The sequence below is a fragment of the Brassica rapa genome, chromosome A03 (assembly GCF_000309985.2).
Source record: "Brassica rapa cultivar Chiifu-401-42 chromosome A03, CAAS_Brap_v3.01, whole genome shotgun sequence".
Taxonomy (NCBI): Eukaryota; Viridiplantae; Streptophyta; class Magnoliopsida; order Brassicales; family Brassicaceae; genus Brassica; species Brassica rapa.
In genome coordinates, this window is record NC_024797.2 from 8,944,700 (window position 1) to 9,064,095 (window position 119,396).

The following is a 119,396-nucleotide window of genomic DNA, read 5'->3' on the forward strand; positions in this document are numbered from 1 at the left end:
TTTTTGTACTTATGAAAATAAAATTTATAAATTTAATACAGTTTTATTATACTTAGCTCAATATAATAATTTTCTTTTAATATGATTGATTATTGTTATATAATATATAAAATATTACAGAATTTTTTATTTTTTATTTTATAAACGATTACTGAATTTATTAATGTATAATAATATTTCAAACTAATTTCGAAATTAGTGAAAAATATTTAAATATAATTTCGAAAATGAAGATCATGTAAAGATCTTTTAAAACAGATTTGTTAGATTTTTAAAATAAATATATTTATATTTAAAATAAAAAGGATATCAAAAGATATTATGATAAAAGTATTTTAAAAATTCTATGTATTATTAGTCTTAATAAAATACATTTAATAAAATTTCTAAGTGATGGTCCAAATTAAAAAAAAAACCACACATGAAAAAAGTCATGAATTCTCTTTTAATATATAAGATTAAACTACATGTATGCTTTAAAAAGTACATATGATTGGTTGGACATGGTTGTCACATGGCAGTTAGGTCATTTTCTTGGCTTTGCTTTGGTATAATGCGTATAATTATCTCGATAAGATTATATAAATATTCTTATTTCATGCGTTGGCACACATTTCTGATTTTTGCTTTACAGGCAGCCCCCTCTTTTTCCGAAAGAATGTTAATTCTATTATAGTATAATACAAGTCCAGTCCATATTGAGATAAAAAATAAATATTAATAATTTTAAAACAATAATCGCTTCATTAAAAAAACGGTCGTACAAATACAGAAAGACAACTAATCTGATTAAGTAGAAGATTAGGTTTAATGATGTTAATTAAAACCAAACCACCTTTACTAAAGTAAAAGACAACCGAAACCCACTAACAATCCAGCAAACCAAAACAGATACGCCCTCCGCCATTAAAACACCCTCTCCAAGAAAAGCTTCTTCTCAAAACCCTCCCAGATCAGCAAACATAGGGCTACTCGAAGAACCCCACCGTAACTCCACCGAGGACTCGAGTTCTTGCTTTGGTTTGAGGAAGAAGAGCAGCAAAAACCACAAGGAGAAACCGAAGATGACTCAGACCAACGCCGGAGCTGGAACCGGAGCCGCCGCCACGACGGAGCCTCCTCAGAGCAACGAGATGGTTCTGCATACTGGAAGCTTGAGCTTCAGCAGCCATATGTCTAAAGAAGACGAGGAGATGACTCGTTCTGCGCTCTCTGCGTTTAAAGCTAAAGAGGATGAGATTGACAAGAGGAGGATGGAAGTTCGTGAACGGATCCAGGCTCAGTTGGGTCGGGTCGAGGAAGAAACCCGACGACTCTCCACCATTCGCGAGGTTAGATTCTACTCTCTCTCTCTCTCTCTCTCCCTCTCTCTCTCTCTCTCTCTCTTCTTTCAAGATCTTGAATTGGTCAAAATGAGGATAAAAGTCTTTGACTTTTTTTTTTTGTCTCTTCGGACATTAAACAGTTTGGTTTTGTTTTATTTGATGTGGGTTATATTCAAGATCTAGAATTGGTCAAAGTGCTTTGACTTTTTTGTCTCTTCGGACATGATACAGTTTGGTTTGATGTGGCTGTGTTCTGTTTTTCAAGGCAAAGATGGTTACTTTTTTTTCTTTTTTTTTACAGGAGCTTGAGTCTATGGCAGATCCTATGAGGAAGGAAGTGTCTATGGTTCGTAAGAAGATTGATAGTGTTAACAAAGAACTCAAACCTCTAGGTTCCACTGTTCAAAAGAAGGTATACAAACACACACACACACACACACACTCTTTGAATTGATATAAAGTATAAACACATCCAAAGGATTGATCTTTAGGCAATCTCTAAAGCCAGAAACTTCTTACAATTGATACAGGAAAGGGAATACAAAGAAGCACTTGATACATTCAACGAGAAGAACAGGGAGAAAGTTCAGCTGATCACCAAACTTATGGAGGTTTGTTCCTGAGCTCTCTCATCTTTAGATTCCTAATTTGCAGAGGTTAGTTTTTATTGCTTGTTATACATAAATGGTGTTTGGTTTTCTTCCTTGGGGAGATGGAACAGTTGGTAGGAGAAAGCGAGAAGTTGAGGATGAAGAAGCTGGAGGAGCTGAGCAAGAGCATTGAGACCGTGTGAATGTGGTTCAAGAACTAACTGGCTTTAGGATCGTCGGTTCGTTGTGTGAATGTACCTAGTTTACATTTTGTGAGAAGTGTGTATTTTTTAAGATTGTGGGTGTTTTTGTTAGTTTTGAAATATCTTGGGGTTGGTTTGTAAAATTAACGAAATTAGGGAGGAATGGGAGATTATTAGGATACTGAAACTCTTCACATTGATTATTTTTTTTCCTGTTCTTGGCTTCTTGCTTCTCTGTAATGTTTTTGTACGTCTTTTTTCAAGAATTTAATTTATTTTATTTCAAATTGTTTTACCACTTTTCGCTTTTAGAAAAAAATCTCTCTTTCGCAAAAGAAAAAAGAAAAGTGTATCTCGCGTGCGCTTTTGAGTCTAAAAGTTGTCGGAACGGCTGAATCATCGCAGTTGTTTAAGTGAGAACTCATTGATCATTATCGTCACTCATTTAAAACTGTATTACTCGCAACAAATAACAAAGTCCGTTTAAAATTTAGTGATCCGTGGAACATTAACATATTCACCAAGAGTCTATAGAATATTAACATATGCAACATTGCTGAAAGAAATGAACCCTTTGAGCTAATTGTGAAGATGTAAGATGGCGTGGAGAGAGACAGAGCCGGTCTTGGCTACAAACAAGTGAAGCATTAGCTCATAGCCCATTTAATGTTTATTAATCTTAGGAGTCAAAAATAACAGATAACGATCACCGAGAGAGTTGTGAGAACTGGTATTGGAGATTTCAAGTTTGTGGGTTCTCGAATCATGAAGCTGGGATATCAGGGCCAGCTCTGTGAACAGAATATGAGTTTCTTGAGTCAAGTCTGCTATTATAAAAGTTCATCAATGCCTTCTAAAAGATAGCCCAACTTTTCACCTAATTATTGTATAATAAGTACCTCTGAGTTTGATGAAAGGTTTCTATATGCATTCCCAAGGTTGGTTCGTATTTGTTGCTTATTAGTTTTTATAGTTTCAATTTTACTTATTAGTTTTTATAATTTCATTTTGTCTTGTTGTATGGTACGTCATATATGCAAACAAGACAACAAAAATCAAAACAGGATCGGCATGCAATGCTGTTTGTGTTTTTATTCATCATTCATTTAGGTTTTCAGGACATCGAAGTGAACGCGACATAATATAAACTTTGATATTTTGTGATCACAAATCCCATTCTTGTTTTTTTCTTAACAGTTAATGCAAATCATAACCAAAGCTTTTTGTATAAAGCTGAAAGGTTAGTTCATAAACGAAAAATAATAGAACTGCATTATTTGCTATATTACATTAGAATTTTGCATAGAAGGGAACTATTTATTATTCTAGGCCTTTAATCTTTCTTTTTTTAATACTCTTTCATTTCATAATACCCTTTAATAGGAGAGATCTACATGAGAAAGTATTTCAAAATGAAAAACGATACAAAACATATGAATATAAGTGAAACCAAAGTGAGGCAAAAAGGTAGGTGAAGTTGGTCTCGGCTCACCGCTGGGTCGATGTATTCCATCTCGGCATTTGATGTGGATTGATGTGCGCAAAACTACAGGCTTACCGACTCTTCCTTACTGATCCGGTTCAATGATTCAAACTCCTTAGATGAGTTAACCGAGCTGGTATCTCCATTGCCTGAAGAAGGCTTCCGGTTCCGAAACCAAACCGAGCTGCTTGGTTTAGCTAACACGAACACTCGGCAACCAGGTAAAAAAGCTTTATTGATATAGGCTTTGAAGTTTATAGATAAATATCAGTATATACATATTTCTATCACTACGCCATCTATTGGGTAATTGATCAAATTTCTCTCCTAAGTTCTTCAATTTGATTTGATATATTTATGTAGGAACACATCTTGCGTCTCAGTACCGTATTTAAACCTGCTAGGCATTCAAGGAACGATCATGGAGTTGCCCTAGATGAATTCAGGAAGAGTAACTACGATAGTGGCGTTGAACGTGGCGTTGAAAAAATCTTATATTATTCTCTCTTAGGTCTATCCTGTATGAAACAAAGACTCTTTATAGATAAAAGACTCAATTGCAGTGTTTAAGTGTTTATAGATTACTGATCGTGACTGTTTTTGTTTGCGCAGATGGATTCATCTTCTTCTTATGACCAGAACGATAAAATGTGTGACGATGAGATTCAAGGAGAAGAGACTTCAGAACCTTGCCTTGCTCGAAAGAGAAGAAAAGAAACTGAAAGATCAAGCTATGCTCTTTCACCAAAACCAAGGAAATTAGTTGCTCATAGAGTAAATGTATGGGAATTCTTTATCCAAAAAGAAGATGATCCTACACAAAACAATTGTTGTTTATGTGAATTTTTAGAAGCTGATGAAAGTAGCACTTAAAACATGTACTGTATGTATTCTCCACGTGAAAGAACTTAGTGTACTTTGGTTCCTTTTTGTATTTGATTCAGCTTAAGTTACAATATTGTGTTTGTTCAGGACTTTTAGATGCAAGTTTTTTTTCTTTTCTTTGATCACTAAGTTTAAGTACAACGTAAATTTGAAATTGAATGATAATACAATGATTTCTATTTTTTTTTACAAAGGATTTTAAAGAATATATTAAATAGTGTTTACAAAGGAAGCTGTTGAGAGAACCACTAACCCGGGGGAAAAAGAAACACCAACTACAATGCAAAAGCTAGGAATAGATTCATCCACCAGACATGGTGTTTAATTAGGCAATAAAACCATTAGTTGAGACTTGAGAGTAGTAGAGGTAATGGTCTAGAAACCATGACGATGGACTGGAAGTAGAAGCTACACCAGCTGTATCGATTTATAATACTCCCTCCGTTTTAGAATGATTTATGTTTTAGAAGAAAAAAATATTTTCTAAAATATTTATATTTTATATTTTAATGTATGTAATAATGGCAATTTGTAAATTTCAAAGATATTAATTGTATTTACTAAGTTTTAATTGGTTAAAATCATAAGAAATAGTTAAACACATAAATTAATACATTTATTGTCAAACTTTCACTACAAGAAAACTCAAGCTTAACGAGGAATATTAACGAGGAAAAAAAAACCTCGTAAGTTTACGTCAACTTTACGAGGATTTTACGTGAATAACGGTATCATCGTTATTTCCTCGTAAACTAACGACAAAAACCGTTCGTCGTAAAGTCGATGTAATGTGACGTGTCATTTACGAGGAAATAACGATGATATCATGTTTCACGTACGTTCCTCGTAAAGTGGACGTAAACTTCGCGTCTTATTTACGAGGAAACTATTTACTTGGATTTAGCGAGGAAATTTTGAATCCACCAACTTTGTAAGTGACACACGTTTTTTTTTGCACCTAATTAATTTTGAATCCACCAACTTTGTAAGTGACACACGGAGATTATTTACGAGGAAACTATTTACTTGGATTTAGCGAGGAAATTTTGAATCCACCAACTTTGTAAGTGACACACGTTTTTTTTTTGCACCTAATTAATTTTGAATCCACCAACTTTGTAAGTGACACACGGAGATTATTGAAGTCGAATTTCCAGGGATACTGAAGCTGAAATGCGTCCTCTTCAAATGTGAATGGTTCGACCCCCGTCGTCAACAGAGGTGTTCGGTCTAACAAATTCGGTGTAGTTGATGTCAACGGTGGACGACGGTACAACAAATTCGAGCCTTTCATCTTAGCTTCACAAGCAGACCAAGTTAGCTTCCTTCCATACCCTCGGATGAGAGATTCGGGTATAAATAGGTTAGCAGTGATCAAAGTAACACCTCGAGGACGAATCATCAGTGGAGAAGAACCACCATTGCAAGAAGAACAGATAAATGGAGTCGAGGAACCTGAACAAGAAATTGATGACATCCTTCTCATTGATCCGCATAATCACGAGTACGAAGATCTTACCGATGATGCCACAGACGAAGCTGTTGAAGACGAGTTTAATGAAAATGAAGACATTTCTAGTGATGATGAGAATGTCGATGAATCCGATTGATGTATTTTCGATTTTGTGTAGTTTGTTTTATGAATAAGGTAATGTGAGAGTTTGTTTTATGAATAAGGTAATGTGGGAGTTTGTTTTGTGAATAAAAAAATGTGGGAGTTTGTTTTATGAATAAGTAAAAGTGGGAATTGTGGTTTGGAATATATGAATTAGAAGATAAGGAATTGTGGTTTGGAATGAAAATAAATATAGGGTTTGGAATATATGAAGTAGAAGATAAGGAATATGGGGTTTGGGGTTTCGGATTTTAGGGATTTAAACGGAATACTCGTTAATTCCTCGTATGTTGACGTCAAACTTACGACGAATTTCTCGTTTATTCCACGTAGGAGAGATTCGTCGTAAATACCACGTAGGACAAATTCGTCGTAAATACCACGTAGGAGAGATTCGTCGTAAATACCACGTAAAATAAATGATGAACGCGGTCCACTTTAATTCCACGTAGGACGGAATCGTCGTAAAAACCACGTAACCAAAATCGTCGTAAACACCTCGTACTGTAAAAACTAGAAAAAAAAAAGAAAAAGAAGAAATATACTCGATTTTGTGTAGTTTGTTTTATGAATAAGGTAATGTGAGAGTTTGTTTTATAAATAAGGTAATGTGGGAGTTTGTTTTGTGAATAAGAAAATGTGGGAGTTTGTTTTATGAATAAGTAAAAGTGAGAATTGTGGTTTGGAATATATGAATTAGAAGATAGGGAATTGTGGTTTGGAATGAAAATAAAGATAGGGTTTGGAATATATGAAGTAGAAGATAAGGAATATGGGGTTTGGGGTTTGGGGTTTCGGATTTTAGGGATTTAAACGGAATACTCGTTAATTCCTCGTATGTTGACGTCGAACTTACGACGAATTCCTCGTTTATTCCACGTAGGAGAGATTCGTCGTAAATACCACGTAAGACAAATTCGTCGTAAATACCACGTAGGACAAATTCCTCGTTTATTCCACGTAGGAGAGATTCGTCGTAAATACCACGTAGGACAAATTCGTCGTAAATACCACGTAGGACAAATTCGTCGTAATTACCACGTAACCAAAATCGTCGTAAACACCTCGTACTGTAAAAACTAGAAAAAAAAAAAGAAAAAGAAGAAATATACTGGATTTACATGTGGCAAGACTTCCAGCAATTATATTACTTAAGTCTCACCAACATAAATTCCAATATCATCTTCTCTTCCTTTTTTCTCAAATTTTTATAATTTGAATAGGATTGGATTTGAGAGTATGATGTGAGATAGGGTGTGATTTGGGAGTTTGGGTGTGGGTTGAGAAGGAGAGTTACGGGTATATTTATAGGGAAGCTTTCCTCGGTAATTCCACGTAAACAAAATCGTCGTAACGTCCTCGTACCTAAAAAACACGGGCCTTTGTAATTCCTCGTATAATAAAACGCGGGCCTTTGTAATCTCTCGCTGTTTCGTCGTAAAAAAAAACACGGGCCTCTGTAATTCGTCGTAAAATTACGAGGAATTTGCGACGGAATGTAATCTTATATATACACCCCGAGCGCTCACTCTTTCTTTCCTCTCTACTTCCTCTCCACTTCCTCCCTGTTTCGTTGCAATGGTAAGCCTCTCTAATTCCTCTCTAATTTGGTTAGTTTAGGTAGATTAGGTGGTTAGTATAGGGAATTTAGATAAGTTTACGGATCTTATGTTATTTAGTGTTGATTAGGTGGATAATGTTGGAAAATATACTGTTGACGAAAATTTAAAAAATTAAATTTTTTTCTCAGGTTCGAAAAGGTAGACTTACTGCCCATTACAGAGAGATGTTCGGTGAGCCGGATAATCGTTTAGACCCGTCGTCTTCATCAGCTCCCGGTTCTTCGGGACAAGAGACTGTCCCCGAGACTCAGTACACTCAGAGAGTCTTTGGATCTCCTTCTTCTAGAGGACCATCGGTTCCTCCTCCCCCGATGACCATGCGACAACGAAATCCTATTCCAGGCGAGTCAACATCCGACACACATGCCGAGGCGGATGTAACGGCGAGGAGTGATGAATTTTATCGGGCGATTCACGACCCTTAGTTCTTTTTAATTTCGGTTCTTGTATTATGAATTCAAAACTTATTTATATATAAAATATTTTGGTTTTGATTTTTTTAGAATTTTAATTTTATTAATAATTTAAATAATTTAAATTATTTTTTTAATTATAATTTTTTATATTTCTGTAAAATAACGAAACGAAGTAAATTCGTAGCTAATTTTGCGACTTCTTTACTTGGAAGCTTAACGAGGTTTTTACGAGGAATTGTTTACAAGGAAATCACGTGGAAAGTTCACGTGGTCTTTACGAGAAAAGCTATCAAGGTATTTACGTTTACTTTACGAGTATTTACTTTCGAGTTATTTACGTGGGTTTTACGAGGAACGTCTTTCGTGGTATTTACGAGGAAATTTAGCGACGTCCTTACGTGGAAGCGTTACGTGGTCTTTACGACGAAATATTCCTCTTCGCTTTTACGACGAAATTATTTTCTCGCTATGTTACGACGAATTAGCGAGGATATATGCGTTACGACAAACGTATAACGACGAAACAGGTTTCTTCGCTAATTCCTCGTATCACTGCTTTTACGACGAAGTCACGAGGAAAACTGCCCTCGTAAAACTTGTGTTTTCTTGTAGTGTTTTACGTATTTTCTTAATAAGTGTAAAAATTATAGATATACATGAAACAAAGGAAGTATGTTTTAACCAGTATGTTGGACCATTGGTTACGGAAGATCGAAAAGTGTATCAACTAATGGACCCTAAACATGTTAGCACAAATCAAACATCATAGTAAAAATCTATATGTTGTCCATATCAAGTATTGTGAATTAAAAAACAAAACTACTATGGTCTGAACACATAAACACAATATAAAGAAAAAGGAGAAAAATGAAAATTTTAAATACTACGATGACTTAAACCAATATTAGTTTGTAAACAACAATAGAGGCAAAATGTTTTATTAAATATAACTTCAAGACCAATAATAAGATATTGGAGAATTTTACAAATATACGTATGAATTAGAAAACTAAGAAACATTTTTTGAACAAAACAAAATTAAAAAAGTTATTATGTATTATATTGGTAGAGAAATAATGTGATAATTTGTCACTTACTTGGACAATATTGTATTTCTTACAATAAAATATAGATAGAGACAAAGAGAAAGAGAGAGATTGTATAATTACAAATGCTATTTTATGTTTCGTAAATATAATAGAACACAACACTATATTATTGTAATATTACATGTCAGAGATAGAGAGAGAAAGAAATTATATAATTACAATTTTATTATATATTCTAAATAGAATATAATACGATAATATTTTATTGTAACATTACATACTAAATTTTATAAATATATGTTTTGTTTTTGAAAATTCAAAATTTGTACTATAAAAAGAAATCTATATTTCTTATAGGTAAATAAAATATTTGAATGCGTAATTTTTAAACTGAAAAAATAATTAAAATGAAAGGTGAAAATGATGAATAACGAAATGACAATTATATAAAAAAAAACAAAAAAACAATCCAAACCAACACTATAATATATACATAACCATTACGAGCAAGCAAAATAAATCATACTACATATAATCTCTTTTCCAACCAAACCACATATCATTATCATACACATATCAATTCCATTCGTAATCTTAGCACAAAAATAATAAAATATAACAATACTTATAAAAAAAATAGAATAACAAGAAAATTATATCCCGCGGATAGAACCGGCCGATCCTAGTATATATATATTTAGATCATTCATACATAATGAACTATTAAATCAGTGCCTCTTAATTTAATTAGATTACACAAACTACCAAAACAAGTTATTTAAGAGAATAATAAAATGATAAAGGTGTAATAAACAAACAGTTTATCAAATTTTGACATAACTGGAAAAATAAACTCTCTCTGGTCTAATTTTATGATTTTTTAACCTTGTTTATCACGTCATTAGGTTTTGTAAGATATCATTTTACTAGTCAGTATGACTCCTCCGACCGTAGTGTTATTCCAAATATCAATTTATCACATGTGGAAAGAATCAAATAGTCGCCACCATAATTAAGAGTGCCGCCTGTGTGAGTATGACCACTTGGTTCAAGCCATCGACAAGGTGGTCCACAATTGCATCCCTTTTCTTCATCTACCGGTAGCAAGCAAACTTCGTGGTCTTCAACAACGTTGGATGATCACAATTAAGAGTCACAAACTACCTTCATTTTCCTAATTCTTCAGCTATATTTCTCTGGTTTGATTTGGTTTCTTTAATACTTTGTACATAACTCCATTTAATTTATAAATTTCACATTTAAACAAAAACAAATCAAGGCTCGTGCACAAAAAAAAATCAAGGACCCTAAAAATCAAATCGTGCTTGTTTTGAAGTATTTTAATATAGTTGTTAGTTGTTATAATTCTGGTACCCTGCAGTTTAGTATTTGCTTATTTAGTAGTTTCTTAAATTTTAAACTCTTTGGTATTTGTCAAATTTTTTTTTTTTCGAAACACTGTATTTGTCAGACTACCTCTTAGATTTATAAGTCTGAACTATTTATGTAACATAGTTTTGTTATAAATCGCATATACACACCGCATGATCAATTTAAATTTTTTTTGTCAATTAGGTAAAGTCTAAAATCTTATTTGTTTTTTCTATCACAAAAATTAGGTATTTATTTCCATATTCAGGCGATCTTTGGTATAATTCAAAATATGAAACGGCTTAATTTTAAAAAAAAAAATCATTTTGTGTTGACACGTTATTGAACAAATTGAAGTATGGTTTTGCTTTTGTTTCGATAGGCCACGTACGTGTTGAAAGGCGCCTTTTATCCCTTAGGATTCTAAACGATTCTCATGAGTCATGGCCTTATGCTTTGGCTGCCTCTAATTTATTGACAATTTGGCTGCTACGTTGATGGCAAGTCTATCTTTCGATACAAAAGAAAAGTTATCGATTTTTTTTCTGGCACTTCGACCATATTTCAACTATTATTTTAAGAACAAAATATAAAGTTATCATGAGATGGTAGAACCGTAGAAGGTTGAAAAAAACTCAATGTCATTTTTGTATATACTTATGTGCATGAAGCTTTAGAGATGTCATGATTTGAATATATTTTTTTCATGATTTGAAATTTTCAGTCAACTGTCATCAGATGGAGTCATTGGTCTGTCTATAGATATAGGTTGGGCATTATTTGTAACCACTGGGCATGTATTTGTAACCACTGTGCATGTGTTTGTAACCAATAAACAAGCAGTGTTTGATTCCATACGTCAAACGTAGACGTTTTAAAACACTTAGTTACACAACGACTCTAATTAAACTTTTGTGTGTGTGTGTTCAAAAAAAAAGATAGGAATAACGAAAGGGAAATTGGGTTGTATAACCATCAAACAAATTATAATTTAATGGCTAACTAAAAAACCTTGATCACCTATACACTTTCCTTCTTATACATAATATTGCCATATTACCCTCAGATACAACCGGTTGAAACCTGCAAGAAAAAATAAAGAAAAGTTAATAATAATAATAATACTCAAAAGTAACGTGTGGCCCTTGAAAATCACACATTCTCTCTCACATGTGCTTTGTTTTGGTAACTTTAGAGTAGATAAAATTCTTCTTCCCAGATTTTTTCTTGAATTGATTTTTTCTCAAGAGAAGATCAATCAACTGTGGTAAAAAAGAGGCAACGATGAAGGCGTAGACGGTGAGAACACACACCAACTCTTTAATTTTTTCCTCCATCTCTTAACTCACTGATTCTTAGAATCATGCTTTTGTTTTCATATTGTTTTTGTTTTTAAATCTTGCAAATGAGATGGGATTATCGCATCAAAGTTAGATCCATGATAGATATCCACTGATAAAGAGTAACGACAGCGGATCTGTAAAGTGTTGCTGTGTCAGAAAAAGGAGTAGATGAAGACGATCTCTATATGGTTGTAAAGAATAATGAGAGTGAGCCAAATGAATGCGTATCAGCATGTCTAAGAATGAAGAATTGAAGAAGATGAACTTTTCGTCTATACTATATTCTGTGAAATGAATAGTATAGTATATATTCTTTAGGTAGATATTTGTGCAAAGATACCATACTATTTGAGACGAAATGCTATACTATTCCTAAAAATGTAATAATATGCCATGTTTTCAAATTCGATAGTTATTTTCATTGTCATTTTCTGTGATTGATTGTAATATAAAATTCATTTTTTAAATGTTGCACAAATTTGATTATTTGGAATCTTCATTATTACCAATTCTAGTTTAGAAATCTAAATTCTATTATTTAGAGGAATGGTGGTGAAGTTGAGGTTTGCATTAGATTTTGAGATTTGGGTTTACAGTTTAGGGTTTTGGGTTTATATTTGGGTTTAGAATTAGTAATTAGTGTTTAGGGTTTAGTAATTTCGTTCTTAAACTTGGTCATTTGGAAAATGTAAATGGAGTGGACCAGTACATCTATACTATTTATACCGGTTCCATACTATGTCGTCTACATTGAGAAAATTGACAACATATTATATAGATTGTTTGGATTTATACTTTAGTTATTTGGGTTTAGATTTAGTAACTAGGGGTTTGTCTAGGGTTTTAGAATTTAAGTGGGTGAGCAGAGTTTAATTTTTAGGGTTTATATTTGGGTTTAGAGTTTAGTGGTTATGGTTTAGGGTTTATATTTGGGTTTAGGGTTTATATTTGGGTTTAAGGTTTAGTGATTTGGGTTTAGGGTTTATATTTGGGTTTAGGGTTTAGTGATTAGGGTTTAGGGTTTATATTTGGGTTTAGGGTTTAGCGATTAGGGTTTAGGATTTATATTTGGGTTTAGGGTTTAGTGATTAGGATTTAGGGTTTAGTGATTAGTGTTTAGGGTCTATATCTGGGTTAAGGGTTTAGTGATTAGGGTTTAGGGTTTATATTTGTGTTTATGGTTTAGTGATTAGGGTTTAGGGTTTAGTAATTTTATTTTCAAACTAGAGTTTAGGGTTTAGGGTTTATATGTCATGTCTTCAAATTTGATATTTCTCTTCCATGCCATTTTGTATGATTGCTCGTAATATAAAATTAGTTTCATTCAAAAGTTTGACAATATTAGGGTCATGTCTAGTTTAAGAACGTCTTTTTCATCAACAAGTACTTTTATTTCTTCTTCTACTATTTTACATATGATTCCCAACTAACATAAATAGAACAAACATTTGCATACTATTTTATATAATGTTCTATACTATGTATGTATAGTACTTGAAAATATTATAAAATATTATATATTTCAGATTTTGATTTTCTTTTAAATATATATTATAGCTTAGACTTTGGTTTAGAATTTAGTGGCCATGATTTAGAGTTTAGTAATTAGGGGTTGGGTTTAGAGTTTAGTATGATATTTTCCATCTTTATATACTATAGTTTAGTATCACAAAAGATTATATATATATATTTTCAGATTTTAATTTTATTTAAAATTATAAATATATAATATAGTTTACATTTGAGTTTGGGTTTAGTGGTCCATTTAGGCTTTAGTATTTAAAAGTTGGAGTTAATGAAATGTTTGTGGTGATATGAAGTAAAATTAATGAAATGTTTGTGGTTATGTGTATGTGATGTGGCTGTGTTATTTTCCTTTTGTTGGTGACAGTTTGCATTAATTATTGGCCACACTTAAATTTTGTCAACGTCATCTCCACATCTTGAAGTCACCGGCAACTTGTATGAATCAAGGGTAAAACCGGTAGAAATAAAGCACAATTGATAGATACTACATTATGTCAAAATCAGTGTTCTGCACTTAATTTCTTTTCCAAACTTGGTCATCTCACAAATTGACCCATAACCAAAACTATTTATTGATAAAACGTTAGAAAGTTTTTCAAAATCGATGTTTCATTTTTAGACTTATTAACACCGGATCTTGCCTCTCTCAAAAGTCTCCACTACCTCCACTTACCTTGCCCGCCAGTTTAATTTCCAAATGAAACCTTTCTGAGTCGCCAACCCAGTTAATAGAACCGTTGAACATATCGAAGAGATCTAAACCTTATGTAAAGGTGATATATGTTCCCATCGCGGGATATGATTTGGATGCTAAATCAAACTTAAAACACGAAGTTGGTAATTAAGAAAGAAGAAAAGCACATACAGTAAAACTTTTTTATTACTGGCCCTAATCGTCAGACCTATGTGCATTCCAGAAACGCAGATTTTACTAAAATAAATGAAATATTATAGTTCTTAGAAAAAGTCTCTCTCGCTCTTTTTTTGGTGCAGTCTCTCTCGTTTTTCTTTCAACTACAGAACAATGAGACGGAGACAATTATTTAAAATGAGGAACACCGACACACCTACGACAAATCAGCATTCTTTCCCCAACGTCGGGTCACACATGGGATCTAATAAATTAGCTAGGCACCATAATAAAACGTAAAACAAATAAATAGATTATGTTTTGAATCTCCCAAAACACAGTGATGACTCTAATTAACTATCGTGTGGTTCAAACCTAATCTATGTTAATTAATTTTCTGTGAAAATTTCTCAAACTAGGTACCATTCAAAAAGTGATTAATCGTGACCCCGGTTTCATAAATGATATGTCGAAGATGCGAAAAATAATTTGTTTCGTATCCAAAGACATTAACATATATTGGGTCCCGTAATCTTATAGGGTCCCTGTAACCTTTTCATGCGGTTCCATTCTAAAATCTATTTACAACGTTATAATAGAATGAATATTATTTAATATTCCATTCGTTCATGATATATGATGTTTTGGTTTAGTGCATAAAAGTTAAAAAACTTACTTTCTTAAAAAAAAAAATAAAGATATAATTTTAAAATCATTCAACTAATTATAAAAAAAGACAAAAAATTTAATTACAGTAAAATTTAATTGGTTAAACAGTTTTCAATAAAATTAAAATTAACTTTAAAACCTCAAAATATCTTATATTTTGAAACAACATAAACCTTCTACATCATCGTATAATTTGAAGAGGGGAGTAATAACAAAGATAATTAGCAAAGTATTTGTACTTTCTACACACAACTTCCCCCCTATTTGCAATCTATACCCTATTTCTCTTCAAATTTTTTTCCCCCATCACTATCATTTTCTCCCAATTCAATGGTATCTCACTCTTTTGAGTATATTGAGCTAATTTGCTTAAAGAATTTTCTAGGAAGTTATCTGTCACGGGTACATAAGATTCTAAACATAAAACAAGAAAAAAAATGTAAAATAATATAAAAGTTTAGAACCCATCTTTAGCTTAGAAACTTTCGGACATCTAATAGATACTCAAGTGTCAAGTGGATTATTTGAATGGTTTATTTTCAGTTTAAAATAAAATAACTAAATTATATTAAAAATAATAATATTAGATGTTAAGATACTCTCTTTTTCTTACAGGAAATGTTGAGATACATTAGGTTTTGTTTGCAAATTCTGCTTTATAAGTATGTATAAAATATTGTACTGTTAGTGTATACGTAGCCTTGCAGCCAACTGTGTATATACGTTTTCAAATTTCATTATAATATACATTTCTCTTGCAATATTTAAATAAGTACGTACATAAATCAATTCCGTCGATATATTCATAATTCATAATAGACATGTCATGGTACGACTCGGGAAATTTATTAGTTTATTGGTCGATACACAATTTTGTCACAACAGTAAAATTAGTTAAAAGACAAAACCTTACGTCCCACGCGTTCAGCAAAATCTTTTGTCTGCTGCATGCTCAGATGATAAAAGGACCGTAGATTTTCGTTTATTAACAAATAATTAACCAAAATAATATACAGTACTATAACTGATACAACTTTATTTCATGTTCATTTTCATATACTAAGTGAAAATCTACACTTTACCGAAATATATATCTAACAAATTTAATTTTAATGTTAGTTTTTGTATGTAACTTTAATTTATTAAATTAGATAAAAATATTAAATTAATCATCTTACTCGCTATACAGTACTATAACTGACTGGTGCAGCTCTATTTCATGTTCATTTTCATATATTAGGTGAGAATCTACACTTTATCTGGATTAATATATATCTAACAAATTTAATTTTAATGTTAATTTTTTTATTAAATTAGATACAAATATTAAGTTAATCATCTTACTCGCTGAATGTTTTATTTGTTTTTTGTTAACTAAATTTCAATTGTTTGTTATGTATTTTTTTGTACAATGTAAAAAATTTCCTTTTAAAGATAATTTTTGTTTGAATAAGTTTATGTTGACTTCATCGAAGCTTCTTTCAAGACTAAAGAGTGATGATGATTTTCTATTTTTGATTGTTTTACTCCATTTCAATAGTTTTTGGGGTTTTTTTCACGACCAATAATTTTAGAATTATTAATATTTTAAAATAATATAAAACATAACTTTACAATAACAAAAATCAATTATTATTATCAGTAAGGTCTATCAGAGTAGACACCCTATGCCAAGTAATATATTTAATTAAACATTTTTATTTTTAGTGAATTTGTAACAAAACAAAAACCAAATAATCTATATCTTGAGGTTTCTTCAAATTATTTGAATTTATAGATCAATTACAATTAAAATCCTAATTTAGTTTTATTGATTAATTTTTTGGATTATAAAAGTAAATAAACCTATCATTATTTGAATTTTTTTACAAAATCTACAATGTTTCAGAATATTTATCTTTTTTTATTTGCAAGTTTATTTTTCGTATGTGTTTTTATACGACATGTAATCAAGTATTGTTTCGGTATCGGTAAAACAAAAACATGAGCCTTTGTAGTGACACATATTAGCAAAGTATACAAGTGTTAGAAAACTTAATATTTTTGACTAAACACTAATAAATTTAAAATAATAAACTATATATGCCATCGATGAACTAATATTAACAAAGCCCAAAAAATATATAACCTTTTATATTTGATATATATATATATAAGCCTTTCATACCTACAAGAGAAGACATTTTGTTTTTGTATAAGAACAAATAAGACAGTATCAAATATTTTTGTAGATGACAATCATCATATTTTTCTTAAACTGTTTATCATGAAACATAAATATATTATTTAAATTATTTATTTAAATCATTAACTCATCTTAAGATCTTGGAAAACTTCTATTATATAATAATAAATAAAGCTATATCAAATATTTGTGGAGATGATATATTGTAGTTATCAAAATATATAAATATTATTAAAATTATTAATGAAAACCATTTACTAAACTTCAAATTATAGAAAACATATGGAAAACATGACAAATTAATAAAATTATTTCTCAAATAATAATATAGATTTCTAGTTGGACAAGGTTAGTACTAAATTGCTCTCTACAAAATGCCCTCCATATCTTTTATATATTGGAAATTGCCAAATTGCAAATAGCTGTTTTTCTATTTAAGTATTGATAATTAGTGGACTTCGCTTTAGTTCATAGGGGGACAATAATAATAACAAAAAAAACTATCATATGTATCATTAAATACACAAAAATTTCAATTGGTGAACAGTAATATCACTTACTATTTTTTTTCTAAATTAGAGTAACTTTATAATAGAGTGGATTATTGTTCTAATAATACTCTATTTTATAGTAAAAAATAGAGTGATGACAAAAAAAACAAGTTACTTTATATATTAGTAAATCTATTTTTTATTTTATTATAGAATGAAAAATAAAATACTATTAGATCATTTTATCTAAACTTTATTTTAGAGTGAGAAATATATTATGATTAAAAATATTTTTATATTTGCATATATGATTCAACAATTTGCTGTCCACATGGACGTATGATCAGATGGTACGACGGATTTGGAAAATTGCTAAACACACGAAACTCAAAATCTATCACTTAATAAGGTCTAATACATGTGAGAATATGAAGATTTTATATGATTCGTTTTCTGGTCTCTGGGATTAGTCGGGTCTTTGGGTTCGGACGAATAACAAAAAAAAAATCAAAAAGTTCTCTTTAAATCAATTTTCAAAATGCATCCCAAAAATGAACAATAAATAATTGGTCCCAACAAAATTGAACAATAAATAAACTGTAGTGCCACATGAATTTCAGGTCGGACCATAGTTAAAAAAATATATATAAACCTAAAGTCCACAGATGCTGATAATTTAATTAAAGGGAGTACCCAGCTGTAAAGCCTACAACTTTTCTATCTCATTTATGGTGCGGACCTTTATTTGTCATGCCCAATGCAGTTGTTATAGGAGTATTCGTATAATTTCAATTTTCAAGGAGAAGATAATTTGGTTAGTTACAAAATAAGAAGATAATTTGGTGTATACTCCTATTACATTTATTTTATTCTAACGGTTGATCCTGTTAATTCGTAAAAATATATCTACTGTTACAAAAAAAAATTAAACACTACTAAACTGTATAATTCGAGTTTAAAATGCTTTTCAATTGATGTCATTGAATAACTAGATCACCTAGGACTAGCATATAAATTACATAAATTTTTAAAACTAGACTTCTCACGTGTCTGTAATTTTATTTGAATGGAAGTTCGAATCTCCGAAAAAGTGTTTTAACATTTTCTCCCATATCCACTATCACTTGACCTCAACCAAAAGGATCATATTACATCGTGTATTCGTGTGTATATAATTAATGAGTAAATTATTCAGAGGATTATGTAAACGTGTGTACGTAGGACAAATAAATCGTTGGATTGGTACTTTGCGAACAGCTGCCTTAATTAATAAATTAACAAATTCGAAAATTATGTGAGGACGATAGAATCTTCTTTGTCTATCAATATCCGAACTATTTATAATTTATAGTCGTGATAGAACTGATTTGTCGATTTGTCTCGACTTATAACTGATTTGTCTTGACTTATACTATAGGTTATAGGTATGATCTTTTTCTTGATTTCAACATCGTTAGCATAAGTTTTTAAAAAGCTAAATAAGAAAGATGTTCAGACTAAAACCCGACTAGTCTTGCTCTTGCGGGTCGGCCCACCGACGATAAACAAGATTTATATAGAAACTAGAGATCTACAGCGTCTAACCACACGTGAAATTAATAATTTTGCATTTGAAGAAAATTGATTTCTGGCCTAAACTAACAAAGTGGCTTCTTATTTAGTAGAAACAAATAGACCACTAACGAGTGGTTCATAAGTTCACATTCCTACCACTGTTGTTTGATATTTCTAGAAATAATTAATCAACGATCGATTTCGTTCCATGCTCGGTAACGTTAAATGTAGAACATTGGGTGCTTTTGTTTATAGTTACCTATCATTAATATTCAGATTATGAATTCCGTTAAGTGCCAATCAGATTGTTATCACTAAAACCATATCTTACTGCTTTCAAATGTAGTTAACGTCATTATATATTACTTTTTCTTATCGACATGTAAAATCTCAGGATGTTACTATACAATTTTAAGTGGTGTTACGCAATATTTTGATTTTCTTCCAATCCTAACCTTCTTTTTAAAAATCTTTGAATCTATGACTCGCATACCATACCGATACTACAACTTACACATGTCAAAAATAAGAGCAAACCCAGCATCCCAGTTTTCCTCTTCCCACAACAGGTGGACCGAACCTACATGAATCATGACCCCAGTTTGATTCCTTCATGATGAAAAATTGATTTGTTCTTGCATTAAAAGAGTGCATGAGCACAATACAGTCCAGGTTGTTTATGTAATTAGTCCACAACTATACTCTTTAAAACTTACACGTAAACTCTAATTTTCAGGAGTCTTTTTAAGGCCCACTCTGAAATAATATGCCAACTACACTTTCTTTACAACACAACTTCCGTTACACAAAGACATGTCAATTATAACTCAATATGAAGAGAAACCAAAACCGTTTTGTTTTGGTCTAGGATTTCTCCAAAAACCGGTTTAAATCGAGTTTTTTTTTAACACTGGTCAAATCTCAAATACATCATCATATAATCTCTGATCATTTAGATATGATTATCAACTATGTATAACACATGTGATATTGATGAATAATATTTCCACTATACACTTTAATTCTCCCTGTAAGATTTGGATCGACGTACGATTATGAATGTACAACATTAGATGTGAATTTTTTAGTCCAGCTTAAATCTAGTTTCCTCTTTCCAGATTATTTTTGTAACCATAAAACCAATGTTTGGTTTGGGATGTTTTGATAAAATATTAAGAAGAAAACTTTATTTTATTTTTCAAGATGCTAGAAAATAACCAAATCCAAGCATTGACTCTTTATCCAATGTCATACCCTTTGTCTATAACTGTTCCTCACCATTCACTGATAGAAAGATAACCTTTTATTACGTGATTCTGAATTCCACATAGGTAGAGATAGAGAGAGAACAAATAAAAGTTTAAATTAAATTTTATCTCCATGGCTGCTGAGAAGAAGAAACACTTACGTGAGCTTCTTGAAGATGACCAAGAACCTTTTCATCTCAACCATTACATAGCCGACCTTCGATCACAGATGGGTTACTCCGATTTGCGTGTCAAGAAACTAAAGCCCCAAAACGCAGCCGTTCTACCTCCTGGTTTCTTCACATGCGGCGAGAGCTCTTGTTTCTTGGCAACTCATCATACTAATAAATCTCCTCTCTTTGAACTCCGGTCGCCGTCGAAGAAGGAATCTAGTGACGGTCAAGTTTTCCTTCGTATTCCTGCGAGAACCGCCGCAATTCTACTAGAAGCGGCGACGAGGATACAGAAGCAGCAGTCAGAGAAGGCTAACAAGACTAACAACAGAGGAAACGCGTTTGGGTTGTTCGGGTCCGTTTTGAAGCGGTTGACAAACCGTAAAGCAAAACCGCGTTCGGATAACGCTGATAAGTGCTTTTGTGAGAGCCCTTTTCATTTCGTTCTCCATGCAACTCCTTCTACTTCCAGTCAACAGACTCCACAGTTCACGTCGACGGCTACTTCTCCGGCACGACGTAGTACAGAGGTTTTCTCTCAATCTATCAACTAATCATCGTTATACAGGAAAAGTTCGAAAATTTTATAGGACTGTTAAACAAATAGTATTAATTTTATATCAGATTGCCAAATAATCCTAATTCTTACGCCATAAAATCCAAATTATACTCTAAAATATTATTAACCCTAAACCATAACATTTCAAATTTATAAGTGTAATAGTAAATTCCAAATAATTACGAAAATAGTCTTAATTATTATCAATTATCAAGATAATCATAAATTTAAACCATAAACTCCAAATTACAATCTAAAATCCAAAATCCAAAATTATAAACCATAACATTTCAAATTTGTAAATGTAGTGGTAAATTCCAAAAAATGCCATATTTTCTTAGTTTGAAATATTTAACAACTTTATATTTGAATTTTCAGGTGTTTCATTTATGTCCTAAATAAATCCACTGGTAGTTAATATACATGAGTCATAAATTACCATTCAGTGATAGAAAAAAAAAAGTTAAAGACATTCTATAGAAAAACTGAAAAAACATCTGACTAGAGCAGAGACACACATGGCTGGCTGAAAATTGCCTGTTTGATATGACTGATTCATGTAAATTCTTCAGGAGTACGGTAAATATGTTAACATATATGAGTCATAAATTACCATTCACTTTATAATGAAAATTGCCTGTTTGATATGCCCATGTCCTTGATTGTTCACCTGTCGCAGAGTCTTGATGTGGTGGGGGTGTTTATGTCATTTTGTATTTCCCCACTATGATGATTGTTGCATCTCACTTAGTTCAACTATAAAGTTTTCTAACCAATTAGTTCTCTGGCAAGTTACCCAAAACACATTTTCTACCATTTAATTCAGTAGGTTTAAGTCTTAAATGTGAACCAAAACTTGTGTTAGCTAGTCTTAGAAAATGTCAGTATCAAGGTTTTGTAAAAAGTTGCAATCCTTTTAGGGAAATATATGTCGCACAAAATTTTAAAAAGTTGCCCTATTTCAATATTTGTGGTTGTAGTAGTATAAAGAAAATGCATGGTAAGAAGTTAAAATAAGTAATTGAGTAGTAATGAATCTAGATAAATACAACCTTTATGGATATAAACTTGAATAGCTAAATTTAGTTGATCCAAATCCAGATATAGTAAGAGACAAAAAATGGTGAAACAGAAAGTGTTTTTAAATGAGTTGTAACAGGATGAAGATAGCGATGAGACAGAGAGCTTAGAGAAAGTGAGAGGACAAGACGAAGAAGATAAAGAAGAGGAAGACAAGGAACAATGTAGCCCTGTTTCTGTACTTGACCCTCTTGAGAAAGAAGAGGACCACCACCAACGAGAGGTGCCTGACCATCTCAATCTCCTCTCGTGCAGCTTTGAAGTTGTACAACGTGAGTAACCAATCTTTCGTCACATCACATGGGCCAAAGGAAATGGAAACATAAATTAAAATTGGTCCCCGAGTCTTTTTAAGGGTTTTGAAATCGTTTTATGTTTTGACTAAATAGGGACGAAAAGGCGGCGGCTACTCAAGAAGCTTTGTAGATTCGAGAAGTTGGCAGGGATGGACCCAGTAGACCTCGAAGGGAAGATGTCAGAAGAACAAGAAGAAGAGAATGAGGAGAGCGTGGAAGACGATAACATGAGGGTTTATGATTTGGCTGAAGAATATGAGGACATGGATGAAGCCATGGCACGAGAGAGCGGATGGGTGGAAGAGGAGAGGACGAAGAAGTGGAGGATGATGAATGCATGGAGGCTAGGAATGGGTGCGGAGGAAGCCGCGGAGGCGGTGGTGCAGAAAGATATAAGAGGGGAGGCCGGAGAATGGACAAGACACGGTGGAGAAGTGGAGGAGGCTGTGTCGGAAATCGAGCTCTCTATCTTCATCTTCTTGATTGATGAATTTTCCCACGAACTTGTCTCCTCCTTCATGAACGAATAATGAATTTTATTAGAGAAAGGAAAGTTACTAGATTTCTAGATATCTTTGACTTGGTTAACCTATATTAACATCCATAACGCTAGTGTCCTAGATTTTCTTCATTTCTTGTTGCTTAGAACGCTTCCAAAAAGTGTCACAATGTTAATATTCTTGGTCAACCATATGTATATTCTCTTGTACAAATCTTTCAATGAATGTTTTCTTGGGAAAACTTAATTTTATTTTTTATTTGGTAGTCAAAACATTTTCTTATTTACAAAGTTCAACGTCTCGAATTAGTATCTATGTTTGATATTTCCTTTGTTTTTTGCTAAGTCTGTGGAAGAAGACTCGGTCGATTTATCCGTATTCTTCCTTATTTAAATCATGCCTTGAGCCTTACAAACGGTATACACATATCAATTCCTGAATAAAACACCGATTAATTTTGACATTTCCCTTCTACTGCTTTCAAAATTGTTATTTGTCACATTTTCTATTTTCACGAGCGTATTAATAAGCAACAAAACACCGTTCTCTAATCCTACAGACCAGACAAGTTGTCGTGAAGAGATTCAAGGGATGATTCAAGATCACGAGCGTTCTAAGGTTGACATGCGCGTTAATAATCACATGACGCGCTCTCGAGAGGGCAGTCTAGTCGAGGAGGCCATCGTAAAGCTTCAGAGGTTCAAAGTACGTACGGTTAACATCTTGGTGGGAGGAGAAGCTAATGAACAGAAGAAGTAAAAGAAGTACCAACCTTTGAATTCATTCATTCATCTCCAACCAACAAGACTTAAATATCCATTGCTCATCATTTTTCTTGTGGGCTACTTGGATTGCTATTAAATTTCAAAAGGCCCATATAGTTGAAATATATTTAGACCTTTCGTACATGTGCATGTGTAATGTGTATGCATCAATTTCTTCCATACATATAAAAGTGTTATAATTTTGTCAAGTGTTAAGTTAAAGAAGTTATTTTTGTTTTAGCAATTTTTTTGTTTTGTGTAGTTGACAAGCTTCTCCAGTGCACGAAAACAAATTCAAAACTTTAGGAATTCGATTCTAGCAGCAGTATGCAAAAAAAAAGAAAAAAAAGTAGTACTTAACTAATAAAATGTTATCAACTCTTTTGGTAGAATAACTAAAGTATTTCCGTTTGCTTTCCGATTTTATTAAATTTACTACTTCGGAGTCTTCCAGATTTATATTAGGTCAAATACCAAAATGTTACGTACGTAAGAGCAGCCACAATGGTTAAAAACTTTAAAAAGTTCTTAAGCAAAAATAAATAAATTAATATTTTAATATAAATTAATTTTTTAACTAAATTTTTAAATATAAATTAATTGTTTAACTAAATTTTAATCTAAAAAATATAATTACTTCAATCACAAAATGACAAGTGTACCCTGAGTTTCCAACGAAGTTCTTCAAAACTGTTAATTTGGAACTTCCTTCTTTTCTTTTTTTCTTTAGGTTTGATTATTTTCAATTTTTTTATTATAAAATACCCATGTTAGATATTTTCATTGAAGGTTTCTAAGTCTTTATTTAATAAAAAAATATAAAAATGTGGAATGGATCATTTTAACTGGTCAATATAAGGTTAGACTTAACACATCTATGTCTCGAAAAGACTTTTAATAAAAGCATTAATTAATGTAGAAAGAAAACTACATATAAAAAATCAGCAAGGTTATGATTCGATTATGACTCCTATCCACAATCAACTTGTGTGCTATCCTCACCAAACCCATTTAGCATCTTTTCATTCTTCTAACTATCTATGTATCGTCGACCTCGAGTTATTTGCAAATATTTTCTTTATCTGTTTGCTAGGGCTATATATATAATATATATATGCAATGCTCAAGTTCATTCTCCAAGTTACTTAGGTAACAAAAATAAATAATAATACGGTTCAAAAAATTATATTTTCATCAAAATTTTCTAGGCCAAAATTCAAACTATATCGAAATTTGAATTACCATGAAGAGATATGATGTGGTGGTCCATTAATATATGTTGCAACTAGAATCATTCCATAGCATTGGTGACCATTACGTGATTTTTTTTTTTACATTCACTTTCACAAGCACACTCGAAATGGGTTACGGTGCAAATTGTTTTCATACTTCTGTGAAATTAGCTTTGGATTATAGGAAGTATATATTACAAACATCAGTTATATCAACAACTGTTTGATGCCAAGCCTTATGAAAAAATTATCCATCTGTAAACTAAACAAAGTAGTATCGCTCAAGGCATTGACTGCGATAACATTTGGAATTAATTTACATCATGACTAGATTGTAAGACAATAATCTTAAGGCAAAAACTTTAATACAGTACGACCTTATCTGACCGTCTTAACGGGGCCTAACCGTGCATGCAATGCAATGCATCACTAGACACTGTTTCCTTATTTCGTACATACATATAGATAATATATATAAACAGTACACACTCACATACTTATATATATATATATATAATATGGTTGATTAGTTTAGTTATCAAGGAAAACTCCACAAGTAATCGTCTGCCCCTGTGTAACCATAACCGTCGGAAGCAGCATCAAAGGTAGGTTGACGAGGCGGGCTGAGAAGCATTCCTTCAGCCATGTTCATGAGCATATTAGGCATGTCAAATATGAAATCCTCGTCCATGAATCCATATGTATCCTCATAACTACCATTCATCATCATCACGTTACTCCGTTCCACACTGCTTGTTGCGCTGTTGTTATTGGTCATGACAATGGCATCCCTAGCAGCACCAAAAGCAGCGGCGGCTGAAGCGGCTGCGGCTTGGATGTCTCGTGGAGACATGGTGGCTGGGACAGGGAAAGATGAAGCTGAGTTTGGAAAGTTGAGTTCAGTTTGAGTTCCTTTGAGTGCTAGAGCAGCCACATCATAGGCTATTGCCGCCATCTCCGGGGTCGAGAATGTTCCTAACCAGATACGGTTAGGTGTTCTCGGCTCACGTATCTCGGACACCCATTTGTCTGAGTTCTTTCGTTGTCTCACTCCCTTGTACAAAGGGTGGCGGCCACCATTTTCTTTGGAGGTTCCTGGCATATATATTGATAATGAGAATTAGAGGTTTGAGGAGAGATGTGTGTGAGTTTGATGAAGGAGAGGATGAGATCGAAGCCATTTTATGGGGGGAGTTAAGTTAGTTGTAGAGTGAAGTAGTGAAGAGAAGAGAGTGAACCAAGTGCAAACCAGTTATGGATGAAGAGATTAGGGTTTGGAAGGGAGTGATCACAGCTCTTTGATGATGAAGTTAAAGCTGTAAAGACATACTTTTAATTGCTTCTCTGGTTGTAAAATCGCGTTTTTAGGTGGTGGTCAAATAAGTCGCAGTGTATATATGCCCGTTTCTATTGAAAGTGGTAGTTTTCGTTATCTCAGGTTCATGAATTAATACATAATATATATAAATGTCATTCATGATCTTGACATCACTTTATTTTATAAACACTTTAATTAGAAGTTGGACTACTTACTTTTGCTTGAAATAAAACTAGGTAAATGACGCTTCAATGTGGCAGAATTACTCACACACATATATATAATATGTTATTCACCCTATAAATATATAATATATATTGCGTACTTTGGGGGTGAATGGTTATTCCAGAATAGAAATGAATATATAGTTGACTTGGGGAGGAATACTTATATAGTAATCACATCTTAAGAGTGTTTTAGAAATGCTAAGAAACAATTAGTGAGTGCATCGCTTTTTAGGTCAATTTATTTAATTAAGGCTTTATCACTCCGATCCACTAGACATTATTATATTGTAATAGACTTTCTTTATTAATCTCAACAAAGCTTGTCAAATCCATTAGGGTAAGAAATCAATTTCACGTCTCGATATACCGTGGGATATGTCCGCATCAGCTCCACATATATATATATATATATATATATATATATATATATATATATATATATATATTAAAAATTTCACCTATTAAGGCTTCAATGGCATGCAGATAAAAAAATACAGAGAATTTGATGTCAAACATTTTACATGTAAAAACAGTAAATTTTCAGTGGCTCAGATAGTAAAACTAAGCATGGTGCACCCATAATATCACTGGTTCAATTCCTCTTTCATGTATATTTAATTTTTATTACTAGTGATGCACCCAGTTGAAAAGACTTCTAGATTCGCCCCTGCATGTATAGACATCTTCTAAGTGAATTATATGGTGTCTAAATATGTTCTCTAGCTATAATATTTTGTTGAAAACATTGGGAATGATTATACTACTTTGTAAATGGAATGATCGAGGACTAACTTAATGTTTGTTCAACAAAGTCAAATTGTTTTGTAAACCTTTTCTTTTGATCTTAGTCTCATGCTATATATACTCTTAAAGGAAGCGTGTATTCTGGAAGCAGTCGGTAAATCCTTTCGGCATAAAAATAGTGGCAATGTCAAAGGACTCCGACAAGTTTGCAAGTAGCTCAATATAATGATAGTACAACTTCTACTATACAATTTCGGTAGAAGTTCGGATATTTTTTCTTGAATTAGTGTACACATTTTAAATGTATTGGATCTTCTTAACAGATCAATAAAAAGTAGATTACTGAGGAAAATTTTAATTCCAATAGAAAGAGTGAATTTCTTATTGCATTGAAATGTGTAAAGCATGACAGGTAAGCGTGTTGTGTAGCAAGTCTTAACATGTCGGCTACTTGTAGGCCTGTAGCAAACATATTGCAGTTTGGGCTCCAAAGTTGTAAGCCCAACAATTTTCGTCAACCTCTTCTAATCTCTGGAGTTCCATAACAGTCTCTTTAATCACCCTACCTAATAATTGCCGATCAGTATTTACATTTTTTAATCTAGTTTTAGTCAGATGAAAATTTCTAGAAAACAGTGAACATTTGCAAAATTTGACTTTGAGATCTTGGAACAGAAATTAGATCTGATAGTTATGTGAGACTAATGAGTAGTCCATTGAAAGAAAAACTGCGACTCATCACATTATTTTTGAGTGGTACTTTTAAGAATCATCAAATTCTTTTGGACTCTTTCTTCTTTACATTTTTCATATCTGCCTTTTTAGGCTGATAAATAAGGTTACATACATTTATTTGAGGCATAATTCGTCTACCACGTACGGTTTAGAATATAAATTCAGTTTTGATTACGTGATAGTGAAGGCAAACTTCCACGCTATCAAACCCAGCCATAGATTGTGACAATTCTTTAAGTAGATAGTTCCTTTCTCCTTTTTTCTTTCTTTTAATAAAGAAAAGAGAAGAGGATTGTTACATAAATCCCGTGAAAAAAAATGGAAAATTCATGACAGATGAGTCCTCGTGAAACTTCCCCAAATAAACACAGACAACGTAAAAAAAAATGAGGACTTAAATCTAATAGCTGTCTGGAGAGGATTTATCATTTTTGGGGTGGGATCTACATGCTGCATTCAAAGTGAACTTGTGACTTTGTGAGGGAGTTCCTAGCGCTCATAAACTTGTGGGGTTGTCACTTGGTTGATTTTTTGTTCGTCACAGGAGCTAGGAGCTGGCTTTCGACTTGGATCTTAATTGAAAAAGGGTCTTTATGCTTATCTTCGTACCTTTGGACATGCATGCGAGAAAGCAAATGGTCAAAATTAAAAGTGTACACGACGGACGAAAGGTAGGTGAATTATCTGGTGTTTCACGTCAAACAGAAACCACACGACTAGTAAAAAACAGACAAATGATAGTTGGTTTTAAACCGGGTCTAAAGACACGTGATCCATGATTAAATTTACTGTTCAAAATTTTGGAATCATACTCTCATCGAAACTTGAAAATAAATAATACATGGCGTTTGATGATAAGAAAGAGTATCACCATTGGTGAATCTTTCAATAAGTTTTTAACCATTAAAAAGATAATTTTGATCATTATCAATAGCTCAATTTATCAATAGTTCTACACAGGGTTGTTCCAGAGATTTATAGAACTTGAAACAATTATAGATTAAGAGTCGGATGATCTAAACGTGTAAGTTTTTGATAATTTCAGACCATATGATCTTATATTAACAATTGAGAGTCAATGCAGATGTTAAACAAGAACATCTACTTCAAATATCATGAAAACTTTATATATTAAAATCAGACAACGAAGAGTTATGTAAACGTCAAAACCATCCATATAACAAAGGGTTAAAAAATCAATGCATCAGTAATTTTTTTTTTTTACTTTTTAGAAACACAAATGACAAGAGAAAACGAATGTTTGGCTTCTCTTAACCCAATCTTCTTGTTCTCTTCTTCATCTTCCTCTAGCCACAATCTGCTATCCAATCCACTCCTCCTCCTGAACATAAACACAGCACACGGAGGAGAAGACGAGGAGGAAGAAGAGGACGAAGACGACGTCGTTTTAGAACCAGTCGAAGAAGACGACGCCGTTTCTTTGAAGAACCAGTCGTGCAAGTCCCACATCATATCGATAAGCATACCATCGAAGAACATCGTTTGGTTCCCTCTGAAGTTCCACTTGAGCTTCTTCACCTGAAACACTTTCCTCTTATCCACCCAAACCGACATCGTTTCAGGACTTTTTAGTTTCCATAAATACCCTTCCTCTCCACCCCCACCGCCACCACCACCACCTCCTCCTCCGCCGCCGCATTGTATCTGAATCTCGTGTTTACTCCCGGCGTCGGAGAATTTAGCTTTTGTCGAGAGCCAGCAACTCCCGGAGTATCTCTCCGTTCTCGAGACCCGCCACGACGACGTGTCTCGCCGGTCAACGTCGCCGACTCGGAGGACAACCTCGGAATTCACCACGACGGCGACGGAGAACCCTCTCGTCGGTTCAGGACCGCCGTTATCGTACTCAGCCTCCGTTAGATCCCAGAGGATCTCAGCGTTGAGTGAGCCGGAGGAAGAAGTCAGCTTTCTCGACCCTTTTGGTTTCTTTAGCGAAACGGAGTAAGACTTCGCCGGCGTTGTTGAGATAACGACGGTGAGATTATCCGACCAGGTGAGCGAAACAGAGACGGGTTTGTCGGAGGAGGATGTATAAGTGGTGGTTACCGTGTCGGGGATCGAAGGAGGTAATGTCGGAGAGATGTAGGTATGGTTTGAAGGACCTGAACAGTACGTGTCTGATACTTTAATGGCGTGTTCGCTGTAACAAGCCGCGAGACCTCTCATGATGATGAGAAAGAAAATGAAAGCTATTTTTCTGAGAAAGTTGGAAAGATGGAAACTTTAAGGAAAGATTTTGAAAAGGGTTATGGATGCTATACGTGTGATTAAAGAGAGATAAGAAATAGCTTGAGGAGGGAGACAAAGTTTTGAAAAGAAGATAAAGTTTTGGTGGAGTTTACAGATTCTGTCTTTTAGAGATTAGAGACGACGTGGAAGAACATAGACTTGACAGAGTGAATGGAACTTTTAAAAGAGAGGTTATTTTTCCGGGAGAAATGTAAAAATAAATAAAAACTGAGGAAGTTTTAATAAGATTTGGTACGGAAGAGTTGCAGAGAAGATATGGAGGAAGAAAGACAGAGATGAATTATTCTTGTTGTCTTGGATGTGTGTTCATTCGGGCATGTGAAGATGTCCATGTCTCTGCCCTCTGACTTTTTGAGTTTCATCCGGTCTGTAAAATATTAATTTTATTTTAAAACTTTAGTTGATGAAATTTAAAGAAATCGAATCATTAAATGTAAGTTAGATATGGCCATATGGGATTGAAAAAAATAAGCCAACGACAAGAGATCAAGAGGTATAATTATATAGTTTTGAAACCATGTTCCTTGCATTATCAGCATGTAATAATTTAATAAATTTTAGCCATTCCTGAATTTTTTGATCAAAAAAGATATTCCTGATTTTATCAACATGTATAATCCAACAACAGAGATTGATTTGAATGGTATATATTATTGTTAAGATATTTTTTCATCTTTTTGATAAAATAAAAGAAGAAGATTTTTTCATATATTTATATTCCAAGTCCTTGAGTATGCATTTTCTACACACATTTGATTGTTTGAAGTATGAACCTAAAAATTACTAATCACGGCTCCAAGCCTCCAACCATAATGATATACTAAAAACAGCTTTCTCTATTTCAGTTCAGTTTATTTATAAAAATCCATATTGTAAAAGAAAAAAAATTCTCTTGGGTCGTTATATAGACGTCTTTATGAAAACTCAACGAACGGACCATTGATAGCTCTTTTTCAGTCTACATTTATTTAGTTATTAATCCACATAAACAAGTTAATTTATAGTTGCCGCCAAAATGATAAATTAATAAATAGCTTGTTGCAAGAAAAACAAATTGAATAATGGTTTGACCTGGAATTATACAGGTTAGTTGTTGTAATAAGACGTGTGTGTTTGGTCTTTTAAATTCGTAAATCTAAGAAACATATTACCAAGTGACGTCTTCTAAAGTATGACAATTATGCAAATCTTACAAAAACGAACACACACGGGAGGTGAAGACTTGCATCACTGGACCTATCTGATTAAGCAATGACTAGTTAAATTTGCGAATAATCAAAACCCTTAGCTTATCCTCAATGAAATTGAAAAGGAAGCCTATCCGATTCAACATTAAATGTTGACCAGCTCTCATTCACGTGAACATTGGTGTGGGTTTCCCGAAAGGAAGGAAATGAGCTCCGCTCTCTTCTTTTTAGCTCTCACCCCCACCTACATACACAGCCCTATAACAACACTCCACACACTCAATTTAACTCTCACACCTTTTGCATTTCTCTCTTTCTCAAATTAAATGTTTGATTTTAATTTCCTCTTTCCCCATCCACTCTACAAGCAAGCAAATGGTTGTCATGAAGGCAACTTCTAACTACAACTACACTCCAAAATGAAATATGATAATAAAATCATTGCCAAGGTACTACATATTTGGCCTCATGGGTTGCTTCAGATGCCCATGATACGTAACCTGGCAAATCTATGTTCATAAGAAATCCGATTGCCCGCATATTCTTTTGCGACACATGAAAGAAAGGCATATAATGTGGAATGTGCATTACCGGGAAGGCTTCTTTGCTATTTTGTATTTCGTATAGAATGAAAAAAAAAAGAGAGAGACAAAGCATACATGAGAACTTTTTAAAAAAAATACTGCACATCTTTTTTTCTCTAACTCGAAGCTTGACACTTTTCTACAAAACTAGTATAATCATGAGAACTCACAAACCCGTTCCCCTGTGATGCTACCGCTTCCTCCAGGATAGGTTTATTGGCCTTCATATGGAGGTTACTCAAACCATTTCCTAGAAGAATGGAACCAAACGAGTAAGGAAAACGTAAAGGTGGATTTATGCTGAATTATAGAATGGAGTTTGAGATAGAACTAAGTTACCTGTTTGATTGCTCTCCCAATTTCCAGGGTCAGCAAAGAACTATTAGACAAACAATCTGTAAGCAATGGTAAGGTAAGAAGCTCCCTTGAACATCCATTGAGCCACTTCTTGCCTGAAATAGTCCTCAAACATCTCTCCACATAATATACATGCGCACTGGTTCTCATCAGCATCTACGGATGGACCATCTTCAACAACACTCTCGGGTTCACTCAGAACTTCCTCATATTCAGTAAACAGGTTCTAGGTCTCCAGGCTTTGCTGCTATCCAGTCCTCAGCCTTTGGAAACCAATCTTTACATTTACTTTTTGTGCCACTTAACTCAAGCTTCTTATCGTGCATCTCCATGTGTCTATCAAATTCTTCCTTTTGTTTAAGGCGAACAGCACAGGAGGTGCAGAGATGTGGAAGGTCATCAAAGAGACTATTAATCACACGAATGTAAATCGCATCAGATCATATTCATCGCTAAACTAAGATTTGGTTTACACGCTTCCACATATAGATATCTCTAAAACTAGATTTTGACCCGTGCAAAAGAAAAATAAAGATTATATCACGGTTTCCCTTAAATTTATATAGCTTGAAAAGAAAAATAAAATTATAACAAACGAACTGGAACAACTATCAACTATGTTGCATATGAATGTAAATCAAAATAAATGCAGGCTGTGGGGTTCGAACCCACGCGCACTTATGTGCAGAAGAACTTAAGTCTTCCCCCTTAACCACTCGGGCAAACCTGCTTTTGTTGAAACAAAGGAATATGTCATTAATAAAGAAAGTTTAGATTTTATCCCACAGCCAATACTCAAACCATTCCTCAGTTGCTTACTTTTTTATCCAAACAAAACTTTGTTTCAAGTTTTCAACGCTAAAGTGAACGATAAAACAGAGAAGACATACGATTCTGGTTACAATTTAAGATCTTCGATTCAAGTTGCTACCAGTGTCTAGACAGTTTGTAACACACTTGAACTCTAGTTAATAGAAAAGAAAATATCTAACGCAAACATTTTCTTTTCTTGCACTGTGCGTTAGACCTTAGAAATAACAATTATATAAAGTTTATAACTCTAAAGAATCCATTTATACTACAGGTGCTTGAAACAAGCTGAAGCACATGTAACCAGTTAGAAGACAGACCATGTGATTCATAAGAATCACACGAGAAATTGAGTAAAGCCGAAATTATATTATAAAAGAACGCTGCTGTTGTCTATAAAGACAAAGCTATCTCAGGTTTCTCTTACAAAAATAAGGGTTCAAATCATAAACACAGAAAAAACAGAAGCGTAGTGTTTTATTTAAGCAAAATGACCAAAACAACTCTCATCCTCTTCGCGTCACAAAAGACCACTTTGCTTCAAAAAAGCTTGTACTTCTTCTAGTAGGGCTCCACAGGCTTGCGGAAGTTGGCTCCAGCGTAAACTGCCTCTGATCCCAACTCCTCCTCAATACGCAAAAGCTGGTCATGATTACAACAATCAACCAAACAGATTAGTCAATGAAAAGCTACTGTGCTCTTGATTGTTGTTAAAAACACACAGATCATGTCTAACCTGGTTGTACTTGGCAAGACGCTCGGATCTGCAAGGAGCTCCAGTCTTGATTTGTCCCTGTCAAGAGAGAGAGAGAAATCAAAATGAGAATCAGACAACAAGGTAGTGTGTTACTTGGCATTTGAATGGTTTAAAACTTACAGTAGACAAGCCAACGGATAAGTCAGCGATGAAGGTGTCCTCGGTTTCACCACTTCGGTGGCTAGCCATCACTCCCCATCCTGCTCTCTTTGACATCTTCACTGCCTCAATACTCTCTGTTACTGACCCGATTTGATTAACCTTCAAGAGAAGAGCATTGCAAGACTTTTCTGCGATTGCCTTGGCAACTCTCTGCAAGAAGAACGAGTATAAACAAAGATAAGCAATATAGATAGAGATAGAGAAAGTGGTAAGAACATCTGGTTAAGTTACAAACCTTGGGGTTGGTGACCAACAAATCATCACCGACAATCTGAACATTGTCTCCACACTCGGCGGTCATCTTAGCATAGTGCTCCCAGTCATCTTGGTCAAATGGGTCCTCAATGGACACAATTGGGTACTCAGCAACGAAGGACTTGTACAGGTCCTTGAGAGCATCTCCAGAAATCTTCTGAGAACCATTGTTGTTCTGCAGAGAAACAAACATAGCATGAGCATAGTTCTTGAGTTTTTTTAATCAATTTAGCAAAAGGAAATTAAGGGAAGTTCCACCTCTTCTTTGAAGTTCAAGTCGTAAGTCTTGTCAGATGAGTAGAACTCAGAAGCGGCAACATCCATCCCAATGACAACCTTGCCAGTGTATCCAGCCTTCTCGATAGCAGTCTTAAGCAGTTCAAGACCTTCCTTGTTTTCTTGAATGTTTGGTGCAAAGCCCCCTTCATCACCGACGTTGGTGGCATCCTGTCCATACTTCTTCTTAATCACAGACTGAAAAAACATACGAAAACATGTTAGCCCACATAAAATTTGCATCTTTAATGAGGGTACTAGAGGTTACCTTCAAGTTGTGGTAAACTTCAACACCCATTTTCATGGCTTCTTTGAAAGAAGAAGCTCCAACAGGGAGGATCATAAACTCCTGCATGGCGAGCTTGTTTCCGGCATGGGATCCACCATTGATAACGTTGAACGCAGGAACTGGTAGCACAATCTTAGGGTTACCAGCAAGATTGGCAATGTGCTGCATCCAAATACAACAATGGAAAAGCTTAGAACATCTAGTACCAGAAAAAACCAAGTTAGACACACAAGAGTCATCCTACCTTGTAGAGAGGAATGCCACTGACAACAGCCCCAGCTTTGCAGACAGCTAGAGATACAGCAAGAATAGCATTGGCTCCAAGCTGTGCACACACAAAAAAAAGAAGAAACAAGATGGTCAGATTCCTCCTTCAATCTTAAAATGAAACACAAAACATGAGTTTCCCTTTGAATCACCTTTTGCTTGCACCATCCCCATTCGTTCTGGGTTCCATCAAGTTCATGGACCATGAAGTTGTCAATAGCAGTCTGCTGAGTTGGGTCCTACAAGAAACAATTAAAAAAAAAATGAATATCAGAAAATAACACCTTTTAGATACAATCCAAAGCACTAGAAATAAATTAAGGAGAAAAGACTCACTTTTCCAATCAAAGCTGGGCCGATGATGGAGTTCACATTGCCAACAGCCTATAGACATCAACAAAGAAAAAATCAGACAAAAAGAAAACACTTCTTCAACAAAAAAAAAAAGACAACAGTCTCAAAGTCTCACCTTAGAGACACCCTTTCCAAGGTAGTCTGATCCACCATCCCTAAGCTCAAGAGCCTCGTAGATACCGGTGGAAGCTCCACTCGGAACCGCTGCTGTAACCTTAACACCACTTGATGTGTGTACATCGACCTAAACCATTATCAGACCAATACCTGTAACCATCAGCTTCTTCTCTATGTATTAAAATATATCCTAACTTGAATAAGTGTCCATTGTACATTATATAAAACCATATATAACAAACTATACAAAATCAATTGAGTTAAACCAGCAAAATAAAACCGAATTTAATCATAACATAACCGAATTAAACCATAAGACAACCGAATTAACCATAAGATAGCCTCATTTAACCATAAGATAGCCTCATTTAACCATAAGAATCCCGTATAAACCATAAGATAACCGACTTTAACCAAACGATAACCGAATTCAACCATATGATAACCGAATTTAACCAAATGAACACAGATCCGTCTCAAGAATCATATAAACATGATGGATGACTAATCATCGTCTCCAAAATCACAATCTCATTCCCCCTAAGCTCAAAATAAGCATCGCGAGTGAGAGAAGAAACGAACCTCGACGGTGGGATTGCCACGGCTGTCGAAGATCTGCCTAGCTTTAACAGCGGTGATAGTGGCCATGGTTGAGTAGAGATCTGGAGATGATAGGCGATGAGTTCGAGGGTTTTAAGTGGACGATGATGATGAAGTGGGTGGTTCGGTTTGATAATATATAAAGAGGAAGAGGGTGAAGGAGAGACGTTGGATTGTTTTGATAAGAACCGTTGGATGATATAAGGTAGGTCCGCATAATGGAAAGAAGACAAAACGATGTGTTGCACGGCTTTTGCAGGCGAGAAGAGGTTTTTTTTTATTAATCTGCCGTTGCTCATTGTCCAAGTAATAATAGTACGACAAGAGTCTTGAACAAGTAATAAATATAGGGAATTTGCATGTTTCATACATTTGAGAAAGTGGAATATGTCAACATTTCTATATTACATAAAATGAAAAAAGGGGAATAATGGGCTCCAAAGTTTGATGGGCGTTGCGTTACAAAACTGTTCTACATTTTGTATAGAGTGGGGCCTGTTTCTTGGTCTACTTTGATACATAACAAAAATTAGTATAGGTTAACAAAATCTTTTGTTCAAGTATATGATCTTTTTCCGGATAAACAATTTATTAACTCTATATTTATATTATTAAAATAGAAGTTATGATCTTTTTCATGTGTGATATTTTTTTAAAATGAATCATCCTCTAGAACGTTGGTTACATTATTATTTTTTTGTATTTTTATAGTAAAATCATAACAACATATTTAATTCTCTTTTTGTTCCATCAAAATATTATTAGATCTGCATAAAAATATATTATTCCATCAATATATAATTATAATAAAACTAAAATTATTGAAAATATGTTAATTATATTTTAATGATAATAACAATTTAAACTTATTAATTTCAAAAGATACATTTTACAAAGATTTTAAAAAATATTTTTTGGTTAGAGAGATTAATTTCTATTTTAAATAAAAATATTTTTTATCCAACTTACTGTATTTCAAGTAATTTCTCATCTTTACTTGAAATTATTATAATGAATTTATTCTCATCTTTATTACAAAATTATTTTGATGTGCAGTGTATCATAGTTTAAAGAAAAACATTTTTATTGTTTTGACAGTATCTCGAAAAAAAAAATCTCTACTATATAGGTCCAATTTAATTTGCTTCCATATAAATTTTAAGTTTAGAAAAATTATGTAAAATATACGTAATAATGCTTTCAAAATAATTTTTGTAAAAAAATACAAAATTTATAGTAATAATATATAAGCCACATAAAAATAGGTATTATAAAGCTATATAATATATAACACTAAATTACATTAAATTATCGATAAATTTGTTATATAAACTAAAATATTTTATTATAGAAAGAGAAAACTTGCATGGATATTCGAAGATCTTACAAGCCAATATACATAATATTTTTTTAATGGTAAATTGTACCCTTTGACGTTCAAAAAAATTATAATTCCCAAACTAACTAAGAAAGTCAAACTGATATTATTTGTATATTCTATAATAATGTCGATTCTATCCTTTTTCTTTATTTTTCTACCGGTTGCATCTCTTCTTTCTATTCTGTTCTTTTATCTTTTTGTGTTTTTTTTTTCATTTCATCACCAATGTTACATTATTGAAAACAAATCACTTCATTTCTGATGAATCCACCTTAATCACTATTTTGTGTTTCTCCTTATTGTCTATCATCAAATTTTGGTATCATCACTTTTGATCTTCTCTATTGTTGCTTTTCTTCGTTAGTGATATTTTTATTTTTTTATTGATTTCTTGTTTCACCACAATTTTTTTCCCAATATGACTCAGAAACTACGTTGGTATCAAGGACAGAAAGGAAAATTGTGTTATCACCGTAAATTTTAGGCTTATACTATATGATAAGCATATATAGTATAGTATTAACAAGCCTTTTAATATTGTATAGTTTATTTACAAAAATTTTATATATTGTTTTTAGATTTTAATTTGATTTTAAATATTATAAGTACTGTATTTTATATTTGTGTTTAAAGTTTAGTATTTAAGGGTTGAGATGGGGGTTTGAGGGAGGTTTATGATTATATTATTTATCTATTAATTCACATTCAGTTCCATACTATTTTTATATGATATTTATCCTTAACTTTGAGTATGTAAATGGAATAGAACATCTATGATATATTATTTGTAGAGAGTTTATGCTATGTATTTTATAGGAAAAATAAAATCTTATTCTCCATCGTTGTTCCGCTTGCTACATTGTTGAAATACAATCTTATTCTCCATCGTTGTTCCGCTTGCTACATTGTTGTTCTTTCTATTTTATGTTTAAAAAATATTATAAGTATATATTATTTTTTATATTAGAATTTAGGATCTATTGATTAGGATTTAGGGTTTAGTATTTAGGGGTGGAATATAGTTGGGGATGATATTTACAATTATACTATATATAGAGTTTCTATACTATTTATCATCAGTTCATTTATTAGATGTATACTATTTTTATATGATGATCAACTTTATTAGCTTATATATGTGAATGGAATGGGTCCTCTATTATGTACTATTTGAAGATGATTTATACTATGTATCGTATATAAAAAAGAAAATGTTCACTTATCCTCCATATTTATTTCACTGTTTATCGTTGTCTCTTTCTGTTTGTATGTTGTAATTAATTGAGTGTTATCGTGTTATATGCATAATTTGATTCGCCGTTGTGTTATATGAATAAAACAAAAATCACGATTAGCAGAATGTACTATATTCAGTTAGAAGAAATTTTTGTATAGTACAATATGTTTTTTTCCTGGCCACATGTATTACATTTGTCAACATCACCACCTTTCTTCTTTTATCGAATACCTTTTACGTATAAAAGTTAAAACCGGCAGAAAATGGAACAAAGAGTTATTCACATAATAATGTCAAAATCATATTTATATTCGTAATATTACTTTCAAAATTAGTTAGTTAGCAAATTAACCCTTGTTTAATTATAGGATTTTAAATGCTAATTTATTAATTATACATCAATCTCACAAATTTAGTTTACATAATTTTTTTGAAAGAAACAAGTTACTAGATAAGAATAGATATACATCATATATAATGGATAAAATATTTAAACAGAACTCCATTTTTCTCAAAAAAATAAATTTAAACAGAAGTGACTTTGCGAAATTTAATAGACTAATGAAAACTCCGTTACTAACTTTTTTTTTTTATTTTTTTTGGTGCAAATGTTAAAATTCATACCATTTTTAGAGTTTACATTGTTGCAATGTAACTTATTACAAAGAGAGAGAAAAAAGGAAAAAAAGAGAGAGGAGGAGGATCATACATCAGCGATTAGCTATAAGAACAAGAAACCAAAAATAGAACTGAAGCAAAGAGAGAGCTTGAGAAGGATCCCGGGTTATGGAGAGAAGCCTGTCACGCAAAGAACGATCGACCAACTTGAAGAAAGCCAGTGGAGTAAGAGAAACATTCCTGAAGATACGCGCATTACGCTCCCGCCACAGACTGGAAACAATAACTTGAAGCAGTAGCTTGAAGATAACCTTAACCTGATAGGAATGAATACCTTGGTACTGAGAGCACCAAAGAACAAGCGTTTGTAGAGTAGCAGGGGGTAATGATTGGTCCGGGGTAGCATTTCATGGTCAGACTATTCACCGCTGTCTGATTCGATTCCTTTCTCAGCAAGAGGTATACAAAGAAGAGGAAGCTTGAGTCTTCTTCATTTATTCATCAACGTCGTTTCAGTTTAGATTCATAGGTTTTAGTCTCTTTTAACATCTTCAATGCTAGGGTTCATGAGCTTTAAATATGAGATGGAAATTTGATTTTAAATATTATAAGTATATACTGTATTCTATAAATGGGTTTACACAGACAGTGTTCATTTTTCTATGTCTGATAGTTACGTAATTTGTATGTTGAACCATCATTCTGTTTTTGTGCGAAGGGTATATCCTATATGTAGAAATTTGATGTTTCATCATTTGAAATTATAGAACATAACAATTTTAGTGTAAAATGATCTAGAAACCGATGAAAAAAGCCAAAATAAGAACTACTCTTAAGATCTTTTACCATATATAGAATACAGTATACTTAAAATATTTAAAATCAAATTAAAATCAAATTAAAATCAAATTGATCTTGATGTGCATTCCGGACTATACATTCGCGTTTCCAGTGAGTTACCATCCTACAGATGTATACGATGATTCTTTTGGTATGTGATCATTTTTTACTTGACGGTTTCATCTCTTAACTGTAGCCATGATCTTTGTTATAGTTGGTTTGGTTTTGATTCTGTTAGATCCAGAAGGGAGAGTTATGTTCTTACTTGGATGATCTCGCAAATTCATCAGTTGTTCAAGCTTATATAAAAGAGCATTCTTTTGGTCACCCCATGACCGTTCTTCTCATGCGGACTGGTCTTTCTACCGCACAGTGTGGTAAGGGAATATTATCCTTTTCTTTTGCTAATTTTTATTTTATTTGTTATTTTGTTATTTTATGCAAAGAGATAATCTGTTAGTTTAGTTCTATAAAAGATAACTCCGATTTTAGGTTTCTACTAAGTATTGAACATATTTCTAACAATACTTTTGAACCCATTATAATTTTTTTTATCAATTATTAAATCCTCTGAAATGTTTTGTTTAAGTTTTAGCAAGGTTGATGATATTATAAGACAAGAATTCTTTTTAAATATAAATGAGTTTTTATTATCTCCATTGGATCATAAAGAAACCAATGTACCAAATGTTTGATGAATGTTCAGAAGAAAAGAGACAACACTGAAAATATGACTTGAACCAAATTTTGTCTTGTTGGATGCACTTAATACATCAGTTGAGTCTTACACACTCCCAAGAACATAAAAAGCAGAAAATATCCTCTTTCAAGGATTTTATTAACTTAGATTCAGATGAGATTACGGGTTATAACCAGAATACTTCCTGTACCACTCGCTGCTCGAAAAATGAGAAGAGCCTCTCATTTCTGGTTGATGGACTTGTCCTCCAGATGAGGAACCAACTGCGTTTGGTACTGTCGGTGTAACAAGCACAGATGTGGACGTATCTTTCTTCCTCAAAGACGGATTTGGGGTCAACGGCCAGAAACTTCCAATCACAACCTATACAAATGAACCATAATATAATAGCTTCTAATGTTTCAACATTACAAAGAAGATGCTTTCTTTTGTTCTTACCTGAACCTGACTTGCAGCAGTGAGTCTACCGACTAAATTACCACCAAAGACACAACCATCAACTCCACCGATTGTAATACGCCATACTCCTGTCTCATTTCTCACTCCTCCACTTTCAGTTATCTCCACTGTGTTGGTCAGCGAGATTATCTCATAACAATCCTGCACCAAAGTGTTATGATCATCCTATATATCCTATCTAACTCGGTGGCTAACGAGGATCTTTACATTTTGAAAACCCTATATTCTCATGTTCAAACAAGTTATAATATAAATACACTAATTGAGTTTCAAGAATCCAAAATCGGACTACAAGACCGAGTTCATTATATAATTACCTTGAACGTCAGGACTCTGTTAGAGCCGAGCGATTGAATCCTGAGATTAAAAACCGCACCGGTTGCTGACAAAACGCAGATCCCACGAGATCCATTCTGCGTGAAGGACATAATCTTCTCGATGATTTCCTGTAAAATGACCATCAAATACAAAATATAACCATCGCATCTTCAATACGTAATGTTCATGTGCTACAAAGACATATCATATCAGCTTTTTATTAATTGTTAAAATTAATTCATTTGATAAACCACAGCCTAGTCAGAATTAGTCATTCAATATTTTGTATTTATCTTAAATGTCTCGACTCAAAAAATTTACACTAAAAATATTTAATAATATATATTAACAATGTTGTAATCTATTGCACTAGTCAAAGTTAAAATTTATGAAATTTATTTGACTAAACTATATTTTTAATCTTGAAATTGTTATACCATATTTTCATAAAAACAACAAAACTATAATTCTACAACAGCACACTTAATTAAAAGAGGTGTGTTATACGTACCTCTCGGGCATTAATCATGAGCATATGTGCCTTGAAGTCCCCTCCTCCAAGTCTCCTAGTCGGATCAGCTTCAAATCCAAAACACGTTCATAGTTTACCACATATATATATATATATATATATATATCTGAACTCTCTTGTTTGAAAACAAATACTAGTTTTCTTCCATTTTCTTTATAGAAGATCAAATATGTATTATGATTCCTATACTGTTTTCAATTGATTTCCCTATAGTTTGAGCAATATATATTTGCCATGAGCAATTTTCCTAAGACCTAACACAAGATAAATATTTTCCCAATGATTTCCATTGACTGAAAACGTAAGCCCTATTCATATTCATATTCATATTCATATCCATATCCATATACACATTAATTTACATATCCTTATTCATATTCATAATCCCATGTCCCTTCAAACATCAAAGATCGAATGGTTATAGTTATTCCGACTAAGAGATCTCAAAGTTTTACCTCCTCCCATACTCAACGACCTCATCGTCGAGGATCTCTCATGTGTTCCAGACAGTACGATCGACTTCCCTTTGGGATCGTACAGGCTCTGCACCAACGTATCGTCCCCTTTGGTCTCCTCCCCCACCGTAGCCCGTACCCTGACGGGAGAGGGAGAGTCACAACTTGAGTCAGAACTTGTGTCAGAACTTGAGTCAGAACTTGAGTCAGACATTGAGACAGAATTGGAGCTCTCGTTTAGATCCATTGTATATATTGATGTTTTTTTGTTTTTTGGACAACTTATAGTATATATAGATTGAAATTCAGAGGTAAGAGTTTGAGATTTTATAAAGTCCCTTATATGACCATGAAAAAATGGGAAAAAAATCTTTATAGTTTGGAAATATTTTCTTGGTCTGAGTTATTTCTTAATTAACTTTTAAATAGGTATATAATATTAGAAATAATATATATGGAGTAAATTTTGTCTTGACTTTTCAAGATATGTTCATTTCTTATTTCTATATATACATATATATAATAAATTTAAAATTGTTTTTGATAAGGTAAATGAGATGGAAATAAATTATTAATAAATTTCATTGGTTTTACTTAACATAAATTTATATAGAAAAAGTAAATTGTTCTAATAATTTTTAATTATATCAAGGATTTTTAGCGGTTTAAACCCCGAACTATTTTTTAGATCGGGAAGAAAAATCTCCAACTAAAATTTTATATTTGTAAACCTTAAACTAGCATTCCGTTAGTGTACTAACCCTTCCGTTAATATTTTCGTGGATGGACAACGTTAATTTGAAACTCTTATATTTGATTGATATCTGAAGCCATTCTTTATGATTATATCCCTTTGGTGTCATTGACATAAGAGATGTCGTTTGAGTTTCATTAAAAAAAGAGAAAAATGACATGTAGTTATCCAAAACAACACGATGTTTATCCAAAACAACACATCATTTAAAAACAAAAAAAAATAGTAAGAAAAAGAGCTTCCCTTTGATTGAACCCAGGTTCCCTTACATTCACAGTTAATCATTCATAACTGAGAAACATTGTTAGTAGTTACATCCTTTTTTATTTGATGGTCCATTTGATTCTGCAAAGCACGTATAAGCGAGACGTCAGACAGTCGCTCACTTTGTAGACAGTTCCGCAGGCTCTGCGATCTTGTTACCCCACTCTAGACCTGAGTATTTCGGATCTGAGGTGTTGTTGGAGGAGGTTGAAGACGGAGCGGAGCCAGTTCTTAACCGGAACGGTTTACTCCTTGTGATGATTGAACCGTTTTCATCGCTTTGGCCAAAATAGATTTCTATTCACTATCGGTTGGTTGAAGATAAGAAGGAGTCGTCTTTGTCTTCGAGATTTGAGATCAAATAGAACAAAAGCTTTAAATTAATAAAGATGGGAACATAAGCAATGATTCTTAATTAGTTCAAGTGGCAAATGACTAAATGCGGATGCAAGGGATTTGGGTTCAAAGAAAGGAGAGTTCAATTTTTTACTTTATTTAATGACACATGTTTTTGGATAACTACATACAGTTTTGACTTTTAATGAAACTAAGCGTTTGAAGTTAACGTTTTTCCATCAGGAAAATGTTAACGGAGGAGTTAATACACTAAAAAAATAAACATTAAGTAGGGGTTATTGGTTGGTGTATTTTGATGGATTCGAAAATCCAAATTAAATTTAGTGTTATTGGTTCTATGATTTAAAAATATGTATTGAAATCATGTGTTATTCGTTTAATGATTCATAAATTCTAATTCAAATCAAGTGTTATTCGTTTAATGATTCATAAATTCTAATTCAAATCAAATGTTATTCAATCATACGGATTTACTAATAGATTTGATTTCATAATGTATTTGAATGGATTTACATGGATTTCTTTGTGAAAAATACAAAGGCCCAAATCCGAAGGAAAACCTCCAGATTTGTAAATACTAATCCGAGAAAATTTGAAAATTTGTATATTTTACTTAGATTTATAAATACTATATGGATTTTTAAATCAATAAAAATATATAAACCAATAACACCTCCTAAATTTTAGTTAAGGGTTTTTTTTCGAACTAGATCTAAAAATAGTTCGGGGTTTAAAACATATCTTGGTTTGACTGACATAAGAAAATCTTATATCAATTAATAACTCTCTTTGGGTTGATGGTCACTGGAGGATGCCTCCTAGGCTCCTACTGCAAGAAGTCTCCAGTTCAAGCACGTCCAAATTCACCTCGCTGGGGAAATGAATGGTCATGGACAGAAAGAATTCTGAAACATACAACAAATATAAGATGAAAATTAAGTAACCACCGGTTTAGTGGCATCGTTTTGTGCTGGTTTAAAAGGGAGTTCCAAAGCACGAAACTCTTTATTTGTTCCTTCATGATCTCTGCCGCAGAGATCGACTTGTTTCTTTGGGAAGACGAAATAAGATATGGAGAGAACATATTGACAGATTTCACCGCAACATCCATATATATATATATATATATATATATATATATATATCTCTAGTTTTCTTTGACTGATGAGAGCAGCAAGCGATATATATTATGCATGCAGAATGCAGCTCTGCTTTTCTTTGATCTAATCTTCGTGCCTCCTCGTCACATGTTAATATATATATGGTTTTCTTATGTCAGTCAAACCAAAATGTTGTGTCGTACTTTACTATCAACACATCTCCCCAGACTCATGCAACATATTAATTAATATACACAGAAGCATCCGTTTTGTTTTCTAAATTATATCCTACCACAAAGTTCTTAGTGTTATTAATAGTCATATGGGCTCCGAGACTGACGGACTGCGACATGAAGCCCATGATCAGACTAACTACTCTAAGCCCAATGTGGAATCTCATTCAACGGTCAAAAACGCTGAAGCGTTAACGACAAAGACTCACGCAAAGGGAGCTCGTTGTACGGTTCAGCCAGCTCACATGATAGAGACAGGCAACAGATTTAGCTGTTTAAGATTGTGTGCTGTCACTGGGTGACCTAGCTAGAAGATAAGGTTTAAGGTTGTGTATAAATAACAGAGTGATGTGTAACGCAAAAGACAAGTTGAATAACAAAGAAAGTTAAAGTTTTCATCTTCATTTGTGTCTGTATCTCTCTGATCTTTATGGTATCAGAGCCAGGTTAACAAAGAAGCGATGCGTGCTGTCTATGGCCTTCACTCGGCTCAAGAAGTGTGGTTCACTCTTGGGAAGAAGTATAACAGAGTTTCTGCAACAAGGAGGCTAGATCTACAGCGCAAACTTCAAGGTATGACTAAAGGCCAAAAGACTATGACTGCGTATTTGAATGATGTGAAGAGTGTGTGTGACCAGTTAGACTCAATAGGATGTCCATTGTCTGAACAAGAAGCTATTTATGGTGCTTTAGCTGGTCTTGGAAAAGAATATGAGTCGATATGTACCGTGATTGAGCACTCAATGGATTCTGTCTCTGAGTTGAGCTTTGATGATGATGTCTTTAAACTTGTCACCTTTGATGACAAGTTGAGTGCTCAGACACAGGTCTCTGAGCCAAACCCACATCAGGCGTTTCATGCTGGTAGAGGTTACTCTTCTCGTGGCAGGGGAGGTAACAGTTACAGAGGGGGCTACAGAGGTCGCGGTACAAACTCTTACTCTACAAGAGGAAGGGGTTTCAGTCAACAGTTCTCAGGAGGAACCGGAGCTGGTAACAACACGAGGCCTACTTGTCAGATATGCGGGAGATACGGTCACAGTGCTGCAAGGTGTTACAACAGATTTGATCAAGACTATGATGGGTCAGAATCTGCTCACAATGCTCTTGCTGCTATGAAACTGTCCGATCAAGAGCAGAGGTCAGGGACAGACTGGTATCCGGACTCAGGGGCTACTGCACACATCACTCACAGTGAATCCCAGTTACAATCATCCGAGCCTTATGCAGGTAATGATCAGATTATGGTTGGCAATGGAGATTTCTTGCCTATCTCTCATGTCGGTTCTGTTGACTTGCACACTACTCAAGGTATATTACCTCTTGTTGATGTGTTGGTTTGTCCAGGAATAGCGAAATCCTTGTTATCAGTTTCAAAACTCACCACAGATTACCCTTGTGAGATCTCTTTTGACTCTGATTGTGTGTTTGTAAAGGACAAGGGAACAAACAGGGTGATAGCACAAGGAACAAGGCGTAAAGACCTATATGTGTTGAAGGATGCGAGATTTCAAGCTTACTACTCTACAAGGCAGCAAGCTACAAGTGATGAGGTGTGGCATCAAAGACTTGGTCATCCTCACATGGAGATTCTTCAACACTTAGTCAGAAATAAGTTTATTGTAATGAATAAGAGAGAAACTCAGTTACTCTGTGATGCTTGTCAGCTTGGGAAGAGTTGCAAACTTCCTTTTTTTATCTTCTGAAACAGTTACTAGTAAACCTTTGGAGAGAGTTCACTGTGATTTGTGGGGTCCAAGCCCAGTTGTTTCTGATCAAGGATTTAAATACTATGTCATTTTCATAGACAACTTCTCTCGGTTTACTTGGTTTTACCCGCTGAAGTTAAAATGTGAGTTCTTTGAAGTGTTCAAACAGTTTCAGCGGATTGTGGAGAATCAGTTTAATACAAAGATTGTGCAATTTCAATCAGATGGGGGAGGTGAATTTGTCAATCAGTTGTTCAATACTCATTTGTCACAATGCGGTATAAAACATCTGTTGTCTTGTCCCCACACGCCACAACAGAATGGCATGGCAGAGAGAAAGCATCGGCACATATGTGAACTTGGTCTCAGTATGCTCTATCACAGCAAGACTCCTCAACACTTATGGGTTGAAGCGTTCTTCACTGCTGCATTCTTGGGTAACTTACTGCCTTCGTCATCTCTTGAAGATCATAAGAGTCCCTATGAGAAACTTCATGGCAAAGCACCGGTTTATACGTCTCTGCGTGTGTTTGGATGTAAGTGCTACCCATATCTCAGACCTTACATGTCAAACAAGCTTGATCCGAAGTCCCTGCCATGCGTTTTTCTAGGCTACAACGAAAAGTACAAAGGCTATAGATGTTACTATCCTCCAACAGGAAGAGTATACATCAGTAGACACGTTCTATTTGATGAACAAAGCTTCCCATATTCAGACATGTACAGCAAGTTTCATAAAGAGTCTGTGTCACCTTTGTTTAATGCTTGGAAGAGAGCAGCTATTAGTCAAAGTGAAGAGACTGATGAAGTCATAATCACCGAAGAAGAGTTTTCAAACCAGAGAAGACATGATCAAACTACATCTGTAATAGATCATGTTGCTGTCTCTCCTGCAACAGAAGCTGGAACTTCAAGCAGTTCAGAAAGCACATCTTCTGAAGATACGTTGGATCAAGACAGTCCACCGCCAGTCATAGTCCCTCAACACACTATGACAACTCAAGCCAGGTCTGGAATTGTCAAACCAAATCCTAGGTATGCATTGTTTACAGTGAAATCTGCTTATCCAGTTCCTAAATCAGTAAAAGCGGCTTTGCAAGACAAGGGATGGCATGGAGCAATGGATGTTGAGATGGACAACATGGAAGAAACTGAAACATTTGAGTTGGTTCCTCCAGAGGAGGATCAGAATCCTATAGGATGTGGTTGGATCTACAAAGAGAAGTTGAATGCTGATGGAACACTGCTGAAACTCAAAGCTCGTCTTGTGGCAAAAGGAAACCAACAGGAGGAAGGAGTTGATTTTCTAGAAACCTTTAGCCCAGTGGTCAGGACTGCGACGATTCGTACCATTCTTCATGTAGCGGTGAGCAAAGAATGGAAAATCAGGCAGTTAGACGTTCAAAATGCATTTTTACATGGTGATCTCAATGAAACAGTTTACATGAAGCAACCACCAGGGTATGAAGATCCAACGAGACGAGACTATGTGTGCAAGCTCAAGAAAGCAATCTATGGGCTTAAACAAGCCCCTAGAGCATGGTTTGACAAGTTCAGTTCATTTTTGCTTCGGTTTGGATTTGAATGTAGCTTTCCAGACCCGTCTCTCTTCGTGTTTCATCAAGGCTCAGATGTCATATACCTTCTTTTGTACGTTGATGACATGATATTCACTGGTAACAATGAAGTGTTGATCAAGAAGCTGATGGAGAGCCTGAACACAGAGTTTAGGATGAAGGATATGGGGGAGATACATTACTTTTTAGGAATTCAGGTTCATCACAGAGAACAAGGGTTGTTTCTTAATCAGGCAAAGTATGCGCAAGACTTGCTGGTGTCAGCAGGGATGCAAGACTGTGCGCCAATGCCAACACCACTTCCTCTGAAGCTTGACAAACTTCCAGGTCAAGATGAAGTGTTTCCAGAACCATCATACTTTCGAAGTCTTGCAGGAAAGCTGCAGTATTTGACACTCACGAGACCGGACCTTCAGTTTTCAGTCAACTACATCTGTCAAAAGATGCATCAACCAAGCGTCTCAGACTTCAACCTTCTGAAGCGAATTATGAGATATGTGAAGGGCACAACTGAGATGGGTCTTAGCATCAACAAGAGCTCAGATTCAACGTTGATATGTTACAGTGACAGTGATTGGGCTGGTTGTAAAGACACTAGAAGATCAACAGGAGGGTTCTGTACGTTCTTGGGCACAAACATTATCTCTTGGTCTGCAAAGAGACATGACACAGTCTCCAAATCATCGACAGAGGCAGAGTACAGGACGATGTCGATGGCTGCATCTGAGATAGCGTGGATGCAGAATCTGCTCAAAATCATGGGACTGCAGCAACAGAAAATGCCGTTGCTTCTGTGTGATAATTTATCAGCCGTCTGTCTCACGGCGAATCCAAGGTTTCACAAAAGAACCAAATATTTTGAAGTGGACTTCCATTATGTGAGAGAACGAGTTGCTCTGAAGCTGTTAGAGGTTAAACACATTCCCGCTGCTCTTCAGTTTGCTGACATTTTCACTAAGTCTTTGGCTCAAGCTCCTTTCTATCGACTTCGGTCCAAACTCAGTGTCTCGCTTCCAACGCCACTGAGTTTGAGGGGGTGTAATAGTCATATGAGCTCCGAGACTGACGGACTGCGACATGAAGCCCATGATCAGACTAACTACTCTAAGCCCAATGTGGAATCTCATTCAACGGTCAAAAACGCTGAAGCGTTAACGACAAAGACTCACGCAAAGGGAGCTCGTTGTACGGTTCAGCCAGCTCACATGATAGAGACAGGCAACAGATTTAGCTGTTTAAGATTGTGTGCTGTCACTGGGTGACCTAGCTAGAAGATAAGGTTTAAGGTTGTGTATAAATAACAGAGTGATGTGTAACGCAAAAGACAAGTTGAATAACAAAGAAAGTTAAAGTTTTCATCTTCATTTGTGTCTGTATCTCTCTGATCTTTAGTTATTATAGCTGGGATATGATGTGAATGTTTACGATAAACAAATCAATCAGTTACCTGAAAGTGTTGGGGCATGAAAGAAGCTCATGGGCTTTTTTGGCCACTGGTTTGTTAAAAAGGTTTGTGAAATAACATTTTCATAGTAGCGAAAAAGCAATATCCACAAACATTTTTGTAAGATGTTAAAAACTTAAGTTAAAAAAAAAAAGATGTTAAAAACTTCAAATTTTTTTTGGTCGGGATTTATTTAGATATTACAATTAGAGAAAGATTACAAAGACGATTCGATAACCGGCAATACTACCTGCTTTATCAGGATCTATGCCTAACTGCATCATTTGAACCGTCCTATGAAGATCACGCCTGACTGGATTTACTTGCACCATGTTGAGAAATCCTTGTAAGCATTTCTTCTGTAATCGCATAATTGTTGAATAAATCGCTTGCTCCGAAAATTGAAACCTGGATTTTCTGTGCAATCTGCAAGAAATTGCATAGTCTGGGATTTGAACCCCAGATTGTTAAAAACTTCAGATTGAACAACTTTAAATGTCAACAAAATAAACGGTACAGTTTAAAAATAGACGAATCTCTTCTCTACACAAAACCAAACTCAATTCTCTTTCAAATTAATGTCGCTCACTTTAAGACAAATGGGCAAGGCCCAATAAAGTAGCTTGAACATTTTGTGGGAAATATAGAAATTCACCAGGTTAGTCTATGAACCCAAAGATTGATTTATATAGGAAAGTTTATCCATAGATGAATTGAGCTGATTTTCGACCAGAATAAGAATTGATCATTATTTTCTGACTAGAATCTTACGTTATTCATAATTCATATATGTTTTTTTGGTTAATTTAGCTATCTTCTACAACTAAGCGCATCTTCTACAAGCAACCACTAGACTTTTATTCTAGATATGGTAGTTTGATGTCTTCTATCTACATAATTTGCATTAAAAATGGTTTATCGACATACAATACTTGTATCGTCAGTCGCTACAATTTATATATCTTAGTATTAGCAGCATTGCAGCAATAAATTAATAGAAACACGACAACATTGTTGATTTTCAATAAGATTTACATCTACTACTACTACCATCCATCAAATTGAGATCTTGCATCTTAGGTATTCCATCCATCAAATGCAAATCTCCATTCTTATAGAGCAAATCTATAGTTTTTTTTAACTCTGATTAGTAAGAAAGTAGATGCAAAACTTTAGTAAGTTTCTGTGAACTTTGATGACACCTTTTTCTTAAAACAGGTGAAAATCACAACGCCAATCACGCCTACCTTTTCTCCATTTATAAATTAGTTAACATCTCAAGAAGTGTCGGGTTGTTAAAAATAAAAGGGAAAGGTTATGTAATTGGGGAAAAAGTTAAGGTGCAAGGCTGACTCTGTCCCTTTTGTTTTACGAACATCATCAACTGTCGCGTCGTACCAATCATACCTTCGCCATGTTGTTTGTTAATTTTTGTCGGTACACTAGTTAAACTGAATCAACAGATTATAATGAGAGAAAATAGTTATAGTTTTTAAAAATATACAGTTCATACTTGAGAATGTTGGGTTTATGGAATTTTTTATTAAAACATAAAAGATGATATGTAGCAGGAGGAAGTATATCCTCAAAAACAAAGCTGACATTAAACGATATTAGTTCAGTATAGTTTCTTCAACAAATATTTCTCAAAAAGAACAACGACTATCTTTGTTCTAATTAATGTATTATAAAGTCGAGTTTTAGGATGTTAAAAAGATATAATATATGTTGATATATATTATTTGAGTAAAAATGGTGTATTAAACTGAAGCTCTAGCAATGTTTTGATTACTGATGCTAAAATGACAATGATTAAAATTTGACTAAGAGCTATCAACCTTCCAGATTACCTAAGTAAATAATCCCTCTGTTTCTTATTACTTATGTTTTACTCAAATGCACAAATATTAAGAAAAACTACTTTTTATCAAAATTATCACTAAATTATAATATAAAATTAGTTTATTTAATTATAAATAAAAACTAAAAAAAATCTAATTGGTTACAAAGTTTTTAATAAAGTTAAAGTTACATAGATTTGTGCAAACTTCATCTATTATGAAACAACAAAACTTCTCTAAAAGATCAAGTATATTGAAACGGAGGGAGTATTAGATTACGAAAAAGCTTTGCAATTTAATTTGCCTAGAAAACTAAATTTCATTACTAATCCATTTATGAGACAAGTTTGGGTATTACAATAAACTTTTACAGTCAACCTAATGCTAACTTGCAAGTTGCAAACAGCCAAACAAGAACAAAAGTCTTAACACTACATGGAGTCATGCATTGTGTAATGATTTTAAGATGGGAGTATTTTCAAAATTAGGAAAATTCTTCTTAATAGATAAAGTAGTTTTCTTAAAAAGTAAAAGTGATATATTTGAAGACTATATAAAAACGGATGTAAAATATTATAAATTATTTTATTTGAACAATCAATATATACCTCAATCAATTTTAAAATAGGTACATGATTTTTAAAATTAGGAAAAATCGTTCTTAATAGATAATGTAATTTTCTTTTTAAAAAGTGATATATTTTAAGACTATATAAATACGGATGTAAGATATTGTAAACATTTATTTTAACAATCAATGTATACCTTAGAATGAGTATATGCCTCAATAAAAAAAAATTCTAAATTTTCTTGCTTTTTTTTTTTGAGAAATTGCTTTTTTCGAACTTATCAGTCTTTGTTCACAACAAATTGATTATTCATAAAATTTGTGTCCATGATAATCATGCATTTCTCTTTAGACATTATATTTTATTACATGAAAGAGTTGATTAGCTTAGACTATTTGTATTGTATTATATACGGATAACACTGAAAATATTTATCATCTGAAACCGAATGTGGACTATTTAAACATGAAAGAGTCGACAAAAAAAGAGAGTGACCTGGCATGTAAATATCGAAACGAATTGCACCAATAACTTCGTTTTTTCTGACAAAGAGACACAAAGAAATGCATTATTTACTGTAGATAACTTTTTCATACTTTAGGTAAACTTTTGGGGGCGTTGTAGGGTTATGTTCACCCATACAAAGTCACACCTAGGAGTGGAGAACAGCAATCATTCACACAACCACCGTTCCTACTTTTACCTTTTTGCATTTCTTCTCACTAATGATTTACCATCATATTATTATTTATTTACATATATCAAAGTAGATCCAAAACCAATTTAAAGAAAATTACAGTATATGATAAAAATTTATGGTAACATATGTTATTTAATTTACGTATATGCAATTTTAACATAAAAGTAAACATACATTATCCTATATTATTTTATTTATCTTCCTAATTTCCTAATCAATGTTATGTGCATAACTTTTGTTTTTCTTTCTTCAGTTTTTGTTTTATACAATAAATAAAATAAAACGAAAAGAAAAAGCAAAATGCAAGATTCCATACTTTTGTCGTTTATATCAATTTCATTTATTTATCTGTTTCAAAATATCCTTTCTCTCGTCACACTCACTCTTCTCTTCCCGCCAATACGCCATGGCTATACCTCTCCTCCTCCTCCTTCTTCTTCACCTCTCCGTCTCCTCCGCTCTAAACGACACAAACTCCCTCACACTCTTCCGCATCGAGACCGACACACACGGAAACCTCGCCGCAAACTGGACCGGCTCCGACGCTTGTTCCTCCTCCTGGCGCGGCGTTTACTGCTCACCCTACTCTCGCCGCGTCACTGGACTCTCTCTCCCTTCCCTCTCCTTAAGAGGACCACTAACCTCTCTCTCCTCCTTAGACCAGCTCCGCCTCCTCGACCTCCACGACAACAGACTAAACGGCACCGTTTCGCCCCTCACGAACTGTACCAACCTCAGACTCGTGTACCTCGCAGGTAACGATATCTCCGGTGAGATCCCGAAAGAGATCTCTTCCCTCAAGAGAATGATCCGTCTTGATCTCTCGGACAACAACATACGAGGAGTCATCCCCAGAGAGATTCTCGGGTTGACCTGGATACTAACGATCAGGCTCCAGGACAACGAGTTAACGGGTCGGATCCCGGATTTTTCTCAGGTGGGTTCGCTTCTTGAACTTAACGTCTCTTACAACGAGCTGCACGGGAAAGTCACCGACGGTGTAGTGAAGAAGTTCGGAGACTTGAGCTTCTCCGGTAACGAAGGTTTATGCGGGTCGGATCCTTTACCGGATTGTACTTACACGAACGACCCGGAATCTTCCGACACCGACAAGATCGTTCCGTCGAATCCAACGTCGCTTCCGCATTCTCCGGTCATCGCCGGAGATCCGAAGATCCATCACCACCGAGGGCTAAGCTCCGGAGCCATCGCCGCCGTCATCGGCGGCGGTGTAGCGGTTATCGTCTTAGCCTCCTTCGGGTTTGCCTTCTGCTGCGGGAGGTCAGACCGTGGCGGCGGGTCGAAATCCGCGAGCTTGGAGAGTGGCTTCGCCGGCGGAGGAGGAGAAGGCAAGAGGCGGAGCAGCTACGGAGGAGGAGGCGAAGAGAGCGACGCGACGTCGGCCACCGACAGGAGCCGGCTGGTGTTTTTCGAGAGGAGGAAGCAGTTCGAGCTCGAGGATCTGTTGAAAGCGTCGGCGGAGATGCTCGGGAAAGGAAGCTTAGGGACGGTTTACAAGGCGGTGCTCGACGACGGAACGACGACGGTGGCGGTGAAGCGTCTCAAAGACGCGAACCCGTGTCCGAGGAAGGAGTTCGAGCAGTACATGGAGATTATCGGGAGGCTTAAGCATCAGAACGTGGTGAAACTCAGAGCTTATTATTACGCTAAAGAAGAGAAGCTTCTTGTTTATGAGTATCTACCCAATGGAAGCTTACACTCACTTCTACATGGTTATGTTTCTTTCCAAACTTAGATTAAATGTTCTGTTCTGTCGTATTAGTGAACTAAAATTAGTTTTTTTTTAAAAAATATTTCTTTATAGGGAATCGAGGTCCTGGGAGGATACCATTGGATTGGACGACGAGGATTAGTCTAATGTTAGGAGCAGCGAGAGGCTTGGCCAAGATTCATGACGAGTATAGCATCTCCAAAATTCCTCACGGGAACATCAAGTCCTCCAACGTTCTCCTAGACCGAAACGGCGTCGCATTGATCGCAGATTTCGGTTTATCCCTCCTTCTAAACCCGGTGCACGCTATAGCTCGTCTAGGCGGCTACCGTGCCCCGGAGCAGTCCGAGATCAAACGTCTTTCTCAGAAAGCTGACGTGTATAGCTTTGGTGTCCTTCTCCTCGAGGTTTTAACTGGAAAAGCTCCCTCGGTGTACCCGTCTCCTTCTAGGCCTAGATCAGCGGCTTCGGTGGCGGTGGAGGAAGAGGAGGAAGCGGTTGTTGACTTGCCGAAATGGGTGAGGTCGGTGGTGAAGGAGGAATGGACGGCGGAGGTTTTTGATCCGGAGCTTCTGAGGTACAAGAACATAGAGGAGGAGATGGTGGCGATGCTGCATATTGGTCTGGCATGCGTTGTTCCGCAGCCGGAGAAACGGCCTACAATGGCTGAGGTTGTTAAGATGGTTGAGGAGATTAGAGTTGAGCAATCGCCGGTGGGAGAGGATTTCGATGAGTCAAGGAACTCGATGTCTCCGTCGTTGGCCACCACCGAAGACTTAGGCCATCTTTGAAGTGTGTCTGACGCTTTGTTAAATATATCTATTGCTGGATTGTGTGCCACTTCGAGTTTCTTGCTTAGATCTCCAGTCTGCAACTTTGTCGGAGTTTTTAGCCATGTAACATGTCATTTCGTAACGTGTTGTTTATTAAAGTATTGTGTTAATAAAACCCATTCTGGGTTAGTGTGAGGGCATCTCTAACTCTACTCTATTTTTTATTTTAAAATAAAGTTTAGAATAAAAATGCTTCAATAGTATTCTATTTCTCACTTTATAATAGAATGAAAAACAGTTTTACTCCAATTTTTTTTTTTTGCATCACTCTATTTTCTACTCTAAAATAGAATACCATTGGAATAAATTCAAATTCTATTATAGAATTACTCTGTTTTAAAGTAAAAAATAGAATAAACCATTGGAGATGATCCGAGGAAAGTGCTAGTCAATTACTCTTTCAATCACTTTTCAAGCTTTCCACTTAAGGCAAATGCACACCAAGACAAGGGATTTGCAGATCTAGTCTCGCACTAAAAACTACAAGAAAACATAAGAATTTTCGACGGAATTAAGATGTTTCGAGTTGTGCCATGGCAAGTAAAACTGCGTATTTTAAAACCTAAGTTTAAGCCATGCAAAAATAATGTAATAGGTCTAGCACATGATTGGCAAATAATTATAAACTAGCATGGATTCATTTTATAAGATCTTATATTATAGGTTGCTGATAGTTGGAACCATACAATAACAATCATTCCTTTTCAAGTTATTTCTGAGAAACCAAATGGATTTAAACTGCAATAATTTCAAAAAAGCTTTGATCAACAATTATCCAAAACTTGCTAGTTATGCCAACAACACAAAAAGACCCCATGAAACTCCAGAAAAACACTTGTAGAAAATCAGATTGCCAAAACTTAAACAATGGATACCGTGGCGTCAGCTTCTTCGAGCTGTCTTTTGGCTTCTTCTGCTTCATCTTTCGTCACGCCTTCCATGAAAATCTTCGGAAAATCTTTAGTGAGCTCTGTCACTTGACTCAACGGCACGCTCAGAGCCCTCATCGCTTTAGCCACTTCAATACGATGACCGATGGCCACGTCGTTGATAACCATATCGAACTTGGTCTGCTCCTCCACAGTAGCCGTCACATCATCACCGTCCTCGGGAGGAGGAGAGAAGACAGCCGCCGCTGCAGCAGTCGCCGAAAAGAGTATCGAAACACCGAACTTGTCTTGGACGTAGTCGGCGAGGATGCGGGACTCTTTGAGTGTCAGAGACAAGATCTCGGATCCAAGCTTCTTGATTTTCTTGGGAGCTTTGACGGCGGAGATGTGCTGAGTTCGGCCGCACGGTGGCTTGGGGTGCAAGAACCAAAGCGATATGTGGAAGAGAAAGATGAGCAAAAGATTGGGGTTGCCAAGGAAAGAGTCATAGTTACCATTCTCACTCTTTGGTTTCTTTCTTTTTGAGATTTTCTTTTGTGTCTCTCTGTGTGTTGCTTGACTGCACCAGAGAATAAGAAGATTTATAAACCCTATAAGTATTGTGTTTACGATCCATGATTATTGTTTATATCCTTATTGTATGAACTAGCGAATTAATTGAGTTTCCTTTTTCTAAAGAGTGCATTTATATTTCAGAACTTTATTCCAGCAAATCCTAGAAATTATGGAGCAAAATAGCAAACACTCTTCAAATTCTGAAAATAGTAAAGTTGACCATTCCTCATATTATAGTCTTTTCACCTCTCTAGAGTTGTTTCAGATATTGGAACTCGAGTGAATTTTAGAAGGTAAAACGGTTCAAGTGCTCTTGTTGACCTTATAAGATCTTAAACATAAGGATTGTCCAAGTACTTATCAATTATAACAACAACAAAAAAAAACTTTATTTAATGAGTTTTATATTTCTTGAGGTAAAATAGAGAGAGTGATGGTAAATTTTTGTCACTCTAAAATTATTCTGCATAATTAAACATTTGGGTTTGCTCTCTTTGGTCTTCCATTGTCGATTCATTATATAGATTTATAAGCATACAAAAGAACAAAAGCGCCCGTGGCCTAATGGATAAGGCGTTTGACTTCTAATCAAACGATTGTGGGTTCGAGTCCCACCGGGCGTGTTTACTTTTTAATATCTTTCCACATCTCCCTAAGTTAGTAAACTTCCCATTCGAATCATTAAAGTTTTTTTTGTTGTTGGTCGTAATCTCGAAACTATAATAGCGATTTGTAATTTAATCACATTCATTCGAACAATCCAACGACTTCCCCGATCTCCACGTGGCAAGCTCTAAAGACGTTGATTCTCTCTCTCACACCTTCCCCAAATGTTGTCTTCCCTCACTTCCCCGTCTAGCGTTCCCCTGTTGTTAATCATCATCACCTCCAGAGATCGTTCGCGATGAGATAAAAACCAAACCTTTCTCCATCGCTATGGCTCTCGAGCGTCACCACTTCTTCTCTCTTCTTCGCGTCTACTAGGCGTCTCTTTACAGAGTCATGGGGTTGTCCTTCTCGAACCTCAACGGCGAGCACACCGGCTCGTCGATCGGACCCAGCCTCGGCGACATACCGGAGAGCTGCGTCGCGTGCGTGATCCTCCACCTCACTCCGCCGGAGATTTGCAACCTAGCTCGCCTGAATCGAGCGTTCCGCGGCGCGGCTTCTTCGGACTCCGTTTGGGAGAGGAAGCTGCCGAGTAACTACAAGGATCTTCTCGATCTGTTGCCGGTGGAGAGGTATCGGAGTTTATCCATGAAGGGTGTCTTCGCCTTGCTCTCTCGCCCCATCCCTTTCGACGATGGTAACAAGGTCCGTTGAAAGTTTGAAACTTTAGGGGTTAGGGGTTGTTTCTATGGTCAAAATGTCAACTTTTTGATGTGGGTATGGGTTGAAATTGAGGATTAGGGGTTGTTGCTACGATAAAAGTGTCTCCTTTTGATGTGGGTATGGGTTGAAATTGAGGATAAGGGGTTGTTGCTACTCTAAAAATGTCTCCTTTTTGATGATATTGTTGCAGGAAGTGTGGATTGATAGAGTGACAGGACGGGTTTGTATGGCGGTTTCGGCGAAAGGGATGGCTATCACTGGAATTGAAGACCGCAGGTATTGGACTTGGATTGATACTGAAGAATCAAGGTACTTCACTTTTCATTCAACTACTGATTAATTTAGATTATGTGTGCTGATGCTTTTTAATTTCTTCTTGCTTTGGACAGGTTCCATGTTGTAGCCTACTTACAGCAGATTTGGTGGTTTGAAGTAGATGGGATGGTGAGGTTCAATCTTCCTCCTGGTATATACTGTCTATCTTTCAGAATACACCTTGGAAGATTCTCGAAAAGGTTGGGGAGACGAGTTTGCCATTTCGAACACACGCACGGTTGGGAGATAAAGCCTGTGAGGTTCTCGCTCTCGACTTCAGACGGGCAAGAGGCGTCGTGTGAGTATTACTTGGCTGATAAAGAAGGAGAGCAGACAGGTAGAGAGTCCTGGAGAGACTATAAGGTTGGAGAGTTTGTTGTGGGTTGCTCAGAGATAACAACGGAGGTACAATGGTCGATGAAACAGATAGATTGTACACATTCGAAAGGCGGGATCTGTGTGGACTCGGTGTTTATAATCCCAACAGATGTGAAGGAACGCAACAAAAGGAAAGCTGGTGTGAAGTAATATAGTTAGAAAGAAAGGAAATGTACATCCAACACTTTTTGTACATACTACATACTTTTGAAGGTGTAAACTGTGTCGTCTTGAATCTTGAGCTGGTTCTTGAATTAGGTATAGCACATTGTGAATTTTATCTGAGTTTTTGTTTTTACTTCATACTCCATGTGAAAATCAAATTTGTCCTGCATAGCATGATATTGAAAGGACACGATTAAGGAGATCCAAGTGTACAGAGCTGTGTGAAGCTTGTGATTGTGACATAGAAATCAAAGATGGTTTTGTTCAATGAGGACCATTCTTTTAGATGAAAGGGACCAGTAGTGTTGTTAATTGTTGAAACGTGTATTCTTGTTACTTGAAAGTCCATTTCTTATTGAATGCTAGTTTTGTTTTCATGATTGAGTTCGGGAGACAATGACAATTCTGACTTTAGTTGCCACAAGAAAAATAACAACTGGCAAAAGGAAACTCAGGTTTTGTCTTCACCGGTTTTGCACGCTGGTAAGGACAAAAGCTTATTCGTTAAATACCTGAAAAACTTATAGATTTCACCATGTTTTTTTTTTTTTGGATTATCATAAAGTTAAGGACCGAAACCTATAATCCACAAAGCCAAAACTGTTCAATTCATACTCAACTAGATCAAACTGGTCCAGAAATGTTAGCTTTGATCCAAAAGAAACATGAATGCCAATGTCCTGCTCTCGTACTTGGTCCAAAAGAAACATGCTTTGATCAAACTTGTAGTTTTTTTTCTTCATGAAATTAAATTTAAATAACGGTTGATTACGCGTATAAAATAAATGGTAGTGTATAATACGTGTTTAGAATCAAATTGCATATTTGTGGGTTTCAATTTGATTAGCCGTAACAGTATGGCACTCATAGCAGCATAGCATGCATAATATGCACATTACGTACGTGCGAGTGAGTGAGTACACACAATGTACGTGGAGAATGCATTCTCTCAGGAGCTGTATGGGGTAATGAAACATAGGGTTCGATGCCCAAGCGAGTAAGCAAGCAATGGTCAAAAATTAAAAAGCTAATTAAGAGGAAACAAAAAGGCACACACTAAGGGAAAATAATAATCTTACAAGACACATCTGCTCCACAACAGAAGCTGTAATAAAATTATAATAAAAGACCGTGTTTCGTATACACTGTTTAAATATGATCAAAGCCGCACAAGATCGATCAGTTCATCTATTCTGAGTTTCATCATATAATCAAAAAAAAAAACCTGGAAAAAAAATTACTGAGAAGAAAGATTTGTAATTTTTTTTTTAAAGCGAGAAGATTTGTAATTAATTCTTAAAAAATAAAGAATTGTAATTGAAAGTTACAGAAGATAGTAATGGATAGTTCATGTCCAAGAGAAGGAGGAGCTATGAAGCGGGTGATTCTGAAAGTTGGTGTTGCACTTGTACTATCGGCAACTGGTGTGATCTTTGCGAGGTTCGTCTCTTGGTAAGAAGATAATGAGGTAACTTCTTCTGCACGTAAGCCAGAGTCTTCTCCATCACCTAGCAGAAGAAAAGATGGACAAGAAGAGGAAGAAAAAGAGAGTCTAGTTGATCATCAAAAGCAAGAGATTCTCAGCTTGAATTTGAGACTCGAGGAGCTTCAGAAGAAGGAACACGAGATGGAGTTGCGTTTCGCACGTTATTGTTTTCTTTAAGACAAAGAAGTCAGGCTTGTGGAGCGTAAAAGCATGTTGGTTCTTGAGAGATCTCAATTAGATTTCTTCCATAGAGAAGTTTCGGCCATGGAGGAAGAACTCAAGAGGGGCCAAGATTTGGTGATCGTGTATAGCAAACTGGTTGGAGAAATCCAAGAGTTGAGATCAAAGAATAGGCTTCTTGAGGGAGAAGCAAAGAAGCTCAGGATAAGAGTGAAGCAATTACACCGTGTGGTAAACCAGAAGAGCAGGAAGAGTGTTAAGAAGTTATTGAAGTGTATTCATGAACTGGGGAAAAAGAATAACTTTGTGAAGGAACTTGAAGGTCAAGTAAAAGGTTTGAAAGCCAACCTTGATTTGTTGCAAGAGGAAAAAGAAGTATACATGAAATCTTCAGAGGTAACTTTTGATTCTTGGGATCCAAATTCAGTTATTAGATTTCACTTGACGTTGACTTGCTTATTTTTTTTGGCTTTTGTGAAGATGGTGAGTGTAGAAGAGCACAGAAGGGTCTTAGAAGAGAATGAGGATTTGAATACGGAAGTGAGTTACCTGAGATGGATCAATTCTTGTTTGAGGAAGGAGTTGATGAGAAACGGAACTAAATATGATGGCGCTCTTGCATTGACAGTAGTAGCTGATGGGCATCATGAATGGGGGAAGAAGTTAATGAAGAATCTTAAGAGATGTGTTGGAGGGCACTCTGGGACGGTGGAGCCTGATGAAGAAGGGATGTTTCATTCAAGAAGATCGTGTTCTAGCGTGTAAATGAAACTGTCTCTTGCTTCACAAATATTTCAATGTTTTAAGCATTTCTCCAAAATTCTTATATTCATGATAATATTTTTCTTGTAACATCTATGTAATAATTATCAACAAGTCTACCAGTTTTATGAAAATTCACATCTGACACATATGTTCTATATGAACCACACTGGTTGGAACTTAAAATACACATTTGATATAAAAAGATAATTTGAATAAAACTCACATAATGTATTAAAACAACAATGTAATCAGTTTCTAGATTTAACTTGTTCCATAATGTCTTCTAAGAGGAGACTAATGTTAGCATGAGAAGAGCCTCCTTCTTCCACAGCCTTATGTGCTAATTCTCCAAGCTCTTTGGCTCTTCTTCTTCTCTCCTTAGCGTCATCAGAATCACCCATTAACTCTTCCACTGCTTTCTTAACTCCCTCTTTATCCACCAATACTCCTATTTTCTCCTCTTCACCCCATATCATAGGCTCTTCGACCCCAACTCTAACACCGGATTTTAACACCTGCACGACCAATTTCTCGTTGGAGAATTGGTCAGCAAATAGCGGCCACGTAAGCAGTGGAAGACCAGATGTTATACCCTCAAGAGTTGAGTTCCATCCACAATGGGTTAAGAATCCTCCTACAGACAAATGTTGCAGAATAATCATTTGGGGAGACCATCCTTTGATGAGAAGGCCTCTCTCTTTGATTCTTTCTTCCAAACCACTATCCAAGATCCACTCTGCTAGCTCATTATACTTATCCCAGCTTCTTATGACCCAAATGAAAGGTATTTTGGATTCCTCAAGGCCTAGCCCGAGCTCCTTGAGCTGATCCAAGGTAAGATTGCAAATGCTACCAAGGCAAACATATAGCACCGACCCTTCTTCTTTAGAATCAAGCCATTGAAGACAATCTTCTTGGTTTATGTCTGCCTTCTTTCCCCTCTCAGCTTGATCTGCTCCCACCTTGTTGCACAAGGCAACAGGTCCAAGGGTCCATACTTTACCATCTCTGGCCTCCTTGAGTTCTTTGACATAAGCTGGTTCGAGCTCTTCAAATGTGTTAACGATAACACCAAAGGATGTGGTGTCCGCCTCGTCCAAATTGCTAAGCACATCTTTCCAATCTCCCTGAGGATGTGTATCCACAGGAGCTTGAAGTTTTGTAAATTCAACTCTGTCAGGAAAAGAGGGAAGGAGGAAATACTCTTTGTCTGACTTTAAATTCTCCAGCATCTCATGGTTATTGCGTAAAACATGCATACACAGAAGAGAAAAGCTAGAAAAGCCATGGAAAACGATCTTTGGTATATTCAACCTCTTAGCAATTTTGTTTGTATAAAACAAACACATATCAGAAATGATACAGCTTGGTTGAGGTGTCATCTCATCAATAAGCTTCTGGACCGGTTCTTCGAGCATGTTAACCGCTTTAAGAAAAGTTGCCATCGACCCCATCGACTCAAGAAAATCTACGTTCTCTTGTCCTTCTGGTAAACCAGCTTCTTGATGTGGAAACTTGACATGCACCAGGTTGATGGACAAGCCAGACTCGATGGCACGGTGTAAGACGTTTTTGAACCTCGCTGCGTTGTTAGGAGTTGTGATGATTGTTATGGTCACACCACGCTGAGCCAAAAGCTTTGCAATATCGACCATTGGAATCATGTGGCCTTGAGCCATGAAGGGAAAGAGAACAAAGTGAAGCGAAGAATATGAGTGGTGGCTAACTTCAGAAGCCATGACTGCTAGTTTTTGGTTTGGTCTTGAGCAATGAGTGTGGTGCGTAAGCATATATATATATATATATATCTATATATCTATATTATTATGTGCAAAAGAATCGTGTATAGTAACAAATATATTAGAGGAAGGAAAAGACCTTGACCAAAGTGACATAACTGATAACTGGTAAGAAATCATTTTAAATATGGTTGCCAATGATATAACTTAATAAGTACTGGACATTCACTGAATACTTTCATTACGTATTTTGGAATTAGACTCTTCCCTTTTTTCACAAATTTACAATATATCCTTCTTTTTCCGGAAATCTATAAGAATATATTGAACTCGAAAAGAAAGATGATCACCGAGAACAAAAAAAAAACATAAGAAGAAAATACACAATAGCTATTATTACTACAATTTCAAAATATATCATAGTAAAACCACAATAAATACATACATGATAAACTAATAAACATTACAAAAATTAAATTTATTTAAGCTGGGTCAATGTAAAAACGACAACATTTAGTAAAATAATATTTTTCAAAAATTCCTAAAATTTAGTCTCAGTAATATCATAAATTTATAGTTGTATAAATTCATGCATATTGTATATTTTTTTCAAAATTTTTTTTAATGCATATATACAAATTAATAAAAAAAACTCAGAATTCTTTGTCTTTAATATAAATTCAAAAATATCTTTAAAAAATATATACCATTTTTCAAATATATCGTAGTATTATCTTCAATTTCATATTCCAATTTGAGAAAAATAGCTGTTATTTTGAAAATACACTTATAAAAATACATCATTTTCATATACATTTTTTTCAAAAATACACCATTTTCATATACAAAACTAGATATGATATTATCTTCTTTTTTTTTGACAAATTAATAGATATGATATTATCATTTATTCTATATTAATAGATGAAATTATCATCATAGTTAGAAAATTTTCAATGCTATATTTACTTGTAACTAATTTACATTTTAAAATAAAATATTAACTTTATGGAATAAAAACATTTGTTATCGATTAATTTATCTATATAAACTAATAAAATTTAAAAATTATAACATTATTATCTCTTCTATAATCATCAAAAGAGGCGTAAAATCTACAGCATTTTTCTGTACCGAATCCACAGCTGCCAAATTAAACTTGACATGTCTAACAGCAATAAAAAGGTAATTTAGCCGAGTTTGAACGGTTGACTTCACGCCATTTTTTGAGGCCATTCAAATACGTAGAAGTGCAAGCGCGATAACTCGCCCGTCGTACGACTGTTAAAATTTTCAAAAAGAATAATACTTTTTTTTAGATACTTTTTTTTTTTTTTGCTAAATTCTTGTAAGATACTTGATAAACACACAAATATGATCAACGTATGTTAACTTAAAACAATACTAGTAAATTATAAACATATATTTGTAAGAAAAAACTGTAAACCAAATATCTATAGCAATGACGTAATCAATTTTTGGATTGTGCTATTAGTTGCGATATATCTTCCAAGAGGAATGTCATGTTAGAATGAGAAGAACCTCCTTCATCTACAGCCCTGTGAGCTAATTCTCCAAGCTCTTTGGCTCTTCTTCTTCTCTCTTTTGCTTCATCACTTTCACCCATTAGTTCTTCCACCGCCTTCTTCACTCCTTCACTATCCACCAACACACCTATTTTCTCCTCCTCTCCCCATTTCATAACCTCTTCAACCCCAGAGCTTACACCGACTTTGAGAACCTGAATAACCAATTTTTGGTTGCAGAATTGGTCTCCAAACAACGGCCAAGTGAGCAATGGAACACCCGAGGCGATTCCTTCTAGAGTCGAGTTCCATCCACAATGAGTCAAGAATCCTCCAACAGAAGGGTGTGAAAGGATAAGCACTTGAGGTGCCCATCCTTTTATAAGAAGCCCTCTCTCTTTGATCCTTTCTTCAAAACCGCTTTCCAAGAACCACTCAGCAAGCTCATTATACTTTTTCCAACTTCTTATAACCCATATAAAAGGTCTTTTGGATTTCTCTAGACCTAACCCTATCTCCTTGAGCTGAGACAGAGGAAGATTACAGATACTTCCAAGGCAAACATATAGCACCGACCCTTCTTCTTTAGAATCAAGCCATTTAAAACATTCTTCTTGATCAATGACCGCCTTGTTCCCCCTCTCAGCTTTGTCCGCCCCTATCTTGTTGCACAAGGAAACGGGTCCAATGGACCATACTTTCCCGGCTCTAGCTTCTTTGTAGTCTTTGACATAAGCAGCCTCCAACTCTTGAAACGTGTTGAGAATTATACCGTATGACGTGTTTTCTGCTTCGACCAATTCGTCCATAAACTCTTTCCAATCTCCACTTGCATCTGCATCTACGGGAACCTGAGGCTTTGTAAATTCAACTCTGTCTGGAAAACTTGGAACAAAGAAGTACTCTTTGTCCGACTTTAAATTCTTCAAGATCTCCAGGTTTCTGCGTAGAATATGCATACACAAAATACAAAAGCAAGACATTCCATTGAAAACGATCTTTGGTATATTGAACGTCCTTGCGATTTTGCTTGTATAAGGCAACAATAAATCAGAAATCAAACAGTTTGGTCTAGGTTTCATCTCTTCTACCAGCTTCATGACAGGCTCTTCAAGCATGTTAACCGCTTTAAAGAAAGGCACCATCAGCTCCATGGAGTCAAGCGAGTCGATATTATCTTGTCCTTCTGGCAACCGAAATTTTTGATATGACAAGTCTACATGCACTAGGTTGATGGGCAAACCAGACTCGATGGCACGGTTTAAGACATTCTTAAACCTCCCTGCGTTGTGAGGCGTGGTGACAATTGTTATGGTCACACCACGCTGAGCCAAGAGCTTTGCAATATCAACCATGGGAATCATGTGGCGTTGAGCCATGAAAGGGAAGAGAACAAAGTGAAGAGGGGGATGATATTGGTGGGGTTTTTGGGAAGCCATATTTGGTTCCAACTCAATAATTACGGAACGTTCAAGTTTTGTTCTACTTGGATATTGTGGGGGTGTGATCTTGAGGTTATATAAGAATTAAGAAGAATGGGGATAAAAAAAAGGCTTCAACAAAATGATGTAGTAGATGACGTAAACACTGTTGTGCATGAAAGACATATTATTTACAAGAGGACATTTTGTCACCACTACTTTCTGTTGTCCTTTTCTGACCATTCTTCGGCTTCTAGTACTTTTGAATCTAACAGTTTAGTTAATTTTTCTAAATATATATATTTACATCTAAGACAATCAAACTTAATGCAAATAATAAAATTAATCAAAATTATCATTTGTTTAGAACTAAAAATATTATAACTGATAAAAAGAAATTGATGCAATCCAATATACCCAAGTGAAATCATACCGAATAGATAATACATATCCAAAATATTATATCTAATTAAAATAATGTAACATTATCAATATAAATTATACATATAATTTAAAATGATTGAAATTTTAAAATAAAATATCAATCAATCATTATAATATAATTATTTTATAAATCTTAGTAATATAACATGAGCACGAAAAAATCACCTAGTAACATGTTATTCTACGATTTTATTATAGTATTATACAACTTCAATACAACAAACAAGAATACTTTTCTTAAAAATATATTGAATATAACACTATATTGGAAAATTGAATAAGAATCTTAGAAAACTTGCATTACACTCCATAAATGTAATTTGTATGATATACTTATTATTATTATTATTATTATTTTTATAATTTTGAAAAATATGATATACATATTATTTAACGTATCTCTTAAAATATTTTATGATAAGTTCGAATAATTTATGTTCGTTTTAAAAATTTAAAATATAAGTTATACATGAAAAATGTCTATAGATGATGAGATGATAACTTTTATAAAGAACACATATGGTCAAATAAATATTAGAAAGGTTATTGGAAAGTGAGCAATATAGAAACAACGAACAAAAACAAAAAAAAGTTAACTATATTTTTTATTATCTGGAGGTTTTAGACAAACAACCTTAGTCCTTAGGTCCGGTATCCGGCCGGCGATGATACCATTTTGGCGTAAAATATCTCTCCCAGATCGAATTCAGGAGCACAACAACATCAATGCCTACGCTGAAACCAACTGAACTGCCGCATACGCGGTTAAGTTAACTATATCAAAAGGCTAAAACTCAAATTTCCACTATCTTAGCACATCCAAGGCATAAATCTTACTAAAAATTTAGTAATTAAAGAATATTAAAATTGGAAAGAGAACAAGAAAAAATTCTCATATTAGGACTTGAGAAACTTTTTTTGTAAAACAAGGACTTGAGAAACTTACCTGAGCTTTTCCTTCCACTTATCAAGGTATAAGACTATAATAGACCAAACATGTAATTTACTTTTCATTTACAATTTGTTAATCAACATCAATTAAACTAACAATACTTTATTATTCAGAACCTCTTTTTGAGGACCGAACCGTTAAAGTTGCCTTTAAAACATAATAAACAAATTATACAATCTTCAGAAAGTGGAAGTCATCACGACTTGTCTGATGCTGGACGTGTTGACTATTAAGTCCCGGTTCTCAAATAAAGGAAAAATAAAGATAAGTGTTTACGTTCCTTTAACAATGACGTAATCAATTATTGGATTGTGCTAGTTGCATAATGTCTTCTAAGAGTAAAGTGATGTTAGAATGAGAAGAGCCTCCTTCTTCCACAGACTTGTGAGCTAATTCTCCAAGCTCTTTGGCTCTTCTTCTTCTTTCTTTTGCATCATCACTCTCACCCATTAATTCCTCCACTGCCTTCTTCACTCCTTCTTTATCCACCAACACTCCTATCTTCTCCTCTTCCCCCCATTTCATAGGCTGCTCAACCCCAACTTTCACACCGGTTTTTAGTACTTGCACAGCCAGTTTCTCATTGCAAAATTGATCTGCAAATAGTGGCCATGTAAGCAGAGGTAGACCAGAGGTTATCCCTTCAAGAGTTGAGTTCCATCCGCAGTGCGTTAAGAACCCTCCAACAGAAGCATGTGAGAGGATAATCATTTGTGGAGACCAACCTTTGATGAGAAGTCCTCTGTCTTTGATTCTTTCTTCAAATCCGCTCTCCAAGAACCACTCAACTAACCCTTTATACTTCTCCCAACCTCTTATGACCCAAATAAAAGGTCTTTTGGACTCCTCTAGGCCTAGGCCAAGCTCCTTGAGTTGAGCCAGAGGGAGATTACATATACTCCCAAGGCAAACGTAGAGCACAGAGCCATGTTCCTTAGAATCAAGCCATTTAAGACACTCATCTTTATCAATGTCTGATTTATTCCCCCTCTCAGCTTTGTCTTCTCCCACCTTATTGCACAAGGAAACTGGTCCAATGGCCCATGCTTTACCGGACCTTGCCTCCTTGTAGTCTTTGACATAAGCAGGCTCAAGCTCTTGAAATGTGTTGACTATGACACCATATGATGTATTATCAGCTTCTATTATATCCTCTGCCAACTTCTTCAACTCTCCTGTAGGAACATATGTTTCTACAGGAACCTGAGGTCTTCTGAACTCAACTTTATCAGGAAAATAAGGAACGGTGAAGTACTCTTCGTCTGACTTTAAATTCTCCAAGATCTCAAGGTTCTTGCGCAAAATATGCATACATAGAAGACAAAAGCTAGACATGCCATGGAAGACAATCTTTGGTATATTGAACTTCTTTGAGATTTTGCTTGTATAAGGAACACAAAAATCAGAAATTAGACAGCTTGGGCGAGGGTTCATCTCTTCTATGAGTTTCTGGACCGGTTCTTCGAGCATGTTAATAGCTTTGAAGAAAGGTAACATCAGCTCCATGGAGTCAAGCAAATCCATATTCTCTTTTCCTTCTGGCAGACCAGCTTCTTGAGATGGAAACTTCACCTGAACTAGTTTGATGGGCAAACCAGACTCAATGGCACGGTTTAGAACATTCTTGAATCTCTCTGCATTGTGAGGCGTGGTGACAATTGTTATGGTCACACCGCTCTGAGCCAAGAGCCTTGCAATATCAACCATGGGAATCATATGGCCTTGAGCCATGAAAGGGAAGAGAACAAAGTGAAGTGGATAAGTTTTGTTGGCTATTTCAGAACCCATGCTGATTATTGAACTGTAAAAAGAAACTCTCAAGTTTTGGTTTGATTTTTGGATTATATCTGTAAGGGCTTATATAGAATAAACTGGCGCGGAGAGCAAACAAAAAAAAACTGAACTCAAGACGTAAGAGATGACGTTAATAGATTTACTTGCCAAACACTTCCTATCTAGTCCACAGATTGTCATTACTACAAGACATTCTTGGCCAATACTTAGTTTGTCCGTTTGTGGCCCATCTTGCATCTTCAAACACTTTACTTGAAGAAGACAAATGCACATAAAGATCGACTTAGCTCAAGAAGTTAAATCAAACTTTGGACGACTGTTTCAAGACAGCTATATCTACCTCAAAAAATCACAATGAACAAAAGAGTAACAGAGGTCTAGAGCCTAGAACACGTTCGTGTGAATGTTCTTCCTGAGTTAGGTAATCATAATGGAGATGACCAAACTAGTGGCACTTTCCTTACAAGATGAAAACATAAAACACTTTACAACAAACATGGTCGTGGATAGTAGTTTGGCTTGAGGGATTATAAATGCTTAGAGGAAAGTGGTCACTCAATCTAAATTCGTCTATGTTCTAAACAATTCAATTTTACTAGATTTTAATTCATGTCATTTAAAAGTATTTATAATTACATTATTTCAAATTTTCTCCCAATAAAAGTATTTTTTTATAAAATTTATAAATTATTTTTAAGATCTATTATATGAAAAGCCTTCAAAGAATGCATACTAGTTTTTTGTTTGGTCATAAGAGGTTTGATGTAATTTCACTAGACTTTTGTGTTACTTTTGCAGTTGACTGAAGTTAAAGTATACTTTGAATTTAAAATCAAGTTTTAGATCATTTTTGGTAAAGCTCAGTATATTCAACTAATATCTTCATCCTTCACAAACATATATATATATATATATTAATTGAAGTGCTGTAAGTAGAGCAATGAAATTTAAGTTATGGTTTAGAAATATGTTGGGAAAGGATGAAGTTATTCAATTATGGTTTAGAATTATGTTTGTGAAGGATGAAGATATTAGTTGAATTTTTGTTTGTAGACCAATGGAAAATTGGTTATGCCATGTGTTTAGGTTCGTATGATATATCAATAGTATTTTGTAATGGATTAAAAAGGTTTATATAACACTATCAGATAACATGTGACTATATTTAATATTAATGAATTTTTCCGTCCAAATAATACTCTAAATTAATAGAGTAAATGTAAAAAAAAAAAAGAATCCAAACGAAAATGTAGAGAAAAAGAGATACGATCTATTAATCTCTTCAAATATAAACCATATGCTAAGCATTTATATCACTAAATAATGCATTGTATATAAATGGGACCTTTAATTTTGACTAAAACCAGAGAATCTGAGGCGCTTGTTTTTTTACCAAAGGGTGACACGGCTCTGCAGAATGTACAACCATCGATGAACTAGAAGAGAGTACATTTACGGAGAAATAAAGTAACAAGAGAAACTAAACACTAGGCGGAAAATTAGCATTGTTTTTTTCGAGAAAAAAAAAAGAAAAAAACAAATACCATGAAATTAACAGCAAAGCTGGAGAAAATACCATCCTATGTTAGTGTCCAGATACAAATAAAAGACATTTCAGAAATTAAACTCTGTTACACCTTACGAGTTCATGCGTCGCCTAATTAAAATGCACCCACAACCAGTTTAAAACATCTACATTTTGTGAACAACACATTACCAGATTATTGATCCATATGGGAAACCGCGTGCGTTGATGCACACGATTCTTTCTAAATTTGACCGTTGAAATTTTTATATCTAAGCCAGGGCTATATGTTGAATTATCGGCCTATCGTTACAAGATTAAAAGGCCCAAGGTATTTCCAAAAAGTAAAATAGAGAAACAGAGATTAGTAAGGCCCAAGAGAAAAAGGAGAAACTGCAAAAACAAATTCCGACCTGCCGGAATCGAACCAGCGACCTAAAGATTATCTGCATCTACTACAGTCTTCCGCTCTACCAACTGAGCTAAGGTCGGTACGTGTAAGGTTATATGATCTATTAATCTATATTGACATTTATATTCACCTTTTTTTGGTTAAACATTGCATTCATAATTTAATGACCAGAGTTAATCCTTTAAATCATGTATTTACAGTACAACTGTCACTTAACTATTAAATTACCAAAAGGCCTATCTGAACACATACTATTTTGGAAATACTCAAATCTTATTCTCTAAAAATATAAGATAAATCATTGAAACATAAAAAGAATACTGTAGAATTTTTTAAATAATCAATGAAATTAATGTTTTAAAAAACATGGAAAGAGAGAGGGAAAAGGACATTACTTAAAAGGAGACAATGTATGTCGAAACTCAAAGACAATGGTAGCCCACTATAATATCTGCAGATCTCATCAGTGTCCAATGAAATCGCTTTGACGTGGGAGTTCGAAAGCTTTACGTTTGCTTGTTTGTTTTCTTATAATAATGTTTTTAGTATTATAGGGTCACCTCCCTATTAGGGTGGTGGATGTGGTGGTTGTAAGAGCTTATCTATGTTTCTATTTGATTAAGTGTATGTCGTGTTAAGTTCGGGCATGTCCTGGTTTTCATGATTTTCCAATTTAAACTCAATTAATACTAGATGGATTGTTCCTAACCTTTTATATATCAGGTGTTGATCTTTTACCCACCCATTTTGATTTGAATCCCACATTTGGATTGAACCGGTCAATTTTTTTTGGATCACCCTACCTGGTTCAACAAACGAAACTCTGATATTATGTTAAATTCACGTTTTTCATAGGCTTCTAATTTAAAATTAATTGGTGATAAATGGAATGACTATAACCTTAATATATCACTCATATCCATGAAAATTCCTGATGTGAGAGTTTTTATTCTCACATGCCCCTCCATCCCCACTATACGATAATGGTTTGTATAACCATCAATCTCGATAATAAACCAATCTTTGATTAGGTTTGATCAGACCGCCACACCATTAAAGTTAAGTCGCTTTAGGATCGAGCAGGCGTCTTTCGATGAGCCGGATCGATTTTGATTCAGTTGCTCGAGTGTGTGTTTGAGCATATGGTATTTAACCAACAATAGTATATAAATGGTTAGAGCCAATCTATTTATTGGCAATTAATTTTAAATTAAAAATTCATAAAATTTAGCATGGTATTAGAGTTCATAAACCTAACTACTAAAAGGTTCAGTCCTCACATTCTTATAATTTGGCCCAAAAAGTAATTTGTGCTCTCAGACCCGATAATGATTGACTGCAAAATTAATGGTTAGTAAAGTCATTATCTCGAACAAGTGTATTGATACTATTTAAATATTAATGGGACACTAGATTTTGACCCGCGCTTTCAAAGCGCGGGATCGTTTCTTTTTACGTATTTATTATTATAATCCATTTTAGTTTCTACCAAAAATTGATATCATATAATTTTATGATTTTTTAGTAGTTGTTGTTATAAGTTTGGATGATCTATACGTATATAAAATGTTAACCTTAAAATGAAATAATTATTTTGCTGTTGGAAATTTCAGCAAGAAATTCAATTCAAAAATATTTGCAATATAATTTAATTTTAGAATGGTAGTATAATTTAAATTAAAAATAACTTGCAACATAATTTAAATTAAAAATTGCTAGTAATAACATGTAACCCATATTGTAAATGTATGTTTACGTTTTATAATTGTATTTTTATATATAATATCAAGTACAATGTTAAATAGTTTTGATAGAATTTACTATTGAAATAATTAATTAAAAGACCATATACTTAAAAAGTTTATTAACCAAAAATCTAGAAGTTAATGGACCCCCAACAAATCTAATATTCTGGTTTAGAGCTCGACCAAAACACATTCTTCATTTCGTCATATTGTTCGAAAAAAAAACCCAGAAAAGGATTTATTTTTGACGTACTTATTGTTATAACCCATATGTGTTTCTACATAAGATTTATATCATGTGTTTTTATGATTTGGTTTAGTAGTTGTTGTTATAAATTTGGATGATCAATATCTATACAAAATGTTACTCTTAAAATAAAATAATTATATTGCTGTTGCAAACTTAAGCAAGAAATTCAATTAAAAATTATTTGCAATATAATTTAATTTTAGTATCACAATATAATTTAAATTAAAAATGACTTGAAATATAATTTAAATTAAAAATGGCTAGCTATATAATGTCAAACATATTGTAAATGTATGTTTACGTTTTATAATTGTATATTAATATAATATCAGTTACAATGTTTAATAGTTTTGATAGAATTTACTATTGAAACAAATTAATTCAAAGCCCATATAATTGAATGTTTATTTTGAAAAAATATAAAGTTAATTGGTCCCCAACAAATCTAATGTTCTCGTTTAAAACCCAACAGAACACTGATTCGGTATTTCGTTATGTTGACCATTCTCAAGACTGAAAAAAGAAACAGAAAAGGAAAAAAAGAGAGAGATCTAGAACGGTCTCTTTACCGACAAAAGATGAGACGAAGAAAAATCGGTGTTCGATGGTGAAAAACAAAGGTGTACGACTCTATATGAGTAAATACAAAATCAGAATCTCGAAATCTGCCGGTATACCATCGTTTACTCTCTCATTATCTTACGATTCATCTACTTGATCTGAGAAGCCTCTTTATAGATATGTTCAGGTACATAAAAATATCTAATTTATTCTTAATATATAGATGTTATGCTAATCTAAAATCTCTTCTCTGATTTTGACCATTCCATAAATTTTTTGCATGTAGAAGTATCAGATGACTTGTATGTTGATTCTGATGATCGATCTTAGTCAAGCGGATCTTCGATTAGCACTGAATTTGACCATTCCCTATTGGGGTCGGAAACACCTAAGCAATCTCGAGCTTCTCAGATGTCAAGCTCGTGATGTCCATCGGCTTGCTCAAAATCTGAAGGGCGATGTTCATTTCTTTGACAACCATGAAGGTGATGTCCTTTACACTTAAGATTCTTAAACTTTTATGATATTTAATACATAATCTTGGTTTATTTTGATGTAAACTACAGTTGGCCTAATGAAATTTTGGGTTACTATATAAAATTTGGGGTTACGTTAAAGTGAGGGCTTATCAAAGGTCTTATACTTTGCAAAATGATGATCCGGTCTGTTTGCAAAAAAAAAAGGATGACTGATTAAAATACACAGATACGTACCTTAACTAATGGCCAGACCATTCTGTAATGTAATATAGAATTTTTATGTCACATAATAAATAATTCAAGTACGTACACTTTTTGGTTTGTTCTGACGTTAATGTTTTAAGTTTTGTAGGGTAATTGCTATGTAAACAAAGAGATAATTCTCATGTACATCAACTAATGGCCAGACCATTCTGTAATCTGACCAAACTGGTATAATCTATTTATCTTCATCCTCTTTTACGTCTAGTATGTTTTTTTAATCTTCATCCTCTTATACGTCTGGTCTGTACACAACAGTATGTTGTTTTTATACTCATCCTCTGATGGAAGGACATGAGTCAAGTCGAACCCAAAGGACATGAGGCAAAGTCCAACCAAAGCCTTACAGTACACAGATAAGTCTCCGACTATAGCTTTTTTTTTGGGTTAGAGATAATGAGTTGACTTAATTATATATACAATGGATGTGCAGGTCGTGCAGTTAAAGGTTTTGAGACAGAGCTTTATTCATCTGAACGACATGGGACAGAGACATAGCGGGAAAGCAATTCGAACCCATGTAAGTGCATTTTAAAAGCTTCTAATTGTAGTAATTAGGCTTGGAACTGAAACTGGTAGTTAGGAAAAAAAAAACGGAGATTGTTTGATGAATGTTCATTGAACTATATTTGAAAAACATAAGTAGAAAGTTAGGATTGCTTACATTCTCATCCGCCAAGATGAATTCCATGGTTTTCCCTGATTGTTGAATGTTTTGTTTCCAAGAAGTGTTTTTCGATGGCCTCAAGTCATTAATGCCGATGACTTTTTTTCATTAGAAGCACTCAATTTTCTTATTTGCATTTTAGAACCCATGTTTTTGTTTGACGGCATGAGTTTGATTAGGAAGAGGCATTGTTATTTATAATAGGAAGAGGCGACATGGAGAGGTGTTTAGGTTATTGGAAAAACTTGTGGCATACTCTAAATCTTGGCGAGATTTTCTAGTTAATATTAGTAAATATAGTTACCAATTTGAAACCTAAGATATTATTGTACACGCAATATAATTATGGATTATATTTTTTGAATCGTGATTGTAGCTAATTGTATCATCTTTTTTTTTTCTATATTTGTTTTTACATTTATTAAAGGTATCAAATAAGGAATATTGGGGGTGATTGCCAAAATCTATGAGTACCTTACTCTTTTAAAATCGAACAAATGAAATAGGGAATATTATGCTGTTACAATTATGAATACTTGCTACAATCTAGGAGGGCATACTCTTTTTTTCTTTTCTTTTTTGGTAAAAAGGGCCTTACTCTTTTTAAACCGAACACTGAAATTAGGGGATGGGTTGAAAAATATACTTCGAATAAATTTGGTATCAAAACTTTATAAAAATTAAAGGTTGTTTAAAAGATAAATAGATTTTTTAATTAACATTTTTTGAAAAATTGGGAATATGCTGTAGTACCTTTTATTCAAATTCGATTTTCATATTTTTGGTTTGATTAAATTGTCCATCATTATACATTGCATTTTGATAAACGAATCATAACATATAGGTAGGTGTAATGAATCATCTTAATAAGCATGTGAACATTGATTTAATTTTCTGAGAATCCATACGTTATATTCATCTTGGTTAGTGTTTCATAGTTTTAAATTATTGTGTTATGGAATATGGTTTGTTTAGAGTTTTAACCCCGAAAACTTCATATTTCAGGGTATAGGGTTTGATTACGAAAGATGATTTCGATGGGATTTTCATGGAATAGGATTTGATTATGAAGATGATTTTGATGGGCTCATCATTCTTTCCGATTTATTTAAAAAGGCACGAGCTTACGCGGATGTGGGCCTTAATTGTTTCAATGCATTTTGATGACGTTATGGATATGTTTTAATAACTGAAGATTTCTGATTGGTCAAAATATATTGGCGTCATTTATTTTTTTTAAAAGGAAAATAGGCAATGGCAGAGATTTGTAAATAACTTGAAAAGGCAGGGGTATAATCCTAGTAGGTATTCTGCTTTAATAGTATAGATACACCTTGATCTATAAAGAGTGTGTGAATATAAGTTTCCACATTGGGAATTCACGTGAACAATATATAAAAGATTGGGTCCACTCCATTTATAGTTAATTGATTTTAAATCGAAAGTCTAAGTTGAAAATCTATGATAAATCTAAATTTAACAGTATGATTAAACTTATCATTTCCAATCTTGTTCTTCTTTTGTGTTGTAAACCTCTATGTATGCTCCTCATTTAAGAAAGCCCTTTAAAAAAATTGTCGATAATATTAGTGTTCATAAGAGTTACCATGATGATATATTTGATGTTTCACAATTTCATTACGATGGGCACTAGAGGCTGTAGTGTTTTAGATGAATTTACAGGATAGTTTTTTTTTTTTTAAACTAAAATTTACAGGATAGTTAAAGTGTTGTTCTATAACAATGTACTTGCTACAAAATAGTTATCGAGTGTCACAATGCTCAGGACGACCTTGAGATTTATGGATTAGAAACAACTATTAAGCATATATTTTGTAATGATTTGGGAACAAATGATATATATATATATATATATTAAACACTATTATGTCAAAAAAACACTAGATTTCTTATGGGAGTATTATACAAACGTTTATCACTATATATCCAGAATTGGCTCTGACAATGCATTCAGGACATTAGATTTCTTATGTGACATTTAGGAAGCATTTAGACTCTCACGAGTCACGAGGGATTGCGGTTTTATTAGCTTTGAAAGATTTGAATCCAAATTTTCCAAAACATTTTCATTGTTTTTAACTTGTTTCGCATTAATTGTTTGCGGTATTTTGTTCAAACTTTCCGGCTCGAAAATGTTGAATATTTTGAATGAATTAATACTCAAAGAGGTCACAGATTTAAATTCACATAGATCCATTACATTTGAGTCCATGGCTTACTCTGCCCCTCACATAAATGTCTATGATATTGAACGCCTTATGACTATAACTTAGTGCACACAACCTTTCCTTTTTTTTTGTATTTCGACTAAGGCTGTTCAATATGGTAAAACCGAACCGTACCGAACCGAACCGAACCGAAATAGACAATATGGTTTGGTTTTGGTATATACCATATAAACCGAATGGATATAATTTTATAAAAACCGTAGGATTTGGATATGGTTTGGTATATAACCGATTAAACCGAATAAACCGAACAAAACCGATTAAAAGTAGAAACATGTAAATATGTATCTATTTTATAACAATACATGAAAATATATTTGTTACATAAGTTAAATTTGTGTTAATAACCATTACCATAATTTTATAGTAATAAAAAACCTTAATTTGTAGAACACTTGAACTATAACTAAATAACAATACATCGCAATTCAGATATCTTATTTTTTAAGTCTTTTTTTTATTTTTTTTGCTTTATTTTAATCTTCACTAAATTAATATGAAGATTATAAATTTGATGGACAATAATTAATGGAAAATTTTCAATTGAAAAAGCATGACTTTAATGAATACTAAATATGGAAGAGTGGAAAAACTTTTCTTTTATGTTTTTGTTTTGTTTCATTTTTTTTTTCAAAATTTCAAGCTTTGATTTTAGTTATAGATTTGATTATTTTATTGATGGTAGAAGCATTTTTATTTTTTTGTTCATTTATTTGAACATGTAATATATTTTTAATAAATGACGGTGTTCACAATATGACTTTAAAATTCATATAATATGATTTCAAACAAAATAATTATATTTTTTGGTATAAAACCGAATAAACCGAAAACCGACGGTATATAAACCGAACCGAACCGAAGTAAATATGGATTTAGAATGGTAGTTATATTTTACTAACCGAAATACCGAAAACCGAAAATAACCGAACCGAAACCGAACCGATATCCGGATTGAACACCCCTAATTTCGACTAAGCCTTTGTCGCACAAAAAAAAGGTTTTTTTTTTCTATAAACGGCATTTTTGGAAATTTACAAAACAGAGGTTTAAATTAACTTTTAATAAACGTTTCTTATTCTTGAGAATATATAGATAGATGGATTTCATCTAAGCTTTCATTTTGGTTAAGATAATTTCGTAACGCTCTTAAAGATTATAAAAGAAATTCCAAAATGAAAAAGAAGCTGGAAGTTATATTCGAGGATCTACAACCACATCTGATGTTATAATTAATTGAATGACAATGTTCTCATAAAATATCAAAGGAGGAAAGCGAAGCATGGGTCAGTAATACTTTGAGGGCTACTTTTTGTAAACGAATGTTTGGTGTTTTCAGTCGTCTTGTACGCATCTTCCAAAGTCGGATGGAATTCTTTTTTTTTTCTTTTTTTTTGGAACACGGATGGAATTCTCCTTCTCATTGTTTAGTCGTATTCATCCATTTCATTTTCTTCATTTATCTATAAACAACACCAAAATAATTAGAGAAAATATTGTTTTAGAATACTATAATATATTCAGAAAGATATAGGTGATTAGGAGTAAAGAAAAGTCAAAATTGTTTCGAAGCACTTTATTAATACACTGGTATAATTTCTTGAAACAAAATTATAAGTTTCTCATTTATTCATTTATTCATCTATTTAAAGTTATGATTATTTTTTGTCATCGTCCAACCTTTATTAAAGAAACTACTGTGGTCTGTTAATTTCAGATACTTGAACGAGCTTATTAGAAACCAAAACGTCTATAACTGAGAAACAATTGCCTCATGATTGTCCTCCTTTAACCAAGAAGTCCGCACGGAAAATTAAAGTACGAAGAATAACAGAGAATTCAAGATCTTGAAAATGTGTACTAAGCAGAGTAATCTCGTCCAGCTCGGGTGATGTTTATCAGTTGTTGGCAATCTGACTCAACAGTAACTCCATCCCAACCTCGGTTCTTCATTTCGCTCAGAGCCGATATGAGTGCCTCCGCCTCCGTCTTCAATGGTGATTGTGCACGGTGGGTGCATTTCTGTCCCTGCAAAATTACTACACCAGCTTCGACCAGGGTGAAGCCCATTCCCATCCATTTGTCTTTCTCAGACCAAGATCCATCTACTTGATATTTGTAACGAAGTCCAGTATCTACCTCTACTTGAAATATATATTTAAAGTTTTGATTGGTGCTTATATATTAGTTATAAGAAATCCAAATATAAGAATATTATATACTGATTACAAAGGTGTCTTTATAATTGTCACATATATGCAAATGTTTATAAATTGGTAAAGAATGAATAATCTATTATATATATATATATATATATATATATATATATATATATTATATATATATATATTATATATATATATATTAACTTCAAATATATCTTTTTCTGACAAAAATAAATCAAATTTTATTTTGGTTATTTATATCTCGGTTCAATTTGATTTCATTTAATTTTTAAATCAATATAGTATTTATTCAATATCCAGTCAAATTGTTTTCTTAATAGATTTTGTTTGATTTGGTTAAAATTGGACCGGTTAATCTTTTTTAGAAACCATACTCACCAAGTTCATAAAGTCAACAATGATACTTGAGCAGTGTGGGTCATGCCCAGCATTGCATATCTCCAATCAAACTAGCTTGAAGATGAATAGCCGATAAGCCACAATAATGAAGCAAACCTTCTTTAAAATCATCCCTTATATATTAATTGAGGAACATTTGAAAAGATGTAACCTCAATTTTGTATTAATTAAAAGAGGCCACAATGCATAGGTGGCACTCAATTAGGTAGTCAATTACATTCAATTGAAAAATAAGTAGGTCCACATTCGATTTTTATATGTTGTTAAATATATAAGTTGGTCAAACTATATGATATAATGATATGATATGATATTTTTTTTCCTTAAATAAAACCTACGGAATTACCATAAATAACTAATATATATATGACAATTAATGAGTTTAATAATAAAGATTTGATAACAATGTATATCTCCTCCATCATTTTTTGTTTAATTTTATATTATTAAAATAAATTAAACAATCAAATTAGCTATAAAAATAAAATTTAGATTTTTTCGTATATGTTATATTTTGAATTTTTAAAAACGACAATAAATGACTAAAACTATTAAAATTATTATGTTAAAAATTAATGATCAATGGTTTAACATTTTTATTATAAGAAGATACACATGATTTTAAAACCATATGAGTAAAAAATATCATTTAATAATAAAATAAATAAATAAATATATATATATATATATATATATATATTAAACACTATATACCATAAGATTACATAAATATTTTAATATTAAAACTTTCAATGAATTTTCAAGAACATTTATAAATTATAAACTTATTAAAGATTTCAGATTGAAAATTTTGTTATCGATGATTTAAATATTTTGTTATAAAACGATATGAACGATCATAGAACCGTATGATTATAAATTCTTATTTAATAAATAACTATACAAAATATACTATTCCTAGAAAAATAGGTTGGTCCATCTTAACTTATATTACACTTTTTATTAAACTAACTATCGAATTGATAAATAACGTACCAAAAAAATGTTTTGCACTTTCCTTAAATAAAAGCTACAAAATTACCTAATATGATTAACGTATATGTGAAAATTAATTATAATGAATAATAAATATTTGATAACAATTTTTGTATCTTAGTTCTTTTTTTAATTTTATATTATTAAAATATATATAAAAATCACATTAAATATATAATAAAAACATTTATAATTTTTCTTATATGTTATATTTAAAATTTTTCAAAACGTCTATAAATTATTAGAAATTTGAAGATCCCCACTCTGAAAATTTTGTGATCAATAGATTATTTTTTTGTCATAATAAGTTACAAATGATCATAAAATTGTATTAATATGAACTTTTATTTAATATTATAAGAAGATATACATTATTTTAAAACCATATGAGTAAAAAATATCATTTAATAATAAAACATATATATTTATATATATATATATAGATTATACTATATACCATAAGATTACATAAATATTTTAATATTAAAACTTTCAATGAATTTTCAAAAACATTTATAAATTATAAACTTATTAAAGATTTCACATTGAAAATTTTGTTATCGATGATTTAAATATTGAGTTATAAAATGATATGAATGATCATAGAACTGTATGATTATAAATTCTCATTTAATAAATGACTATATAAAATATACTATTCTTAGAAAAATAGGTTGGTCTATCTTGACTTACATTATATTTTTTATTAAACTAACTATCGAATTGATAAATAATCTACCAGAATTTTTTTTGCACTTTCCTTAATTAAAAGCTACGAAATTACCTAATATGATTAACGTATATATGAAAATTAATTATTATGAATAATAAATATTTGAGAACAATTTTGGTATCTTAGTTCTTTTTTTTTAATTTTATATTACTGAAAGATATTAAAAAATCACATTAAATATATAATAAAAACATTTATATTTTTTCTTATATGTTATATTTGAATTTTTCAAAACGTCTATATATTATTAGAAATTTGAATATTCCCACTCTGGAAAATTTTTGATCAATAGATTATTTTTTTGTTATAATAAGTTACAAATGATCATAAAATATAACGCATATGAATTTTTATTTAATAAATATTCAAACTAAATAATATATATATATATATATATATATATATAAACACTAATGATTTAAAGCAATAAGATTGGCTGATCAATTTAGTCGTCCAGTTGAAATCTTTCAAAAGTATGTGAAAAACTAAAGTCAAAGTAAATATGGATTTAGAATAGTAGTTATATTTTACTAACCAAATACCGAAAAAAACTGAACCGAACCGAAACCAACCCGATATTCGGATTGAACACCCGTAATCCAAATGAAGCCAAACTATTGTTTCATTCTCCAAAATATAATAAAAATAATAACTTAATCCCGCGCAAGGCGCGGATCTTATCCTAGTGTAAGTATATAAGACCATTTATTTTGCATTAACACTTTTGGTTAAAATTGTATTAATTCCTTTTCAAAAAAATTGTATTAATTGAAATGACCTGTATAAAGAAACAAATCGAGTTAATATGAATTTTTTTCTTTCTATCTCGATCACTTGCTGTCGTACTAGCCACTTTGGTCCTGACATTTATTTCTTTGAAATGCATTTTAAACTCTGTCGATTGTTTTCCCTTGTTATTTAATGTGAATTTTTTTTTTTTTTTTGTAAACTTTATTTAATGTGAATTTCATTTGCAATTAGTTCTTTTTGAATCACCATGCATTATTGATTGAACCAAAATACCAATTATTATACCGGAGACTTATGGAGGGTTTTAGCCAAAACATAGAACTAGAAGCTGAAGTTGGCTAATAGTATAAAGTAGTCGTTTGAGATTTGTCGATAATAATTTCATGGCGGCTAGATAAATTTACTAGTTAATAAATATATATTCGGCATCTTTACTTTTTTCCATCGATCTAGCTAGTGGTCTTTGACCTCTCCATTTTTTTTGGTCAATGACCTCTCCATTTTTCTTAATATTATTGGTATACCATATTGACGAGGTCAGTGTGATCAGTGGTATGGAAAAACGTAAAACATTTCAAACAATTTTGTTTATGATGCAAAGTTGACAAACAACATAGTATTTGAAACATTTACACATTACACAAAGATAATAAGTAAAAAAAAAACTTTTATTTTGTGAAACAAAACCACAGTAATATAGTAACAGAAAAAGTCCCAAAAATTGCGAAGCTTTTGTTGTACTTCCTTTGATTTAATTAAAAGTCTGGAACTTCGAAACTTCCCTCAATCTTTTCCTAACGCCAACATTCCGGCGTTAGAGAATGGTCTCGCTTATAATCTTTGCAATAGTTGTATACCATGCTATGTGTTTGAACCCATCTCATGGCTTGGTATTGCTGTCGGGTTAACCCACCAGAACGGTATGGTGAAGCCGACACTGGATGGCACCGTGCTGACGAATAAGCAGTGCAACCGATGGCTTTAAAGTTGGTGTATTTGGCACTAAAAGGCTGATATTTATAGTCGGCTTTGTATTTACCATCTTCGGTTGCCCAAGAAGAGGCGTCCCATATGGAACCATAAAGCCACATTGGTCTTAAAGGAAATGTGGCCGCACTCTTCTTTGGGTATATTCTTATGGGAATATCATCGACCAAAAATCTGAAATTGTAGATGGAGAAAATAATATTAGTCTGAAAATTGATATAGTTTACTAAATCAGGAATATGCTCAGATAGGAAAATATGTATGTTGTATAGTAACATTCATATAAAATAATAAAACTGTGAGATTTAATACAAAATAAATCAAAATTCTCTGATATATATGGTGTCTGTCCCATCGATGTGGTCGCACCAGGACTCACACTTAATTAGAAGAATTAGTAAAGCTGGCACTATGGTTAGACCCAAACACGAATGACATGAGAATATCAATAATTATTTCTAAACAACAACAAGAAATCAAGTATGATTGTCCAACGTCGTACGGTCATTGTCTCTGTCTTGTTTGTCTCTACCTGCAACTGTCCTTGCCCGAATAATGAAACCCTACGGAAACTATTTTGAATTTATAATAAAAGTTAACTTTTTAGTTTACTATATGGCTCGACTAGATTCATCCACCTAGGTGCGAGGCCAGGAAAATAAAGTTCATAGCTTTCTCTCTTAAGAACCTAAAAAGTATTTTTATGAGATAATTAAGTGGAAGATGGCTTACATGATTTCTCTAGGGTTCCAAAGAATAGCATAATGGTGAAAACCTGAAGTGGGATCAAACCACAAGCGATACTTAATTTCACGACCAATGATTCTGCCATCACCACTTCCCCTAATGTAAACATTTGTCTGAAGTGTGTATGGTTTTCCAAATGTTGTCCCCAAAAATTCTATGTCCACTTCATCATGGAAGCCTGGATGTGCCTCATTATTTGATAGCTGCACAAATTTGATTTGATTAATTTTAGTTAAGATCAAATTTAATGTAGTTATAAGTCCTAATTAAGAGAGTCTAGCTCTCACATAGAGAGATGTGATGACTCCAGCAGTGTATCCAGGTTGGAGTTTGATGGATGCTCCAAAGTAACCTGATCTGAATGGCTTCACTGACTTGAATCCACTTCCTATATATATACACACACCCCAAGTACATTATCAATAGAAAGCCATATAAGCTTCAAATCAAATTTGAAATACACATTTGAGAAAATGAAAAGCAGAGTTGAATTGTTAGTACCTGAGACTCTATCAAGCCAGATGGTAAGAGCATTTTGGTCCATTCTCTGATGCTGAGGACCCCAAAGATTCCTAAAACCTTTGTAGAAGCTCAAGGAAACAACCTTGGAGCTTGGCCAGTAACCAGGTGATGGTGGCCAATAAGCATTTACTGAGGATCCTAATAACACCAACAAGTGGAAGATTGGGAGAAGAGAGATCAGAGAGCTACCCATTTTTGTGGTTTTCCTCTTTTTTGTGAAATGGAGAGAAGAAGAATGGAGTATATATTCAGTTCAAAAAAAAAAAAAGAACGGAGTATATAAATGCAGAGAGAGAGAGAGAGAGAGAGAGAGAGATGGACATAAGTTTGGCATATATTATAAGCGTTTATGATGGAAATGAGATTCACTATTTGGACCCAGTCACAAAAATTCATAATGAAGAGGGTGGTCCACTCACCTAAACTCTTAAAGACTTAAACAGTCTAAAAATATAAAACCTCAGTAGCATTATTACGTTGCTCCCGTGTGATATACTTACATGCTATCAATTTATGGAAAATCTTAGGTTAAAATCTCATTCACACAAAATTGACTGATACAAGGACAAGTGGTTTCAAAACTGGTTGCCATACTACAACCATAAGCAGATACCGCTGCGTCTCATAATCTTCAAAATCTACCACCAGCCTTATATTTTCTCTCTATTTTTCTTCTTTCTTTCGCTATGATGGTAATATATTACAAGATGTGAAGTGAAGTTGTTAAAGCTATTAAACTAATGGCAAATGAGAAAAAATTGTTGATCGAAAGAAACTGCTAACCGAGACTGTGTTAGGGCTTAGAGAAATGACAAAATGTGTTAACCAGAATATGTAAAATTGTAATGATTAATCGAATATTGAGCTTACCAATTTTCTTTTGTTTGTTCCTGTAAGTTACATCGTACTTGATGGAAATAAGAACATTATTATGATAGGGCCAAGGAAATGCTAGATGGTAAATAAATTGGTAAGCTCAAAACAAAAAACAGTGTAACTAAATACATACAATGAAATATGTAATTCACATACATTTATTATATACTCGTATAAGAGGTAAGCTTATCTGATCTACTTTTTCATGGACATTTTACCCAGATTCTAAAACGTGAATGGGAACAGACAAAAAAAAACGAAACAAAAGCGATCAAAATGTCAAAAAAATTATACGCATAAAATCAGAACTTGATAAGAAGCGTTTCAAATGTAACAGTTTAGACAATCTCCAATAGTAACTTATTTTGAAGAAAAAGATAAGAAAATAAAGAAAAACTTTTTCAATTGTGCATCATTTTGAAGGGAAAATGAGTTTGTAAATAGTATTCCCTCAATTTAGTTTTCATTTTGTGATAAACTTTTTTATTTATAAATTAGTATTTAAAATTTTATATAATTTATTATATCTAAAAAATTCAATATTTGTTTTATACTTTAAAGAAATTATTAATACTTTCATAATATAATTATAAGTTTATATAAACCCGTGTATATTTTTTTAAACTAAACTATAAAGAATATTTAATTAAAATAAAATCATATTTGGGTAAAATTGTAAGTTTAATAAAAAAAATAACAATTATTATAAAATTAATACTCTCTCTATTTCATAATTGTTTTTTTTATTATCCATTTCCTATAGTCTTAAACCAATAAAAATCCAGAAAATGCAATTAGTTTTCTTGAAGTTTACAATCAGTTGGAATTTTTTTTTAAATAACTTTTTGAAACCATTTTTTCTAGAACATGTATTTTTTTTGGAACGGAGGGAATAGTACGTAGTAATAGTATAATATATTTGAAACTATTTTCTGAGAGGAAAATCAAGAGAACTATTGGAGCAAAATATATGCTCATTTTGAATTTACTTCATTATGAGAGATAAAATGAGGATAACCATTGGCGATCCTCTTAAACCCGTTTAGTATTTAATTTAATATAATGTTTGGGTGTTCAAAATAAAAGAAAAAGATAAACCGACTTGAATAATCCTAATTCCAATCTTAAAGCCCCATAACTAAGGTTATATGTGTTCACTTTTCAATGTTTCATTTATTATTTAGCTGTAACGAATTATTATTTATACATTTCATATTTTAATGTTTTTAAGTTGAATAAATTTTAAATCTAAAATTTAAAATATTTAATTAATTTTTTTAGTTTATTTATTATTATTTTTAGTTTTGAATAAATTTATGGATCTTGGATAGAAAAATAGAGATGATATTTACACTATAATTTTACACATATTTAAAACGCAGTGAACTCAGATTCAATATGAACCAACTAAAATCGAGTCGAAAATGAATGTCCAAATTTTTCTCAAAGTTTTTCGAGTTGCAATTCTTTTATTTTATTTTATTCTATTTTATGAGATTATATATATATTCTGGAAAATACAGAGACAGTGGTAAATTAATTTTTATGATGGAACACAACAAATATATTATTTTGAATTTAGCAGGCTTGTTAAATTTCTTATAATATTTGAAAGAGGAAATTTCAGTTTTACCATAAATATTATACCATTTTTAAATTTAATTTTTTAAAATAATATTTTCAAAAATACTTTAAATTTGTGATAAAAATTAAACTAATTCTCATAAATTATTTATAAATATTTAAGAATAGTTTATCATTTTTTATAAAAGTTTATAAACTCAACCACACCCTTTAAATATTAAACCATAAACAATAATAACTAAATTTTAAACTCAAATGCTATAATATTTTTAAGTGAATGTATTTTGAAAAAATAATAGACAATTTGGGTATTTTAATCAATTTTTCGAATTATGGAATACTTCCGAACCTCTTTTGTCCCACGGTCCTACTCCACTGAGTTGAAAATTAAGTTTTATATTTCCTAACCAAATTAAATTGATCATATGTCCCCAAAAGGACAATGTTGAATAGTATTCGGATTTTAATGTAAAAATAAATAGTAAATGATTATATTTGTAAATAAATGAAATATAAGCTTTCACTATATTTGTCGGTAACGGTGGCAAGAGTCTTGATGATCGACGGTTGCGGGACCGCCTGTCCAAAAAAAAAAATCATTAATTCATTTTTCAACAGAACAATTCATTATTGATTTGCCTCTTTGATTTTAAAAACAATTCCTCAATTATTTGCTCCTGATAATTTGAGATTAACAATAGGTATATTGTTTTGGTGCATGCATTCCATTAAACATATGCTTCCTGATCTAATCCTGTTCAACCAGAGAGTATTTAAACTAATATATAGTCTGGCAGGAAAATTGAGTTTGTTTTTGATATAGATTCATAAAGTTAACCAATTCATAATCTCCTCTTTGCTTCCTGGGTTAAGTCATAAGTGTGTTCTACTTCTTGTAATGAACAAAGATTAGCAACCATATTTCTCAGCTAAGCTATTCACGGATAATATGCTTTATGAAATATCTAAATATAAGAACGTTTAGATTTTTGATTATTTTAAATTAATTAATTATCAATAGTTTTAATTATATTAAAGTTTTCATTTTTATACTTGGACTCATCATCACCAATTGAAATGACTATTCATCTCAATTCTCGGTTTCAAACAATTTGATTATGTAAATACTTTTTTCAAAACAATTTTTTTTACCAGCTTTTTAACAAATTCAGCTCGTTGTTAATTTTTTTTATATCAGATGAACCATTAAGTTTTTATGCATGTGATGATGTAACAAGTGTTCATTGGATTCGAAAATGGGAATGAATATTACATTCTGTCGGGGGCCCAATAACTAATGTAAACAAAAATAGCTATAGTAACAAAAAGCTGCTTTTCTTCGGGCTGTCACCAAGATCCAAAATAAATACATGTGTAACGGTCTAAAGATATATATCATATTGCATTGGATGAAGAAAATAAGAAGATTATATACTAGTCTATTAAATAAGTTTTATCTAACACTAAATCAGTTTAAATTTTTTGGTATAATCAGTATTCCATTTTTTTTTCATTTTCAAAAGATCATTGATCTTGTTTATAATTTTTTTTCTTTTGTAACAGATCTAGTTTATAATTTTCGCGTGATGGAATTGCCTCCAATTGTCGCAAAAAAAAAAAGAAAAATACATAAGAACCACGTGTGTAGTAGTCAGGCAACTTGTTCTACTCAACTCCGAAAGTCTGCGTGGACTTCACACTTAGAAAATGGAGTGCAATTATAGAGGAGGTAATGGTTGTTTACCACTCTCTAAACTAAAAAGCTTTGTAAGATAGTTTACTGCTACTTACAAAATGGTGATCGTCATTCCAGCGAAAAAAATGAGAACAAGATACGATCTCATGCGTTATGCTTTGTGTTGTAATCATGGGCACTTTGGGCTTGTGGGATGGAAAAAAGTCCAATTAAAATCGAATCCAAAATATTCTAAAGGGGTCATATACAATGATCATTAGCAACTACGAAATTATAATAAAATAAATCATGGAGTGTATTAACACTAATATATAGACAATGTGTATTTAATTAAAAATAACAAGGTTATAACCTTGGGGTTTTAACACTCGTCAATATACTTCTTCGGTTCTTTGAAAACTAGATGATTACGGCCATGATTGTTTTGATAGTTTTTGGTTTTAATTTTTATTATTGGTTTTTAAATTTTGGTTTTTAGATTTTTATTTTTTAGTTTAATTTTTAGATTTTGTTTTTGACTTTCAAATTTTATATTTTTTTTAATTTTGGTTTTTAGTTTTTCTATGTTTTACTAGTTTTGCAAAAACCTAAATCAGATTTTTAAATAATATAACAAAATACTAATAATTATTCAAATATGTAAATTTTTATATTTTACAACTAAAATGTTTCAAAGTTTTCATATTTTTGACAAAAACCATACTTTACTAAAAGGATAAATCATAAATTTATTTATGAATAATACAAAATATTTATAAAATAGGAATATATTTACTTTAGACATACACATTTAATCAATGTTGATGATATTAATATTAACAAAAAGATATATAACAAAATATACATATAAGAAGCTACGTGCTTAAAAACTAAAAAAAACATCGATTGTGGTTTTTCACTTAAAAAGTTGATATAGCATGTAAAAACTTGGTTCTCTAGTTTATAGGAAAATTCTTTTGCTAAATTCTTAATTAGCTATAAAAAGAGTTTTTTTTTGTTTTCCTACTTTTATTTTAGGGAATCAATTTTTTTTAAATTTTTGATTGACTAACAAAATGGTTTTTGAAAAACAAACACCAGAAACCATTCTAAAAAATAAAAACTGTCAACACTTGCACATCTATGACTTATAAGTGTCAAAGATCCCCACGATAGTAAACTCTTGTGGTCACACCAATAAAAGATCATATATTAGATCTTATTTGAATATCCATTAAAATAGAGTCGATCCATGGATCGCACCACTATTATATATTAAAACAGAAGTCATGACTTCTTTTCATGTGTGATTTTTTTAGTTTGGACCACTCCTAGAAAATATCATATTTTATTTTTACATAAGTTCATTATTATATCTTTTAATATCTTTATCATTTATTTGAAATACAAATGAATATATTTAAAATATTCTAACAAAATTTTTTTAAAATCTTCTTAGAATCTTTTTAAATTTACTTTCAAAAATTAGTTAGTTTTAATTTAAATTATCATAAAATATAATTAGAAATTAAAATTAAATATAGTTTTGGTTTATAAACGAAAATTTAAATAAAATAAAATTAATTAATTTCACAAATACATTTTCCAATAATTTTTAAAAATTTTGTTAGAAATAAATATTTATTTTTATTTTAATTTTTTCAAATTTGTTTTCTAATAAAATAAAAATCATGATTTTTTGATGAGTGATATTTTTATTTGGACCATAATTTCAATTTTATATTAAATGTATATCACTAATGCTAATATACATAATATTTTTAACTACTTTAATCATAATATCTTTTATATCTTTTAATTTTTTTTTTTGAAAAAATTAAAATTCTAACAAATCTCTTGAAAAAGATTATAATAAGATCTTAATTGTCATAAATTAAATATAAATATTTTCAACTAATTTTATAATTAGTAATGAAATGTTACTAAAAGAATTAAATTATATCCTATTTTATCAATTTTATAATAATATCTGTCATTTTAAAATAAAAATGTTATATTGAAGAAAATATGATAAAATTATTTTATATTTTATTTTCATAAATATAAAATATTTATGCTAAAAATGTAATATGTTGGTAGAACGGATTAATATTAGTAAACTATATAATACATGTAAAATATTTATCTTATCTTAAACTTTTCAATATACAGTAATTTATTATATAAAATTAATAAACATTAAAAAATTACTAAAAAAATCTAGCAATTTGAATTACGGATGATGATTATAATAAATTAAATACAAAATTGTTTTCATATATGTTGTTTCATGCATTAAAAAATTTAGTTTTGTAATCAAACGCAAATTCAATAAGACAAATATATAATAAGCAACATATATATGTGATGATTTTAATTTACAGCATGAAAACTATGAAATTATTATATTTGGCATAACTATACAAACATTTAAATATGTGAGTAACATTAAAAATACATAATAATTATGTAAAACAAATATCTATATATATAAATGTGAAAATATATACCCGCACGGTTGTGCGGGTGGAAATCTAGTTTACATATTAATTTGGAGTCTTCTATAAGTTCGAATATTCGAATATCCATGATTAAAAATGTCAAAGAGAAATTCGTCCATTTAACATGGGTTGCATTGGTGTATGTTTTCTTTAGTAATTTCACAATCTAAAAATTGATATTGCTATGTAATCAGTCTTATACTAATTTAACATATATTGCATGTTTGTTGGAATAACCTACATAAATTTCAAAAAAAGATCAAATTTATTTTTATCATCAACTTAAACAGACTCATACTAACTCTGTAAACCAAATCAGCAGTTTCGCATCCATGTGAACGAAATAAAACGGTTGTTTCTTGGCATTGCGTGCTATACTATCTACCTTTGAATTCTGTGTTTTTGGTACATGAATGATCTCTAAACCGCAGAAATTTTTTTTCATACTCTTGATATCTTCCAAATAATTTGCAAAAACTAGATTTCTCAAGTTTTTATTACTTTTGAGAAAATATACTATGATTAAATCAAATGTGAGGATAACCGCTTGTATATCTTGTGGAGATGCTTAGTTCTTGGCTTTGACTCTTTCAAGTGAAAATTAGGTGGACAGAATTTAGATTCTCGTTCTTGGTTCTTATGTTCTTGATAATCGTTGGTTTTGGGCTAGTTCTTTGCCGGTTCCCCTTGCTTTGGGTCTCTTCCGCCTTTGGTCGTACATCCTCTCAGTGGCGGATCTAAGATAGTTTATAGTTGGGGGCACTACTATAGAATTTGAACTAGTTGGAGTCACTATTTTAAGTTAAAATATAACAGGTGTTGCATTGGTCGTTAAATGGATCTTGGTTGTTCCGCATCTAGATCCATTTAACATCGACCAACGCATTTCTACAACCAAGATCCCATAGTAGAAATTCGTCCATTGTAGATGCGGAACAATTCGTCTCGTACTTGGTTGTTCCGCATCTCCTGCGCTCCTCCGTCTTATCCCTGGACTGCGGAACTTTCAATCGACTATCAATATTTAGTGGTAGCTTGTGTTGTTGTTAATAAACGTTAGGCTTTGCCCTCCTTGTGTTAGGTTATCGATCTTTGTTTCTAGGGTTTGTTTCTAACAAATCGTTAGCTTAGACTCTGGAATATTAGATAGTATACGGTAGCCTGCTTTAGACTCTGGTGTTGTTTTATACAACAGTCAGCTTGGTATCTTTGTAATGCTTGTAATGTGAAAATTTTAGATGAAAAAAAATAATCAAATGTGAGAATAAAAAAGCCCTCAAAAATCAGCGGATACTTGCATATATTTCTCGTACTTCTTCTGCTTAATTCGGTATCTTTATATTCTTGCACATAATTATAATTAATGTTTAACACTACAACAATGGATTTCTTGATTACACAATCAAAATTACAATACAAGATATATTAAGAAAGAAAGAAAAAGAGGCAGAAAATTCAAAACATGATCAAATTCAAATCTTCTGACCATTGGCCTTGTGTTCCGAGTTCAAATGGCAGCAAAAACATATGTGAGTGTAAGGGATTATTCAAATCTTTTGCAATAATAATGGTAAGTGTCTCAACAACTCAGAGTTCTTGCAATAGCCAGCTTTTTTTTTTAAGCCTTGGGCTTGAGTGGCTTGATGACCTCCCAAGTGAAGTCAGGGTCGTCACGTCCGAAATGACCATACGCAGCTGTTTTCTGGAACCTGAAGTTACCTCCTCTCTTCAAGTCAAGGTTAATAGCCATCATGCCCGGCCTGAAGTCAAAGGCCTCCTTGATCAACACGAGTATATCCTTGTCTGGTATGGTCCCGGTCTTGTAAGTATCAACAAACACCGAGAGAGGCTCAGGTACTCCAATAGCGTACGACACTTGGACTATACAGCGGCGTGCGAGTCCCGCTGCAACCACACTCTTTGCAGCCTGCCTAACGATGTAAGCACCACTTCTATCAACCTTGGTCGGGTCTTTCCCTGAGAAAGCACCTCCACCGTGAGCACCCCAACCACCATAAGTGTCGATGATGATCTTCCTCCCCGTGAGTCCAGCATCACCGTGAGGCCCTCCGATCACAAAACGACCAGATGGGTTTAGGTGAAAGATGGTGTTCTCATCAAGGTACTTAGCGGGAATAACCGGCTTGATCACATGCTCCTTCAAGTCAGCGGCGATCTCATCGTTGGTGACGGTTTCATCATGCTGAGTTGAGATTAAGACCGTGTGGACTCTAATGGGAATCATGGCTCCACCATCGTTCTTGTACTCGACGGTGACTTGCGTCTTACCATCAGGTCTCAGCCAGGGACAAGTCTTGTTCTTCCTCACTTCAGTAAGCTTAGCACCAAGCTTGGTGGCCAAGACATGAGTCAACGGCATTAGCTCAGGCGTCTCATCTGTAGCGTAACCGAACATATGTCCCTGATCACCAGCTCCGATATCCTCAGGCTTCTTGGTTAAATGACCGTGGACTCCCTGAGCAATGTCGGGACTCTGTTGCTCGATGTTGACCAAGACGTTGCACTTGTCAGCGTCGAGACCAACATCGGCTGAGATGAAACCGATCTCTCTGCAAGTGGATCTAACGATCTTCTCGTAGTCTACTTTAGCAGAGGTCGTGATCTCGCCGAACACCATGACCATGTTGGTCTTGGTGCATGTCTCGCAAGCGACTTTGCTTTCAGGGTCTTGTTCTAAGCAAGCATCGAGGATGGCGTCGGAAACTTGGTCGCAGAGCTTGTCGGGATGTCCCTCGTTGACTGATTCAGATGTGAATAGGAACGTTTCCATTTCTTGAAATACAAATAAATATATATCCAAAAAGATTAGTACAGTTTCCACCGACACGATCAAGATCTAAAAGCATGAACTTAGTTATGTAAGATTTAACAACACAAACAAAAAATTAAAAATCAAGAACGTGTTATTACATGTAAGGTACCAAAACTATGTACAGATCTAAACGGAGACAGAGCAACTATTGATGAACAAGAAAACAAACCTGTTAACGAGAGGGTTCAAGATCTTGAGGAGAGAAGAGCAGAGTAACGAGGAGAAGATGAGAGATATACTGAGATAAAGAGTGAGTGGAGGAGAATAACTTGCCGTGTGACTCGGAGTTCGACTCGCTCTCTGTTTTGTCCGCTCTTCTCGTGCTAACGTCCCTTCGGTTTATATGGTTGGTGTAGATGTGATCGTGTGTTATGGGTGTATAATGTTGTAATGCTTTTACACCGTTGATATCATGTTGAGAAGATATGGACGGTGAGACGTAGCCTACTATAATCTCTCACCAACCTCGTTGGTGTGGGTGTGGTTGGTGAGAGGAGCACCCGTCATGACACGACCCGACCCGTTATCGACACTGTAACTGGATTATATAGTATAAGTCCGACCCGGATCCTTTAGATTTTTCTAACACAAAACAAACCTGTAAGTAACACGATTTTCATGTTTTTTTTTTCATTTTTAGTAATTAGATGTTGGTTGGTGATGGTGTTTGTTCAGTAACCAACAAAAACTGTAATAAAAACATATGAGCATCCAATAAGAACTTCACGTATAAAATTGAGGGAAAATTGTTTTTTAGTGCAAAAAAATGATAACTATGTCCCTTTAGACTAATCTCATATATTTTATGTTCTATTAGGCTAATTATTTTCAAAATGACAATAATACCTTTAAAGTTATATTTTTTTTGTTTTTTTGTTTTTTTTGTTATTTTATAAAAAAATGACTTTTTCAAAATATGAAAGTGAATATTCCCACATATTTTGTTTCCATATTTTTAGGAACTGATTTCTTATCCGTAGAATACAACTAATCTGTAGAAATCGATTTCTACAGGTTTTTAGAATTATAGTAATATATAGATTTTGATTTCTACATGTTTTAGATTTACAGTAAATCTGTAGAAGTCGGTTTCTACGTGTTGTAGATTTATATTAATGTGTAGATTTTGATTTCTAAAGATTTTAGATCGGTTGGTTAAGCGCGAAATGTATATTCTAAATATTTTTAGAATACTCTTATTTACGTAGATCACGTATTCTAAACATTGTAGATTCAATGAAAAAAGTGGATTTTGTTTTCTACTTCGCAGAATGCAATTTTTACTTTATTTAGAATATAATCTGAAATTTATGATTTAAACATTTTTAGAACTGAAAAAAATACCACTAAGTTCATATTGGTATTTTATCAAAAGTTACTATTTTTTCAATTTTCTTTTGTTTGTAAAACTATTTATTAAATTTATTTTCAAAAATATTAAAGGATGTTATGGGCAAAAATGACATAAAATAGATATTAGTCTAAATGGACATAGTTATCATTTTTTTGCTTTAAAAAAATAATTTTCCCTAAAATTGATAAGACAAATGATAGATGCTCATCAACATAACAAGAACAAGTTCATATGGCTTAATCACACATTGTTTCCACAAGAAAGATAGAGATTAGCATAATCTTGTCTTTCATACAACATTTTTTGATCCAAGTGTTAACTAGAGAAATATCTGAGAATATCAGTTTGGATCCCTAGAGTTTTGGATTCACTTCAACATTTGTCAACAAATGAAATATGGAATAAAAATATTTCAATTTTATTTAATTTTTACTCTATAATGGAATAATGGATAAATAAAAAATTAATGATTATATTTATGAAGAAAATCTCATTATGGAGTGAGAAATAGAATAAGATTTGAGTATTTCTTTTACTTCATATTCTATTTTAGTTTATTTTGGTTGATCCATCAAAATTCCTTACATATTGCCTTGGGAAATGCCACACCAAATTAACCCGCTGACCCATCAAAATTCCTATTTTTGTTGCCAATGTCTCGCATGTCTTTGTTGAAAATATTAAGGCTTCGAATTTTTACAACCGCCTCGTTCCGTACCGCAGTTAACAATAACAAAAATCTTTACATATACTATATATTTATACGTTTTTATAACTGTTAAAACCGTACCGTAGTTGAACTGTTTATCCCGCACCGTTCAATCCACAGTTACTATTCGAAGTCTAAATGGTTGTGTGTACAATATTCTTCCCATAAGAATATAGGTTTGATCAAAAGAAAATTGATCAGAAAAAAAAAAGAATATAGGTATGTGTGGTGGCCTCGTGATCAATCACTTTGACAAAGTCTTGTGGAAAATGACTTTTAGTCAAAGATTTCACTTGTTTTCTTTAGGAAAATAAGTACACATCACTTTCATGCTTTCTCTATTTTTGGTTGAATGTCAAATTCTCGTGTTATTTTATTTGATTTTTTTTCTCCTCACCAGTCACACTAACATTTGGGCAGCGTCAAGTCCATGAACTATTCTTTTTTTTTTTAAATTGGTGCAGTGTTCCAAAAAAATTAAATACCATGCACAAATGTCGGACTCTAAAATCTACGCATTGTTTTTTGGAACACTACTCTACTCTAAAATCTACATGCACATTTTCTCATTATAATAGTCTTTTTCCCTTTTACCAGATTCTTATACCATATATATATAATTACTTTTTGAGTATGTTATCATTTCTATCAAATAGATATTTATATACAAAGAATTTTTTTTTTTTTTGAGATTTGACCAAAATAATGTTTGTAGTTGCGTATAATAGTGTTATGTCTTAAGACTAGCATAACATCTGATAAAAACTGTACATCATCGGATATAATTGCAATCATAAGCATGAATAATACGTGCACAAAACTTTTAATAAAAGCATCACCAACTCATAAATATTTTTGTATTTAAATGCTATAATAGATAAAAAAAATTACTTTTTTCCTCTAAATAGAGATTGATTTTTCTTCTTTTATATTTAGAGAAAAATAGCATCCTGCATTAATACTGCAGATGTAATTTCTTTAATATATATTTGGGTAATTATAAAAGAAAATTATGAATGATAGACAATCTAAATCTGCAGAAGTAAAACTGTAAACCATGTTGGTTTGATTTAATTTACTGCAGACCGAAAACCTGTAGAATTCGGTCGATAAGGGGACGTCAAAGGAAACTTTAACCCATTAGTCCAATTTTTTCCTTCGCAAAACCATTTGTCCAATTTTTTGAAAAATATATAAAAATAAAAGAGCATTGAATCACTAGATTAACTAAAGTTTAATTTCGTCTTCAAGAATTGTTAACAAAAAATCTCCACTTTGACCACTTAAACCAGCTGTAATTGTTTTGCTTTGGTGACCAAAAAAAACACACACTCATTTTTATTTTTATATTCACCGCGCGCGCGCTCTCTCTCTCTCCAATATACTAATGAAGTTAATCCACATGTGGAGAAGAGTAAAAGGCTTATGGAAAGAAAAATAAAAATAAGTTTTTCATTGACTTGGGCGTTTCCTATACATATGCAATAAATATGTCTTTGTCTTTGATAATTACAGAACCAGAGAACTCTTTTTCTTTCTCTTCTTCTCTCTTTCAAAAAACAAAACCAAACTTCCTCAAGCAAAACACATAGATTAGCTAAGGACTGAGAGAGATCGGAGAGAGATGGGGAGAGCTCCATGTTGTGACAAGGAAAATGTAAAGAGAGGTCCATGGTCTCCTGAAGAAGACGCAAAGCTTAAAGACTACATAGAGAAACAAGGAACTGGTGGGAATTGGATAACTCTCCCTCGGAAAGCTGGTATAATATCTCATGATTTGAATGGGTTAATAATGTCTTGTATTTTTTATGGGTTTTCTTTAAATTTTAAACCTTTGGTGGGTCTTGGTTGATTTTATTTATCTTGTATAATATGATATATATAAAGGTTTAAGGAGATGTGGGAAGAGTTGCAGACTGAGATGGTTGAATTATTTGAGACCAAACATAAGACATGGAGATTTCACTGAGGAAGAAGACAATATTATCTGCAGCCTCTTTGCCTCCATCGGAAGCAGGTTAAAAAAGTCTAGCTTCAACTTCCTATAGTATAACTGATGATTCCAATATTATTATTCTTGGTCTTGATTATCTGATCTTAAAGGTGAAAAGATAACTTGTTTAAATCATGTGAAAGAAATGGAGAAAGTGGGTATCAAAAAGCAAGAGAGTTTGCATGTTTCAAGGAAGATTTCATCTATTTTTTTTTCTTAATTAAAATAATTGATTTAGCTTTTACATGCCCCATTTTGTGCAGTATAATTGCCTCCTTTTGAGGGCATATTCTTTTGTTCATAATTTAGGAAAAGAAATAGGAGAAAATTCACTTTGACAACTAATGAAGCTCAAAAGTATATATTTCATTTAATTATTGTGGTTATATAAAGGAGTAAATCATGTTGAAAATGCAGGTGGTCAGTAATAGCAGCTCACCTGCATGGTAGAACTGATAATGACATCAAGAACTATTGGAACACTAAGCTTAAGAAGAAACTCATTGCCACTATGGCTCCTCCACGACATCATCATCTCTCAGCCATTGCTTCATCATCATCATCATCACCATCACCATCATCACACTACAACATGATCAATAGTCTTCTTCCTTATGACCCCTCAATATCTACAAACCAGCTGATCACGCCTCATCGGGGGATGATGACGATGATGGGCCGACAACAACAACTATTATACCAAGAAGACATGGGCAGTTTGGTAAATTCTCTAGACAGCAACAAGTTCGTAATGAGCCATCAAGACGACAGCCAGAAGCAAAGTGCAAATAAGGGAATAATGTTGTTGAGTGATGTAAGAAGTGGGTCAAGTACAACAAGTACAGTAACAAGAGTGAAGATGGAGCATCATGATTATCATCATGAAGAAACTGAGAGATCAATGGAAGGTTATGGAATGGATGAGATAAATCATTTAATAAGTAGTAGTTGTACGAGTAGTAGCAATAGCTTGTGGTTTGATGAAAGCAAAAGAGAGGATAAGTTCATGTTGTATTATTGATCTCTCTCACATACGTTGATCCAATCTCCATATTCTCTCCTTTTTTCTCAAAACTAAAAATAAATTATTAAAAATTTGTTTTTATTAGGAGTTTGAACATGTTATTCACGAGCATACTTTGATATTTTTTAATTTGTGTATGAGAACCCTAGGTTTTGTTTAACCTATAGCTAGCTCTTATAAATTTATAGTGATCAAGAAAAATAGGCCTAACAAATCGATTGAATGTCTACAACCAACATGTTGTTAACTTTTCTTTGCCTCATAATAATTAGAGGCATTAAGTAGGGTTTTGCGGTTATCAGCCTCTACACGCAATTGTAACCAAATGGGTACATCAGATGAAATAGTAGCATCAAAAGTAGAAAGCGATAGGGAAAATTTTGCCAAGCTTTCGGCAACCTTATCTTCGAGCTTCGGGTCTGAAAGCTAAGACCATTACATGTTTTAGCTAAAAATATGTTAGAAATGTTTAATATCTATCTTTTTTCAAAAAAAAAATGTTTAATATCTACCAGTGAGTAGAGTGATCCAAAAATCTGATCATGTCTATAATGACATCATTTGTCCTATCTGCTAATGCAGCCAGCTTTAGAAAACACACATTTAGTACTATAGAGTAGATTATCTCAAAAGCGTACCACATTGTCTAATTCGAATTTGCAATATTTTCCGACTAGTGGTAAGAGGGTGGACCAGACGTCTGTTACTGCCTAACATGTTAACCATTTGGATCGAAATCCAATTCCAAACTGTAGTGGTAATTTTGCGTTGAATTTTCTTACAAAATTGTATTTTCAAAGAACGGAAGTAAGAAAAAAATAGGTTCGTTTTAAAGTGATATTTGTTGTTCATACTGGCATCACAACTATAACACTATTGTCATGGTCGTTAATTCAAGGGATGCCAATCTCAAGGTTGGTTCGAGTTTGATGATCAACAGTACGGCTACATATGTCAAATTTGCTTGCTTACCAACTAACTATCCACATCAAAAATAACAACTAGTCTGCCAAATCTTTATCATATAATAACAAGAGATTTACGAGAGTTAATTTGTGAGCAGTTATGCAGACAACATGAGATTATTTATGATTAGTAATACCATATTATGAATATACGATAGACTGATCTTCAGTCTTAATAGTGCACTTTATAGATAATTTTTTATCTTTATTCTTTTAGATGCGAAAACTACTCCCACTTGCATTTCTTTAATGAAATATTTTAAAATCTCATGCTCTTTGCTTATAGCGGAATCATATATCAACCAATCGTTAATCAACGACCGACTATATGTACGTTATAATCGTATCCACCTCCATCATCTATTATATGGGAATGAAGGATTTCAAATCTAGATGGATGACAAAATATGTCTCAATCACACCAATTTAAATAAGAAATCCAGATTTTATAAAGTAACGTAACACCATCATATTCTTCCATCGAAACTGGCCAAAGATATATATCGTATAACGGCTGCTCTTAAGATATATCCGAAATATTAGAACCAAGTAACTACGAATATAGTATAATGCAACCATGATTTTTTTTCAACAACATGCAATATATAGAGTTTTAATATAGATAGAAACACATTGATAACCCTAATTCAAAGCTAGATGATCTAGCTTAGATCCATATAATGGTTACTTTCATGATGTTTTGAGTTACTAAATTCAATCTTTCGAGCCGTTGTTTTTTTTAATACCGGTTGAGAGAGTCGGACCAAGATTGCGCGTCAAAATTACTAGCATATTTTCCGTACACAATATTATTATAAAATAACTTTGCCGTCAAATTTGTATTCTTATTCGACCGACGATTTAGAGAGAAAAGTATATTCACTATTGTGTTTTATTTAAAATTATATCTATATTTGTGATTTTTTAATTATCTCTATATTTGTGCATGCATCATTATAGATGTGTTATTATATAGTCCGGATTAAGGGAATGAGGAAAGAATGTCTTTGAGTGGAGAGGAAACTGACAAAAAATGTGACACTGCCTCTCTGTAAAAGAGACCTATCATTATTGTGCTATTAATAATGAATTATTGAAACACGATCGAATGATAAATATCAATGAAAGAATATTGGATCTACAATTAAACTACTAAGATAAATCTTTGGAGCGTGGAATGTATATCTAAACAAACTAAGAGACATCAATAAGCGACAAGAAAGCTGGAACTGAGTCACTTTAGGAAGAATGATCATTTAATATTTTTGATAGAAATGAAGTAAACAAATTTTCTACAGCTGAATCTTATTATATGAACTATGAGGTTCAGTTATTCAATTACTCCCTCTGTTTTTTAATATCGTTTTAGGAAAATTTTTATGTTTCAAATTATATGACGTTTTCGATTTTTTATGTAAAATTTATTATCACTTAATGTTATATGACCAATGATAATGTACCTTCTATTTTATTATTGTTTGATTTGTGGTTAAGTAAATAATTAATGATGTTTTTTGTTTAGAAAATATAAAAAAAATTAATGATTTTCTTAATCTATATGCATAATTTTAAAATGATTTACATTAAAAAACAGAGGGAGTAAAAGTTAAGAAATTAGATTACGAAAATATAAGTTTTCTATTTTAGAGAAAATATCTCAAACCCTCGAAAGATACCTATTCTTAAATTATATATAAGTTAAAGATGACAAATTTTCAATGGTAAATAAATTTATAGAGAATTTGCTCATAGCACCCAAATGGGAGTGAAGATGTAATTGTTGATTTCCAGTTTTTGATTGTTCCTTGTGTATCCCAAAGCCCAACCATATCCTTACATTCTAAATGAATATTTCATGGATCGATTAAAATCTGGTAAATGGATTCATGTGGAATTATTGGGGACATTGCACCACTGGAGTAAACTCATGTAGTGGTTTTTTTTTTTGCTAAATATGTAGTGGGTTACTTATACTATATGCGTATTACATCCATTTGGTTGGAGACGTATTAATTGCTCGGATTTACTATCATTTGACTGATTTTTTTGTTGAGAATAAATAATAACTTTAACTTTAGATGTTCTTTCAAAATTTTGCATTATAAATTTTAATTTCTCATCCTTTTAATGTATATGCAGATTTGATTACTTAAAATTCAGGAACATAAAAATGTAAGTCACCCCAAACTCATGTAAATTATTCATCCGGATACTTTTATACCAACTATACTTGGGGTTAATAACTTAATATGAAAGTGTCTGACAAAGAAAAATTAAGATTATATTCCTTTCCCGGGTCGGGTCATATAGTAAGTGGGTTGAGTCGAAAATAGAAGTTTATAGTTAACTATTCAATTGATGAAATAAAGATTCACAGTAAAACCGGAACGAAACCATCAGCTAAACCCGATTGTCCCAACCGAATATGTTGTTGAATATAACCAGGGGAATTTCTACCAAATGTAATGGTTTCTGTACACTGAATGATATATATAGACACTTGTTTGTGAGTTAGAGCAGACCATTAATGAAGAATGTTTCTGTATCACAAGAAATGTCATTGCCAATAAACTTTGTCAACGATGCCTCCACCTGTTCGAACCGCCAGGTGAAGACTTTCTGCAGCCGGAGGAACGCCCCATAGATATGGAAACGCCACTGCCATTGTTAGCTTCTCTTGTAAATCGCCTTTTCTCTCTTTCATCAATGGACCTTAAAATTACAATAAATCTTTTAGAATATACTTACACAAATATTTTTAACAGCAGTACATTAGTTATCAGAATTTGAATATTTTAAAACTACTTTAGTCAAGCACATTAATTTAAAAGCTGCTTCTTTAAAAAAAATTTTAACACTTATACTTCTTTAATCAAGCAATTTTTGAACACCTAATTTTAATTTTTAATCAAGCATATTAGTTTTCAAAATCTGAAAGAAATTTTTTTAGCTTGGGCTAAGACGGGCCTAAATTAGTCTCTCGGGTCACGAAGGCCTAACAATTAGTGTCTTGACTCAATTCTGCAATAAAATACAGTCGGGGAAAGTTATGATGATGTAACTAATGTGGAAGTGGTGGAATCCACACTATCAATTAACTTTCCATTTTAAAGTCTAAAAACATGTTTTCATTTTTTCACATATTTACTTAGTGGGAAGCTGAAGAATCCTATTAAAATGTTTACTAACAAGGGGACAAATTACAAAGTAGAAGATAACTAACTATTCCCTATTCTATACGCACTCAACTGCTCAAGAATATTTTTTGGATAGACGAACTTTCGTGCATCATGCCGGTATTTATATATATAATTTACCATTCATATAGAATTCTATCAGAAATATCTCTTGAACATGTAACATGTGTACCATATCATAACTTATCTTCATTATATGTGTAACACCTTTAAAGATACCATGGAAGGTCTCTACAACCCATTAAAACCTTAACTGCGTTCCCTTAGTTAAAAAAAACATTTATTGTGTTTCATACGTAGTCAGAAAAATCAGAAAATTCAAACAGAAGAGTTTACAATTGTTGTTGTCAATACTACGAGTCGCACCAGAAACTAACATACGATCAGACGACAAATCTTTTTTTTTGAACATTTTATTTTTTGAAATTCTCTTTTCTTTGTAAATATTTTATACCAAATTTTTATTTTTGATAAAAATTACATAGAAAGCTAATTGCAGTAAAAACCAAAAACTAAACCCCACAAAAGAAACCTTAAGAAAAAGCGACTCTAGTGATCAAGAGGACATCTTTGATAAACTATAAGACTGCGTTTGGTAGACATTAACTTGTCAAAGCGCTATTTTAATTATTTGACATTATTCCTGAAAGACCTTTTAAAATACCAATCAACAACAGATTATCCGAGTCTCTCAACCACCACCAAAAATACTAAATATGGAATAAAAAACTGTACACCTCATCTCACACTAGAAAACTTTGTTTATATTGATTGGATAGTCACACCAAGATCAATGAATGTTTTGACTTCGGAATAAATATGAAGTAAAGCAACAAAATGAGATACAATGCGGCCACGTCTTGGCTCCGCTCTTCCAAACCTGCAAAATAGACAGCACATCAACACATCACTTAAGACCAAATAACTCATGCTAGGACGACCAATTTAGACAAACAAGTCTCTCTTGGAGAACTGGCACTCCAAAGCCCTAAAAACCGAGAACGCCACCTTGCACTAATACCCAAAATCAGCTCAAAAATCCTTGTAAGAGATGCACTAATGGAAGAGGGCCGTCGAGCAACTGAAAGAATCGGAGAGGAACAAACACTACCAACAACTGATGAGGCACTACAACACCAAAAGCGGCGAAGATTAAAAGAACAAAGAAGAGGCGACTATTGAAGAAGAACAAGGTCATAGATGGCCAGCCTGAAATCTGAAACGAACAACATCACACATAGACCATCACAGCTAACTACCACATAGTAACCTTCACCTCTCCACATGCGCCTCCGGAACAACATCTGAAGCCTAACTTGACCAGAGAAAGAGAGATCAACCTCCACATGACACCGAGCAAAATAACGTTTCCACGTCTCCGGACCACTCCTCCCAAAAATCAGAGCATGAAAGCCAAGAAAATCAGATTTGGAGAGAGAAGACACCCATCTTCAGCTACGCACTCTCACCGCTGGTAGAGAAGTAGATTGAGAAAACTGAAAACCTCACCCCCACACTTCACTAAAACACTAAAATCTGATTTCTCGATGCCACACACCAATTAACCTCGTAACGGCACCAAAGCTCCATCGAGCAACCATTCGAATATAAGATATGAAAGTAGATTTAGTCCTGAATCCGCTCAACTTCATTAACTTAAGGACCACAAACATATTGGGAGATAGAAATGGACAGGCGAGAAAGCGAAAAAGAGAAGAAAAAAATACCGTCATTAAAAAAAAACAATTGTCGAAACAACCAAATAAAAAAGACTCAAAAGAATTTTAAAGAAAACAATTAAAAAAAATAATCAAAACACTACAGAAATAAAGTTTCAGAGAGAGAGGAATAGCCATTTAAAACTCTCTTCTTTCAACTTACCTCTCTAAGCTTCTCCAATCAAAACCAGATTGGAATTCAAATGGAGTAATATGTTTTCAAAGAATTTCTGAAACGATATATATATACTTCTTAATCTTCAAATAAATTACAAAGGAATTAATACGAACGAAAATGTAGTGTACTTATAAAATTGTCGAAAATATGATAACAACTAATAAAAAAAATTGTTCTGAAATAAGCATTAGCCGGCCTTCTCTTGAATAAAAGCGAGAACCTGGTAAGGGGATTAGTAAACTGTTGCACTTAGATCATTTTAAGCCATTTGTAGCAATGGATATGACTTCTTAACTTAATTTTTATTTTTTAGATGCTTAGTTATTTTAATATTTTAATCATTAATTTGCCAAAAAAAACAAAAATATATATATGACTAAAAAAACTATTTAAATAAATAATTTAAATAAGAATAGATTTTGATTAAATTGATGGTGACTACTCGATATATATATATATAACCAGTGTAAGCATTTTTAATATATATATTCTATCGTCTGATCTGTTCATCTTTGGAAGGAACCCACTTACGGCTATAAAATGGACTAGATACTATATTATGTGATCCGAGTTTAGAATGTTTTTTGACTAATGCCAAGAGCTTGAAGATCATATGTTATATTTCACCATGTTAACCATTTAAGCCGAAATCCACATCTGAAACAGACCCAACAATGATAATTTATTTTTCAACAAGAATCAAACTCAAAACTGATATGGATACAGTCCAAACTCCAAATAATTACCACTAGATTACCACTGCTTGGTTTAATCAGGGGTAAACATCATGCTAATCTTCTCATAAAACCAAATGAGTTGATAATTTTGGATAAAATACTTAATTAATATTTTGAATAACCCCATATATATATATATATATATTCTTCTTTCGTTTTGTTTTGACAAAGTTAGCAGTTTCAGAATGAATGAAATTGATATATTTTCTTTTATAGGCTTTGTACTTAATTGAAAACCTAAACAGCCTTTTATTTTTGTTCATTGTTACCTTTCTTATGACTTATAACACAAAAATGCCCTGTCCTACCACATTTCACAATCACAAAAGTCATGCTCACATGCATGTGCTGATAGATATCTCACATACGGTCGATTATATTAATGTTCTGTACAGTATTTTGTAGTGCATCAGGCATTCTTTTCTCATAAATTCAGGTTCGTAGAAAATTAGTTGAGCCTTAAACTAGTTACATTTGTTTGCTTATATTATATAATAAAATCCAACTTCTAGTATCTACAAGTGAAATCATATTGCGTATGTATATTATTTGTAGACAGATCTGAAATCTTTTTAAAAGACACGTAAGTGAAATATTTATCCTTACTTGAATGTAAAGATTAAAAATCGTTTTCGCGGTGGATGATGATAAGCCCTTGGATTAGTTCGTCCAATCAATCAGTAAAGAAAACACATTTAGATAGGGACATATATATACTTATGTATTCACCAAAAACAATAAGGTCGTTTCAGATACTTTATAGTCATTCGCTAGATGTCATAGAGACGTGAATGAGAATATGAGATGGAGCTTTGAAACTGTAGCTACTACCGTATTGCATTTTTCGTATTGAGGTTAAATAATAATTTAGATAGTAAGAAACTACAATAATGATTTTTAGCAGGAAAAAAAAGTACAATAATGATAGATAAAAAGTACAGAAAGATAATAGAAGAGAAGGTGGAAACAAGATTATAGTATATGACAATGGAGGATTAGAGCACACATGAAGTGCACATGTTGTCCATTTGCAAAGGACCAACCTTTGTTTCTCTAGCTCACCCTATTCGTCTTCATTGTCTCCATTTAGTTACTTCTTGATTGACATATTGATTTTCTTTGGAACTTGTTAATATGATTATATGTATATTAAACCAATGTTTAAGAAAAAACTACTTGCTAATCAGATACCTAAAAGTTATTATTTGTAGTACCAATTAAAAAGATATTTTCTTAAGAAATTTTTTTTACCAATCAGATAGTGCAATTCAGCAGCTAACCAATGGATTAGAAATCTAATTGACTAATTGCATTTGTTTAAACATCTACCGGTTTCACACTCATACATCCATTTAGATTGTCATCCATTTTGGTAGAAATAATCATATTATTAATTCAAGTGGTGATTTTGGATATCAGCCTGCCTCTGGAGGGACAATAATGGGGCCTCTTGCACTGTTCATTTGTTATAATTTGTGGACAAAAATAAATAACCAAACATTTAATGCAAGTTTTTTTGGAGGAAAAAAACAATATCGAAAGTTATATTAGAAGCCAAAGATGACCGGAAGTTCAACCAGTATAAACTCCAAAACTCTGATTGAAAACATTAGTCTTCGAGTGAGGAAGATGTTGTGATCTGAAAGTCTGATAAGGCCTGGAGAGGCCACTTGAAAGCAATGGACATTATTTGATCGGAATGGATCTTTCATATACCAAATCCAGCTGATACTTTTCGAAAGATCACTTATTATGGCTGATGGACTAGCGTTTAGAACTATAAAGCATTCTATAACCTTACATTTCAAGATAGAGACTCATTACAATTGGTGACAACAATTGCAAAACAATCTAGTTATTCAGATATCTTTTATTTCTCTTGTTTATTTAAACTTTTGTCTTTGCATTTCACCCCTCGAATTGTCAATGTAGTGGCTGTAGCAAAATAAGCTTTAAATTTGTTTGTATTAGATTTTTTTTTTTACGACAAAAGGCTAAGAAACTAAGAAGATTCCTGATCCGAGAGCCACCTCGGAGGAACTGAGTCAACATAAACCATAGCAGATGGCGAAGTTCTAGCACCTCGTGCCAGCTTGTCCGCCAGAGTATTTTGCGCCCTTGGTATATGCTGGATAGTAAAGTTGAGAAAGAATTCCTTACAACGCAGAAACTCCTCCATGTGTGTAGTGAACGCCGGCCATTCTGTCGGTGTAGACACCATCTTCACCAATTGAGAACAGTCTGTTGCAAACACCACCTCTGAGATTTGTAGGGTCTTCACGCACTCCATCGCCCATATCAACGCTTCACATTCAGCATGTAAAGGTGATAGACTCCTGCGAATAGACATTGCACCCATCATAGTATCATTTGATCCATCTTTTCTGTAGACCCATCTCTGCCCTGTATAAAGATCATGTTCCTTCCATGCTCCATCTATATAACACTTGTTAACTCCATGTGGAAAATGGGTCTCTGCAATATGTAGAGATTCACGGTTTATAGGTTCCTTTGTCTGGGCTTCAGCCCACAAAACACCTTCTAATTTCGCCATTCGAAGAATATCAAAAGGGGTTTTTATCTGATTCTTAAAAACTTTAGCGTTTCTATTCTTCCAAATATACCACAATATCCATGGAAAATAATTCAAATCTGGTTCCTTAGGTAACCGCCAGAAAAGATAGTCCATATTTGTGAAAAGTGACGGGGTGGGAAAGACACCTGGGCATGAAGGAATATTAGATAAAGCCCACGTTTGTAGTGCTAATGGACACTCAAACAGAACATGATTAATAGATTCTTCCTCTGCACCACATATTTGACATTTCACATCACATTTTATCCCTCGTGAATGAAGATTCTTGGTTACCGGTAGACTACCCGAAAGTATCTGCCAAACAAAATGTTTCAGCTTTGATGAACATTGAAGCTTCCAAGAGTGAGCCAACAGTGGCTTAATATCTGGTCCCAAAACTCTATCATGAGATCCCATATCCGGAAATAATTTATCCGTACGATAACCTGATTTAACCGTATATCGACCATGGTCCGTAAAATGCCATCCATATGAATCTGGTTTTGGGTTACGACTAATAGCTAAACTCCGTATAATATCCACATCGTCCTGGTGAATATATACTTTGAGCAAATCCAGATTCCAAGAGAGATCGACTGGATTAATTAAATCCTCCACCTTAAGTAATGGATTCAAATATTGATTCGAACATTTTGGTATTGCTGACCTCGGGCGAGGAGCAGGGATCCAAGGATCATTCCAGACTGAAATGCTTGAACCAGTTCCCACTCTTTTGATTAGCCCTTTATTAACCAGAGATCTAGCTGATGTAATACTTCTCCACCCATATGAGGGAGAATATGATCTGATTGGATCCAAAGGATCAGATTTTCTATAGTATCTTCCTTTAAAAACTCTTGCAAAAAGAGAATCAGGTTTATCGATTAACCTCCATAGTTGTTTTGCTAATAATGCCGTATTAAAATTTTGAATATCTCTAAAACCAATACCACCGTCCGGTTTATCTTTGCACATTTTATCCCATGCAAACCAATGCATACCTTTTTTATTACCACTACCACCCCACCAAAAATGAGCAACCGTGCTGGTAATTTTTTTCGTAACCGTTTTTGGTAACCGAAAGCAGGACATAACATGAGTTGGCATAGGGGATGCTACTGCTTTAATTAAAACTTCCTTTCCTCCTTTCGTAATGAATCGAATAGTCCAATTATTAACCTTATTATTGACCCTTTCATTAAGATAACCAAATACTTGTGTTTTAGAGCCACCAAGACTTTCGGGAATCCCCAAGTATGTTCCCATACCACCAATTGTAGTAATGCCCAAAACCTGTTGCACCTCTAAACGTGCTACATCCGGTACCTTATGACCAAACTGAATGGAAGACTTCTGAAAGTTAATTTGTTGCCCCGATGCTCTCTCATAGTCTTTCAAAATCTGTATGATAGTCTCACATTCTTGCCTATTAGCTTTGCAAAAAAAGAGACTATCATCCGCAAATAATAAGTGTGTGATTGCCGGACTACCACACGCGATTTTTAACCCCGTCAATAATTTATTTTCTTCCTTTTTCCGTATATTTGCTATTAATGCCTCAGTACACAAAATAAACAAATAAGGTGATAACGGATCACCTTGACGAAGTCCTCGGTTTGGTATAATATGTCCTTTTGGTTGACCATTAATCACAATTTTATATTTTACCGACGTAATACAAGACATTATCCGAGATACCCACCTTTGTGCGAAACCCAACTTTAATAGCATCGCCTCAATAAAAGGCCATTCAAGCCTATCATATGCTTTGCTCATATCTGTTTTTATAGCCAAAAATTTCTCCTTACATGAATTATTCGTTCTTAATCCATGAAACATCTCCTGAGCAATTAATATATTATCGGAGATCAGTCTCCCAGAAACAAAAGCGGATTGTGTTTCTGATACCAATTGTGGTAGTAGCCTCTTCAGCCGTTGGCAAAGCACCTTCGAAATAATCTTATAACCCACATTACATAAACTAATTGGCCTCAATTCCGTCATTCTACTTGGTCGCACTGTCTTTGGGATGAGGCAAATATTGGTCATATTCATCCTCTCCTCCAAATATCCAGTCCTAAAAAATTCGTTAACCATATTTGTGATATCTGATCTAATAATCGACCAGGATTGTTGGAAAAATAAAGCCGTCATTCCATCCGGTCCTGGAGCTTTTTCAGGATGCATCATGAATAAAGCTGATTTCACTTCCTCCTCTGATGCCCAAGAGGTCAAAGACCTGTTTTGATCCTCTGTAATCAAAGTAGGCACCTCACTTAGAAAATCTTCATAGCCCGAAGGTGATGTCGTTGTGAACAAGTCATTAAAGTAATCTATCGCAACACCTTCTACCTCAGATTCTGATGTTACCCAATTACCACCACTATTGTGCAAACCCACAATTTTATTTTGTATTCGTCTCTGCTTAGTTAGGGCGTGATAGAATTTTGTATTTCTATCCCCTTTTGCATGCCAAGTCGTTCGACTTTTTTGTTCCCAGTATAATTCTTCATCCCTATAAGCTTCTTTTAACTTCCTAGAAACTTCTAGCACCTCCTCATATGTCTTGGTATTATCACACTGAATGTCCTCCAAAGCCTTCTGAAGAGAATTAATCTTTTCCTTCCCATATGGTGGATTATTTTTCCTCCAAACCGAAATTTCATGTCTACAGTTGATAATTCTATCTACCACTCCCGAATTATGACTTGGCCTTCCTGTAGACCAACCTCTCGAAATGGAATCCATAAGACCATCCATACCAATCCATCTCTTATCAAACCGAAATTGCCTTCTCGTTCTTACTTGTTTCTCATCTAAATTCGTCACAATAGGCCTATGATCCGAGCCTACCATTCCCAAATACTCGACAAATGCGGACGGGAATAGGGTGTGCCATTCCACGTTCCCTAAAGCCCGATCTAATCTACATTTTACCGTTTGTTTGTTCCTCGTCCCACTCCATGACATAGTATTTCCCACAGCAGGAAATTCCAAAAAACCACAATTGTCAATCATATTATTAAAATCGACAAAAGTGGACGTGTGTCGTAACACCCCCCCTTCCTTCTCATGATTACCTCTTATTTCATTTAGATCTCCAATAATAAACCATGGGTCCACTCTATTTATCCCAATTCGAGTAAGACGTTCCCAAACGTGGTCTCGAAGACCCTGAACGGGGTCCCCATATACAAAAGAAATAAAAATTGTTTTTCCTTTATATGTGGTTTCAATATCTATTATTCTATTACTTGAATAAATAATAGACACCGGTGAATCGTGATCATAATAAAGAGCCAGTCCTCCACTTCTCCCAATAGGATCCACCGTATGTAGGTGTTTATACCCAAAATGAAATTGAAAATTCTGAACAAAATCAAACTGTTGTTTTGTTTCTGATAAGAAAAGAAACGCCGGTTTATGTTTATGCCATATATCCCTCAGATAACTAATTGTATAATTGCTCCCCATTCCTCTACAATTCCAACTCAATATTTTCATATCCAAGTCCTTATATTATTTTTTAATAAATTTTTAAAAACCTTACTCACGATAACTGTATCCATTACAAGAAATCGTGTCCATGTACGATGATCTTTCATAACTAAATCCCACGTACATCCCCCTTTTTCCTTTTGTGTAATCATTTGATGAATTTTGTGTTTAAAAAACAAGAAAATAAAGCCTTTGTAGATCCATAATACACGTCCCTTCCAAACCAATTAATTAAAGGATAAGTCATACAACCAGTTTCATCAGCCACTTGCTTTATTAACAATTGTGATCCACGAAAATCTAAATCCAAAACTCCAGCTCCACCAGTCTCCCAGTCCCTCAAAAACAAAGAATTGATAAACTCACCGAAACCATTAAAAGAATAGAACTTATATTCATGAAAATAAAAACCTGTCCAAAAGATTAACACATTATCATCAATAAGCAAAAGATTTGTATCATCGCCTTGACTTATACAACTGAACCAGAGAGATAAACTGATCTCAACACTGAAGCTCCTATTTACTTCAACCCGATACTTACTACCTGCATGTTCGTGACGTCCGCAACACAGCCAGTAACGGTCCCCAGCATGACAACGTGACCAAATCATATACATTTTCCAACTGGAAAACCAAACATTAAAGCCACTCTTCCAACTTCTTTCCTTACACAACTTTGCATACAAATTGTACCGCTTTGAGCCCAAGTCACAAGCCACAACCTGACTGTCCATTCCTGTAATAGCATCCAACAAACTTATAACTGGACTAGACCAGTAACCATTCCAGAACAGCATCCACATCTTTAACCATTTCCACAAACCATAAAAACAACTATACGAACACCTATAGACCAGTTCCAAGCTACTCCGATACCCTATTGACCTCATAACCACAGTAAAAATACATACTTCCAAATGAAACTTTATACTCCAACATAGACGAAGAAAAATAAAACGGGAACCAACTCCTTTATTCCAACTCCCTGACTTTATCAGAGACAACTTAAACCAAGAGAACAAAATATAATAAACCAGAAACTTCATATCAAAAGCCCTACACTTATTCATAACTTAATTGAAAAAAAACCAAGGAAATTAATCCTGGTCTGGTTTCGGCTTAATCAAAGCCTTCCTGGTGGGGACTTGACCCTTGTCTCCCGCCTTACTGCCTTGTTTTGCCATTGCCTTCTTCCGTGGAGACACGAGACTCTGAACCAATCTTTTCTTCGCGTTTCCTCCCATGGCAGCAGCAGTGATCTTCCCATTCTTCTTCTTTGGGACCTGATGCTCTTTCTCTCCTACTAAGTCTTCACTTTCAGCAACCGGAGAAGCTTCCACAACATCCATGGAGTTTAAATCACCAGACGCCTCTCGCTCAGAACTCACATCGTCCACACCATCCTCCATCATCTCATACTCCAAATGCCCATCTTCCTCATCCAGGCCTGCTACCATCTCCGACGACACCACCTCTTCCTTGTTTCCCATCTCCAGCACCTGCATTCCTTCCTGCTCCGCATTTGAACACTCCACAAAATTATTTCCCTCCATACCTTCCGTCTCTGCCGTAGCCACCTCCTTAGAGAATCCCGACTTCTCCATAACTTCTTCCCTCCTCTGAACCGTTTCTACAGGATCCCCACCTGATGTTACAGCAAGTCCCTCCTCATGACCTTCGCTCTCAAACAGTAAAGCTTTACGGGCCTTAGACTCTGAAACCTCCCCCTTTGCCCCACTCTTGAAAGCCTCAAGCATTAATTTTTGTTGAGTATCCAGATGGCCTCCCACCTCCTGGTTCCTCAACCCATTGATACCACTCGTTGCCATAACATAGCTATCATTCAGCTCGTGAGGTGGAAGATATCCAGCCTGTCTAACATACCTCGCCGTTGGTCTCCCATTTTCTCTATACCTTCTCCCTGGCCCCGATTTGGCTACCCCCCCCTTGTCTTCCTCCCTCATAAGCAATGCCTTTCCCTTTCACATCCTGCTTTCCCGCCCCCTGCTGGTTTTGCCTCCTACTCTCTCCACCAGAAGTGTTCTCCGTATGTTGAGACTCCACTGCCCCCTTATAGCTTAACGCTTTCCCTCCTTGATCCGGCTTGTCAGATGGACCAACATCACCATCCTCCGTTGCGCCTTTCGTGGTAGGACACCTTGATTGGTCGTGTCTCAAGCTCGAGCACGTCCTGCAGAAGCCATGAAGACGATCGTAGCGCAACGCAATCACTGTCTCCTCCCCACTATGAAACTCCACAGTGATAGAAAATACCAGCGGCTTAAACGCATCCAAAATCACCCGAATCTTCCCATCATTAATATCAATCGCATCATCTCCACGAACCTCCCCCAACGCATCACCAATACTCTTGAAAGTCGGTTCCGCCCAAAAGTGTAAAGGAACTCCAATAGCCCTCACCCAAAAAGTAATCTTCGAAGGATAATTATCCTCCACCACAGGTTCCCATCTCACCACAGACAACATCCAGTTATCAAAATGAAAAGGCCCCTTCTTAAGCACTTCAATGATATCCTCCTCTTCCTGAAAATCAAACTGGAATCTTCCAAGACCCAAGTCTGCGCCCACCACCCTCTCTTCAACATTCCAGATTTGTGGGAGATGATACAGCAATCCATTCATCTCCTGCTTCGGCGGATTCATGCACCGGCCAATCAGAGTCTTTGAATACCCCGTAATAAGCGTGGAGTTGTCAAACTTCGGGATCGAAATCTTCAAACCCCCACTTGGCGCCTGCTTCTTCTGGCCCCCAGACTTCACAAGCCATTGTCCTTGAGACATGATTCTCCTCACACAACCAGAGAAAAATCAAGAGTATAAAGATATATAAGTCAAGAGTGAACAGAGAATATGACTTAACAAAAGCTCGTAAGCTGTTCTATATATACACAACCAGCAAGCAATATTTCTATCAATCATAAACTGTAAATGCCCCAAAATATCATTTGCAATCCATTTTGATATCAAAAAATCAATCTTCAGCCAAATTGAGCATCTATTAAAACCGAAGAGATCCACCGAAATTATTTTGTATCCATAATCCACCCTAACACTCAATCGAAAAGATTGATCAGTAACTTTGGAAATTCCAACAAATCCATAGAAATCACGATCTTCTAAGATACTCCCAAATCTCCCTTTTACATACATCCACATCCCGTATTTCCTATTACCAAACTCATATGAGAAAGGAAAAATATTAATTCGCTGAAAGTCTACCCAAAAATAATTGTACAGAAACCACAAAATTACCATAACGACGAGATCCCCGAATTCCTTTTTTCCTGCCAGCAGATCCCAATAAGATAGAAGTTTTTCGCTAGCCAGCCTAAAATAATTCAAATTCCAAATTGGAATTTCCTTACGATCCCCATATCTCCAGATTATTTGAAAACCCCAAGATTCCCCCAGATTCAAATCGCCATATACCGTCGCATTGAGAATCAAACCGATCCCCCTCTCCTGATGATAACCCTTCCTCCGATCTTCCAAAATCAAAAGAAAAAATTGAAACTGACACAGATTCATCTTCTATTGGCAATCGCCATTTTTGTCGCCGTTTGCTCTTATCTTAACTTGGAGTGTTTGTATTAGATTTAGATCAGGTTTAAAGAATTTTTATAAAATTGAGGGTAAGAAAAAGAGAAACATTTCGGACACCAATCTTATAAGCTGTAAATGTTATACTCTTTTCACCTGTTTTAATTGTGTGTTGGTTTATTAGCACAAAACTCTCTTCAGTGGGGTCTTTATCAATAAGTATGGGAGGATGAATAAATTCTAATGACTTGTATCATTAACATCCTACTATATAAAAGGGACTAAATTCAAGGTTTTTGAGACTATCCACCTCAGCCAAAATATTCTCATCCAAAAAGAATTAAAAATAAATGTCATTTAGAAAATAATTAACTAACATACAACTTTTGATATTTCTAGAAATTTCAAATTTGTAACTGCTAATTTATTAATAGAATCATATATCTATATTGAATTATGTTCTATTTTTAATCGTTAGACTTCAAAGGTAAATAAATTATTAATTTATAATATATATAGTTTATAACTTTATATTGTAGTTATAAATAAAGAGAAAATAATTGGGAAGAGTGAATAAGCTCATGTAAAATTATGTAATTAAAATGGTAAAATGGTGAGTATGATGAGGTGAATCTAAGAAAATTTGTTGTAAAAATTTTGGTGCTTTCTTCGTCCACTATAATGATTTTAAATAAAATATATATTCACATAAATAAGTCAATATTTGTTGTTTTTTTGTTGGTAAGATATTAAGATTATCATTTTCTGAAAGGTTACACTGTTGTTTTTAAACAATTTATTACAGCAAGGAAACAAAAACAACCAACAACAACTCAAGGTAAAAAAAGCCTTAAGGAGATCTTATACAAGAAATATAAAAAAGAAGTAGATAAGAGGAGAAAGAAGAACTTGCCGGGTAAGAGAGGAGACAGTCACGCATCATACGGTCGAGAGAGGCAAGGATGACTGATGAAGGTGAGGAGACAGCTGTGAACACACGAGCATTACGCTCTTTCCACAACAGGTAGATGGCTGACTGAAAGTAGAGCTTGATGACTGGAGTAGCATGTGCATCTGCGTTGACGCGAGGTTGATTGATCTAGGCTGCAACAGAGTGTAGATCAGCCGGAGGAGAAATCCAAACTTCAGCAGCAAAAGACTCTCATATCAAGCGAGAGAAAGAGCACTCAAAGAAGAGATGATGGTGAGTCTCTATTTCCAGATTACAAAGGACGCACGTTCCGGAGACATTTAACCCCCAACGCCTCAAGCGATCCTTGGTTGGCAGTCTTCTCCGCAAAGCCAACCATGATATAAACGCATTACGTAGAATATGTTCCTTGAACCAAATAGTCTTGTGCCAATATTTATTGTTGATTGTGTTTATATTCTTTTCTGACATTAGTATCCATATTTTTTGGTAAACTGATCCAAAGAGATTAGTTTGTGGCGCTAACCAAACGAAGATTATAGTGTTTACTTTGGATAAAGTAATAGGTTGAATGATAGATGGCGTGCGTGCCTTTTCACATGGAAATCTGCACATATATTAAAATTGTAAGTTTTGAATCATAGAGAAAATATAGTGTATATGACTGAAGTTGGTCCATTCTGAAACTAAAGATGGCTAAAATTCTTCTTTGTCAAAATGCATAGATGTGAATCTTATATGAATAGAGTTCTCCATTGCTTATAGCAGTGTAATAAACTCTGTGTGTAAAGGAGAAAAAATGTTATATAAGTGAAAACAAAAATTATGATTTTTTTTTCTTGTGCTTATAGGCTCTTCGCAATTTGAAGAAGAAAGAACATATTGTGTGAAAATCTTTGGCTCGGTCAAATTTTATCCAGTTGTTTATAAAACTGTTGTTATCTGATTCATGTAATTTTTCAGTGTTGATTTAAAAGCCCAAAAAATCCATCTATACTGACTTTTTGATATTTTTTCTGTAATTTGAATTTAAAAATAGATAAAACTTTCGATAAGTTATGTAAACTCATAACAAGTATTTAGTTTTAGAAAGCATTTACATGTTTCAAACTTATAATATATACATATATAATGTTTAAAATAATGCATATAAAACCTGTGTAAAATGTGTCTGAATATGTTTCTCTTCTTTAATGTGTTAATCGTACTATATATAACATTATTTTAAAATTTCAAAAAGTTTATGTCATTGTCACATACAAAAAACCATCAATAAAAAATATAATTCTCCATCTACGACAAGAAAAATGAAAAATTATAAACATATAAATTTAAATTAAAAGAAAAGCAAGAAGTTAATATAAAAGAAAAAACTGACAAATAATATTATAAATAAAATAAATTTATAAGACACAATCCGCGCGAAGCGCGGAAAAAATCTCTAGTATTAAATAAAAGTCGTAAACGAGTCATCAGTAGGATGATTGGTGACATTACGTTAATTTCGTAATATTGAATGTTGAAACCATATTAAAGTGTTTGGTGGATTTTGGGAATACAGATAGTTTATGTAAATTGGTTTGAGTGGTCTGATAAATGGATAAAATCATAAAAATATCAGCAAACAAACAAAAATGCCATCTCATGACCGTACAATCATATAATTAGGGATTTAACATTCAAATAGAAAGCTTTCACAAAAGAAGAAAAAGATATGACTGGTTATTGGAAAGACATTCACTCAAAATAAAGACAAGTTATGTAAACAGAGGAAAAACAAATACATGAAACAAGTTTGGAGAATTTTCAATGTATTCTCCTATTTTAAATAAATAAATAAAAAAAAAATATATATATATATATATATCTTCACTATATAGTTTTAAATTGATATTATTTTTGCTCTAAATACAGTATATGGGAATTATTTTTTTCCCTCGAAATATAGAGGAAATAGTAATTTCTCTCTAATAACTACATGTGGGTTGGAAAAATGTCCTCTATAATAGTACTTCAAACTAATAGGATGATCTTTCCTATTAGACTACATACGTTGTATATCATACTATATCATCGCCTAAT

At 33.5% G+C, this 119,396-nt stretch overlaps 17 protein-coding genes and 3 non-coding genes across 22 annotated transcripts; 7 read left to right on the forward strand and 13 right to left on the reverse strand.

Moving 5' to 3' along the window:
* Positions 1-708: 708 nt before the first annotated feature.
* On the forward strand, positions 709-2,413 carry LOC103857623. Of its 2 annotated transcripts, none has more exons than XM_009134834.3 (4): positions 709-1,331; positions 1,627-1,737; positions 1,856-1,936; positions 2,038-2,413. In XM_009134834.3, exons 1-4 carry the CDS (start codon positions 1,065-1,067, stop codon positions 2,116-2,118), a joined length of 540 nt encoding a protein of 179 aa, XP_009133082.1. In that variant the 5' UTR covers positions 709-1,064; the 3' UTR covers positions 2,119-2,413. The 2 variants fall into 2 exon arrangements, with proteins under 2 accessions (XP_009133082.1, XP_009133083.1); XM_009134835.3 differs by having other exon boundaries at positions 720-1,331; positions 2,047-2,413.
* Positions 2,414-20,500: 18,087 nt separating this feature from the next.
* Positions 20,501-23,125, forward strand: LOC103857625. Its single transcript, XM_009134837.3, has 3 exons — positions 20,501-21,128; positions 22,317-22,509; positions 22,627-23,125. The coding sequence occupies exons 1-3, from the start codon at positions 20,559-20,561 to the stop codon at positions 23,061-23,063; spliced, it is 1,200 nt and encodes a 399-aa protein (XP_009133085.1). The 5' UTR covers positions 20,501-20,558; the 3' UTR covers positions 23,064-23,125.
* A 788-nt stretch (positions 23,126-23,913) lies between these two features.
* On the reverse strand, positions 23,914-28,911 carry LOC103857626 (ethylene-responsive transcription factor ERF024). The gene has a single exon (XM_033287188.1). It carries the CDS (start codon positions 26,129-26,131, stop codon positions 25,568-25,570), a length of 564 nt encoding a protein of 187 aa, XP_033143079.1. The 5' UTR covers positions 26,132-28,911; the 3' UTR covers positions 23,914-25,567.
* Positions 28,912-29,166: 255 nt separating this feature from the next.
* LOC103857628 lies at positions 29,167-33,374 on the reverse strand. The gene has a single exon (XM_009134839.3). It carries the CDS (start codon positions 30,238-30,240, stop codon positions 29,275-29,277), a length of 966 nt encoding a protein of 321 aa, XP_009133087.2. The 5' UTR covers positions 30,241-33,374; the 3' UTR covers positions 29,167-29,274.
* Positions 33,100-33,182, reverse strand: TRNAL-UAA. Its single transcript has one exon. It is a non-coding gene; the product is annotated as a tRNA-Leu (tRNA).
* Positions 33,375-33,611: 237 nt separating the features above from the next.
* Positions 33,612-36,529, reverse strand: LOC103857629 (bifunctional enolase 2/transcriptional activator). Its single transcript, XM_009134840.3, has 11 exons — positions 36,322-36,529; positions 35,738-35,866; positions 35,605-35,652; positions 35,421-35,507; positions 35,246-35,326; positions 34,981-35,163; positions 34,695-34,910; positions 34,417-34,611; positions 34,140-34,331; positions 33,999-34,055; positions 33,612-33,904 (listed from the first exon to the last, which is right to left on the reverse strand). The coding sequence occupies exons 1-11, from the start codon at positions 36,385-36,387 to the stop codon at positions 33,824-33,826; spliced, it is 1,335 nt and encodes a 444-aa protein (XP_009133088.1). The 5' UTR covers positions 36,388-36,529; the 3' UTR covers positions 33,612-33,823.
* A 1,364-nt stretch (positions 36,530-37,893) lies between these two features.
* LOC103857630 (AT-hook motif nuclear-localized protein 4) lies at positions 37,894-44,311 on the reverse strand. The gene is made up of 5 exons (XM_009134841.3): positions 42,880-44,311; positions 42,404-42,471; positions 41,892-42,020; positions 41,554-41,715; positions 37,894-41,478 (listed from the first exon to the last, which is right to left on the reverse strand). The coding sequence occupies exons 1-5, from the start codon at positions 43,124-43,126 to the stop codon at positions 41,275-41,277; spliced, it is 810 nt and encodes a 269-aa protein (XP_009133089.1). The 5' UTR covers positions 43,127-44,311; the 3' UTR covers positions 37,894-41,274.
* Positions 44,312-53,775: 9,464 nt separating this feature from the next.
* LOC103857633 (leucine-rich repeat receptor-like protein kinase PXC1) lies at positions 53,776-56,396 on the forward strand. Of its 2 annotated transcripts, XR_004456183.1 has the most exons (3): positions 53,776-55,160; positions 55,253-56,128; positions 56,370-56,396. XR_004456183.1 is itself a non-coding variant. In XM_009134844.3 (2 exons), the coding sequence occupies exons 1-2, from the start codon at positions 53,834-53,836 to the stop codon at positions 55,948-55,950; spliced, it is 2,025 nt and encodes a 674-aa protein (XP_009133092.1). In that variant the 5' UTR covers positions 53,776-53,833; the 3' UTR covers positions 55,951-56,129. The 2 variants fall into 2 exon arrangements, 1 of the variants encoding a protein (XP_009133092.1); XM_009134844.3 differs by lacking the exon at positions 56,370-56,396 and having other exon boundaries at positions 55,253-56,129.
* Positions 56,397-56,594: 198 nt separating this feature from the next.
* LOC103857634 (50S ribosomal protein L12-2, chloroplastic-like) lies at positions 56,595-58,030 on the reverse strand. Its single transcript, XM_009134845.3, is given in 2 exon segments — positions 56,595-57,271; positions 57,274-58,030. Coding segments are annotated over 2 exon segments (525 nt in total). The 5' UTR covers positions 57,380-58,030; the 3' UTR covers positions 56,595-56,852.
* On the forward strand, positions 57,988-58,060 carry TRNAR-UCU. Its single transcript has one exon. It is a non-coding gene; the product is annotated as a tRNA-Arg (tRNA).
* A 202-nt stretch (positions 58,061-58,262) lies between these two features.
* Positions 58,263-59,895, forward strand: LOC103857636 (F-box protein PP2-A15). Its single transcript, XM_009134847.3, has 3 exons — positions 58,263-58,751; positions 58,960-59,078; positions 59,159-59,895. Exons 1-3 carry the CDS (start codon positions 58,440-58,442, stop codon positions 59,610-59,612), a joined length of 885 nt encoding a protein of 294 aa, XP_009133095.1. The 5' UTR covers positions 58,263-58,439; the 3' UTR covers positions 59,613-59,895.
* Positions 59,896-60,966: 1,071 nt separating this feature from the next.
* On the forward strand, positions 60,967-62,058 carry LOC103857708. The gene is made up of 3 exons (XM_033287296.1): positions 60,967-61,067; positions 61,365-61,689; positions 61,774-62,058. Exons 1-3 carry the CDS (start codon positions 60,967-60,969, stop codon positions 62,056-62,058), a joined length of 711 nt encoding a protein of 236 aa, XP_033143187.1.
* A 139-nt stretch (positions 62,059-62,197) lies between these two features.
* On the reverse strand, positions 62,198-64,896 carry LOC103857637 (UDP-glycosyltransferase 73C3). The gene has a single exon (XM_009134848.2). The coding sequence runs from the start codon at positions 63,846-63,848 to the stop codon at positions 62,307-62,309; it is 1,542 nt and encodes a 513-aa protein (XP_009133096.2). The 5' UTR covers positions 63,849-64,896; the 3' UTR covers positions 62,198-62,306.
* Positions 64,897-65,170: 274 nt separating this feature from the next.
* On the reverse strand, positions 65,171-67,984 carry LOC103857638 (UDP-glycosyltransferase 73C4). The gene has a single exon (XM_009134849.3). It carries the CDS (start codon positions 66,760-66,762, stop codon positions 65,269-65,271), a length of 1,494 nt encoding a protein of 497 aa, XP_009133097.2. The 5' UTR covers positions 66,763-67,984; the 3' UTR covers positions 65,171-65,268.
* A 224-nt stretch (positions 67,985-68,208) lies between these two features.
* Positions 68,209-73,263, reverse strand: LOC103857639 (UDP-glycosyltransferase 73C5). Its single transcript, XM_009134851.3, has one exon. It carries the CDS (start codon positions 69,926-69,928, stop codon positions 68,438-68,440), a length of 1,491 nt encoding a protein of 496 aa, XP_009133099.1. The 5' UTR covers positions 69,929-73,263; the 3' UTR covers positions 68,209-68,437.
* TRNAY-GUA lies at positions 71,867-71,951 on the reverse strand. Its single transcript is given in 2 exon segments — positions 71,867-71,902; positions 71,915-71,951. It is a non-coding gene; the product is annotated as a tRNA-Tyr (tRNA).
* Positions 73,264-83,708: 10,445 nt separating the features above from the next.
* On the reverse strand, positions 83,709-85,699 carry LOC103857641 (probable xyloglucan endotransglucosylase/hydrolase protein 32). The gene is made up of 4 exons (XM_009134852.3): positions 85,383-85,699; positions 85,169-85,269; positions 84,867-85,084; positions 83,709-84,308 (listed from the first exon to the last, which is right to left on the reverse strand). The coding sequence occupies exons 1-4, from the start codon at positions 85,594-85,596 to the stop codon at positions 83,942-83,944; spliced, it is 900 nt and encodes a 299-aa protein (XP_009133100.1). The 5' UTR covers positions 85,597-85,699; the 3' UTR covers positions 83,709-83,941.
* A 7,691-nt stretch (positions 85,700-93,390) lies between these two features.
* LOC103857642 (S-adenosylmethionine synthase 3) lies at positions 93,391-95,339 on the reverse strand. The gene is made up of 2 exons (XM_009134853.3): positions 95,042-95,339; positions 93,391-94,832 (listed from the first exon to the last, which is right to left on the reverse strand). The coding sequence occupies exon 2, from the start codon at positions 94,828-94,830 to the stop codon at positions 93,658-93,660; it is 1,173 nt and encodes a 390-aa protein (XP_009133101.1). The 5' UTR covers positions 94,831-94,832; positions 95,042-95,339; the 3' UTR covers positions 93,391-93,657.
* A 517-nt stretch (positions 95,340-95,856) lies between these two features.
* Positions 95,857-100,036, forward strand: LOC103857643 (transcription factor RAX2). The gene is made up of 3 exons (XM_009134854.3): positions 95,857-98,695; positions 98,823-98,952; positions 99,346-100,036. Exons 1-3 carry the CDS (start codon positions 98,560-98,562, stop codon positions 99,947-99,949), a joined length of 870 nt encoding a protein of 289 aa, XP_009133102.1. The 5' UTR covers positions 95,857-98,559; the 3' UTR covers positions 99,950-100,036.
* Positions 100,037-104,721: 4,685 nt separating this feature from the next.
* LOC103857644 lies at positions 104,722-112,887 on the reverse strand. The gene is made up of 2 exons (XM_033287182.1): positions 105,391-112,887; positions 104,722-104,994 (listed from the first exon to the last, which is right to left on the reverse strand). Exon 1 carries the CDS (start codon positions 112,824-112,826, stop codon positions 108,750-108,752), a length of 4,077 nt encoding a protein of 1,358 aa, XP_033143073.1. The 5' UTR covers positions 112,827-112,887; the 3' UTR covers positions 104,722-104,994; positions 105,391-108,749.
* Between the last annotated feature and the right edge of the window lie 6,509 nt (positions 112,888-119,396).

Bases quoted from the DNA above. Each gene is read 5' to 3' on its own strand.
- LOC103857623 (XM_009134834.3), top strand. From the start codon at position 1,065: ATGACTCAGACCAACGCCGGAGCTGGAACCGGAGCCGCCGCCACGACG. The intron at 1,332-1,626 runs GTTAGATTCTAC...TTTTTTTTACAG, and splicing joins GACTCTCCACCATTCGCGAG to GAGCTTGAGTCTATGGCAGA. The intron at 1,937-2,037 runs GTTTGTTCCTGA...TTCCTTGGGGAG, and splicing joins TGATCACCAAACTTATGGAG to ATGGAACAGTTGGTAGGAGA.
- LOC103857625 (XM_009134837.3), top strand. From the start codon at position 20,559: ATGGCTGCTGAGAAGAAGAAACACTTACGTGAGCTTCTTGAAGATGAC. The intron at 21,129-22,316 runs GTTTTCTCTCAA...GAGTTGTAACAG, and splicing joins CGGCACGACGTAGTACAGAG to GATGAAGATAGCGATGAGAC. The intron at 22,510-22,626 runs GTGAGTAACCAA...TTGACTAAATAG, and splicing joins CAGCTTTGAAGTTGTACAAC to GGACGAAAAGGCGGCGGCTA.
- LOC103857626 (XM_033287188.1), bottom strand. From the start codon at position 26,131: ATGCCAGGAACCTCCAAAGAAAATGGTGGCCGCCACCCTTTGTACAAG.
- LOC103857628 (XM_009134839.3), bottom strand. From the start codon at position 30,240: ATGAGAGGTCTCGCGGCTTGTTACAGCGAACACGCCATTAAAGTATCA.
- LOC103857629 (XM_009134840.3), bottom strand. From the start codon at position 36,387: ATGGCCACTATCACCGCTGTTAAAGCTAGGCAGATCTTCGACAGCCGT. The intron at 34,911-34,980 runs GTAACCTCTAGT...ATGTTTTTTCAG, and splicing joins AAGTTTACCACAACTTGAAG to TCTGTGATTAAGAAGAAGTA. The intron at 33,905-33,998 runs GTTAGACATGAT...AATCATGACCAG, and splicing joins GTCTTGCCAAGTACAACCAG to CTTTTGCGTATTGAGGAGGA.
- LOC103857630 (XM_009134841.3), bottom strand. From the start codon at position 43,126: ATGGATCTAAACGAGAGCTCCAATTCTGTCTCAATGTCTGACTCAAGT. The intron at 42,472-42,879 runs GTAAAACTTTGA...TTGGATTTGAAG, and splicing joins GTCGTTGAGTATGGGAGGAG to CTGATCCGACTAGGAGACTT. The intron at 41,479-41,553 runs GTAAGAACAAAA...TCATTTGTATAG, and splicing joins CTGCTGCAAGTCAGGTTCAG to GTTGTGATTGGAAGTTTCTG.
- LOC103857633 (XM_009134844.3), top strand. From the start codon at position 53,834: ATGGCTATACCTCTCCTCCTCCTCCTTCTTCTTCACCTCTCCGTCTCC. The intron at 55,161-55,252 runs GTTATGTTTCTT...ATTTCTTTATAG, and splicing joins CTTACACTCACTTCTACATG to GGAATCGAGGTCCTGGGAGG.
- LOC103857636 (XM_009134847.3), top strand. From the start codon at position 58,440: ATGGGGTTGTCCTTCTCGAACCTCAACGGCGAGCACACCGGCTCGTCG. The intron at 58,752-58,959 runs GTCCGTTGAAAG...ATATTGTTGCAG, and splicing joins CTTTCGACGATGGTAACAAG to GAAGTGTGGATTGATAGAGT. The intron at 59,079-59,158 runs GTACTTCACTTT...TGCTTTGGACAG, and splicing joins ATTGATACTGAAGAATCAAG to GTTCCATGTTGTAGCCTACT.
- LOC103857708 (XM_033287296.1), top strand. From the start codon at position 60,967: ATGGATAGTTCATGTCCAAGAGAAGGAGGAGCTATGAAGCGGGTGATT. The intron at 61,068-61,364 runs GTTCGTCTCTTG...TTTCTTCCATAG, and splicing joins ACTGGTGTGATCTTTGCGAG to AGAAGTTTCGGCCATGGAGG. The intron at 61,690-61,773 runs GTAACTTTTGAT...GCTTTTGTGAAG, and splicing joins TATACATGAAATCTTCAGAG to ATGGTGAGTGTAGAAGAGCA.
- LOC103857637 (XM_009134848.2), bottom strand. From the start codon at position 63,848: ATGCTTACGCACCACACTCATTGCTCAAGACCAAACCAAAAACTAGCA.
- LOC103857638 (XM_009134849.3), bottom strand. From the start codon at position 66,762: ATGGCTTCCCAAAAACCCCACCAATATCATCCCCCTCTTCACTTTGTT.
- LOC103857639 (XM_009134851.3), bottom strand. From the start codon at position 69,928: ATGGGTTCTGAAATAGCCAACAAAACTTATCCACTTCACTTTGTTCTC.
- LOC103857641 (XM_009134852.3), bottom strand. From the start codon at position 85,596: ATGGGTAGCTCTCTGATCTCTCTTCTCCCAATCTTCCACTTGTTGGTG. The intron at 85,270-85,382 runs GTACTAACAATT...GTATATATATAG, and splicing joins CTGGCTTGATAGAGTCTCAG to GAAGTGGATTCAAGTCAGTG. The intron at 84,309-84,866 runs GTAAGCCATCTT...CTACAATTTCAG, and splicing joins TGGAACCCTAGAGAAATCAT to ATTTTTGGTCGATGATATTC.
- LOC103857642 (XM_009134853.3), bottom strand. From the start codon at position 94,830: ATGGAAACGTTCCTATTCACATCTGAATCAGTCAACGAGGGACATCCC.
- LOC103857643 (XM_009134854.3), top strand. From the start codon at position 98,560: ATGGGGAGAGCTCCATGTTGTGACAAGGAAAATGTAAAGAGAGGTCCA. The intron at 98,696-98,822 runs GTATAATATCTC...ATATATATAAAG, and splicing joins AACTCTCCCTCGGAAAGCTG to GTTTAAGGAGATGTGGGAAG. The intron at 98,953-99,345 runs GTTAAAAAAGTC...TTGAAAATGCAG, and splicing joins TTTGCCTCCATCGGAAGCAG to GTGGTCAGTAATAGCAGCTC.
- LOC103857644 (XM_033287182.1), bottom strand. From the start codon at position 112,826: ATGAAAATATTGAGTTGGAATTGTAGAGGAATGGGGAGCAATTATACA.